Source organism: Poromitra crassiceps (genome assembly GCF_964638095.1).
Source record: "Poromitra crassiceps genome assembly, chromosome: 11".
Classification (NCBI taxonomy): domain Eukaryota; kingdom Metazoa; phylum Chordata; class Actinopteri; order Beryciformes; family Melamphaidae; genus Poromitra; species Poromitra crassiceps.
In genome coordinates, this window is record NC_139643.1 from 16,447,728 (window position 1) to 16,591,906 (window position 144,179).

At 42.4% G+C, this 144,179-nt stretch overlaps 1 protein-coding gene across 1 annotated transcript; it reads right to left on the minus strand.

Moving 5' to 3' along the window:
* Positions 1-2,186: 2,186 nt before the first annotated feature.
* LOC310784858 (NACHT, LRR and PYD domains-containing protein 3-like) lies at positions 2,187-85,852 on the minus strand. Its single transcript, XM_083645894.1, has 14 exons — positions 85,760-85,852; positions 84,561-84,710; positions 78,033-78,155; positions 76,701-76,853; positions 34,396-34,518; positions 33,385-33,508; positions 30,053-30,126; positions 27,002-27,180; positions 25,106-26,915; positions 19,862-20,035; positions 17,057-17,152; positions 16,426-16,590; positions 2,999-3,078; positions 2,187-2,774 (listed from the first exon to the last, which is right to left on the minus strand). The coding sequence occupies exons 2-14, from the start codon at positions 84,689-84,691 to the stop codon at positions 2,236-2,238; spliced, it is 3,771 nt and encodes a 1,256-aa protein (XP_083502020.1). The 5' UTR covers positions 84,692-84,710; positions 85,760-85,852; the 3' UTR covers positions 2,187-2,235.
* Positions 85,853-144,179: the final 58,327 nt, after the last annotated feature.

Here is a 144,179-nt window from a genome sequence, read left to right on the forward strand (position 1 = left end):
GATGTTTCGTTTGGTGTGACATGAATGAAATACAAACAAAACAAAGAACCTGTCAATCATCAACAACAGACTCTGAGGGGAACAATAACTCTGTGTGTGTGTGTGTGTGTGTGTGTGTGTGTGTGTGTGTGTGTGTGTGTGTGTGTGTGTGTGTGTGTGTGTGTGTGTGTGAGATCCTGTACAGAGTGAATATCGGATGGTTACACTGTAACCCAGGTTTCCTAAGGGAGACTTCTCTCAATCTCTCCCTATGAATTCCATTCATATTGAGATATACCTGATTCAGCGCAGCTGTCGTTGGATAACTCTTTAAGACACTTATTAGCACCACCTGTGTGCCCTCGCGGCCGCACGCTGATTGGCCAGCCCTGGCCATATAATCTACACTCAGGTGCGGCTCGCGTTCGCTTAAAGTCTCTGTTTGGAAGCCTGTTTCGGAGCGGCTTCTTGCAGGGAGAGAAGTCTCCCTTAGGAAACCTGGGTTACAGTGTAACCATCCGTTTCCTATCGGTCGACTTCTCTCCCTATGAATTCCATTCATATTGAGATGCCTCTGTAAGACACCCACGAGGAAACTAAGCAGACGTATCTGCTCCTCCGGGAGCCTAAGTGGTCGTTACATTCGAATGAGATGTCACCACCACCAGAGACACCCATGTGTCAATACACCCATGTGACATACACTTATGAACTATATACACTATGTACACACCCATAGCCAAGGTGCAAGACGCTACCAAGGCCTAGCTGGCCCCGCCAGACGCTAAGGCCAGCCGCAACGGGTGAACCACCTAGTCTGCCAAGTTGCTCGACTAGCTTTGAAAAAAAACATCACTCCGGCTGATGCCCGCTCCGGGCCCTAGTCTCGGAGGCACGGAATGTAATCCTGCTACTGTGCTATGCCCAGCACCCGGTCCGCAAACGGAGTGCCGGCTGCCACATTCATACAATAAAACCTGGTAAAGGTCGATGGGGTCGCCCATGAGGCCGCTGTGCAGATCTCTGCCAGAGAAGCGGCCCTCCACAACGCCCATGAGGTAGCTAGACCGCGTGTGGAATGTGCCCGCAGCACTGCCGGGGACGGTTTATTTACTGCCTTATATGCTTGCTGGATTGCCTCCACTACCCAGAGAGAGATTCTTGACTTGGAGACTGCCTGTCCACAGCGGTCAGGTCTGAAACAAACCAACAGTTGGTCTGTTGCTCTATGATCACGTGTCCGGTCAAGATACACCTGCAGGGCCCTGACAGGGCACAATCGAGATTGCCCCCTCAGCCCCTCCTCACCATCCTGAGGAGGGCGGAAAGGCCGTAGTTCTAGAGTCTGAGCACTTCGGGACTCAGACCAAACCTTAGGTTGGAATGCAGGATTAGGGCGCAGCACCACCCCGGCATCCTCCGGCAGGAACCGGCAGCACCCCTCATGTACCGACAGAGCATGAAGCTCACTAATTCTCTTAGCCGATACTATTCTAACACACAAGGGACAACGAAAACGTTTTCTTCCTTTTCTTATCCCTCTTATTCTGAAAGCTGTTCCGGGAAGTGCAGCGTAACCGTCACGCTTGACTTCCGCGTTTTAGCGTTCCTGCTAAACAGTAGCTTTCCTGAAGGTACGTTCATACATTCCCCCGCCTTGAGCGAGTTTGTTTATGAACCTTCCCTTTTTATATTACCAGACTGAAGGTACGTCCAAAACTCCCCCGCCTTGGGCGAGTTTGTTTATGAACTTTTAATGACACTCGGACACAGCAAGCTGATACCGATGTGCCAGCCTTCCGTCCAGCTGCTTCTAGCGTTCCTTCGCCGTGGGCGAATTCAGCTAGAGGCACACAGCATGTATGGACCGATGGTATGAACCACCAAACATGCAACCCGGAGAGGGACCGCACGCGTGACGCGACCAGCTCTCAAGTAAGTGGGCTCCTTGCAAATGCTCTCTGTCCACACACACCTCAATCACAACAACACGTCTGCTTTCTTTGGCTGGAAAACAGATAAGCGAACGCGAGCCGCACCTGAGTGTAGATTAAATGGCCAGGGCTGGCCAATCAGCGTGCGGCCGCGAGGGCACACAGGTGGTGCTAATAAGTGTCTTAAAGAGTTATCCAACGACAGCTGCGCTGAATCAGGTATATCTCAATATGAATGGAATTCATAGGGAGAGAAGTCGACCGATAGGAAACATGTCAGCAGCTGTCCTTGGTCATCAGTGTGTGTTTCTCTCTCCCTCCTCTACCTGACAAGAGACACTGAGTCACCAGACCCACACAAGGACCGGAAGCAGAACCCAGGGTAGAGTGGTTCAGTGAAGGTGGAGTGGAAGGTGTGGATGTGGATCAGTGTGTCAGAGGAAACTCTGTAGAAGGACAGAGAGCCAGCAGGCCAGTCCAGATACACTCCTACTCTGTCAGAGAGAGACCAGTAGATTCCTGTGGATACTTTTGTCTTATTGTGACAGGCAGAGTAATGATCATAAGAGCAGCTCAGACTCCAGGACTTTTCATTCCATCCAAGCAGGCTGTCATCACCCCATCCTCTCCTGCTGATTCCTCTGTAAGTCACTCCTATATCAACCCCTCCTTTCCTCTCCACCTCCCAGTAACAGCGACCAGTCAGACCATCTCTACACAGCAGCTGAGGCCAGATGACAAATCTCTCTGGGTGATCAGGATATGGCTGCTCCTTTCTCACACATGTCACCTTTCTGTTGTCTTCAGACAGGAGGAGGAGTCTGTGTGCTGTGTTTGGGTCCAGTGAGAGTTCACAGGCATCTGATGGAGAGAACAAGACACAATACAGAAACTCTTTTTATTCTAATAGAGCTGTTTATTATTTGTTGATTTATTAACACTTTGACCTTTATTTTCTTAACAGTTTCATGGTGACACATTATATCAGCCATCATCTTCATTCACAGCTGGACTTGAATGAATAGATGTCACAAGCTGCTGTGTAGAGGGACTTTATGTAAGCAGTTACATAAATACACACTTACACTTCTTCATTACTCCTCGTTCTTCATCACTCTGACGTTTCTGCATCAGCCACGAGCTGTAGACTGCAGCATAGTCCACACTGTGGGGGAAACAAAGTCAGATGAGAATATTCTGTTTGATTCCATATAAAGGTTTTATTAGCCAGATAGCTCAAGAAAGAAAATCTGCTGTAGATCTACTTTTATTGAAAACTCCAGAGCTATTTAGCTAAATTAAATGAATTTGTGCTCACTGCTGGATTGATTTGGTGGATGGTTCCTGCCTGCAGTTTGTTCTGCTGGCTGACTGCATTCACTTAGAAAAGAGTTTGATTTTTCAACATATTAAACTTGCAGGAAAGTCTAATGTACACCAAAACATGTGTGAAACAGTGTGAATTCACAATAGCTGTGACCACATATGCAAATTTCCAGGATGGCAGCAGCAGCCCACCCTACTATGCCTCTGCCACCCTACATTTCAAAATCCCCCCACTGCTCCTTTTAGTCAATTAGCATGAACACAAACACACACCTTCTCTCTCACACACACACACACACACACACACACACACACACACACACACACACACACACACACACACACACAAATTATTTATTCATGTCCACACCTCAACACACACAGAAACATACTTGTGCGTGCAAGCACACACACACACACACACACACACACACACACACACACACACACACACACACACACACAATTATTTATTCATGTCCACACCTCAACACACACAGAGACATACTTGTGCGTGCAAGCAAGCACACACACACACACACACATATCGTCATCATCATCATCATTGCCTCATCATCATCATCAACATCTATGTCATCAGTAAACGTCAGTCTTATTATTGGTACGTCAACATCAGAACATCCTCATCAATATTACAAATCTGTTGTCTGTACATGTTGAATCTGTACATGTATATTGTTGTTGCCCATAGTATACTAGGCATCTCGCGCGCTCGATTCAAAGGCTCACCCGCCCTGCAGCTCGCATTCGCATCTCGGCCGCTACGCGACCTTCCCTGCAGCTCGGCTGCTGTGTGGCCTTACCTACCCTGTTGGCGCACGCACAATGTCTCCCTCTCTCTCTCCCCCCTCTCTCTCTCCCTCAGTCTCTCGCGTGAGCCTCAGACTGATGACATCATCACTGATGACATCATCACTGTGCATGTCTCTCTTATGTGTGTGCATGTGTGTGCCTGTCTCTTGTGTGTGTGTGTGTTTTATATTATTTAACCTTAGGTAAGCTGGTCAACAGGCTTTCGATGGTGCCTCTGTAGAAGTCTTTGTGGGTCTCAGGCCAAACTTAAGAACAAATTCTTATTTACAATGGCGACCTGGCAGAAGGCACAGCCTTTTGAGGGATAGGGTTAAGGTAGGGGATAAAATAAATACAAAGTTACTTAGAACAAATTAAAACACAAGTGAAAACACAGTTAAAACATGGCAAGACAGACAGAGCAAACAACACAACACAGTCGGAGCAGACAGGCAGTGTCTGTGTGTGTGTGTCTGTGTGTGTGTGTGTGTGTGTGTGTGTGTGTGTGTGTGTGAGTCTGTGTGTGTGTGTGTGTGTGTGTGTGTGTGTGTGTGTGTGTGTGTGTGCGCGTGTGTGTGTGTGTGTGTGTCTCGTGTGTGTGTGTGTGTGTGTGTGTGTGTGTGTGTGTGTGTGTGTGTGTGTGTGTCTGTGTGTGTGTGTGTGTGTGTGTGTGTGCAGGGGCAGACTGGGATCATAATTCAGGCCGGGCATTAGATACCAAGCAGGCCAGGCCGATACGGGCCGACGCGCGTGTTTTAGTGAATATAATGCTAACGCGATGATACATGTTACCTATTTGTTCACTAATAGAAACATCAACATTGCCTAGATAACTGCAAGTATAATATGAAGAAGTAAAACCAAAAATATGCCTCTGTACAAACGCTTCACAGCTAACTTTATTTAAGGAAGAGTGATCAGCAGACAATTGGACTCGAGTCATAGGGACTCGGACTCGAGTCGACTCGAGTCGCAAATTTGACGACTTCCGACTCGACTCGGACTTGGAAGGTAAATACTTGAAACTCGACTCGGACTTGGAAGAAAATGACTCGAAACTCGACTCGGACTTGTGACAAGATCAGCCGAGTGCACCAGCTGGGCGTACGCCTAGGTTTACACGCTACGTCCGATGTAGAACTCAAAGTTACGACTAACTTAATTTTATGACTAGTGCACCCTGTATGCGCTGCGTCTGTGTATGGAGCAGGCGTAAAAGTTACACCCAAATGCGTAGCTACTCACTGACAGCTGTCTCATCTTGATCTGCGCGTGATGCGGCCGGAATCTTCTCCAAAAATATCGATCGATATGTGCTGTAAATAGACGCATCAGCAATGTAATGCAGTGTAATGTAATCAGCGTCTTGGTACAAGGCTAATGCGTCGGAAGATCTTTCAATTTCTTCCTGACTTCGTCAACTGCCCGCAGTGCGCAGTCTGCCATCGCATTCAGTACTGATTGCACTTGTGATCAAACTGCTTGTGTTGGCGCTGTTAAATTGAGCTGTGAGAAAGTTTCTATGCTTTGAATACAACTCTATAAGTTTGAGCTGAGTTGGAGCTGTCTGTCAGCTGTCTCGAGCTGAGAGCTCGTCTGAGAGAAGTGTGTTGCTTGGCAACAAGCACGTATTAACGTGAACGCGCACGTCTGCAGCCTAAATAATCTCTGCCTTGTCATTTTTTCTAACCTGTGACTCGACTTGACATAACCTGTGACTCGACTCGAGACTTGACTTGAAATAACATTGTGACTTGACTTGACTTGACTTGCCGACAAAAGGAAAGACTTGGGACTTGCTTGAGACTCGGGACCAATTGACTTGAGACTCGCTTGGGACTCGGATCAGAGGGACTTGGACAATTGTCTGGTGATCAGATCGTGCATACTGTGTTATTCTCCACAGGCTTAAGAACTACACGTCATAACAATAACAATAATAATAAACATTGACATATTCTCAGTTTCATTAAACATCTTCCTGTTTAAGCAAGCCCCTAACATTAAAGACATGGTAGTGTGTTCTGCTCAAGCCCCAACCTTTGTTTCTGAAAAATTAGGCCAACAATGGTTTTAGTCTCTATAGCCTATAGCCAAGTGTTGAGCAATGCAAAACTCAAGGCTCCAACACAAGAGTCCAGAAATGAATGAGTGACATCACGGTGGCTCTGTCCGTATTTTCATACCGTCTATGGTTTCCGAGCTTCTGAGTCCAATTTTACAATGAGATGCACCCACTTAATGATTAGTGGGATCAGGTGTAATAATTACACCTGAGGTGTAATTATTACTTCAGACTAACTAATAAAGTAATAAAACCACTAGTAAACCAGTAGGCGGCGCCTGGCCTGCTGTTCAGTGAGTGGCCTGACTGCGGGCACACGGGCACACACACACACACACACACACACACACACACACACACACACACACACACACACACACACACACACACACACACACACACACACACACAAACACACACACACACACACACACACACACACGAGTTACGAGACTGCAATTCTCCCCCGGGCTCTTTGCACTGGTGGTTGCAGGCAGCCCATTTTTGCCTGTCGGGTCAGCTCTCCTCAGGAAAGTCTTACTGACCCGACAGGCGGAAATGGGATGCCTGGAATTCCTGGCATGCCTGTACCAACTACTGCTAGGTGCCTGGGGACAATTGCAGTCTGGAAAAGCATGCTGCCACTTGGCCCCACGGAGCTCCATTCTAGGACTGGCTTTGACGCTATTGATCTCAAAACAACGCCTAGGAGGACAAAAATGCTGCGGAGAGCACTGGGTGAGTCGTCAGATCATAATTAATGTGAGGAGAGGGCTGCAGATTAAAAAAAACGAAATTCTCCTTTAACTCATTCACTGCCAACAACGTATGAACACGTTTTCAGAATCCAGCTGTTCCCTGCCAACAACGTGTTTACACGTTTTTGGCATCGATTTTTTTTTTTTGACGGTGGGTTGTGCATCTAAGCCTTTTACATCTCTTATATAATTATTGGAGCCACCGAACGTTTACAACCCATTCCACCGACCCACTAAGTGGCAACAGTGCTCTCCTCGCTAGAGGAAGGAAAGCATTTTTTTAACTTGTCAAGCCATTCTCAGCCCAGCCATTCTCCTTTTCGCGCTGATTGCTGGCGATGCGGGATTGCAAATTTACATAATAGATTCAGCCGATCTACTATGATCGGGTGATAGATTACAGGTGGACGAACACACTTTGAAACACGCAGCATAAATATGACCAGAATCGCAAAAGCTTCTCTCAACCAAAACTCCAAACGAGCGAGTCCATCCCGACTTCCTCAAACAGCGGCCCAGACATGCAGGCACAGGAGAGCAGCAAAGCACTGACTGGTGACAAGCTTGTCCGCCCACGGAGGGCGGAGTTGAAGCAACTCGAGAGGGAGGGAGAGAGAGAGAGAGAGAGAGAGAGAGAGAGAGAGAGAGAGAGAGAGAGAGAGAGAGAGAGAGAGAGGGAGGGAGAGCGAGAGGGAGGGAGAGAGAGAGAGAGAGCGAGAGGGGGAGGGAGAGAGAGAGAGAGAGAGCCAAAAATGAATGGTTAAAGTGACAGTTCCATCCAATTTCACAAAAAGCCGTTTATCTCTGAATATTCTTTTTCACGCTAAAACCATGCTGTATTCAACTGCTAATGCTTACATAACTACTAACTCTACAAACTAACTCTTTTAGACAGAGAAAGTACACATTCTATTAGTACTTTTGAGATATTGTATGTTCACAAACTCCAAGCTGAAACGAATCCTCGGCTCTTATAAAATGAGCCATAATCCTCAAAAAACGGCTTGGCAGAAGCTACCTACAGCAAAAAAAAACGTCTGGCAGTCAATGTGTTAAAGAAATGGCTCAAAATTATGAATAGATTATCAAAATAGGCAATTAATGTAATATTTGGCAATTAATCGATGCATTTACTAATTGTTGCAGCTCTTTATCAGTTTTTATAAAATGTATTTTTATGTATTTACAAAATACGTATTTGTATTTCAAATACATTTTTCAGACCAGTATTTTTGTTTGTATTGTGATAAAAAAAATTAGCAAGTATTTGTAATTTGTATATAAAATACTTTTTGATGTATTTTTGCCCATCTCTGACTGCTTGTTGGCTTGGGGGAAATATACTCTGAGTAGCGTTACTGATGTTAATTCCCTTGGGAGCCAGAATGGCGGCATTGCAACATGATGATGTATTCTAGATCGGGGGAACGGTGTGTTCCTTCCTACCATGTTGATGTTTATTGTACATCAGGCATCGTTTATCATGAAACACACTCCGTACTAATATTATTCAGTTTGTCGAGTTATTTTTCCGTGACAAGTATCATCCAAATGTTAATTTAAAGTGTAACTAACCCCCAAAACACCTTTTTTCAGCTTTTAACCAATATATATGACTTTGGGGGTGATGTGTGAAGAATTCTGGTCAAAATTTCCACATTTGACACCAAACTGTTGCCATTTTACCATTTGTATCATTTTTCAGCAGCATACCTGGCATAAGCGCCCTCTAAGGGTGGAACACTGCTTTTTTTTTGCCCTCAAATTAATGGGATATTTGATACGTCGTGACGTCACGATGAACCAAAGACTATGGGATTTCAAGATAGTTACTCCCCTACTCCCCCTGTACCCTTTCGGCTCCTCACAACTCCAAGCCTATTCCCATGATGTCACTTGACCTGTTAATTGATTACAATCGCCTGTTATTTTCCTACCAACTCCTATGTAACACAATACTATCAATAAACGCCACTATAATCATAAAAGGAAGGACATGGCATTGTGTTGCTGTAAATCATTACCAACCTTTTTCATACTAAGGGGCCCTATGATGAGATTTGGTCTCATGTAAATCTTATTTTTTATTTTTTATAGCCTAGATATGATTTTGTCCAGAATTCCATATAATTAGGTTGAGAGACAACGAATGCTGGAATCCTCTCAAGGACGACTGGTGGTCTTCTGTGCCCCTTTTCGCTGGGGACACAGAGCTGCTGCACTGACGCTCTGCCCGGAGGGAGGGAGGGGTAATTGTGTGTTTGTAGCAATCAGCTCCGAGAGCCCAGCACCAAAGTGAGAGCCTCACTTTCATCCCCGCCGTCAAATCTCATCGCAGTTTAGCGCATATGTAAAATATAACGCTATACTACGACGTGACAACGTGACAAAGCTGCTCTAAACACATCGGCTACTATAATATCGTCACTGTGCAATGAAAGCAACGTGAACTTTTCAGGAAATGAAGTCAGCAGAGCGACTGGGGACTGGGGGGGGGGGAGTGAGCAGCACAGCAGCACACTCTCTCTGTCTGTGTGTGTGTGTGCTCCTCCTCCACGTGGACTCGCTGCTTGTGTGTTTTGCTGTGCTGGGCTGAGCAATGCGCAGAATGGGTTTGATCAGGCAACTAGGTACGCTAGAAAAAACCTGTGCTCTTAAAATACTGAACACCACGTTGTCATATTTGACATATGTCTTCATTGTAGACAGTTTATCGCTGAATGTGTCATTACATTATTAATATCTTACCTGAATAAGCTCAAATGCTGTTACAGGATTATCACACCGAGTCTGGAACACTTTCTGTGCTCCAGGCAGCGGGGACGCGCGGGCGGAGCTCTTCACATGGAGGTCTGACTGTCACATACACTGCCCTGCGCTGCAGTAACTTTTAACAAGAATCATGAAAAGCCCATAAACGAAAATTTAAAGCGGATTTCATGGCGCGGTTTATCGCAAGTTGGGCGAGGGAATGACGTGGAGAAATCTCGCATTGTGATTACATAAGCTGAGAGCGGGGCGTTTGTCCGTGCTGTGTGCTGCGTTAACGATCCTCGCATCACTAGTCTCTCCTAACGTAACATAGACAAACTGCCACACACACACAGGGAGAAAAATAATTAAATTTCTAGTTCGCCACTGAATGGCCAAATTGATATAACTTTCAACCATTTTGAGCAACGCTGTTTCCATACAGGCCACCAGCGTTGGCTAGTTGTTGATATTTATAAAGATATTGCAGCTCTCAAATAAATTATTTTCGAGGCGGTGGGCAAACTGTAATGGCGTCGATTTCCCAAAAAAAACCTTGAGCTGAACACAGCCAAAGAGTATAGTATAGACAAGAGCATACTATGTCATTTCTTGGCTTTTTTCCATAGGTATTTTCAAATCACTGTTCTGATACATATCTGGGGGGTTAGTCCCCCTTTAAAATTAGATATTCCTCTAAATCTGGCTAAAAATGTTAAAACGTTTTTGCCAGCCCCTGCCCCTCTAACATTCTCTGTTGTATAAAGGGTTAGGTGATGAGAGGAAGTGAACATGGTAAGCAGTGAACATGGTTGAATAAAAAAAATAAAAAATAAAGCACACTAATAATAATAATAATAATACAACCAACGTGATTTCAATATGGCTCTGCTCTTGTGAAACCATGCAGGTATTCGCCCTTGTGTGGCCAAACACAGAACTTGAAACAAACAAACATCACCCACATTCTCAACAACCACATACAAAATTGTATGTATCTAGATAAAATAATAATAAGTTAGGTGGGGATGCATTCCAAAAATAAACAAAGGCTACTTAACTCTACACATTGAAAAAAAGGAAGAAATATACTAAAAACTATTTACAGTGAAAAATTGCTTACTCACTCTTCTTTTTGCGCCATGTTGGGGGGAAAAGAATGAGAAAAGGAGCAAATTTGATGGTTAAAACTGAATAATGACATCACAACAGTCTAATCCTAATGTTAATTTAAAATGTCTCTAAGGGGCGTTTTAACACCTAAAAGTCGGGACTAAGGTCCGAACCAAATCCATGTTTTTGTACAATTGTATACATTTGGTCCAGTTAGGTTTGCTTTTACACTGCAATTATGCGAGTGGACCAAAGGAATTTACATGACATACCTGCGTGTGACATACCTCCCTATACTTGACATTGATTGGTTTCTAGATCATGCGTGCGTCTGATGTCGGCTTGTTGTGAATGTGATTTTTGTATGGGTTTGTTATCGGGAGGGGGGTGAGGTAGCATATTTCCTTTGTCATATGAAACAGCGTTTTGGAGGTTGACTCACGCCACTCATTTCATGACGAGGCTATAGCATATAGCAGGGGTCCCCAATAACTTTTCACCAAGGGCCACATTTTGCTGAAGGCCGGGGGCTGAACGGCGCCGGTGCCCGAAGGTTGGGGGCATTTGAAGCCAGATTCAGAGGAATAACTCATTTTAAATTAACAGTTGTGATGTCATTATTCAGTTTTAACCACCAATATTTGATCCTTTTCTCACTCACTCCTATGTCAGCACCTGCTCACCCTGCAGAGCTTGAAATTAACTTTTTGGGCCACCTGCCAATATTGCTGCTAGATTTTAAAGTTACCAGATTAGAATTTCCACTAGCCAAAATGTTTTTCTTGAAATAAACATTTAAGCATAAGTATCAGTAAGTGGCCCGGGATTCTCAAAGCCTGTGTTGAGGGTCACACAAGAACAAAAATGTACTCTTAAAAAAAAAAAAAAAAAAAAAAAAAAAAAAAAAATAATAATAATAATAATAATAATAATAATAATAATAATAATAATAATAATAATAATAATAATAATAATAATAGATTGGATTTAAAGCGCCTTTCTCGGACTCAAGAACAATGTACAATTTAAAAGTAGTAAAAAAAGTGGTAAAAAGGCATACGAAAAAAGTAAAAGAAACAACATAAAAAAAAATAAGAAGCTAAAACAACTGAGGGATCATGCTATTCTGGACCCTGGCCATGCTGTGGGAAGGCGAGGCAGAAGAGGTGCGTTTTCAGTCTGTTTTTGAAGGTGGAGATAGCGTCAGAGTCCCGGACGGAGGAGGAGGGGAGTTCCAGATCTTGGGGGCAGCAGCTGAAAAAGCTTGGTCACCAATGGGTGGAACGTTTAATGCGATACCACGTACTCTTGAAGCTAAATAAATCCAAAACCAACGAGTTAATTATTAAAAATTTTACTTCAAACTTCCTCAATGTAGAACAGTCATTTCTTACACATTAGTCATCAAGATTATTGAAAAATATTCTATATTGAAGACTGAAATGTTATAACAGAAGTGGAGTAGAATTGACCAGAATGACATGAACATTTTAACACTTACTCAGCGCGTATCTTGCATGTTCAGGTGCACTGTATATAATATATAGATCCTTTCCAAAAAATTGTAATATCATGGAAAACTTCAAACTTCATTACACACAAAGTTAAATATTTCTAGCCTTTATTTGTTTCATTTTTCATAATTTTGGCCTACAGCTCCAGAAAACCCCCAAAACAGTATTTCAAGAAATTAGAATAGTGTGAAGAAAATCAGCAGTTACTTCTCAGTTATGACTGACTCCAGCCTCAGTCCACTCCCTCTGAATCTCCGCCAAATGTTTTAATTGTCTTTGCTTTACAATCTGCTGAAGACCACGGTTATCCATGGTATTTCCATGATATTCTAATTTTTTGGAAAGGATCTGTATACAGTGCACCTGAACAAATATATTATATATTTTTTTGCAATTCCAGCAATCCTGGCCTATAGGCTATTACTGCCATCGAAAGCTGAACAAAAAATGCCAGCCGCATGCAGCGTTGTCACCAATGTTGGGCAAGTTACTTTCAAAATGTAATATACTACTAGTTGCTTTCATTTGAAAGTAATACATTACTTTACAATATTACTGTCTGTGTAGAGTAACTTGTTATTTGTTACACTACTTTTGCATTACTTTCATCAAAATAACAGCAGTAACAGAATGACATTGCCACCCTGGAACATCCCAAAAAATAATTTCAACCGTCTTAAAGTCAGTGTAAACCGTCAAAAATTCGAAATGTTATCCTTTTCCTTTGTTATTGGTGGTTATTTGCATACAAACACAGTTTGATTAGGAAATAATTGTATCTTTAATTAAATATGTGCTTTGATTTAAAAAAAATACTCAATTTGTAACTTGAGTTACTTGACAAAGTAACTGTATAATATTACAGAAATCCTATAAGTAATACGTTATATTACTGAATTACTGCTAAAATATATTACATGTAATATGTTACTTTTTCTAATGAGTTACCCCCAACACTGGTTGAGGGGCTAATTAGGAATCGTTAGGAGAGACTGTTCGGCATATAACAATAAGCCACACCTATTTCCATAAAATATCCACCTTTAGCCTGCTGGAACACCTGTCAATCATTCACCAGTGGCTCCTGCATTACATTACTTTCCTTGGGAAGCTAAGCAGGTCTGGCCTAGGATACTCCTTGGATGGGAGACTGGTGCTGGAAGTGGCGTTGGAGGATCAGTAGGAGGCGCTCTTCCCCTCTGGTCCGAATGATCTGATGACTAATCTGATCTGATGAATAATCTCCCCAATGCCCCAGGGCAGAGACAGGGACTCTGAGTAGAGTAGGGGTGTAACCCCGGTGCCCTGGCTAAAATTCCCAAACAGACCTTCCTTCAATCATGGCCACCTAATCATCCCTTGTTACTTAATTGGCACATTCAGTCCTCAACTCTCCACCGTGAGAGCTGATGTGTGGTGAGCGTTCTGGCACAAACTGGCTGCTGTGCATCACCCAGGTGGGTGCTACGCATCGGTGGTGGATGAGTTGAGTTCCCTCCCCTCCCTCCCTTGATATGTGAAGCACTTTGAGTATCTAGAAAGGCGCTATATAAATCCAATCAATTATTATTATTAAATTCCCTGCCTGCTGAGCGAGGTCTGTCTGTACATGGTCTGGATTTCCCCCTGTGCTGTGTCAGATATTAATTAAGGGACTAGTTTGTGTCTGCGTGTTTGTTTATTACAGTGATGTAATATGATGTCTGTGCAGCTCACCTGAAAAAAAGGCAAGTAATTTATTTTCTCCCATAATCTCCCGCTTCCTGCTCATCGTTGATTGGTTGAATGGATTAATGCTACACAAAAGTACGGGGAGAGGGGGCGGCTGCCCCTAGCGGCTGCCGGGGGAGTTTCCGAATTTGTCTCAGAGGCTTGCCAAGCCAAACAAAAAAAAATATATATATATTTTTTTTATTACATTACATTTACATTACGTCATTTAGCAGACACTTTTGTTTTGTCCAAAGCAACTTACAATATCACAATTTGTCAACAGTACAGAAAACCACTATGCAACACAATCAATGACAGCCAAGATATTTTGATAGACTAGCACCATGTAGGAAGTAGTTTGAGAAGGAAAAATTAACATGTAGCATTTTATTTTTTAATAAAAAATAAATAAAAAAAATACTTGAAAACTTTTCGCGGACCCCCTGGCAAAGTGCCCCCATTTGAGAACCACTGGCTTAGCCTATGTGTTTTTGTTCGTCTGCTAATACCAAGACATGGCCAAAATGTATTCATAGTGCAACGCTAGTATTTTCTCATTGTTAGTTGTATAGTCATTCATTGTTAACTCTAACCCTACTAATTTCAAACGCTTGAATCACTGCTGTTTTTTATAGGCATGCAAACCAAGGTGTATGCCTGAAGCCCAGGCTAGCACCAGCCAGTGGGATGAAGAGGAGGCAGGGTTGCAGAGAGGAAGGTCAGCTGTAGGACGATAGCAGATCTTGTCGACATCCTGAAGAACCGCATAGCTGATGGAACTGGTCACGTCATTCTGGTGTAGCCCATATTTTAGTTTTGCAAATAAAGTATTTTTTCTGATAAACGAAGTTGTGAAATCAATGTACTGAGAAACATCACATACACTGTCTATTATATAAAGTAGGCTATATATACACAGAACACAAATACTGGTAGGCTACTGTAGCTAGACACACTCAGCTTTAGGCAAATCTAATGTTACAATGGACAACAGACAGTCACAATGGAGAATAGTAGTGGCCAAGAGACATGGATGAAGTCATATCAACTTTATTGGTGCACAGAAGATTGCAGACAGCAAACATCAAAACATCAAAGATGATGGAACATGTATTATACAGGTTTGCTATAAAAGCACCATTTCTCCATCTCAAATATCATAATCGTGGGTCCACTTGTTTTCTATCTTGACTATCGTCAGGTCTTCTGGATGACTGGAAATCAGACAAATGGAAATGTGTTTAGTATTCATTTGAATCATCTATTTTGTAGCTGCTAGATATCAAGGCAGGGTTCCTCCACATTGTCATGAATTAGATATTTTTACCAAGCCTTGATTTGTTTGGACGGTGTTACAGCTATTTTCTAATGTAACGTTGCTTAGTGAGACAGAATAGAAAAACAAACTGCTAACATTAGCGAAGCTAGCTTTTCTCCATGGCGTTTCTAAGTGTTTACACATTACTATACCGTTCTGCGTCATAGTGACAGCAACTGGACGTAATTATAACAGAAAATGCATGCGAAATTTGTAATGGGAAGTAACGTTATGTCATGCATGTCAACTTGTCACCAGAATGTCTGTGTATAAGTTATACATGAACAACAAGCTAATCTAATCCAGCAACAGGCCACACTAGCAGTGTAAAGTCATTTGAATAGCCATGAAAAGCAACAGTTAGCCAAGTGATTACAACATTCCCAGAACAAATTCACAATATCGATAACAACTTGTACATTTCGCTATCATGCGTAACGTTACTGAAATGGGACATGCAAAAGCTATAACGTTACTTACCATGTGTAAGTACAGGAGAACACGCCAGCTCCGAGTCACTTTGCAGGCCAGATATAGCTGCTCGTAGGGCTCTCCATCTAGTGAAAGCCAGACCGGCAAGGTTGACTCTGGTCTGAATCTTTCTTTTCGGCGGCGATTTGGCTAAAGTATGCGGTTTCTAAGGTGGATCAGAGAATGGAATGCCTGGAATGCCCGCATCAGGGGTCCGCCATCTTTGTCTGCAAAATTCTGTTTTGGGCTGTGGGATGGGAGGGGCTCACTAGGTCGGCCTCTCCAGGGAGGGATTTCTATGTAAACAGATCACGCCCATTCAGGATCATGGGAGGAAGGTTTGGTGGCCCATCACAACACAGGGAGGGGGCGTGGCTTAGTTGTAAACACAGAAATGAATCACTGTAAGTCCTCAACATATACAAGGTAATGGTTTGGTGATATTTAATAGTGCAGAATCCTACACATAGTGCCACGTAGTTCTTAGCGCTAAGAAGCTTTTGGGAAATGCATGCCTTCTTAACGAAAGATCATCTAAGGCTAAGAAGCAATTGTGAAACGCGTTTGCTTCTTACGGGAGCCTTAAGAAGGGTTAAAGAAGCTTCTTAGCGCTAAGAAGCTTTTGGGAAACGCAGCCCTTGTCATGTAGTGAATCCAACCCTCTACTGACCTCAGAGTCTCCAGTTTACAGTCTGGACTTCCCACAAGATCATACAGTGCTGAACCATTCAGCTTGTTGTCGCTCAGGTCTAGTTCTCTCAGATAGGAAGGGTTGGACATCAGAGCTGAGGCCAGAGAAGCACAGCTGCTGTCTGACAAGCTGCAGTCACTCAATCTGAATGAAGAATGAAGCAAATGCAGTAGCTATAAAATACAATATTCTTGGATAGAAATCCTGCTTAAAACCACGCAGTGTTTCATCCCATCAGAGCTGTGGAGGCTTTAAATGTAGAATATTCTAACATTTTGCACTCCACTCCAAACACCTGACCCCAATAGGGTTCCAGGTTAAAAAACACTAGTTAATATTAATGACAACCTGTCGCTGCTCAAATTAACGTAATGAACAAAAAGTAGAGACTGAAGATTGAATTGTGGCGTGTACCTGCAGGATTTTCATTGTTATATTAAGGTTTTAAATATGTACAAATAGTACAAATATGTATGCCATAATAAATTAGCTATATCATTATATTAGTGAATTGGCTTCACAATTAAGCTGGACAGTAGTTTCAACCTTTTACAGATGTCACCACTTTACATAATATTCATGTCAACAGAAATAAATTATGCTGTCTGACCTCAGAGTCTCCAGTCGACAATGTGGACTCTCCAGTCCAACAGACAGCAGCTTCATGCCTGCATCCTGTAGATAGTTTTTACTCAGGTCCAGCTCTCTCAGATGGGAGGGGTTGGACTTCAGAGCTGAGGCCAGAGAAGCACAGCTGCTGTCTGACAAGCTGCAGTCACTCAATCTGAATGAAGAATGAAGCAAATGCAGTAGCTATAAAATACAATATTCTTGGATAGAATCCTGCTTAAAACCACGCAGTGTTTCATCCCATCAGAGCTGTGGAGGCTTTAAATGTAGAATATTCTAACATTTTGCACTCCACTCCAAACACCTGACCCCAATACTGCCCTGCAAAGCTAAAAGGGGGTAACTCGCCAGAGTGTAGAACTGAGAAAAATGACTTTAAAGTTGTGTTGTTGTCCAGCCAAATGTATTGTAGGAAGAAAACTGGACATGTGTTAATTATATGTTGTTTTAATGTAGTTATTTATCTACATAATTGTGGTGATGCCAAACAAAAAGACAGTAACTTCAATTTGATCCTTCATTTGGTTGCTTATAGGGCTGTCCCAAACGATTATTTTCTTATCGATTCGACTAACGATTATTTTTTCGATTAGTCGATTAATCTAGCGATTATTTTCTATTTAATTTTTTTATTATATAACAATAAATTTACCCAAAACAAATAAATAAACAAAAACTTCTCAATTTCAGTATTTTATTTAACCATCTCATTCTCGTTTGGGGAAAAACTCTTCCACACTGCTTTGCTTCCTGAAAAGAGAGAGAGATAAATAATAATATAATACTGTAGGGACATATTTAAAATTAGTCTAAGTCTAATTTCCATGTCTGTTATTATGATATGATCATATGAATTATTATTATTATTAATATGAATCTTATTATTATATAATAGATAGTGCCTGCCTATTTGTCAGTTGCCTGCTCTCATCACGAAAATACTGGACCACCTGACACATAGATTAAATTGATCATCATCATGATTCATCACTGTATGTATGAACCCTTTCCCTAAACTGAGGAGGATCAGTATTTTTACAGGACATGGATTTATTTAATCACTGGAGTAATGTGCATTGTGCAGCTAACTCAGCCAAATGTATGTTTGCATCAGTGTGGGGGTAAGGAAATAAATAATACAAACGATTTACAGACTAACAGTCACAGACTGTAACAATGGTCTGTAACGTTAGTTTTGATCTCATCTTACATGGCCGTGAACCCAAACAGAAGAATGTAAAAAGCCGAATAGCACTGTTAAATGATGCACGCAGTAAATTAACGTGAGCAGCAACAGACTAACAATGGTCTGTAACGTTAGTTTAATCAATTTTCTACATGTTAGCCGTGAAAGCAAACGGAAATATGTACGTTAACGTTAAACGGCCGAATAACACCGTTAAATGGTGTAATGTTATGTTCGCTGCGGTGCAGAAATGACTACTTTTTCCGGCCATCGCTGTCATCTTTTTTGTTTTGTGACGTGTCGACGCACGTAGCGTAATTACGTAGTCGACGTCATCGATTACGTCGACTCGCTGGGACAGCCCTAGTTGCTTATCACTATATAAAACCAGTATATATGATAATAATGATAACATAGACATGAAGTCTCATGTTCATGGCACAATTACGCTTAATATAATATACGTATAAATATAATATAACTAGATTATCAGGCTGCTACACATCCTTAAAGCCTAGTTTGGTGGGACTCTTGTTGGCCCGTTGTGTGTCTGTGTGTTGGCGCCTCGTGGGTTAATGTATGAGCTGGCGCCTCTGGGGTTAATGTTGTATGAGCTGGCGCCTCAGGGGTTAATGTCATATGAGCTGGCGCCTCAGCAGTTAATGTTGTATGAGCTGGCGCCTCGGGGGTTAATGTCATATGAGCTGGCGCCTCAGGGGTTAATGTCATATGAGTTGGCGTCTCTGGGGTTAATGTTGTACGAGCTGGAGCCTCGGGGGTAAATGTGGTATGAGCTGGTGCCTCGGGGGTTAATGTCATATGAGGTGCCTCGCGGGTTAATGTATAAGGGTTAGGGGGTTAATGCCGTATGAGCTGGCAACCTTGGGAGTTATTGTGGGTGGTGTGGGTGTCTGTGTGTGTGTGGGGGGGGGGGGGGGGGTGGTAATTGGTCCGATGTCACAATCATGACATTAGGCCTGCCCAGTAATGTAACTCATCAACTCAACCTGAGCATTCTGGTGAGTTACCCCCTTTTTGCGTTGCATGGCATAGTATTCAGAGTGCAGTCAAACCAAACCAAACAACCGTAACTGATGTTACCTCAGTCTTGCTTGGCTTTTCTAGGGCTTTTGGAAGTTACTGTAAATATGACCCCCTATTTTCTCCAAAAAACAACACAATTCACTCAAGATATTTTTCCACATGATAAAGCAGATCTTCAATGTTCCAAAAATGACAAAAACTCATTTTTGACAAAAATTGAGTTACCCCCTTTTAGCTTTGCAGGGCAGAATAGGGTTCCAGGTTAAAAAACACTAGTTAATATTAATGACAACCTGTCGCTGCTCAAATGAACGTAATGAACAAAAAGTAGAGACTGAAGATTGAATTGTGGCGTGTACCTGCAGGTTTTTCATTGTTATATTAAGGTTTTAAATATGTACAAATAGTACAAATATGTATGCCATAATAAATAAGCTATATCATTATATTAGTGAATTGGCTTCACAATTAAGCTGGACAGTAGTTTCAACCTTTTACAGATGTCACCACTTTACATAATATCCATGTCAACAGAAATAAATTATGCTGTCTGACCTCAGAGTCTCCAGTCGACAGTGTGGACTCTCCAGTCCAACAGACAGCAGCTTCACGCCTGCATCCTGTAGATAGTTTTTACTCAGGTCCAGCTCTCTCAGATGGGAGGGGTTGGACTTCAGAGCTGAGACCAGGACTTCACACTGAGTCTCTGAGAGTCCACAGTCAGAAAGTCTGTAATTACAGATTTAAATTCCATAATTATCAAAGCAATTCACTTTTTGCATGATGTTGAAAGAGTAAATGTTCCAAAAAGTTATCAATATATAATATATGCAGAAACATAGAAAATGTGCTCAGTAGAGCGCAGACCTCCTCCATTTGTAACAAGTGGCAAAACCACGAGTGAATTTTGAAGGAAATAGGGAAGTAGCTGAAAGCTGCAGTTCTTCCAACGTCCACTAGAGTCCAAGACTCCAAATCCCATCCAACTCCAAGTAAGTCAATGGGACCACAACTCAACTTCTCACTCTAAATATAAAGTCAATAAATGTGTACGAGGTTTTGCTCTCAGTAGCTAATTTCCCTTCTCCTAATATGTGCCCTTATGTAGATTTTAAAAATAATCATTACAGTTGTAATCTGCTATGTGTAACAATGGGGGGCTCGGGCTGTTTGAAGGGCGAGTACTGCATGACATGTGGCCCCACCAACACGCAAAAAGCTATGCATCATTTATAATGACCAAGGCCCATATCTTCACAAACACGCTAATTAGAGTGGAGAACCCGACACATATTTGTATTATTGATCATAATCAAAACATTTCCACCTCATAATTGTCACATAAATCACCCAAATAATGTTATTTTTAATGTGCACTGCACTCCCAGGAGTATGAAACAGATGTCTATTCATTTTAACAATGGCATTTGCAAATGAACTCTTCATGATCTATCTACTTATATTTTTACTTTGCTGAGAGAGAAAGATAGAGATATACAGTATAGAGATGGAGAGAGAGAGAAAGGGAGGCAGGTGGCAAGTGATTTCTCAGATATAGGCAGGTAATACAATAGGGCTCATTGTATTGTAGCCTATATATTCTTATCTTTTCTTCACTCAGTTTAGGCTAAATAAGCAAACATTCCCATGTTGTGAAATAATATATGTCCTCATTCTGACTACTGTAAGACGTTTGCTTCATCACATGGCTACAACATACACAGAGAATTTAATTGTAGCTCTAGAGACAGAGAGAGAGAAAGCGATAATCGGTTTGTGCACTATGTAGCCTACATTTTTCACTCTCTCATTATGTCGCTATAGATCTTTCTCACAGAACATCCGACAGGCTTATATAGTTAATTCGTTTGAGTATCTATTTATTTAACAATCTTTCATCAATGCCGAGAGGATGCGAGGGAGATCGAGAGAGGCATCCCTCAGCCCACATTTGATTGACAGGTGATTACAGGAGCATGCAGCCAACAGCTGAATAGGCTACGTGTGTGTGTGTGTGTGTGTGTGTGTGTGTGTGTGTGTGTGTGTGTGTGTGTGTGTGTGTGTGTGTGTGTGTGTGTGTGTGTGTGTGTGTGTGTGTGTGTGTGTGTTTGAAGAACCGAATGTGAGAGCCTATACACGAACATTCCACATGATTGTGGTCTAGAAGCTATGGAGTTTTACCTTGGCCCTAAGAAAGATGATCTTCCTGTGGAATTGCTTTTGTCTCTCATTAAATTAATTTTGAAATGTAATTATTTCATCTTTGATAACAAATATTATTTGCAAGTTCAAGGCACAAGTATGGGATCACCTTTCGCCCCAAATTATGCAAATTTATTCATGGGTTTGTGGGAAAATAGATATATTTTTAACAATAACCCTTTTGCTAACAACATTCTGTTCTTTAAACGGTATATTGATGTCATCATCATGGGGTTCACCGGTTCTGAACAGGAATTGAGAGCATTTACTGACTATATTAATAGTACCTACCCCACTTTACACTTTACTATTGAATTTGGTTGTGAAAAAATTCATTTCCTGGATCTTTTGATTTCTATTAATGAAAGGAGACAATTGGAGACATCTATTTATAGACAAGTTTCCTGGGCACTTCCGGTTTGCTTCCGGACTCGGCCGCGATCGTGTCTGTCGGTTCCGGTGTTTGTGAATACGGAGAAGCGTAACGTACTACCGTAGTAGCCATAGCGACCGCCGAAAAAATGCAAACTTGGGTTCATTCTGCGAGTCTCCTATCTAATGAAAGAGTGTCTATCCCACACCCGTTGACAGTGGACACATGGGAAGATAATATGTGTAAATGGCCGAACGTAGCTACAGGCAGGATTATAGCGTATTTTGAGGAATCAATGGCGGTGGACGGCAACGCAATGAACTATCTCAAAAGCTCCGAAGCGTCAGCCAGACTAACGTAACGTAGGTTACAGTCCTCTCCTCTGTCACAGTCAGTCACACTAATGTTAGGTTACAGTGACAGTACTCTCCTCTCTCACAGTCAGACTAACGTTAGGTTACAGTCCTCTCCTCTCTCACAGTCAGTCAGACTTAGGTTACTGTCCTCTCCTCTGTCACAGTCAGCCAGACTAACGTTAGGTGTCTCTCCATTCAAAAACAACCCAGTTTGCCTTGATCACTGCAAAACATGACATGCCGTGTGTAGCCTCCACACAATAGGGCTACACACGGTAAATAATGGTAAATACGCAGCACAATACCCGCCGTGGTAAACAGAAGAAGACTGGGATATTAACTTTAAGGCGACTCACTTCTAGACTTGAATGAAATTGTATTCACCTACTATCTGCTCTGTGGATTACCATTTTACAATTTCGGAGACGAAATTGTAACATAGCAACGTTGGTCCACAAACGTTGCTATTTAAAAAAAAATTGGGAGATCGGGTTGGGATTATAACGTTAGTTTGCCGAGTCGCACCTGGTAATCCAGAAATGGCATTATGGTAGGCTACCTTTGTCTACTTGTAGATCATCAAGAAACTTTAAATTAATAACGTTAGATGTGTTTAACAGAGCTGTATATCGGGTCTAGCAGCTGATCAGCAGCTCAGACAGCCTCAAACACGAGGTGATTGTCAGCTCTATAATTCGCAAAATAGCAGTGGATGGAAACACGCACTGTGTTTTGTGACAGCCACGCACTGCACAATGTGTTCCAGAATAACCCATTGTTAATAACGTCTGCTAACATTAGTGTAGCTGATGTTATCGATCGTTGTAAAAAAGTTTGGATATTTCGGCTGCTGCCTTCTGATGTGCTTGCTGCTGTGGACGTAATGTGGACTTAAACGGAAGCCGGCGACATGAAAGGCTGCTATGGCGCCGCCCTAGGAACGGCCCAGGAAACTTGTCTATAGAAAGGAAACCGATAGAAATACTCTTTTGCACTCCACCAGTTTCCATCCTGACCATAGTAACATCCCTTATGGTCAGTTTGTGAGACTGAGGAGGATTTGCAGTAAGGAGGCCGATTTTCAAATTAAGGCTAAATCAATGGCTCAACGTTTCAGACAAAGAGGATATGACCAAACACTTATTGACAAAGCTATTGAAAAAGTGAATGGCCGAGATTGGGAGGAGCTCTTCAATCCCCCTCCCCAACACACTGAAAGCAGAACCACTTTTGTGTCTGAATACTGCACTGCCTCCAAGCAAGTCAAACATATTATAAACAAGCATTGGCATATCTTGGAATGTGACCCAGGCCTGAACCACCTGTCCTCTTTGAGACCCCGGTTCAGCTTTAGAAGGGGCAGAAATATAAGAGATGTTGTTGTTTCCTCCATGTATAAAGAGCCCATACAAACAAACTGGCTCGCTCAACAAATGTATGGGAACTACAGATGTGGTAAATGTGCACACTGTTCAAATACATTTGATACTAAGAAATGTAATCATCCCCATTCAGGAAAGAAATATGTTATTAGGGATTTTATTAATTGCCTCTCGACACATGTTATTTATGCCTTACTTTGCCCATGTGGATCTATGTACATAGGCCAGACAAAACGCCTTCTCAAGCTGAGAATAGCAGAACATAAAGCCGCCATTAGGAACGGCAACCTGGACTACTCCATCGCCAGGCATTACAAAGAAAAAAATCATGGTTCAGCCTCCTCTCTCAAATTTATAGGAATTGAAAAAATACAAGCTAATCCAAGAGGGGGTAACATAGTCAACCAACTTCTCAGACGAGAGTCCTTCTGGATCCATGAGCTAAATACAATTGAACCGTTTGGCCTGAACGAAACCCAGGATTTTAGTTGTTTTCTGTAACTGTATAACTTTGTGATTGTATATGAATTCCTGTCTCTCTTCTCAGATCGGTGTCCTAGGGAGAGATGAGCCACTGAGCCACTATGCCCCCTGACACTCACCCCCTCCCCTTTAGCAATTGAGGGAGATACAGGTCCTCTACTTCTATACTAAAGTGGAGCTTAACCTTTTTTATTTCCAATTGCTGTAATTCTTATTATTGTCCTTTTCTAAATCGAATTTGAGCTTAACTTTGTAATTGTTTGCATTGCTGTAACTCTTAGATTAATGTTGTAGGTCCTCCTTTTCTAAATAGAATTTGAGCTTAAGCTTGTAACTGTTTGCATTGCTGTAACTCTTAGATTAATGTTGTGGGTCCTCCTTTTCTAAATATAATTTGAGCTTAACATTGCATTGCTCTAACTCTTATTGTATAGGTCCTCCTATTCTTTGTAGATTTTGAGCTCAACCTTCGAATGTGCTCATTTCTGTAACTCTGACATTGCTACAGATTAATGCTATCTTATGTCCTTGCTTTTTAACTTGAACAATATTATTATATATCGCCATTCCTTTTTTGATATTGTATTTACTTTGTTGTCCATTATATTATGTATTTTTCTACAACCTGTAAAAAGAAAAAAATTGTGATTTCCTAATTGGTCATGTGACCAATTAGGTCCTGTTACTACTTAGGCTCACCTGGGCCCTCATGGTTGTATGAGCAAACCTGATGAAGCTGCTACAGCGAAACGCGTTGTTTGCTGAATAAATCACAGTAAATGTGTGTGTGTGTGTGTGTGTGTGTGTGTGTGTGTGTGTGTGTGTGTGTGTGTGTGTGTGTGTGTGTGTGTGTGTGTGTGTGTGTGATAACATGTGGAATAACATTGCATAGTGTGCCTCTGACAAACTATGGATTTACTTTGGAAATCTGATGGCTTATGTTGTCAGATATGAATGTATTTCTACACTGTTTTATACTATTGATATTCACATCAGGACTAACCGAGCATTCCTGCAGTTCCTCACAGCTGGGATCAATCTGCGTTTTCCCTCCACTGACGTGTTGTATGCCTTCAGGTCCAACACATCCAGAACCGTATCTGCCATCTGCAGCATGTAGGCCAGAGCTGAGCAGTGGATCTCAGAAAGTTCCTTCTCTGATCTGTTCTCTGACTTCAGGAACTCTTGGATCTCCTGATATACTGACTCGTCTTTCATCTCCATCAAACAGTGGAAGATGTTGATGCTTCTGTCAGGAGAGAAATTGTATGTGTTCATCTCCTTCAGGTTGCTGATCGCTCTCTGGATTTCCTCTGGTCTGCTCTTTGTCTGACCTAGCAAGCCTCCTAAGAGTCTCTGGTTGGACATCAGTGAGAGGCCATGAAGGAAGCGGACAAAGAGGTCCAGGTGGCCATTTTTGCTATACAATGCTTTGAACATTGCTGTCTTCAGGAAGGCTTCCAATTTACTTGTGCCATATCGACCCCAGTCATTTCGCAGGAATTTGTCCAGTATCATCTCATGTGTCAAGATTCTTCTGTTTGTGTAGCAGTGGAACATGTAGACTGCAGCGAGAAACTCCTGGATGCTCAGATGAACAAAGCAGTAGACCATTTTCTGGAAGAGCACACACTCTCTTTTGAAGATCTCTGTGCACACTCCTGAGAACACTGAGGCCTCTCTGACATCAAGACCACACTCCTCCAGGTCTTCTTGGTAGAACAGGAGGTTGCCTGTCTGCAGATGTTCAAACGCCAGCTTCCCCAGCTTCAGAAGAACGTCCCTGTCAGTCTCTGTCAGCTCCTGCTGACTCATCTCATGTCTCTCATCATACTTCTGCTTCTTCCTCTTTGTCTGAACCAGCAGGAAGTGTGAGTACATCTCAGTCAGGGTCTTGGGCATTTCTGCTCTCTGGTCTGTAATCATGTGCTGCAGAACTGTATCAGTGATCCAACAGAAGACTGGGATGTGGCACATGATGCGGAGGCTCCTGGATGCCTTGATGTGTGAGAGGATTCTGCTGGCCTGCTCCTCATCATTGGATCTCCTCCTGAAGTACTCCTCCTTCTGGAGGTCTGTGAACCCTCGTACCTCTGTTACTCTGTCAACACATGTAGGAGGGATCTGATTGGCTGCTGCAGGTCTGGAAGTTATCCAGTGGAGAGCAGTGGGAAGCAGATTCCCCTTGATGAGGTTTGTCAGTAGCACGTCTACTGATGATACCTGTGTGACATCTGACACAACCTCGTTGTTCTGGAAATCCAATGAAAGTCTGCTTTCATCCAGGCCGTCAAAGATGAACACAACCTTACAGACAGAGAGCTTCTCTTCTGTGAGCGCCTGTAATGTTGGATGGAAAACATGGAGCAGCATGAGAAGACTGTACTGCTCATCTCTGATCAAGTTCAGCTCCCGGAATGAAAGCAGAATCACAAGACTGACATCTTGATTTTCCAAGCCCTCTGCCCAGTCCAGAGTGAACTTCTGCACTGAGAAGGTTTTTCCAATGCCAGCAACACCCATCGTCAGAACTACTCTGATGTGTCTCTCTTGGCCAGGTAAGGGTTTAAAGATGTCATGGCATTTGATTGGAGTGTCATGGAGGGTATCCATCTTGGATGCTGTCTCCAGCTGCCACACCTCATGTTGGGTATTAACCCCTTCACTCTGTCCCACTGTGATGTAGAGTGTCGTGTAGATCCTGTTGAGGGGGGTTCCAGTTCCTGCTTCAGCTGTTCCCTCTGTCACAAATTCACATCGCCTTATCAGAATGATCTTATGCTCATTTACAAACTCCTGGAGAGCACCGTCCACTGGAAGAGAAGACGCAATATGCAAGTGTTTAATAAATGTGCGATTATTTCCTCATTAAAACATTTTTCTTAGACAGAACTCTTACTTTGTGAGATGCTGGTTTGAATGGGTGTCTGCAGTCCAGGTCTTGTTTTGGATATGTTTCCACACTGGGGACAGGTGGAGTCTCCTGATGAACCAGACTGGTCCAAGTATGAGGTGATGCACTGTCTGCAGAACCAGTGTCCACAGCTGGTAGAGACTGGATCCCTAAGGACCTCCTGACTGTTAGGATGACGTCGTCATTCCTACTTTGACGTCGTCATTCCGACTATGATGTCATCGATCACTGATGATGTCATGGTTCATAAGTGTCTTTCATGCCTTTCGCTAGTGATGTCATAGCACAGGTGATGTCATGTCTCTGATGATGTCACAAACGGTATGATGTCATAGCACAGGTGGTGTCATGCTCGGATCTATAAAGGCCTGTTCCGGCAGGCTCTGGCCAGTGATTCATAATCTAAATTAGGATCATACCAATCTCAAGCAACGTCTGCAACCTGCAACCAACTGTTCCCAAACCCCGAACAGTGCAGCTCCCAGCTTTCAAGCTACCAAGTTCCACAGCACCCCGGCTTCTCCAGACCTACCAAGTTTCCCGTGGTCATCAACTACCCGCGATTAGATCCACACTTCTCACTCCGATCCTGACAGTATGAATCACTCTGAAATGGATCTAGCGGGCAAATCTCTCACCCCAATCAAGGAGGAGGCCCCCAATCACTCTAAAGCGGATCCAGCAGACACACTCCCGCCAGTCAAGGAGGAGGCTCCTGAGACCCCAGTTTCCCCGCCGGCCACGTCAGGTGGTCCACCAGACGACTCCCTCCAAACAGCACTGATTTCTACTATTTCTGGCCTGGGCGCGCGACTCGCGGAGATGCAACGGGAGCAGGCGCTCCTCGATGACATCCTTCGGGACGTAGCTTCCAAGGCTTCCCAAGCCGATGATCGGCACGCCCTCATGGTCGAGGAGAGTCAAGTTCAGGCTTCCAAGGCCGAGGACCTGTACGCCCTCCTGGCAAGACGGCTAGATCATCTCGACCAGGGGGGCATTGCGCAGCCTTCTGCCCTCCCTGCCCCCGCTTTCGAGCGATCAGTCGCCCCAACGCCAGTCACCCGGCCGGTCGCTTCAGCTGACCCACCAGGCGGTCAGCTGGATATCGCCACTCATCCTGATACCTTCACTCATCCTGATGTCTCCACTCGTCCTATCACGTTCGGAGACTTCCATGTCATACTTAAGCACCTAGATCGAAGGCTAGATCGTCTCGATAGAAGGCTAGATCGTCTCGAAGGGCTAGGCCCCCAGGGTGTCACCCCGCAGCCTCTGCAAGACCTCGCACTTGAGTCAAGACGCCTGATTGCCCACCAGGAAAAAGCAATCCAGGCTCTGGCTTCCGCAGCCGCTGATCGGCACGCCCTCTTGATTGGCCGGCTAGATCGTCTCGAAGCCCCAGCTTCCGAGCGCACCGCCGTTCCGGAGGTTTCCAGACCTGCTACTCCCCCGCCCACAGCGGTCGTTGCTTCTAGCTCTGCCTCTCGGCCGCCTCCAGCTGCTAAGGGCATATTCTGGGGGGGAGTTCGCGTCATCCCAGAGCAGGGGCAGCCACATTCGAGTCCCAGCAGCCATCTGTACCGTGATCCGACCGGCAGGGTTCGCATCACACCAGAGGAGAGGCAGCGCCGTTTGGACACCCGGAGCTGCCTGTACTGTGGTCGAGCCGGGCATTACCTCTCCTCCTGCTCCCGGCGTCCAGTAAGTGGTCCCACCGCTCGCCGGCCCGTGGTACTCTCAGTAGATCAAGACTCTACGTGTACAGCCGAAAGATCTGTACGGTTGGGTAGCGCTCCCTGCAGGACCCAGGAGTGGCAGTGTGTCTCCAAGAGGGTTAACGAGTTGGAGAGGACTGTCGACCGTCTCATTGGGAAGCTCAATCGCTGCCTGCAGATCGGCTCCGTCCCCCCGCAGGGGGCCTCCGAGTCTGCTGGCCCTGAGGCACAACCTGTGGACCTGCCCCTCGCCGAGTCTGAACCTGTACCTGAGGCACAACCTGTGGACCTTCCCCTCGCCGAGTCTGAACCCGTACCCCAGCAGCAGCCAATTCCTGTCCTTGACCAACAACTCATGCTGGACCAACAACTCATGCTGGGAGGCTCCCGTAGTGTCGTCAGCCCTCGGTCAAGAACAAGAAGAAATAAGAGGCGTTTAAAGGAGGAGACGGTGAGTGACCTCCCCAAACTACAGGTCGGGAGGGCAGGCCTCGCTGTGTCAGATCCCCCTGCGGCTCTGCCTTCGGAGACGGCGGCATTTGACCCTTTTGATGGTCCCCAGCCTCCCATGTTTGGATCGTGCCCCGGGGGATGGCCGGTCCCAGAGGATCCACCAGACCCGGTGGAAGTTCTATCCACGTATCGGTCCATCTATGGCTTCGATATCCTGTATTAGGGAGGAGCACCTCCACTGTCCTGCACCCCCTTTGGGGTCTGACCACCTGCATCTAACCACCTGCTGAAGAGCACCTCACTCTCTTACACCCCCTTTGGGGCCTAACCACCTGCGTCTAACCACCTGCGGAAGAGCACCTCCACCAGAACCTACGGATTTTTTGTCTCCCAGATGCCATCCTTGATGGCCTCATTGGACGCCAGGTGACGTCCCTTGAGGGGAGGGTACTGTTAGGATGACGTCGTCATTCCTACTTTGACGTCGTCATTCCGACTATGATGTCATCGATCACTGATGATGTCATGGTTCATAAGTGTCTTTCATGCCTTTCGCTAGTGATGTCATAGCACAGGTGATGTCATGTCTCTGATGATGTCACAAACGGTATGATGTCATAGCACAGGTGGTGTCATGCTCGGATCTATAAAGGCCTGTTCCGGCAGGCTCTGGCCAGTGATTCATAATCTAAATTAGGATCATACCAATCTCAAGCAACGTCTGCAACCTGCAACCAACTGTTCCCAAACCCCGAACAGTGCAGCTCCCAGCTTTCAAGCTACCAAGTTCCACAGCACCCCGGCTTCTCCAGACCTACCAAGTTTCCCGTGGTCATCAACTACCCGCGATTAGATCCACACTTCTCACTCCGATCCTGACACTGACACAATGCACAGCAGGGCAGCTGCTCCATCACAACACCATGACTCCTCTTCCTCTTTCTGTGGAGATGGGCAGAATTCATTGTGACTCAATAGGAATAATTGTCCTCATTGCATCTTTGAATATTGTCAACATAGCATCATGCGACCACAACCATATAACATTTACTTTCACATTTCTATCGCTCAGACGCTCACCATAGTTGTAGTTTATTAAACCAACACGGCACAAATTTACAACAATTTACCCATCATGGATAAATGTCACTGTGGTGATCATGGATGAATGCAACATTACAGCATTTTTTCTGCTTTATTTCATGTGAATATGGTGTATACTAGGGCTGGGGTGACTCATCGATGTCATCAATGTCAACGATTTAGTAAATACGTGGATTTTCACAACTTGCATCAATGGTTGTGTCCGGTCAAAGTATGACAGAAAAAAACTTGCCCATGATCATCTAAAGTGTGGGAGTATTACACAGAGACCCAACAATGTGGCACTCTGTAAGCTATTGACAGAAGCTAAAACGCTAACAGATGAAAGCCTGAAAAGTTAAAGTTAGACACTTGTAGCAGTAACTTCAGCAGAGCTCTCTCTGTTGTGTGTGATGCTAGCTTCTGGGTAAACATGGAGAGATCGTGAGTTCTCATTGATCTCGTCTAGCAGCAGTATGTGCCTTCGAACTCGTGCCTTCGAGCTTGTGCACCGACTTCAGAAGGGGTGCGCATTAACGTGAACGTGACTTTGAGCTCATCGGCTACAGTGAAGATTTCAACAACAAAACTAGAACGACCGCACCGCGGATATATGCCTCCGCCAACAAGTCAGCAGTTGACATGCATTTCTGTCCAGACTTTGACGTTTGACCCAAATGTGAAGACATTTGGTCAAGGTGTTACTGAGATATTTTTTATTAAATTTTTTATTTAACCTTTATTTAACCAGATAAGACCCATTGACACAAGATCTCTTTTACAAGGGCGAACTGGCCAAGAGGCAGCAACAACAGATATGGCATTACCAAGCTTGAAAATGGTGTTTGTGAGGTCACAGTGACCTTGATCTTTGACCACAAAAATGTAATCAGTTCATCCTTTTGTCCAAGTGGACGTTTGAGGTAAATAAGATGAAATTCCGTCAAGGCATTCCTGAGATCTCACGTTAACGAGCATGAAACGAGTGGTCGTGATGTCACAGTAACCTTGAACTTTGACCACCAAAATCTAATCAGTTCATCCTTAAGTCCAAGTGGACGTTTGAGGCAAATTGGAAGACATTTCGTGAAGGCGTTCTTAAGATATCGCTTTAACAAGCTTGAAAATGGCATTTGTGAGGTCATGGTGACCTTAAGCTTTGTCCTTTGACCACCAAAATCGAATTAGTTGATGCTTGAGTCCAAGTCGACGTTTGAGCCAAATTGGAAGATTCCATCAAGCCTTTTTTGAGATATCGCATTAACGCACATCAGACATATATACGTACGTACGTACAACCCGAATTCATAATGCCTCCGGCCTGGCTATCGCCGGTGGAGGCATAAAAAGGGTATAAAGGATGTCTTCAAGTCAACTTGGGATTTCGGACGTTTCGAAGATTTACAACTTTGATTTATGATGGACTGCTAAAGTTGAGGTTGTGCAATGTTTTGGTATTACTCCTGAAAGTGACTTAAACGGGTACATTGTTTCATGTATGTTGTTGTTGATTTGCTAAACTAGATTATCAGGTCACTACACAGCCTTCAAATCTAGTTTGGTGAGACTCCGGCCCGGTATTGTGCTGTGTGTGTTCTGGGCTTTTATTTTGAAGGTCTGCATGGGTATCAGTGATGTCACTTGAGCAATTGTGATGTCATCAGTGATGTCACTCAAGCAGTTGTGATGTCATCAGTGATGTCACTCGAGCAACTGTTATGTAGTATAGACCAAATCAGCGGGATGTTTACATTTACTTCCGGGTACCCCTGAGGTCCACACATTATAATGGCGGTGGACGGCACAAACTGACGTGTTGAAGACAAAAACAGACAAAGAAGACAAAAATGGTTCGTCCGTGTTGTGTTGTTGTTTAATATCATTCATAACAACACTTTCACTAACGTTAGTGGAGACCAGACTAGCTAATTTACCTGTTGGACCAGACTAGAGTAGACTTGAAGCTAAATTAAATTGACGTGGCGTCAGTATCTCTGTCTGTACCAGGCTTTCTCGCCGAGAAGAAGAGCCTGGTGACGCGAGGTTACTCTGTAACGTTAACGACTGCAAAAAAACTGCGAGTTTGACAGACAAACAAACGTTATTAGCTAGCTAACACTACATAAAACAAACACAGAAGAAAGGCTAGATACGTCGGACAAGCATGTTTACCAACCGTTTAACCATTTAAATTGAAAGTAGTCGGCTGAAAACAACGAGAGGGTTTGACAGCATTTATTTGACAACACGCACATTTAAACCTGCCGCCTTCCCCAAGTGGTACCCGGAAGTAAATTTGTTTACATGGTGACGTCACGGTGATTTGGTCTATAAGCCGATGCACGATGGCGCCTAGGTGGGTGGGCGGTGTCTGTCAGTCATGATTTTGAGATCCCGCAGAGTGGGCGATTTCCATAACTGCAGCCATGGCGCATCATCTCCAGAGTCTCCAGCCTACGAATCGAGCGGCACCAGGCGCTATGGGCGTTTAAAAAAAAAAAAAAAAAGTTGAACATTTGGAGGAAAAGCACACTGCTCGTCTTTTCACTCCTCCTACATTTTCTCCTCCCAGAGGGATCCTCAACCTCCGCTGCTGCCAGAATTGGCAATAATCTGGCTTTCATGTTGACACTGAACAACATCAAACAGATGAAACCAGCTGGCTACCGCCCATGTGGTCATTGTGTTCTAAACTGTACTGCACACAACTACAGGGGAAAACAAAACAAAGCGCAAAAATACGGCTCCGTGCGCTGTTTTGTGCGCAATGGAAGCACTCTCGACATGATTTCCATAGCGTTCTTACTGAAAAAAGCGTGTTGTGTGTGAACGCCACCTAAGAACGCTGTGTCTTTTTCAAACTGCCAAACTTGATTAAATCCCAAAAGGTAACAAAACAACATAAGTGAATAGAAATACAGAGAAATTACAGATTTCAGTTCAACGCTACAATCCTCCTCAGTGTTTAATGTAACAATACAGTGAAACATATCAAACTGATAGAGCAGTGTTTTGCCTTCTATCAGGTTCCATCAGGTAGACTCATACAGTAGTATAACAGTCCTCTTACCTTGTGTCAGAAGGTCCAGGTTCATTACTGAAGAGTGGAGGACTGTCTTTAGACCAGTCAGTCTTCACAGACAGACAGCTGAAGAGTGGAGGACTATCTTTAGACCAGTCAGTCTTCACAGACAGACAGCTGGGTACTGGAGACTCTGCTCTCTGCCTGTGGTACTGACCTCTGGAAACACAAATGTTGTATACATATATCATCGTTAGTTCAGGACTTCCCTACAATCAATCAATCATTGAAAATATTAGATTAAAAAACTTTAAAGTCCCTGGAAACCAAAGATACAGTAAATGTGTTTTGAGTCTGTAACCCCCCAGGAAAATTTGTTATTAACCGCCCAGTCATATTTGAACTGAATTGAATGTCGCCAAGTATATAAAACTAGGCTATGGGCCCTATCTTGGTACAGGCGATATTCCCTATTTGCGCTTGCGTACCTGTTTGCGTGCCTTAATGATAGCAGTCTGCCTTGCGCAAGTGTCCAGGTGTTATGCTGAGTTTTGCTTCCCCGGCCGGCAGCAGCTAAACCCATCCCCACCTCACGGGAGCATATTGTAATGATTTATACAGAAATGTAACTTTTTAAAAGTGATACAATTGTCTGGGTAGACGTGACCTCCCTGTTTTCTAAGTTAAAACAGCCGCGAAATATGGTGGGCATGCAGTTCTCGGTGGGGATGCGGAAATGTTCACGGCACATGCCGCACGCGCAAATTAGAGCCGTGCCAAATCATCCTGGCCCTCAAAATGCCAGCGCAAACAGGATTTGGGTGATCTTAAGCACCAGAATTATTCACAGGTTTGGCCAGGCAATGCCTGGGCATTACATCAGTCAAACCAATCAGATTCCCATCTCGCAATCGCTGTGTTTGCGGGAGGCCTGCAATATGCTGTAATTCTTTCCATGCGTAATAGAGTGGACTCACTCGTGCCGAGGACAGAGAGAGATGGAGAGAGCTTGTTGACAGATCGTCTGTGGTGCCAACGACTCGGAATGAAGAATGAAGGCTGAGTCTCGTGCCAAGGCTAATACAGTAGTATAACAGTCCTCTTACCTTGTGTCAGAAGGTCCAGGTTCATTACTGAAGTTTAGAGGAGGATAATCTTTAGACCAGTCACTCTTCATAGACAGACAGCTGGGTACTGGAGACTCTGCTCTCTGTCTGTGGTACTGACCTCTGGAAACACAAATGTTTTATACATATCATTATAGAATTCCCTACAATCAATCATTGAAAATATGTATTAGATAATAGAAATATAAAATGAGATTCCTGCAATATTTTGAAAAAGTACAACATGCTTAGTTTTGAGAGTTGTATTCAGTTTTCCTATCAAAAATGTTTTAATTTTACCCCACGTCGCTCCCTTTTTACTCAGAGGTCCACAATGGAATTGATGATATTTTAAATGTATGAATTCCTGCTGGGCAGATGTATACATATCTTTTTATGAATTATCAAATGAATCCAATCAGCCTATTCTAATATGTATTCTAATATGTTGTTGTTACAGACCACCAAGTTCCAACATAGATTATTTAGATAAAATATGCACTAAGCTTCAAAAAGTTACTGATTCTGATTACGATATAATATTTGCAGCAGACATGAATATAGACTGGTTTTGTGGTAAGTGCTCCTTAACTCATTCAGGGCCAGTTTAGGACTGCCAATATTTAGCACAGGCCAAAGATTTTCATAATTGTTGGTCATCTTTCAAGACCCACAGTAAATTATCTATTAGCACCAGAGTGATTTGCAATACCTCAAAATGAAGATGTACGTCTCTGGGTTCACCAGGAAAAAAAAAGTGAGCTTTTAGCATGTTCTGTACTCTACTTATAGCCATTTATATACACCCTGTTTTCCCCCAAATGGTCTCCCTGAGAAAATAAACAGGAGAAAAGGCAATTTTTGTAAAAGGGCACAATCTCAGACAGAACTCACTCTCAATTCTTTTATTTTGAACTGTATTGACATCAGACATATAAATATTATTCGTTAGGACACAAATGACAAAAAAAAAAAATATATATATATATATATATATATTGTAACACTGGAGGACGTGGGATGGGGGTGTGGGTGTGTGCTATTGGAGGGGGGTGCTCCGTAGGGGTATATGCCGGTGGGTCAACGGGGTGGGACCAGGGGGAAGTTTTAGGTGCGACACCGTGCTGTTGTTGTTGTTCCGGTAGAGTCTGAAAGGAGAGACACGTTACTGCACCGTCTGAGAGACATGCTACAAGTAGTATTATGTAGGCTACCGAAACCGGCTGTTGTTTATATAAGTTTCGGAGCGCCTCCAACTCCCGGGTTACTCTGTGAGCTGCGGCAGGGAATAAATAACACTCACGTGAGGTAAAAGTGTAACTTGTCTGTCTCTGTCTATCTGCTAGCTTAGTTAGCCACACCGCAATGCTACATTGGTGTCAGAGGTGTGGATTTTTTTACACACGTCGCCTGTGGCTAACAGAAAGCAGATAAGGACGAGGGAGTGTTAAAGAAAAACGAACATTTAAGAAGAAAAAAAAAAAAAAAAAAAAAAACGAAGATAATAAATATAAGCAAAGAGAAGAAGAGGAGATAAAAGATAGAAGAGGAGAGAAGAAAGCATGGCGGGATATGGAGTACCGTCATCTGTCCAACCAGAACCCAGAGTGAAGCTGCTGGATGCATCACGGCCGGCTGGCCTGGAGCGGGGTGAAGAGGAGGAATGGACGGAGGAGCTACGTGCAGAGGGGTGGAGCGTGGAGGTAGGGGAGCGGAGAGGAGCTTCTCGAGCGGATGATAACGGGGACGCAGAGAATGGACATGAGGGGGGTATGTTTGGACATTTGGGGGGGGGTGAGATATGGTGCGGGGGGGAGGCCTGGCGGCTTTAATATTCACAGCACACCCGTACAGCCTGTGTTTTATAGCCCAGTTGTTAGCCGAGCTGGGGGCCCTGAGACTGTCAATGTGAGCTACACCATCCCTCCGCCTAACCAGCCTGCCTGTTCCCACAACGGGCAGACAGACAACACTACGATGTTGACTAGTGCATTCACCAGTGCGCTGGCGGGGGCTCTGGCCGGGATGATTCCGACCACCGCCGCGGCGCCCTATCGGGGGGGGGACACAGTGAGAGTGGGTCGTTATGATGGTGGTCCTGGGTGGGAGACATACTGGACACAATTCCGGCTCATAGCCAGGGCTAACCGGTGGAGCGAGGCTGAGAGCGCGGTTCAGTTGGCTGCAGCCCTGGAGGGGGAGGGGAGACGGGTCCTGTTGGATCTCTCGGAGACGGAGTTGGCCAACCCCCAGGCAATAGCGAAGGCAATAGAGCGACAGTTTGGGGAGCCTACATCCAAATCTGCTGCCCGCCAACAATTCAACGAGAGGAGACGCGGGGATGGAGAGAGGCTGGGCGTGTATGCAGCTGATCTACGCCACCTGGCCCGTAAGGCATTCCCAGAGTTCAGCGAGGAGCACCGATTCATACTAGCCAAAGAGGCTTTTATCAGTGGACTGACCCCTGACAGACTGCGGGAGCAGGTTTGCCTCAGCAACCCTCCCTCGTGGGATAGCGCATTGGAGCGCGCACAGGAAGTGGAGCAGGTACTCACTGAAGGACGGGTTAGGAGACCCCAGCAGTTTCCCCCACCTAGACCCCCTGCACAGGCACAGTTCCCTAAAAGCCTCAGGACGGACGGAGAATCACAGTTTTTCCCAGCTAGACCCCCTGCACAGGCACGGTTCCCTCAAGCCCTCAGGACGGACGGAGAATCGCTGTTTCCCCCAGCTAGACCCTCTGCACAGGCACAGTTCCATCAAACCCCCAGAACGGACAGAGAATCGCAGCATGGCTGGACAGAGGCACAGGACCGCGTCTGTTGGCGATGTGGTGAGAAGGGGCACATCCAATACAACTGCTCCTTAGCCATGGACTCCAGACCCCAGCGGGAGCACCTGCCGGGAAACGAGAGGGGGGCGGAGTAGGAAGAGGTTACTCCGCCCCGGACCTGACACATTATCTGCCATCGCCGGGCCTTAACAACTGTCTGGCTGAAGAGTGCACAGGGGCCCCTCAAGGGCCTGAAGTAGCAAGGGTGAAGGCTTCAATCAACGGGAGGCATGTTATGGCCTTAGTGGACTCCGGGTCCTCGGGGACATTCATTCGCACAGATCTTTTAGGGGAGGAGCTGCAAGTGAGTCCTAATGTCCGCCCCTTCCTCACAGCGACGGGGGACAGGGCTCACACACTGGGTCAGCATGCAGTGGTGGTGCAGGTAGGGGAACAGAGTTTTCCATGTCGCATGTGGGTGGCCGATATCCGTGAACAGTGCATTCTGGGGTTTGATTTCATGAAGGTTAATGGGGGGGTGGTAGATTGGCCACGGGGGACAGTGACATTTAAAGGCGGCACACCACAGCCTATGTTGTGGGGGGGGGGCCCGGGACACAGATACGGGGGATAACAGGGATTTAAGAGAGTCAGCCTCAATGGGGGCGTGTCCGGGGGAAGCACAGACAGAGCACGTAGCGGATATAAAGGAAAGGCCGTTGCAGCCGGTGGGGGAGCACGATGCTCTGATGAGGGACCAAACACATGAGGGGGGGCTCAATATGTCCCCTCCAGAAGAGGAGACCCCTGCAGAGCCCTCATGGGAGGCCCTACCCCAGCGGAGTCGCCGACCGATTGGAGTTCCTGCGGCTGAGACAGTGGCCGTGTGCGGAGCGGTGGTTTCCCCCACTCCCGACCCCCGGGAGGAAACCGTAAAGACAGTGTGGGAACAGAACAGAGAGGGACTCTCGGAGATGGAGCAGCGGCAGTTGCACGATGTGCTCTGGGAGTATCGGTCCGTTTTCTCCACCTCCCCCACAGACTTGGGACGGACGCAATTGATTGAGCACGACATAGACACGGACAAGGCTCACCCCATCAGACAGCGGCCGCGGCGTATCCCGCTGAAGAGGCAGGCAGCAGCACAAAAGTGTTTGGAGGAAATGCGGGCGGCTGGAGTGATTGAGCCCTCAAACAGCGCATGGGTCTCACCGGTAGTCATGGTGCCAAAGAAAGATGTGGATGATTTGCGTTTCTGTGTGGATTTCCGGCCAGTGAATGACGTGACCGTCAAAGACTCCTACCCCCCACCCCGAGTCGACGATGCACTGGATGGAATAAGGGGCTCTGCTTGGTTCTCGTCGTTGGACCTAAAGAGCGGATACTGGCAGGTGCCACTGTCAGCGGCAGCCCGGCCCAAGACAGCTTTCACCACAGGCTCGGGATTATGGCAATTCACAGTGATGCCTTTCGGGCTGTGCAACGCGCCAGCGACCTTTGAAAGACTTATGGACTGAGTTTTGGCTGAGGTGCCCGCACAGAACAGAGAGATCTACCTTGATGATGTCCTGATACACGGACCGGACTTCCACACCGCTCTGGGGGCGCTTCGCCTGGCCTTCTCCAAGATACAGCAGGCGGGGTTAAAATTGAACCCGGGGAAATGCAAGTTCCTGCGCAGAGAGCTCATCTTCCTCGGCCACAAGCTGAGCGGGGAGGGAGTGAGTACAGTGGAGAAGAAGACTTCTGCGGTTCGGGACTGGCCAATGCCAACAAGCGTATCAGAGGTTAAGTCGTTTGTGGGTCTGGCGGCCTACTACAGACGATTTATTCCGGGGTTCTCGACGGTGGCGGCGCCCCTAAATTTCCTGACCAAAGATCATGTACGCTTCACGTGGGGCCCCGAGCAACAGCAGGCATTCGACGCACTCAAGGCCGCTCTGTGTCAATCCCCAGTGCTGATGACTCCGGATCCTGATGGAGAGTATCTGTTGGATACAGATGCGAGCAGAGATGCCCTGGGAGTGGTGCTCGCCCAGGTCACCCCTGAGGGGGAACGAGTGATCGCTTATTACAGCAGGGCATTCAATAAGGCAGAGCGGAACTAATGTGTGACCCGGAGAGAGCTGCTGGCAGTGGTGGACGCAGTGAAACATTTCAAGTACTACTTGTGTGGGATCCACTTCACGGTTCGGACAGACCACGCATCACTCAAGTGGCTCATGTCCTTCAAGGAGCCGGAGGGACAAGTGGCGAGGTGGATAGAGAAGCTGCAGGAGTACAACTTCTCTATTGAGCACAGAAGAGGAACCGTCCATACCAACGCGGATGGGCTCTCGAGACGGCCATGCGGGACCGACTGCTCTCACTGCAACCGTGCGGATGCAAGGGAGGGGAGAGCAGAGCTCTGTATGGCTCTGCGGCTTGACGACCCGATACACTGGGCCGGGGAACAGGACGCTGATCCGGAACTGAGGGTGGTGCTTGGGTGGTTGGCGGAGAATCGGAGACCAGAGTGGCCCGACATTGCAGCCGCAGGTCCTTCATTACGGGGGCTGTGGTCACAATGGGAGGGCTTGGCGCTGAAGGATGGTGTGCTCTGCAGGCGGTGGAAGGAGCCGAGTTCGGGCCGGGAGAAATGGCAGGTGGTGGTGCCTAAGGGCCGGCAGGAGGAAGTGCTGCAGTTCAGTCACGGCCGTCAGGGGGTGGGACATTTCGGGGAGAACAAAACACTCAATAAGGTCAGAGAGACATTCTATTGGAGCACTTGCAGGAGGGATGTGCAGGCATACTGCCAGAAATGTGACCCCTGTGTGGCCCGCAAAGGTCCCACGGGACGAAGCAGAGCTCCATTACAGCAGTACCAGGTGGGGGCGCCCATGGACAGAGTGGCTGTAGACGTGCTGGGGCCATTTCCACGCACCCCGCGGGGTAGCCGGTTTGTGGTAGTCGCGATGGACTACTTCACAAAATGGCCGGAAGCCTACGCCGTTCCGGATCAAGAGGCGGCTACGGTATGTGAAGTGCTGATTGAAGGGATGTTCAGCCGGTTCGGGGTCCCCACTGAGCTGCACTCGGATCAAGAGAGGAATTTTGAGGCGAAACTGTTTGCGGAGATGTGCAGACAGTTGTCCATACACAAGACCCGTACGACACCACTCCACCCTCAGAGCGACGGGTTGGTGGAGAGGTTCAATCGCACTCTGGGGGTACAGCTGGCCCTGGTGGTGTCTAAAGATCAGAAAGACTGGGACTTGCAGCTGCCGCTGGTCCTTCTGGCATGTCGCTCGGCAACCCAGGAGACTACAGGATGTACCCCCGCCCTGCTGATGCTGGGGAGAGAACTCAGAACGCCGCCAGCGTTGGCATATGGACAGCCGCCGGACGCGCCTCAGGTGCCCGCAGGCGTGGAGTATGCGTCTCAACTGAAGGGGAGATTGGAAGTGGCGCACGAGTTTGCTAGGAAGCAATCGGAGATGGCTGGAGTGCGGCAGAAGAGAGGATATGACCTGCACACTAAGGGAACGCATTTCCAGGCAGGGGACTTAGTGTGGGTATATGGGCTGAAGAGGACGAAGGGGAAATCACCCAAGTTGCAGAGCCACTGGGTCGGGCCGTGCTGTGTGTTGGAACAGATGGGGGAGGTGACCTACAGGACGAAGATGGCTCCGCGGGGGCGGGTGGTGGTGCTGCACCGCGATCGTCTGGCGCCGTACCGAGGGACGGGCCAGGCTGCTGATGGGAGGCCAAACAGGACGCCGCCGCAGTCACCGGGGGAGGGGGGTCAACTGGCGCCTCAACAGTCCCCGGGGGGTCTGCAAGCGCCCCCTGAACCGCCGCGGATGGACAGTCCAAGTACGCCTCGGAGGAGAGGGGGGTTGAGCGAGAACAATGGGGGGAATGGAACTGTGGGAGGGGCTAGGCCCAGGAGACTGCGAAGGGCACCCCAGCGTTATGCGGATTATGAAGTGGAGGGCCTCGGGGGCGAGGAGTATTAAAAGGGGGGGGCTGTGTAACGCTGGAGGACGTGGGATGGGGGTGTGGGTGTGTGCTATTGGAGGGGGGTGCTCCGTAGGGGTATATGCCGGTGGGTCAACGGGGTGGGACCAGGGGGAAGTTTTAGGTGCGACACCGTGCTGTTGTTGTTGTTCCGGTAGAGTCTGAAAGGAGAGACACGTTACTGCACCGTCTGAGAGACATGCTAGAAGTAGTATTATGTAGGCTACCGAAACCGGCTGTTGTTTATATAAGTTTCGGAGCGCCTCCAACTCCCGGGTTACTCTGTGAGCTGCGGCAGGGAATAAATAACACTCACGTGAGGTAAAAGTGTAACTTGTCTGTCTCTGTCTATCTGCTAGCTTAGTTAGCCACACCGCAATGCTACAATATATACACATGAAGTGCTTTTTTTTTTACATTCAACAATACAGTTTACTCGGTGTGAGTGAGTGTGCAGACAGACAGACAGACAGACAGACAGACAGACAGACACACCGACAGACAGACAGACAGACAGACAGACAGACAGACAGACAGACACACACACACACACACACACACACACACGATCCCCCTTTTAGATTTCTAACCCCACATAGGATAAGCAATAACCACGCCCTGTGGCGCTGGGATTGGCCAGGAGCAACACTGGAGGGCACGCAGCCCAGCGATTTCATGAACCAACTGAATAGCTCTTGAGAAAGGACAGCGGGCTGCTGTGACTGCCGCTTCTGCCTTGTGTGTTTATTTTGTTTTGTTCTGGTCCACCAGTCCTCGTCCCTGTCTCCCTGTCATATCCTCCCTGCTATCTGATCGTTCCCGTTTTCCCCTCGGCTATTCAACACGTCCTCACCGCCCTCGCAAACTGATCGATCATTTCCTCATTCCTCCGATGATCAAACACATCTCTTGATTACTTTCTCCCGTTTTCTCCCGGCTGGCACAGAGGAAGGCGACTCCAGCTCGTGCAGCGCGCCGAGGCGCGTTTCAATGGCGTTTCTCCTGTCTGCACAAGGAAGCGTTACCCGTTTTCTGCTTTTCCTCTTGCTCAATTTCAAAACAACAGCTGCGGTATGTGTTTGTTCAAGTTCAAGTTCAAGTTCAAGTAGTTTATTGTCATATGTATAATACAATGTATAATACAATGAAATTCTTTATGCTTTGAGCACCCTCAGCCTTACATACACAGGGACATGGTCACAAAGACCGACAGAAAAAGGGTGTAGACCTACATAACTATGTAGGCTACACGTGATACAGACATGTCTGTACACAGTACGTGTAGACATAACACAAACCACAACAGTGTTCACGTGTTGTCTTAGATGCTAGGGACCTGATACCATGTGACAGGCTGGGGAAGTGTTTTAACTATGCGCTGCACGAATAAAAACAAAAACACGTCAAACACGTCATTGGCCCTCTGGGCTATTCCTGATAACACGTCAAAGACGTCATTGGCCCTGAATGAGTTAAAGAAAAAACTGTGTGATATAGCCTCTGTTTGCAACTTGTCTCAGATTGTGAATATCCCAACCAGAATTAACATCAATAGTGATTTCCTCAACTTGCATTGATCACTTTTTCACGAATGCACATCAAAAATGTTCTAAGGTGGTGTCGATTGCTGTCGGTTTTAGTGACCATAATTTAATTGCTACAACGTTTAAAGCAAAAGTTCCCAAAAGCGGACCAAAGATAATTCATAAAAGAATGTATAAGACCTTTTGTAGTGATACGTTTATTAATCATGTGAAAGAGGTGAATTGGGTGTTGGTTCTGGAAAATAGAGACACAGAGGCGGCATTAGCAAGTTTTACGAGTATATTTACCAAAATATGTGATAAACATGCCCCAATTAAAATAATTACTGTAAGAAAAACTAAAGCCCCCTGGCTTGATGATAAATTAAAAAAACATATGAAAGAAAGAGACGCCCTTAAGGAGTCTGCGGTGACATCAAAATGTCCTGCAATCTGGAAGGAATACCGAACTCTTAGAAACAAAATAACTAAGATGAATAAACAGAGGAAGAAACAGTACTACCAAGTAAGATTTGAAGAATGTAAAAGTGACAGTAAAAACTCTGGAGAACATTAAATGAAGCTATGGGAAGGGACAAAATGGGCAAAACAACTTCATTTATTGAGGTGGATGGGGAGTTTATTACAAAACCAGTTGAAGTTGCAAATTACTTGGTAACACTTTACAATAAGGGTACATTAATTAAGGGTTAATTAATGCTTAGTTAATGCTTAATAAGCATGAATTAACATGAATTAACAGGGTTAGTAAAGCTTAGTAAGCCTTAATTAACCCTTAATTAACATTAACTAATGTGCATTAAGTAAGGGTTGGTTAATGCTTAATAAGCATTAATTAACACACCGTAATTAACATGACTAGTAGTGCTTAATAAGCATCCATTAACCCTTAATTAACGTTAATTTGAGGTTTGCTGGTTCCGTTTCTTTATGTGGCCCTAATTTATATGCATGTTCTATAAGCATTACTTAACTGTAATTAACCATATATTAATGCTGTTTGCGACCCTTATTGTAAAGTTGCAAACATATATCCCTTAAGTAACACTTAATAAAAGCTTGAGTGTGCCTAATAAGCATTACTTACCTGTAATAAACCATGTATTAATGCTCTTTGTGACCCTTATTGTAAAGTTGAAAACATGTATGCCTTAACTAACACTTCATTAATGCATTAATGTGCTGAATAAACATTACTTATCTGTAATTAACCATTTATTAATGCTCTTTGTGACCCTTATTGTAAAGTTGAAAACATGTATGCCTTAACTAACACTTCATTAATGCATTAAAGTGCTGAATAAACATTACTTATCTGTAATTAACCATTTATTAATGCTCTTTGTGACCCTTACTGTAAAGTTGAAAACATGTATGCCTTAACTAACACTTCATTAACACATTAAAGTGCTGAAAAAACATTACTTATCTGTAATTAACCATTTACTAATGCTCTTTGTGACCCTTATTGTAAAGTTGAAAACATGTCTGCCTTAACTAACACTTCATTAACAGATTAAAGTACTGAAAAAACATTACTTATCCGTAATTAAGCATTTATTAATGTTCTTTGTGACCCTTATTGTAAAGTTGAAAACATATATGCCTTAACTAACAGTTCATAAACTTATTAAAGTGCTGAAAAACATTACTTATCCGTAATTAACCATTTATTAATGCTCTGTGTGACCCTTATTGTAAAGTTGAAAACATCCCTTGAATAACAACAAGCGTAAGAGTGCTGAAAAAGCATTACTTAACTGTAATAAACCATTTATTAATGTTCTTTGTGACACTTGGTAAGCTGAAAACATGTATCACTTAAGGAACATTTCATAAAAGCACAAGAGTGCTGAATAAGCATTACTTAACCGTAAATAACCATCTATTAATGCTCTTTAACAATAACAGCGCCCTGGAAGCCGAATCAACAGCCCTCGGAGCAGAGCTTCCGCAATTCCGTTATGATGCGTTGTGATGTGAAAAGCGTCACAGCTGAACATTTTGCCAGAGGATGAATTGGGAGCTCTCAGTCTGGAAAACATGTAGCAAAGGTAAACATTGCCCATCTGCTTATATCAACAAGCATTATAATGATACAAAGTGAGTTGATAATCAGTAAATGAATGCTCTTTGATGACTGTAGCATATGTACTGTAATTCTGAATAATAATAATAATAATAATAATAGAATATTAATATAAATGAGCATGGACAAGTACCAGATTTTCAGAATGACCAGAGCCCTTAAAAATGTATGACAGCAATGAAATTAGACAACACAGAGTTTTGGCTTTTAGCAAGATTATCTTAGTAAGAGTTAGATGAATTTAAAGCCTTTTGTTTGTAAACATGAATTCAGTACTTCAGCTTTTCACAGTTGACAATTTATAATTCCCCAAAAATAATAAAGTGCGCCCACAAATAAAATATGTTGTCCCTTCAGTCCAAAAAATTAAATAAAAAATTGTTTGGGGCCAAAAGTCGATGGGTGTCTGTACGCGTCCCGATGAAGTTCATCCGCTGGACTGTGTGTGTAACGACCGCTCCAGTCGTACAGCAGGGTAGTCCTTGATGCTACTGCAGTGAATGTGTGGATTGCTCTTCTAGATGCTCAGTGGTGGCTCGCCATCCCAGTCGACTGGGAGATCTGTAGTCTCGCTGTATTCCCCTGGATCCTGGGATTCATCCTGGAAGTCCCCGTCTACAAAAATCTGACAAGGTCACACCATTTCTCTCAATTACTATTCTGTAATCAAATCAATTGGTACAGGCGACAATATTTATAAAATTTGTGTAATATCCCAGTAAACCAATAGTAATTCAATCTACAAGCTACAGTGTAGGGATGTTCATCAATAATCGATAATTGATAGTTGAGGAATGAATTCGATCACGTGGAATTTTTTTATCGATTTTTGTTTTTTGCGGACTAGGTTTGGGTGGAATTTGTTCCTCCTCGCCCCACTCCATTGCACAGCCGACTAACGTGAGGTGGAGCTTCATATAGCCTTTAGTTTAAAACAAAACTGTTTTAAACATGTGGAATTCACAACGGCATGCGCCGCGGACACAAACAAACGCACCCAGTGGTCTGTGGACCTCAGCGAGGCTGTTATAACTATGACATTTCGCACACTTCTCTCCTAATTTTCAACAAAGTGTGAGTAGCGGTACACGTGTTTAAGTGAATTCAAGTCATTTTATTTGTTTATAATGTTATGAACTATGAAGTAGCAGCAGTCAGCATGGACTCAGCTAGCCTTTAGCTGCTAACGCCCACCTGAATCAATTCACACACATCTCGGCAAATAATAATATCCACGCGTCGGACTCTGAGAGCAGCTGGATGGAACTCGACCATCAGGACAGATGAGGTTTTTGTCGCGAGTTTATAAGCCTGGAAGCCGCAGCCGGTGAGCTGCCTGAGTTCTACTTTCAAAATGTGAGTACAGTAGCCTAGCTAGCTAGTGTAAGGCTGTGTGACTGTGGTTGTCAACGTTACCGCAGGCGCACTCATGACGTAAGGACGCGCCGAGCTCAGGCCTGTTGATTTGACTCTTGTGCTGTCAGCTAAGCTGGAAGACGCCGATTGCCTTACATCAGGGGTGGCCAAACTTTTTTGGTTGTGGGCCGCATACAGAAAAATATAAGGAGTCGCGGGCCAACCACTATTAAGCGCGTCAGTTTTCGCGGCAAAAAAATTGGACCAGAAAACCCTTCAAAACTTTTATTTCTACCTAAATAAATATATGACACATAGTTTATTGATGCGCTCACCTATTACAATGGGTATTTCTGTATGTTATCAAATTTTATTTTCCTGTGCCAACAGGTTAAGACAGAGATAATTTAACATAACATTAGTATTAAACATGAATTCAGTATATATATATATTTTTAATAAATAGACCAGGTCAGGGTGCCCAAGTATAACCCATTTTCAATGGTTTTAAATTGAAAAAACGAAATGGGGGAATCAGTTTTTTTGTTTTTGTTTTTCAGTTTCTTTTTCTTAATGTTTTTGTTTTTCCGTTTTTTCCCCCGTTTTCGTTTTCGTTTTCCGTTTTAAACTTTGAAACAGAAAAACGGAAAAACGTTTTTAGCAAAAAATAAAAAATAAAATAAAAAACGTTTTTTTTCTTCTAAATTCATGGCGGGCCACTTAAAAACGGGCAGCGGGCCGCAGTTGGCCCGCGGGCCGTAGTTTGGCCACCCCTGCCTTACATCATGTAACCCAGGGGCACTCAATTAAAATTCATAGAGGTCCAGTTAGAGAAAACGTCCTGATTGCAGTAGCCTAATGGTACAATGTCTGTATGTAGTCAACAACTATGTTAAATCAAAATAAACATCAACAATGTTTATTTAGTTTTCATATTTAACTGGATTAATTATAAATAACTAGCCTACACTAATAATAAATACATGTTATTTTCTCATTTCAAGTAAAATAATGGCTGCATTTAAAAATAACATACAACAGAGTGCTTTGGGAAAATGTGCATCTTAAAAGTGCTTTAATTTGAGAAAGAAAATATTTTCTTCCCTCAACTCCACCTTTTATCTTGAGAGAAGTGAGCTCCCTATCTATCTATCTATCTATCTATCTGTCTGTCTGTCTCAATGTCTGTCTCTATGTATCTATCGGTCTGTCTGTCTCTATGTATCTGTCTGTCTGCCTGTCTGTCTATCGATCGTTCGCAATGCAAACGTCACATGCCGTTGGGCAGTGAATGTGTGAGTGTGCCCTCAGTCTGGATTTGAGTGTGTTTGCTCGTGTGACGCTTTCATAGACAGGTTAGGATCGCATCGCACTTCATAATGAGACATACTGCCTGGTTTTGAGCTGCCCGTGAGAACAATGAATGAACATCTAAGAGTCTGCCTGCTCCGGATTAAAACAAAATCTTTGTTTTTGCGGTCTACTCGAGCACGCCATGTGAAATGACTTATATCTCTCGCATATCTCTGAGTCTCTCGTCTCTACTTCGTCCATGTGTCACTGACACTCTCTCACCTGCAGCACTGGAACCGACTGGAACAGGCAATATCGAATCGGATATTTGATTGGCTGAGTAGCATCACGTGTGATGATTTACAGCGCATGCATTGGTCTGTGAGCTTCCTGGCAGATAAACCAGTACCGTAAAGGGTAGAAAAGCATGTGCCGGTTAAAAAAGAAAAGCTCCGTGAAATGTAACAATTCTCAATGATTTATAGGTTAGGCTGGGTTCACACCAGCGACCCAAGCCTTGCCTATGCCTTGCCTTTACCCACGCTTTTAAATAGGCGTCCGTTTTAGTCAACGAGGCTGTGTACACGGGGCGCCTCAGCGTGAACCCTGCGTGTACCCATGCCTTGCCTGTGCCTTGCCGATTTTATCGTTTAGGCGTGAGTTCTATTTTCAAGCCGACTAGGCGCGTGCAGGCAGGCTTCTTCTGTCAAGCTTCTTCTGTCAAGCCATGAAAGAAAAACGCGACAATATCGGTGGGAAATGGCAAAGTCAACTGAATTTCAAAATAAAATGGAGTTACTACAACCGTGTTGAGCAGAGAGAGAGAGAGAGAGAGAGATTGACGGGTGGCTATCACGTGGGGCTTTCTCCCTTTTTTTGCAAACAAATCTTCATGAGAGAGAATAGCGACCGAAGAAGCAAGATGGACAATGTTGTTGTGCCAGCACATATTCTTGCAAGATCACCTCTCTAAAATGTCTGACTATAGTCAGACCTGGTTATACATATCCAGCATCAATAGAACATTAAATATATCAGATTTATTTTACCTAGGCTACCCATGACAATTCTGGACAACACGTGAAAAAATACAGTCGGGAGAGAGGAGAGGCGCTTGAGACTCGGCTCCAGGTTCGGCGTGCAAAAGGCGTGCGGTGTGATCGCAAAAGCGTGTAACAGGTTCACGCCCAGCTCGGCGTAGGCGTGGGTTGAGGCAAGGCAAGGCGTAGGTTGTCTGTGTGAACTAAGCGTTATAGGGCTCGGTCCGGATAGGACGGCGTCTGGGTCCGGACGCGGACCGGAGTCCGGACTTTGAGGATCGCTGATGTAACCTGACATGTAACATGTTTGTTTACCTGGCCACAGCGCTAGTGTCTGATATTCTTACTACACAGCGGCATCGCCATTATACCTGGCTGAGAACGCGCAAAGTTATTACCAGACCAGAGTTAAAAAAAAAAAAAAAAAAAAAAAAAATATTATTATTATTATTATTATTATGCTATCGATAATCGATAATTGATCGTTTATTTTCCCGAATTTCGATTATGGAAATTGATTCAAAATGAACATCCCTACTACAGTGACAATAAAAGGAATGTATTATTGCAGTAAACCTACATATAACTTACATTTGAATCTCATTTTGGTTGTACAACAATGTGTGGATCTATACTCTCAGGTATCAAAAGTGCACTTACATTAATTCATAATTTTATAAAACAAAATGTAAATTGTGTAAATGTAATTAAAGTATCAGGAACTGTAGATACAGAGTAACTTTATAAACAAAATATAAGCATTAGATAATGTGCTTAGTCACAGAACCATAGTTAGTACTGTAACTAGTAACTCATATAAACAAAACAGAGGCATCAATGTGCTTAATCACTCCTTGTACCACCACAACAAGAGGAAATACACCAAAAATTAGCCTCAAACAATCACCACAAACAGTGACAGCTATACCAACATTAGCATGCTAGCTAGCTAGCACCTTAGCACAACACACACATGTATCAGACAGAAACTAACTTAAAACTCTAAACGTACCTGGTAGGCTGCTTGTTACTAAAGGGGATAAAACGCTTCTAGGTCCTCCTTCCTCTAGGCTGCAGGTTCGGAGTTTAATCTTTTATTTGCTTTCTTTGGTGAGCTCTTGGCTCCGTGGCGCTCAGTTTGCAATGTGGTGTGTGTGTGTTACGTTCTGAAATTGTCCGATAAACACGGGTGCGTCAGATTAGTTCCGCCTCTAGACTACGAGATTAACGGTAGGACGGTAGGAACAAAACAAAAATAAAATTATAGCTGCTGCGCAGCAATGAGTCGTGGCCGGGCAAGTCAAGCTCAAAGCCTTGAGCTCAAAGCGTTGAGACTTGCCCGCTATAATTTTTGTTTTGGTCCTACCGTTAATCTCGTAGTCTAGAGGCGGAACTAATCTGACGCACCCGTGTTTATCGGACAATTGAGAACGTAACACACACACACCTCGATTTGCAAGCTGAGCGCCACGGAGCCAAGAGCTCACCAAAGAAAACAAATAAAAGATTAAACTCTGAACCTGCAGCCTAGAGGAAGGATGACCTAGAAGCAAGACATTTTATACCCTTTAGTAACAAGCAGCCTACCAGGTACGTTTAGAGTTTTAAATTTGTTTCTGTTTGATACATGTGTTCTGTGTTGTGCTAATGTGCTAGCTAGCATGCTAATGTTGGTATAGCTGTCACTGGTTGTGGTGATTGTTTGAGGCTAATTTTTGGCGTATTTCCTCTTGTTGTGGTGGTACAAGGAGTGATTAAGCACATTGCTAGCTAATGCATCTGTTTTGTTTATATGAGTTACTAGTTACAGTAACTATGGTTCTGTGACTAAGCACATTATCTAATGCGTATATTTTGTTTATAAAGTTACTCTGTATCTGCAGTTCCTGATACTTGAATTACATTTACACAATTTACATTTTGTTTGATTAAATTATGAATTAATGTAACTGCACTTTTGATACCTGAAAGTATAGATCCACACATTGTTGTACAACTAAAATGAGATTCAAATGTAAGTTATATGTAGGTTTACTGCAATAATACATTCCTTTTATTGTCACTGTAGTAGGGATGTTCATTTTGAATCAATTTCCATAATCGAAATTCGGGAAAATAAACGATTGATTATCGATAGCGTAATAATAATAATAATGTTTTTTTTTTGTTTTTTTTTACTCTAGTCTGTTGCGCGTTCTCAGCCAGGTATAATGGCGTTGCCACTGTGTAGTAAGAATATCAGACACTAGCGCTGTGGCCAGGTAAACAAACATGTTACATGATGTAAGGCAATCGGCGTCTTCCAGCTTAGCTGACCGCACAAGAGTCAAATCAACAGGCCTGAGCTCGGCGCGTCCTTACGTCATGAGTGCGCCTGCGGTAACGTTGACAACCACAGTCACACAGCCTTAAGCTTCTGGCATACTCTTAGCGCATGCGCTGGAGGCGCGGCTCCGAGGAGGGCGCGCGCACTCTGCGCGGGCCAAAACAGAACATACTCAGTGCTCAGCTCGCTCCTCCAGGCAGTCTGAATGAAATTGAATGTAACGTTCCAAATTCTATGTATTAAATTCTAAAAAACGACCCTCAACATTTGGGAAGGCTAAGCCACACAACTAGTTTGTTATAATCGAACGCCATGCTTCAAAGGCAACTTTACGACGCTGAGGACTCAATCACAGCAGATATCCGCTGATAGCCTACCACGGAGATCTCACAGGCACAGGCAGAAAAACCCGACGCGCTGATAGAAAAATCTCCATGGACGCGCCGCGCACACAGCCTCGCTGAGGTCCACAGACCACTGGGTGCGTTTGTTTGTGTCCGCGGTGCATGCCGTTGTGAATTCCCCATGTTTAAAACAGTTTTGTTTTAAACTAAAGGCTATATGAAGCTCCACCTCACGTTAGTCGGCTGTGCAATGGAGTGGGGCGAGGAGGAACAAATTCCACCCAAACCTAGTCCGCAAAAAACAAAAATCGATAAAAAATTCCACGTGATCGAATTCATTCCTCAACTATCAATTATCGATTATTGATGAACATCCCTACACTGTAGCTTGTAGATTGAATTACTATTGGTTTACTGGGATATTACACAAATTTTATAAATATTGTAGCCTGTACCAATTGATTTGATTACAGAATAGTAATTGAGAGAAATGGTGTGACCTTGTCAGATTTTTGTAGACGGGGACTTCCAGGATGAATCCCAGGATCCAGGGGAATACAGCGAGACTACAGATCTCCCAGTCGACTGGGATGGCGAGCCACCACTGAGCATCTAGAAGAGCAATCCACACATTCACTGCAGTAGCATCAAGGACTACCCTGCTGTACGACTAGAGCGGTCGTTACACACACAGTCCAGCGGATGAACTTCATCGGGACGCGTACAGACACCCATCGACTTTTGGCCCCAAACAATTTTTTATTTTATTTTTTGGACTGAAGGGACAACATATTTTATTTGTGGGCGCACTTTATTATTTTTGGGGAATTATAAATTGTCAACTGTGAAAAGCTGAAGTACTGAATTCATGTTTACAAACAAAAGGCTTTAAATTCATCTAACTCTTACTAAGATAATCTTGCTAAAAGCCAAAACTCTGTGTTGTCTAATTTCATTGCTGTCATACATTTTTAAGGGCTCTGGTCATTCTGAAAATCTGGTACTTGTCCATGCTCATTTATATTAATATTCTATTATTATTATTATTATTATTATTCAGAATTACAGTACATATGCTACAGTCATCAAAGAGCATTCATTTACCGATTATCAACTCACTTTGTATCATTATAATGCTTGTTGATATAAGCAGATGGGCAATGTTTACCTTTGCTACATGTTTTCCAGACTGAGAGCTCCCAGTTCATCCTCTGGCAAAACGTTCAGCTGTGACGCTTTTCACATCACAACGCATCATAACGGAATTGCGGAAGCTCTGCTCCGAGGGCTGTTGATTCGGCTTCCAGGGCTCTGTTATTGTTAAAGAGCATTAATAGATGGTTATTTACGGTTAAGTAATGCTTATTCAGCACTCTTGTGCTTTTATGAAATGTTCCTTAAGTGATACATGTTTTCAGCTTTACAAGTGTCACAAAGAACATTAAAAAATGGTTTATTACAGTTAAGTAATGCTTATTCAGCACTCTTACGCTTGTTGTTATTCAAGGGATGTTTTCAACTTTACAATAAGGGTCACACAGAGCATTAATAAATGGTTAATTACGGATAAGTAATGTTTTTCAGCACTTTAATAAGTTTATGAACTGTTAGTTAAGGCATATATGTTTTCAACTTTACAATAAGGGTCACAAAGAACATTAATAAATGCTTAATTACGGATAAGTAATGTTTTTTCAGCACTTTAATCTGTTAATGAAGTGTTAGTTAAGGCAGACATGTTTTCAACTTTACAATAAGGGTCACAAAGAGCATTAGTAAATGGTTAATTACAGATAAGTAATGTTTTTTCAGCACTTTAATGTGTTAATGAAGTGTTAGTTAAGGCATACATGTTTTCAACTTTACAATAAGGGTCACAAAGAGCATTAATAAATGGTTAATTACAGATAAGTAATGTTTATTCAGCACTTTAATGCATTAATGAAGTGTTAGTTAAGGCATACATGTTTTCAACTTTACAATAAGGGTCACAAAGAGCATTAATAAATGGTTAATTACAGATAAGTAATGTTTATTCAGCACATTAATGCATTAATGAAGTGTTAGTCAAGGCATACATGTTTTCAACTTTACAATAAGGGTCACAAAGAGCATTAATACATGGTTTATTACAGGTAAGTAATGCTTATTAGGCACACTCAAGCTTTTATTAAGTGTTACTTAAGGGATATATGTTTGCAACTTTACAATAAGGGTCGCAAACAGCATTAATATATGGTTAATTACAGTTAAGTAATGCTTATAGAACATGCATATAAATTAGGGCCACATGAAGAAACGGAACCAGCAAACCTCAAATTAACGTTAATTAAGGGTTAATGGATGCTTATTAAGCACTACTAGTCATGTTAATTACGGCGTGTTAATTAATGCTTATTAAGCATTAACCAACCCTTACTTAATGCACATTAGTTAATGTTAATTAAGGGTTAATTAAGGCTTACTAAGCTTTACTAACCCTGTTAATTCATGTTAATTCATGCTTATTAAGCATTAACTAAGCATTAATTAACCCTTAATTAATGTACCCTTATTGTAAAGTGTTACCAATTACTTTAACAATTTTTTTATTGATAAAGTAAGTAAAATCAGAGGTCAGATGAATCTGGTGAATGGAAAACTTTCAGAATCAATTATAAAGAACAAAATTATGAAGGACAAGGTTTGTAGTTTTGAGTTCAAAATGGTGTGTGTAAAGGAGGTGGAAAGATTATTATGCAAAATAAAATGTGATAAGCCATGTGGTTTTGATAATCTAGATGGAAGATTGCTACAGATGGTGGCAGAGTTTGTAGCAGTCTATCTGTCACATTTTTAATTTGTGTTTTAAGAACAGTGTTTACCCAAACTTATGGAAGATATAAGATCACTCCACTGCCAAAAAACACTAGGGAGTCCTTTGCTGGACCGAACAGCAGACCTGTAAGTATATTGCCTGTTGTAAGCAAACTTTTCGAGAAAATTATGTATGACCAGATTCAAAGATATTTCAGAGAAAACAGCATTGACTCAGAACACCAGCATGCATACAAGGTTGGCTATTCCACAAGTAGCACTCACAGCACTTACAGATGAATGGCTGAAACAAGTAGATAGAAAGTAAATCGTGGGTGCTGTGCTTCTGGATTTTAGCGCGGCATTTGACATCATTGATCATGAGCTACTCCTCAGGAAGCTATCAGCTTACAACTTCACTGAGTTTTCGAGTAAGTTAATGAATAGTTATTTGGATAATAGAAAACAATGTGTATTGTTCAATGGAACACTTTCGGAAATGAAGACAATGTGGTGTACCACAAGGGAGTTGCTTGGGGCCTTTACTCTATTCTATTTTTGTTAATGATCTACCTTATGTATTAAACAAGGCAAGCATGGAAGTTTATGCTGACGACACGACAATGTATGTATCTTCTGAGAGTGTGGAGTCGGTTAGGAGATCTTTACAGGATGAGTTAATGCTGGTTTCCAAATGGGTTGGTGAAAACAAATTGAAGTTAAATGTTTCAAAAACAAAGAGTATCACGCAAACGCGTCGATTTGCATAGGGACCGTCGTGAAAAGTCACAACCAACATTTCAGGGTGTCCAATTGTCCCTATCAACTTTTAAGCAACCTTATTTGCATTATCTTTGGAGTGCAGTTATATAGGTAATTTAGATTGTCTTCCCATATTTTGCAAGGATAGAATTGACCCGACCATTATTGAGTGAAATTAGTTTGCATTATGTTCAAAGTTACATTTATCCCTGTTTTTCACAACTGAATGGGCCAGTCCAAATTTTCCCCCCCAAACTGACGTTTGATTGGCTCATTTGGCTGATGACCAAACAAACGCCCACCCACACACATGGCTCTGACACACACTACTAACATGCCGACATGCCGCCTCCTCCTCATCCTCCCGCTCGGAAAAAGAGGGACATCAGAAGCTATTTTCCGGGTCCCCCTGCAGCAACTGTAAGTAACGTCGTTAAGTTAGGTTAGCAAAACGAGACGTCATTGTTGTGGAGGTGGAGGAACACACCACTAATTTTATTACTGAAAGTCTGACGCGCATCATGCGTCGCATTTGTGCCCCAGGCTGTCAAACTGTTGAATCAGGCTAGAGGCTCTAGATAGGGATTAAGGAAGCGCTGCAGCCACTTTCCTTATTCTTGTATTTTGTTATTGTTATTGTTTTGTCTACTATGCACTTTGAGGATGGTGTTGGTTGTCGTTTTGCACTGTTGTATGTATCGATGAGAAACAAGTGTCTGAGGATGCAAGACAAATTTCGGACTCTGTCTGACAATAAAGTAATATCTTATCTTATCTTAACGTTAAACTGTGTGAACCAGCAGAGTATCATTTTACATTACAGCTGCTAACCTGCAAAACGCGAGAAAGAAGATGCTAGAGAAAAGTGTCCTGTCCAGTTACATGCATGTGTACATGTTACATGCATTGTTACATGCATAGACTAAGTAGTATCACCCCCCCCCCCAAACTGTGTATCCCCCTATATGAAGCAAGGGGGGAATTCCCCCCATTTTGAAAAATGAATTTCTCCCATGAAAATATATATATATTTTTTTTACGTAGGAAACACAGCAGCAACCAAGAGAGAGAGAGAGTGAAGGGACACAGCAGAGAGAGAGTGGAGAGACGGAGCAGCAACCAAGAGAGAGAGAGAGTGAAGGGACACAGCAGAGAGAGAGTGGAGAGACGGAGCAGCAACCAAGAGAGAGAGAGAGTGAAGGGACACAGCAGAGAGAGAGTGGAGAGACGGAGCAGCAACCAAGAGAGAGAGAGAGTGAAGGGACACGGCAGAGAGAGAGTGGAGAGACGGAGCAGCAACCAAGAGAGAGAGAGAGTGAAGGGACACGGCAGAGAGAGAGTGGAGAGACGGAGCAGCAACCAAGAGAGAGAGAGTGAAGGGACACGGCAGAGAGAGAGTGGAGAGACGGAGCAGCAACCAAGAGAGAGAGAGAGTGAAGGGACACAGCAGAGAGAGAGTGGGGAGACGGAGCAGCAACCAAGAGAGAGAGAGAGAGTGAAGGGACACGGCAGAGAGAGAGTGAAGAGACACAGCAGCACCAGCAACCAAGAGAGAGAGAGAGTGAAGGGACACGGCAGAGAGAGAGTGGAGAGACGGAGCAGCAACCAAGAGAGAGAGAGAGTGAAGGGACACGGCAGAGAGAGAGTGGAGAGACGGAGCAGCAACCAAGAGAGAGAGAGAGTGAAGGGACACGGCAGAGAGAGAGTGGAGAGACGGAGCAGCAACCAAGAGAAAGAGAGAGTGAAGGGACACAGCAGAGAGAGAGTGGAGAGATGGAGCAGCAACCAAGAGAGAGAGAGAGTGAAGGGACACGGCAGAGAGAGAGTGAAGAGACACAGCAGCACCAGCAACCAAGAGAGAGAGAGAGAGAGTGAAGGGACACAGCAGCACCAGCAAACCAAGTTTGTGTTTGTTAGTTACAATTATGCTGACAGGAGAGTTGAGCAGGTGGTGACATGAAAGTTATTGAGAAAAGGAGAAGATACTACATAATAATGACATCACAACAGTATAATCCTAATGTTGATTTAAAATGATAACTAATTTTTTTTTGCCGAAGCCGCCTCCCCTCATGCCGTCCTCGACCCTACCAACTTTGAGACCAAAACGACGCCCTTGCCACACTAGCCTCTAGGAATAACTTGAGAAATGAAAATAAATTATGTCTTGTGTTGAATGGAGATGCTATTGAGCAAGTCAGAGAGGCCAAATTGTTGGGTGTAGTAATTGATGAGCGGTTGAGTTGGTCAACTCATATTAATAATGTGGTGTCTAAAATGAGTAGTGGTATCTCAATGATTAGAAGGAGTGTACACCTGTTGAATAACAAAATGGTTAAAATAGTATTACAATCTTTAGTCCTATCACGCCTCGACTATTGCCCAACAGTTTGGTCAAGTGCATCAAAACAAGATCTGATGAAACTTCAGTACACCCAGTACTCTCCGCTGCTCTGTTAGGAGCAGCGTGGAGTGGATGCATGCTGCACTGTCCTGGTTGAGAGGAGAACAGAGGCTGACATGCAGTATTGTAATTTTTTTATTCAACATTGTTAAAACTGGTAAACCACATTGTATAAGGAAAGAGCTAAAAACCATAGACACCAGACACAACTACTCAACCAGACACGCCTCAAGCACTAAATTCATTTTACCTCTACCTAGAACCAATGCACTAAAAAGAACTGTGATGTATAGGGCTGTTAAATATTGGAATTGTTTGCCTGGCAATATTACTATGATTAGTAACAAATATAATTTCAAGAAGAAGTTAAAAAAAGCAACTTTGAATAAGAACATTAATTTCAGTTTTTTCGTTAATTAGTTAGTTATTTTTGTTTGTGTTGTATTTTGTAGTTGGAGCATATTTTTGTTGTAAACTGAAGTTGTTTGTTCAAGCTGTTGTTTGATAGATCAATTGTAACTGTTCCAATGTCTTTATGTTGTCTTTTTATATTATGTGTTGGACCCCAGGAAGAGTAGTCCTTGATGTGGACTAATGGGGATCCTTAATCAACATAAACATAAACATAAACATAAACAATCCAATCCAACTTTTTTTTTTTTTTTTTTTTTTATATATATAGTTTATTAGGAGGAAAAAGAGGTGTACAGAGTTATGCAGGAAAGTACAAATCAAGGGGGTTGTCCCTCCATATTTTCAAATTTACCCCCATTCCTCTCCTCCCCAACCCACCCCCATTGCCGAAGCACAAGCACAAAAAACAAAAAATAAACAAAATAAGCATAAAATAAAATACAGTGACAAAGTACATATAAACGACAACAAAATTACTCATTGGAAAATAAAATATAAGAAACATCTATTTTGTTATTTTACAATAGTCATACTTAAAATCGAATGATCAGGAGAAAACAAAAGAAAAAGGAATGTCCCATACACATTTACTGCTGGTCATTGGGAAGTACTGCTAAGCGGTCAAAATAAGATAGAAGCGGCTGCCAAGTAGAATAGAATTTCTGGACTGAACCACGAATAGTAAATTTGACTTTTTCCAATTTAAGAAACAACATCAGGTCTTCTATCAAGGAAGATAATGAAGGGGGTGTAGAGGACTTCCAAAGAAATAATATCCTTCTACGAGCAAGAAGAGAACTGAAAGCAATGGTGTTTAACTGCATTGATGTAAAATTTTTGTCGTTAGGCACTCCAAAAATTGCTATCTCAGCACTTGGTAAAACCTCCATCCCAATAATTTCAGAAATTATATTAAAAAAAGAGGACCAAAATGGTATCAATTTAGGACATGACCAAAACATGTGTGTTAAGTCAGCAGGAGATTGTGTACAACGGTCACATTTGTCTTCAACTTCAGAGTAAAATTTTGAAAGTTTGGATTTACAAAGATGAATTCGATGTAAAACTTTAAACTGAATTAGACCTAAACGGGCGCAAGAGGAGGAAGAGTTGATACAGGCAATAGCTCTATCCCACCAAACATTGTCCAGCTCTAGACCCAACTCTTTCTCCCAAGCCCACTTAATATTGCTAAGAGTGTATTCTTTGAGTGATATAATTTGGTTATAAATTTGTGAGATAAGTCCTCTAGATATAGGAGGTATATCAAGGATTAGATCCATACCAGATTTGGAAGGTAGTAAAGGAAATTGTGGGTTTTGTGATTTTAGGAAGTGGCGTATTTGAAAATAACGAAAATGGTTGGAGTTGGGCAAATTCAATTTGGCAGCCAGGCATTCAAAAGTGGCAAAGGAACCGTCCACGTATAGATCGCCAAAGTGTTTTAACCCCAACCTGTTCCACTGCCCGAAAACAGCATCTAATTTAGCTGGGAGGAAAAGATGATTGTTGCAAATGGACCCCAACAAGGAAAAGTTTCTGAATTTATAATGTTGACGAAATTGTGTCCAAATTTTAAGTGTGGCTGTAACAATTGGGCTAAAAGTGTATCGGGCAGGAGTCAGTGGTAAAGGTGCACAGACAAGAGCCCGAAGAGAAGAAGAGCAAGAGTCTGCCTCCATACGACACCAATCTGTATCAGGCTGATGTAACCAGAGGATGATCTTCTGGATATTTGCTGCCCAATAATAAGTCATGAGATTTGGAAGGGCCAAGCCTCCTTTTGATCTACTTCTCTGAAGGCAAGACTTATTTATACGTGGTACGCGGCTCCTCCAAATAAAAGTTGAAATCAAGCTGTCCACAGAGTGAAAAAAAGATTTGGGCAAAAAAAGAGGTAAACACATAAAAAGATACAAAAAGCGAGGTAGAACATTCATTTTTACACATTGGACTCTACCTGCTAAAGATAAGGGGATTGCCTGCCATCTCTGGAGATCTAGTTTAACTTTTTCCACCAGGGTTGTGAAATTCTCTTTATGAAGAGTTTTAGTTGAGTGAGTTATTTTTATACCCAGGTACTTAAAACCCGATTTAGATAAGTGAAAAGGAAGTTCTCCTTGATTGATCGATAATGCCAGGGAGTTAACTGGAAAACATTCGCTCTTTGTCAAGTTCAGTTTGTAACCTGAGAAGGAGCCAAATTTATTTAAAATGTCTAGAATTTCCAATTTAGAAGCAACAGGGTCAGTGATATATAGCAAGAGATCGTCTGCATATAAGGACAAACGATGTTCAACACCCCATCGACGGATGCCCTTAATCAGAGGGGATGTTTTTAAAGCGATGGAAAGGGGTTCGATGGCTACGGCAAATAAAAGTGGCGATAAAGGACAGCCTTGACGGGTTCCTCGTGTGAGGGGAAAGTATGGAGAATAGAGGTTATTGGTACAGACACAAGCCTGTGGAGATGAATACAGAAGACGAACCATTGAAATGAAGTTTTCACCAAAACAGAAATTTTTCAAAACGGCAAATAAATATTCCCATTCTACCCTATCGAAAGCTTTTTCCGCGTCTAATGAGATGACTACCTCTGCTACATCCGAGGAAGATGCAGATTGAATAACATTTAGGAGCCGGCGTATGTTAGAAAAAGAATGACGACCTTTCATAAAACCTGTCTGGTCCTCTGAGATAATATCCTCCAAAACTGTTTCCATTCGACGTGCTAGAACTTTTGCTAATATTTTAACATCCACATTCAAAAGAGATATAGGACGGTATGAGGCACATTTTTTGGGTTCCTTGCCAGGTTTTAACAAAACAGAAATTGATGCTTGGGTCAACGTTTGAGGTAAAGAACCCACAGAAATGGCGTCATCAAACATCTCCAATAAAAGAGGGGCTAGTTTATTTGAAAACTTTTTGAAAAAATCACTAGGATACCCGTCAGGGCCTGGGGATTTGCCGTTTTGCATAGTTTTAATAGAGCTTATCACTTCATTCAATGTAAAAGATTTGTCTAGTTCTAATTTGGATTCGTCACTAATAGCGGGCATTTCTAAATTATTAATAAAACTATTCATAGGTGAAATATCACTAGGGGCCTCAGATGTATACAAACTAGAGTAATAAGATGAAAATATATTATTAATAATAGCAGGGTCTGAAGTTAAATTTTCAGAGGAGTCCACAATTTGAGAGATCATGCGTGACGCAGACTGGCATTTTATTTGGTGAGCAAGGAGCCGGCTTGCCTTGTCTCCATATTCATAAAAAGTACCGCGAGAGCGGAGTAACAGTTGTTCTGCTTTGGCAGTAGAAAGTAAATTAAACTCTGTCTGGAGGCCCAATCTTTTTTTGTATAACTCTGGAGTAGGAGCTTCCGAGTATAGTCGATCCAGATCTAGAATTGAATCAGTTAGTTCTTGTAATTTAATCCTACACTGTTTAGCAACATGAGCAGAGTAAGAAATGATTCTGCCCCTGAGAACCGCTTTTAGTGTTTCCCAAATCACTGAAGGAGAAACATCGTCAGTTTTATTGATTTCTAAGAAATGGTCAATGGATGTAGATATATACTCACAAAATGATTTATCTGCTAGTAAAGCTGTATTTAACCTCCATAACGGGCGTTGGGATGTCGTCGATGGAAAGGACAGTTCTAATGAGAGGGGGGCGTGATCCGAGATCACGATGGCATTATATTCTACAGATTTAACAAAAGATAAAAGTGCCTTATCAATGAAAAAGTAATCTATTCTGGTGTAGGAATGATGAACATGAGAGAAGAATGAAAATTCTTTAGACCTTGGATAAAGGAATCTCCATGGATCCACACAACCAGTTTGGTTCATATATGCTGACAAGGTTTTGGACATTATAGAGGGTGATACCTTTTTGGGGTTTGAATGATCCAGTATGGGGTCAATCACACAGTTCCAGTCCCCCCCTAGGATTAAGTGATGAGTGTTAAGATTGGGAAAAAGAGAACAAAGTTTAGTTATAAATGCAGCATTATCCCAGTTGGGGGTATAAACATTGACCAGTATCACAGGCATATGAAACAAGGACCCAGTTACTATGATGTAACGTCCTTGGGGGTCTGAGATGATATCTGCAGGAAAAAAGGGGACTTTTTTATGAATTAATATAGCTGTACCTCTGGACTTACTATTAAATGTAGAATGAAAAATCTGGCCCACCCAGGGTTTACGCAGTCGCTTTTGATCAGAAGCGCGTAAATTTCTTGCAGAAATGCTATACCTGTCTGCAGTCCCTTCAAATGTGAAAATACTTTTGTTCGCTTTACTGGACCATTCAAACCCTTCACGTTCCATGAAATCACCTTGACAGGCATATTCCCAACAGTACGAAAATCAACCAGTGTGGTTAGTGTTGATAAAACTATGAATCAAAAGTAAGTCAAGTATGTTTATATATGTATGAAAAGAAATGTAACATGAAAAAGACCACAGACGTGTGTGACTCATAAGCAGGACATCAAACTTAAAGAGAGTGAAAATATCACTAATTTTCCCCAAAATCCGGTCCATTCTAAAGCTTCTGTTCAGTATGACTATTTTAAGTGCATTCAGCAAAAACAATAAATAAAATAACAAAAAAAAAAAAAAAAAAAAAACAGACAAAAAAAAAAAAATACATGTCTGAAGCTCGCCCACACATAACTGGCGAGCAGCCAGAACCGGTGTATATATATAAAACCGGTTATCCTGTTGTCTTAACTGCTCCAAATGACAACAATTTTACCATCAACATTAATCTTATATTAGATAGAGAAAAAGAGAAGGTAAAGGGGTGAGACAGACAGCAGACAATATAAGGTGCACTGCAACCCCAAACCTCTAGATGGCAGCGTCAAACAACAAAAAAAGGCATTGAGATATCTTCACAATGAAAGCCGTATGTCAGCGCCAAGCGTTGCAACTTTCTTTTTTTTTTTTTTTTTCCCTCCTCCCTCCTCTTCCTCCTTGTCCGGAGCTTTATTTTGAAGGCAGAGACGATCCACCGGAACTGCGTTGCCATGTTGAGAGACATTATGGCTAGTTTCCTCATTAGCTCTGAACGAACATTGCAAAGTAGGTCACCACGCAAAAGTTTCAGCGATACGCTGGCACCGAACGTAAACATAACAAACAAGTCACGTCATTAACGTAAGGACCACTGCTGTAATAATAACAAAAGCAAACAAGCCGCAAATTTACAGCTGACCAAAATACATGGCCAAATGCATAATGGCTAATAGCCTAAGCTAAACAAAGTAGTGTCACCTGGGGAAGATGTTATTAAACTACCCCATCGATGAATCCTTTTGGGCTGGAAAGTGCCGCTGGTAAAACGCTTCCGCAGCCTCGGGAGAGATGAAGGTATGTTCCTTGTTGTTGTGGGTGACTCGGAGCCGTGCTGGATACAACATACTGAATCTCACTCCTTGTTTGTAGAGAAGCCCCTTCACCGGGTTGAACGCTGCTCGCATCTTTGCCACTGCTGTGCTGAAATCCTCGTAGATCTTGATTCGGTGCCCGTTGTAGGAAGAGTCCTTGTGCGCCTTTGCCCATTTCAAAACCTCCTCTTTCTCAATATATCGATGGAATTTAACAATAACAGGACGTGGAGGTTCCCCTGGTCTTGGTTTTGATTGCAGGCTGCGGTGAGCGCGGTCTAGCTCAGGCGGGGTGGAGAGCAAGTCTCCCAGCAACGTAAAGAACATCGAAGCCATAAAGATCCTGGCCTCTTTGCCTTCAATATTTTCCGGCAGTCCCAACACTCTGACATTTTGGCGTCTTGATCGGGACTCCAAATCTTCCACTTTAGCTTTAAGTGTCATGTTCACCTCTGTCACCGACAGCAGGTTAGATTGAAGCTCACTCACATCATGTTCCAGCTGCGTTAGCTTGTCGCTATGGTCAGACAGGCTCGTCTCCATTTCTTTGATAGTGGAAGTTTGTATTAACAAAGTCTGCTGAAACATTTCAACCGAGTTTCGGATAGGCTCCAATGCACTATTCAGCATACTTATGAATTCGCCGGCCATGCTTATCCTCAGCTTCTCAAGTTCCTCCACAAACTTCCCCGTTGTCAATGGCGAAGCAGGGTCGGGATCCCCCATGTTGCTAATGCGGCTAGCTTCCCCAGCGGCGCTCTGATTCTGATTGTGGGTTTTAGTATTCTTTCGTAACACCCACGTTTTGATCATTTAGACTCAGAATAGAGTCTCAGTTTCTACCTCAAGCAGGTACTTCAGGTTGGCAGCAATTTGTGAAGAGGGATGGTATTTAACGACGAGATTTTACTGAAACAATTCGGAGCTCAGACAACGTGCGACTTAACGCCACATTGTGTAACCGGAAGTCTCCAATCCAATCCAACTTTAATGTTTATATCAATATTATATCAATATAGATAGGACTAGATATCATCTTAGATATGGTAATCAGTGTTGGGGGTCGTTACTAAAAAAAAAGAAGAAAAAAGAAAAGAAAAAAGTAATGCCTTACTTTACGCCCTGGAGAATTGTTTTGTAAGACTGCTCATTACATTACTTAACATCACCTGAGATGTGCAGGAATGCATATCGCCACCCCTCAAAAGTTTTATTTATTTGTTTTTTAAAAGGATCCCTATTAGCTGCCACCTAGACCAGTGGTTCTCAAATGGGGGTCCGCGGACCCCCAGGGGTCTGTGGCACTTTGCCAGGTGGTCCGCGAAAAGTTTTCAAGTAAAAAAAAAAAAAAATTAAAAAGAAAATGCTACATGTTACTTATTCCTTCTCAAACTACTTCCTACATGGTGCTAGTCTATCAAAATATCTTGGCTGTCATTTATTGTGTTGCATAGTGGTTTTCTGGACTGTTGACAAATTGTGATATTGTAAGTCGCTTTGGACAAAACAAAAGCGTCTGCTAAATGACGTAATGTAAATGTAATGTAGAAAATATTTTTTTTTTTTTTTTTTTTTTTTGCAAAATCTTCATAGTTCAACGAAAATAGTTTATGCTTTAAATCTAAAATGGTTCATGGATTACATTCTAATAACAAACCTATAAAATTAAAAGTCAAGCACGTTACCATGGAAACAATTAAGCTTAGCCCAAAATCACAAATCAGAATGAGGGGGTCCGCGGTATATTTTCTATCTTGTAAGGGGTCCTTGGCTGAAAAACATTTGAGAACCTCTGACCTAGACAACAGCTAGTCTTCCTGGGGTCCAAGACAAAATATTCATTACATGACATGCAATAGTTAAAATACAAAAAGACAAAGTCAAAGAACAGAAGAAATAATAAAAAGCAAATCTAAGACAGACAAGAGCTTGGTCAGCATGAGAGCTGTTCAAAATAGCGGATCCTCTTTCCTTTGGTGGGGGGGGGGGGGGGGGGGGGGGATAGTGATCTGGTAAGATTTGGTTCAGATTCGATCGGGGGCTCGGGGCAAAATGCCCGCAAGAAAATCTAAAATTGCCCTTGGAATTGGGATGACCGGGGCTTTTAATGTCCTGTAAAATAAGGAGTTAACATTCTGTGTTAAAATTCCTGTTTGCAAAGTGTGTCCTGACACCAGTACGATCACCCGGGCACTCCGCCTGCCTTCTCCTCCCTCTTACAGGGTGGTGCAGGGATCGCGGAACCGCCCGGGCCACCCGGGCCGCGGCCCGGGTACTTTTCATTTCCCAAAAAAAAAAAAAAATTTTTTTTTTTTTTTTTAAGATTTTTTTTTTTTTTTTTTTTACAATTAAACCTCATTTACTTATTACACTCGACTGGTTGTTTTTCAGATGTGATGTGAATCTAAAGTGAACTAAACAAGTCAGATCCACTATAAATGTTTTTCAGTAGATGCTGTGATGTAGCCACAAGAAAGGTGCAATATTAATGTTTTTCAGGAGATGGCGATGTTGCTAGCTATAGGTTCTAAACAAGAAATGTGGTTCAAATGTTTACAGTAGTTTTCCTTTCTTGCTGCACTACAATGTTACAATGCTGTGAGACAGGCCCGGCGTTGGAGGGGGGCCTGACCGGGCCGGGCCCCCCCATTCCCTAAACTGGCCCCCCCATTCAATTTTTTTTTTTTTTTTTTGTGTGTGCTAAAAACGTTTTTCCGTTTTTCTGTTTTAAAGTTTAAAACGGAATCTGGCTGTCATTAGGCATTGATTAACTGAATGCTATTGCTAACTGTTACTTTGAACCTCCATTTGCAATGATTCTGGCTGGATATTAATTAACTATTGTAAATTTGTCACAATGAATGCAATTTGTGCACAATGTGTAAATACATTTAATATTAATTGTTTAGGCCTATTTGTAAAGTCACAACACATTAGAGATGTGTGTAGTTCCTCATAGATTTAGCCTCTTTCTTTTGCTCTCAAATGCACCAGTTTGACGAATTTTACTTTAAAATGTACAAAATCTTCTTCCGGGGGAGAATCCCCCCGGACCCCCCTTGGCCCCCCCAAGCTAGGGGCAGGCCCCCTCTGTAATTTGGTTCTGGTGTGAGACGGAGCTAAACACAAAAGATGCAATATTAATAGTTTTTCATGAGATACTCAGTATTTAATATTAATACTAATACTAATAATAGAAAAGGAGAAGATACTGAATAATGACATCACAACAGTATAATCCTAATGTTAATTTAAAATTAAATATTCTTCTAAATATGGATAAAAGTCCAAAAAACATAAAATTTTCTTCGCCGCTGCCGAGATTCCATTCCTTACAGCACCCCCTACTTAATAATAGTTCCAGCGCGGCTGCAAAAATATGGTGGCGCATTGTGTCAAGTGTACTGGCTCGGGGAACGGTCCGGCCCCCGGTCCCTTAGGTTTCTGACAATGTGGCCCCCTGAACAATTTAGTTGAATAGCCCTGCTGTAAAACCCAGTCGCCCTCATATTCTGGTTTATTTCAAGAAAAACATTTTGGCTAGTTGAAATTAATTGGCTCGTAACTTTAAAATCTAGCAGCCATATTGGCTGGTGATAAAAAAAAAGTTGAATCTCAAACCCTGCAGTGAGAGCAGGTGGTGACATAGGAGTGAGTGAGAAAAGGAGCAAATATATGATTGTTAAGACTGAATACTGACATCACAACCGTCTAATCCTAATGTTAATTTAAAATGAGATATTCCTATATGAATCTGGCTTCAAACAACCAAAATCTTTATATGATGATAATAATAATAATCAATGATGGTGGTTCACAGACGTGTGTGTGTGTGGGGGGGGGGCACGCCCCCCCGACGGGGGGACACGCCCCCCCGACACGCCCCCCGGCCCCCCCAAGTTCAGATGCGTTCCGCTATCCCTGGGGTGGTGAACATAGATCGTGTTATAACTGAACCACGCTCTTTCCCTCTCTGCTAATGTTGCTTTTCACACCATGGCCGGACATTTGTCAATCAATTCTGCATGCACAGGTTTCCCCGACAAGATGAATGATGAATGTGCACGTTAAATTGTCCATTTCCATATCAACAACACAATCCACGTGTGTGAACTGCAGCAGCACTAAATTACTCGTATTTCAAGACCTAATGTCAATGATCTGCATTCTAAACATTACAAAAGGTGACGCCATATCCTGAATTCACTTCTATGAAATCTGTTGTGTAAATAAAGTTGCCTTGCCTTGAATGCAATTCATGCAACACTTCGCTGCTAAGAAAGTCGTCAGATACACTCTGCAGCCCTGCTCAGCGGACTAGCAGAGGGAGAGGGTGGGAGTCTAACCTGTGTGTGTGGTGGGGAGCGGCAGGTAGTGAAATTTGGGCACACCGATCAGAAGAACGGCTCTCAAGTAGGACTCGGTTCCCTTCATTCATAGCAAAGAGCCGTTCAATAGACTTGGATAATTCGCAAACGTCACAATTGACTACTATGAAAGTTGGTGCTACAATGGATCAGCCGGAGGGATGACTGTCTTTGATTGGCCTGAACCAACCAATCATCGTTCCTCTTACCTAAACCTAACCAATCATCACTCCTCCAAGTCCTCCCGATCCCTTCAGTCCATCCATTCTAGTAATGAATGGCTTTTAACAGTCAGCTGTTGTTGTGTTGCACAATCCTGCATGAAAAAGCTATGCACATTTGATTTCCTTTTTTCACGAAAATGATCCTGCAGCTGATAATTTACTAACTTATGTAATTCAAGTAGGGACATAGGGCTCTATCGTCACAACGGCGCCCATTTTGCACTGGAATAGCACCGCGCAAAGCCCTAATTGTGGGTGTGTCGGCCCGCTGCGCTTTGCGTCATCTCGGCGCAAACTTCCATAGGCGTGTTTATGCCCAAAACAGTATTCACACGTGTGAGCTCATGTCCAGTCCACTCCCCTTAGCCACAGTCACATCTGTGACAGCAGCTTCTTTTGCTGCATGAGTGCAGAGGATAGAGTGAGAGAGAGAGAAAGAAAGAAAAGAGAGAGGGGAGTGACAGAGGGGGGGGGGGGAGAGAGGGGGGAGAGAACGAGAGAGGGAAGAGAGAGGGAGAGATTCATCCTCTGAACCAGTTCAATTCAGATAAGGGACTGTTCGTTATTTATGAGAGGGGGGGGTATGGTGCAGGGGCGACTTTGTTTTGGTTTTTTTCCTTCACCTTCCCCAGATCTCTAAATATTTTTCCATGTCCCTCCCTGAGTGACTGGAGATAAATGCATGACCTTCCCTCCACCATAAATAACCACACTTTATCATATTCACACAAAAGGTAGTAGGCTACTGAAGAAAATATGACCTTTTCCGATGATTTGGCTACATTTCATAGCGCCCTATGACATCGGGGGAGAGAGGGGGCGGGGGGCATATAACTTTAGTACCCAGCCCAATAACGACCTCATCTCCTAGTTATAAAGCCGATCACCTGCTCAGTACCGCACAGTCCCGCTCCAGTTTCAATCACAACATGTTCGAAACAGAATGCATCGATGCGTGGCTAATTGAGCCACATATGAAATCTCCCAGCATGCTTTGAGGGTAATAGATTGACAAGAAATAGCAACCAAATCAGACTAAATAGGCCAAGTGGTAGATATAAATAATGTTTATGTTAGCACATGCAATTGTAGAACATTTCAATATTGGACAAAATAAAACAATAAAAATGAAAACACAACCCTATGTGAAACATGTATGTAATCCAGGTGCTATATATATCCCTTGCAGATTTAACGTTATTTGGAAGAGTGACACTGATGCACTGTGATGTCCGCTCCAGCCTCCAATAAGACTTGGCTTAGCTACTTCATGTGCACGCCCACTATTTTGTTGCCAGCTGCTGCGAGAGAGAAGGAAGAGAAACGAGCATGCAGCCGACTCTGCTGAGCTCATGTTACTATTTGTAGTGAGCAATGCCCATTGCCCAGGCGTTTAAACGCAAATTAAAACACCCTGGCCTTTTTATCTCTTTTATTCTTTTGAGCGGAGCAGTGAGTGCGAGCGGGTGAAATCTGTATCGAGCGGTGAGCGGTCTGGAGCGAGTCCAGTCACCATACAGGTAAACCATAGATATAGGGGAGTAAACACGAATTTTGGAACGAAAAAACGCATTTAAAAATATATACAAAATACAAAAAATGAAAGTTGTATAACCCTCCCTAAAGCCAAAATAAAAAACACAAGTCCTTCCCCAGTACTCAAAAAAATATTTGATATCCCTCCCCCTTTCTGCACCATACCCCCCCTCTCATAAATAACGAACAGTCCCTAAACCATTAGAAACTAACGAAAATTGATGCTGATGGAATGATCCTTTTGAAGCTTAAGTATTGTAGCAGAGGGCCAAGCCACTCCCCCAGCAATCAGCGGCTATCACAGGTAGCTGGCCACTTCAGGCCGGTATCAATGGTTAGAAAAATACACTCCAAACTTAACAGAATAAACTAGCCTAAACCTTATAGAATACACACTTCAAACTGACAGACAGAATAAAGCAAGCTTAACTTACCACAAAGTCTCACCAAAAGTGCAGATGTGTATAACATACACATTTAAAAACATTTGTTTCTTTAATAGGGTAGGGATGTGTGAGATTTTAATTCTAGCCTATTTCAATAGCCTATATCAGAATTGTCCACTCGGGTTAAGCTATTGTTGCATGCTGCAATTGCGGGGAAAGAGGTTCTGTATAGCCTACTGGCCGGCACAACTTTCTCAAAAGCAATCTACTGTTACCTCACACCACAGACCTGTATGGTTGGGAATTATGTACAGTAGCCTAATGAAACCATGACAAACTAATTCTCATTTTTAAATCAAGGAGTGTTTTTTCCTCTAATGTGCTGTAGTTGAAAATCAACGTGGCATTCTGAGTAGGGAAGAGTGTCTGCGCATGCGAGGTGTTGGAGAGAGAGACATCCATGCCGTGCCCAATGTATCCAAGCGAGGATTTCCTGCACTGCGTGGAGAATACTGAGTGCGCCTGGCGTAGTGGGGTTTTTGCGCTAAGACCTGCTATTTGGTGGCATTAACATTGAGATCACCCAAGGCCCTTTTTTCACATTGCGCTGGAACGCCTATTTTGGCACGGGCAACGCCCAAACCTGTGTTTACGCTCAAGACATGGCGATGGTATCTTGGCCAGAGCGCAAAATGACACTTGCGGGAGGCAGATGATAGGCTAAGAGGCGCACGGACACGCCTGGGCCACGCCTACACCTGTGTCTGCGCTTAGATTCCAGTGCAAAACTGGATGGTGGAGGCAGACGATAACTTAAGACGCAGGGAAGATAGCATAAGAGGCACGCAAACGGCAGCGCAAACGATAGCGCCGTACGAAGATAGGGCCCATAGTGTTTGATTTAGTAACTGTAATGTGATTACTGGATTTATGAACCGTAATGCCTTACTCTACTCGTTACAGACAAATGCAATGTGATTACAGTGATGTGTTACGTTGTAGTATGTGTGATGGTCTGCAAACACCCTTCACATGGTGAAAATTTGTCATTTTCATTTTTTGACATGTCCATAAATTAGAAAATCTCCCCTATATATATATATATATATATATATTATATGTGAAGGGTTCTCCTAGGCCGCTATGCTACCCCCAACACTGATGCTGATATGGTGATGTGGTATAAGTGTTGTCTGTTCCTGATTTAAAGGCTACATTACAGTAGAGTGTTCTAATCTAGCTCTTCTAGTATTTGCCTTAGTCATTATATTCACATCACTGATGATTATTTATAAAAAAAAAAGTCATTGTGTAAATATTTTGTGAAAGCACCAATAGGCTGTGGCCACACTGAATTATAAAAAAGGATAGATGTATGTCCCTTGCATGTACAAGTAACCTACTTGTACAGCAGGTGCCAGTAAGCACCTTGAAGGTGTCAGTGACCCGCCTAATAACCAAGAGAAGAAGAGAGCTGGCGTTAGCTAGCTGTTAGCTCTGTGTGCTATGTTACTAATATGGCGATAAAACACCACTGATAGTCCATGGGCCAGACCAGATATCGGTACCATCTGGGTGGGCAAAACTTTACGTATACTAAATTGTTTATAGGGTCAATATAAGTAAATTAATATATGATAGCCTTTCCACAGGAGTAGCTTTTCATATTTATTGGACATTTTCTTATTTTCCCCTATTTAGTCCATGGGCCAAACACAAAAATTGCACATATCGGTACCACTCAAGTGGACAAATTCTAATCATGATTTTTGAACAGGTATATATCCATAGATGATATTTTAGTATGATAGACTTTGCAGAATGGCAGCTTTGTCACAGTTATCGGGTCATGAAGTTAACCAGCCCCTACAATAAATTTGATTCTAGGTGCTGATGCATATCCTATTTTAGGCTCAGGACCTTTACCCATGTTCTATGAGAACATGTTTGACAACATTTTAAAGGGTAGCTTCTTAGCTTTCATTTTAAGCTCAGTTATGAGTCTGTCTGACAAATAAAGAGGTCACATGGGCTCTTCAAAGTGTCAGTGACATTCATTTTTCCACAGTTTTCGCCTAGATTATAGCCTTTATTTCAGCACTGTGGCATCTAGGAACATCACAGACACAAACAACAAACACTGGAATACTCATAGGACTATAAGGATTCAGAAAAGGTATAATGTACCCATACTCTCCCATCGTGAGGGGTGAATTTGGCCCTTTGAATTTGGTAGAAGAATGCCTTCTCGAGGGAAATGGGCCAGTACCCAAAATGTAAGATATCGGTACCATCCGGGTGGACAAATTCTACTTGTGATTTTTTTAAATTCCTATTCATCCCTAGATTATCTTTTTATATGATATACCTTGATGGCCATGGTAGCTTATTAGTGCTTAACCACCCCTCTTAAATTATGGACTTATGGGAATTATGGGAAATCATCTTTCTTTCATTATATCATCTCCCTGGGGTGTCTGGACTACTAACTGTTAATATGACATGTCTAGATATAGGCATGCTATCCTATGATACTATACATACTATACTAGATAGATATACTATACTTAATTGTCTACTAAATTGGCACATTTCTCAGTCAAAAAGAGAGTAAATTGGCACGCTTTTCAGTCAAAAATTGTTTTATTTGTGTTACGGTATATGTACAGCTACATTCAAAATGTTTCCAGTCTTTCAACACAATATTAGGACAATCTACCCTTCCTGAGACCATGTCATCCACGAGGGCAACACCATCATCGTCATTCACATCTGAGTCTATCAGCTGTGCAGCAAGCTCTTCTTCACTGTGTTGGTTGGCACATGTTTGTAGTTTGCACAGGTTTGCGCATTTCAGACCGTTATTGAGACATGTGCACTCTGGTGGTTTGCACGACCTCACACACTTGCAGCAGAGGAACTGCAAGACGGCACCTGGTGCTGGGGAACCGTGCATCCACTGGATTTCAAGCGCTCCCTCATCATCTGTGGTCCACCCATGGTCCTTAAAGTACAGTCCATTGTTGATATCATGGAAAACTCCTTTGTGAATCAACTCAGTCCAGACCAATATGAGTTTGTCAGCTTGTCAAATGCAACTGTTGCCCCGCCAGATATAGCCAACCTGCATGATTCCAGCCACAACATCCAGCAGTGGAGGAAACTGCTCTACAGCACTGCCAGCAAAGCCAGTCTGATCAAATTCTTGTTTGGGGAATGGAAAGGACCCAAACACAGATCGAAACTACAAGACAAGGCCTTGTATGTTACCTGTGAAGTAGTCTGCTTCAAAATCAACAAGAACCAATGGGAGGAGGTAACACAGCTCAAATCCTCTCAGGAAGAAGCTGACACCTGCATGCTAATGCATGCTCTCCATGTAGCAGAGTCTGGCTTCAAGGCAGTGATCATCTTGGCAGACACAGATGTCCTGCTACTGACTCTGGGTTGGAGCAAGGACATCCCATGCCCAATGTACCAAAAATGTGGAACACAGAACAAGACAATGTTCCTGGACATCACCAAACTATGCAAATCACGCAGGGATAGTATTGCTGGCGCCTTGATTGGCATGCACACATTCACTGGCTGCAACACTGTCAGCGCATTTGCAGGACACAGAAAAGTGGGCACCCTGAACAGACAGGACATATCAAGAAGCCTTCCTTGAGCTCAGCCGTGCTTGGGATGTCTCTGATGAGCTCTTCAAGAAGCTGCTGGAAATCATGTGCCACATGTATATGTACCCTCTACACACATTACAGATGTCAACCTCCTCGCATACCAACTTTTCTGCACCAGACGTGGGGAGGTCGAGTCCAGCCAGCTTCCACCATTTGAGGATTGGCTATTAATGCATTCCATTCATGCAAACGATCAGACTGCAATCTGTAGACGGTCTCTTCAAACCCAGCCATCTGTATCAAGCCCCAAGGACCATGGGTGGACCACAGACAATGAGGGGCAGCTTGAAATCCAGTGGATGTGCGGTTCCCCAGCACCAGACCGTTTTGCAGTTGCTCTCCTGCAAGTGTGTGAGGTTGTGCACAGGTCTCAATAATGGTCTGAAGTGCACAAACCTGTGCAAACTACAAAAATGTGCCAACCAGCACACTCAGATGTGAATGACGATGATGGTGTTGCCCTCGTGGGTGGCATGGTGTCTCAGGAAGGGTAGATTGTCCTAATATTGTCCTGAAAGACTGGAAACATTTTGCATGTAGCTGTTCATATAATGTAACACAAATAAAACTATTTTTGACTGAGAAACGTGTCAATTTACTCTGTTTTTGACTGTGAAATGTGCCAATTTAGTAGACAAGCATAGTATATATATCTAGTATAGTATAGTATAGTATAGTATAGTATAGTATAGTATAGTATAGTATGTACAATAGCATAGGATAGTTTGCCTATATCTATGTAATATTAACAGTAGTCCAGACACACCCTAGGCAACGGATAATGAAAGAAAGATGATTTCCAGGGAGGGCATTTTCCTGGTTTTGAACGACAGCAGTCCATAATTTAAGAGGGGATAAGCACTAATAAGCTACCAGTCATCAAGGTTTATCATATAAAAACATAATCTAGGGATGTATATGAATTTAAAAAATCACAAGTAAAATTTGCCCACCCGGCTGGTACCGATATGTTAAATTTAGGGCTCTGGCTCATTTCCCTTGAGAAGTCATTCTTCTACCTTAAGGGCCAAATTCACCCCTCACGATGGGAGAGTATGGGTACATTATACCTTTTCTGAATCCTTATAGTCCTATGAGTATTCCACTGTTTGTTGTTTGTGTCTGTGATGTTCCTAGTTGCCACAGTGCTGAAATAAAGACTATAGTTTAGGCGAAAATTGTGGAAAAATGAATGTCACTGACACTTTGAAGAGCCCATGTGACCTCTTTATTTGTCAGACAGACTCACAACTGAGCTTAAATGAAAGCTAAGAAGCTACCCTTTAAAATGTTGTCAAACATGTTCTCACAGAACATGAGTAAAGGTCCTGAAAATCTGCATAGATAGGGTATGCATCAGCGCCTAGAATCCAATTTATTGTAGGGGCTGGCTAACTTCATGAGCTGATAACTGTGACAAAGCTACCATTCTGCAAAGGCTATCATACTAAAATATCATCTATGGATATATACCTGTTCAAAAATCATGATTAGAATTTGCCCCTTGAGTGGTACCGATATGTGAGATTTTGGGGTTTGGCCCATGGACTATGATGACCAGTCTGATGTAACAGTCAGCCAGTTTGAGTCATGCTTTTTCCATAAAGGGAACCAGCTTTGATTTCTGTTTGCTCGTTGTTGATATTATAACGGCATCGTGGCTCTAAAATAGCATTTTTATGGATGCGGACAACTGTCATGGCACGACTTCCGCTCAGCCATTTCAACCCGTTCTCACTCCGAGCACGTAGCATATTGACGCTTTGTCCCGTCCCTTGTGCGTCGCTTGTTACTAACATGGTACCCTTGAGCGACACATGAAACGACTTGGGCTTTCCGACTAAACTCAATGCAAACCCATGGAAGTAATCTTTGACGCTTATGGCAACTGCTCCCCCATTAGCCTAACTGCTCCCCCGTTAGCTTAACTGCTCCCCATTAGCGTCTGGAGGAGCTAACCTCTCCCAGACCCTAACCCTAAACCTAACCTCTCCCACCCCATGCCTAAACCTAACCTCTCCCAGACCCTAACCCTAACCTCTCCCACCCCATGCCTAAACCTAACCTCCCCCAGACCCTAAACCTAACCTCTCCCACCTCCCACGCCTAAACCTAAACTCCCCCCAGACGCTAATGGGGAGCAGTTGACTAATGGGCGAGCAGTTAGGCTAATGGGGGCGCAGTTGCCATAAGCGTCAAAGTTGACTTCTATGGGTTTGCATTGAGTTTAGTCGGAAAGCCCAAGTCGTTTCATGGGTCGCTCAAGGGTACCATGTTAGTAACAAGTGGCGCATAAGGGACGGGACAAAGCGTCAATATGCTACGTGGTCGGAGTGAGAACGTGTTGGCCATTTCCACTCTGAGAACGCCTTCTCGACTCTGATTGGCTAAATGGCTAAACGGGAAAAGTTCAGCCCTCTTGAACTTTTCTGTCCATCAAAACGTATGCAAATGTGCTGGATATGTACGCTTCATCAGTGCTCCACAGACAGACGGACAGCTGTCTTGAAAATGAATAGAAGTGAACAGTGTTACGATCAGTAGGCAGTAATCCCCTCAACTCAAATATGATAATGTTTACCTATGTATATTTCTGGCTGCCTGGTCGTTGAATAATGCTGAATTATTTGATGGATGTATGATCCTGTGCCTTTAAGAGACTGCACAGGGTGACCTTTTTCTGCTTGCTTCCGGAGGGAAGTAGTTCCGGAGAAAGGCGGACAGTCCACGAGAAGACGACCGGAGCTAGGAGCTATTTTGGATATAATATAAAGCAATGTTTCTGTCCTGCCTTTTGGTCGGGCGTACATGAACGAGTGAGGCCCGGACGGCTCTCACATCTCCCAGACGACAGAGACCAACAGGGACCAAGCTACTAGCCGGCCCGGAGAAAGAGTGGTCTACTAGACAGTGCCAGTCAACCTGCACCAGGTAATTCAGCTAACTTTTCAACAGTCAACAGCCTAATCTTCTTGTATTCTTTGTCAATTCATGTTACACTGGTCGATGTTGATAATATGCCCCTAGACACAAGTTTGGTTGGTAAGTTGGACATTGACAGCGTAACAACAGAGAAATGAACTCAGACAGACAGACACCACGGATCAGTGTGGCCACTCCCATAGTCATCCATACAATATTGTCACAATATCGATATCAAGGTATTGGGTTATATTGTGACATATGATTTTGTCCATGTTAGGGCTGTGCAGCCCTAAGAGGATGATTGAGTCAACAGAAGGGTAACTGAGCACAACTGCAGGGAGCCACACAGCAGGACTGCTTTTATAAATTCAGCATTCTCTGAAACTCTAGAATGAACAATCAGGCTTGTGCTCACTTCCAGACCGTCCTTATAGCTATTTGTAAGATTAATTGATTATGGCATAAAACAACAACTAATTAGAGCAATGAGTTTCTCTTGTTGTGATAGTATGTTGCAAACATGTATCAATTAAAGTTAGAATTAGACAATAGGCCCAGCTTTATTTGATTAATAAAATGTCTGTAGGTTATCAAAAACATTTCCTCATTCAGTCTTCCAGTGTAACAGTCCTCTTACCTTGTGTCAGAAGGTCCAGGTTCATTAGGGAAGAGTGGAGGTCTGTCTTTAGACCAGTCAGTCTTCACAGACAGACAGCTGAGTAGTGGGGACGCTGCTCTGCTCTCCTCCTCCTCCTCCTCCTCACTACTCATCTTCTGGACTTCAGTCAGACTGAGAGGAGAAACAAAAACACACAAAGACACACACACACACACACACACACATGCACAGACACACAAAGGGCTCGGTATTGGAAACAACGCAATATTTTGGAACACTAATTTCCTGATCCGTCAGATAACAACCTTGTGCAGCAGGTACTGTGTTATTGTGATTGCTATGTTATATTGAAGATTTAAGGTCATTTTAGCAGAGCCTGCAATGCCATATTGGGGTGCTACTTCATGACTCAGAATTAAGAATGAAGGCTGAGTCTTGCACCAAGGCTAATACAGTAGTATAACAGTCCTTCTACAACAGCATGAGTGAATACTGGATTCTGATTGGCTAGCAACAGTGGTAAATACGCCAACAACCCACAGTTCGGCTCCAACCGCAGTATCACTCCGCTCGCTGATGCTGACTCCGTTCCCTGTGCTGACTCCGCCCACTGTTAGCCTGCAGTCTGCAAATCTTCAACAAGGAAATGGCCGAACTCTAACACAAGAAAATGTCCGATTTCGTAGTAACGTTTGATTTACTGGGTGGATTGAGTTTTGAGCAGTGGTTAGATGAAGATGAAGGTGAAGTGAACAAAGAACGACATGGTGAAATTGGGGAGAGAGAACTGGTTGAGCTTGAGTTGTCACGAGTTCGGACTAGCGGGATGTCGGACTAACGGGAGGTCGGACTAGCGCCCGGACCCCGAACCTGGGACTGTCAAACAAACAAACGCCCTCTGCCGTCACCAGATATCAACACACCACCACCAAAACGGGCTGCTTTAGAAAACTGTTTAAATAACTGTACTTTTACAGGCAATGTATCAATAACTGTGAATCCTGTTAAGGAATAGGTTAGTTGTTTTTTGGCTCAAAGGCAACTAAATGTTTAGTGCAATCATTGATCTTGTGTATGGAACTATATTCTGTGGCGGAAGGATAAATGTATTCTGAAACCAGTAATGATTGTAAATAAATGAATTGGATGTTACAATTGTGTATTTTTTATATTATTTGGTAGCTGTTGTAGAAAACAAATTTACCACACGAGGTCGGGGGTTGTTGGCTGATTTACCACTGGTACAGGGTTTATAGCACGCCACTCGGCTTCGCCTCGTGCCACAACCCTGTACCAGTGGTAAATCAGCCAACAACCCCCTCCCTCTCGTGGTAAATTTGTTTATCTTACCTTGTGTCAGAAGGTCCAGGTTCATTACTGAAGTCTGGAGGAGGATCATCTTTAGACCAGTCAGTCTTCATCGACAGACAGCTGGGTACTGGAGACTCTGCTCTCTGCCTGTGGTACTGACCACTGGAAACACAAATGTTTTATACATATCATCGTTAGTTATAGACTTCCCTACAATCAATCATTGAATATATGTATTAGATAATAGAAATATAAAATGAGATTCCTGCAATATTTTGAAAAAGTACAACATGCTTAGTTTTGAGAGTTGTATTCAGTTTTCCTATCAAAAATGTTTGAATTTGACCCCACCACGCTCCCTTTACCCAGAGGTCCACAATGGAATTGATGATATTTTAAATGTATGAATTCCTGCTGGGCAAATGTATACATATATTTTTATGAATTATCATGAATCCAATCCAATCCAACTTTAAAGTTTATATCAATATTATATCAATATATATGAGACTAGATATCATCTTAGATGTTGGATATGGTAATCAGTGTTGGGGGTCGTTACTAAAAAAAGAAGAAAAAATAAAAGAAAAAAGTAATGCCTTACTTTACCATATTACTCCCCGGAGAATTGTTTTGTTAGACTGCTCGTTACATTACTTAACATCACCTGAGATGTGCAGCAATGCATATCGCCACCCCTCAAAAGTTTTATTTATTTGTTTATTAAAAGGATCCATATTAGCTGCCACCTAGACAACAGCTAGTCTTCCTGGGGTCCAAGACAAAATATTCATTACATGACATGCAATAGTTAAAATACAAAAACAAAGTAAAAGAACAGAAGAAAGGATAAAAAGCAAGGTGGTGAACATTGATAGTGGTGAACATAGATAGTGTTATAACTGAACCACGCTCTTCCCCTCTCTGCTAATGTTGCTTTTCACACCGTGGCCGGACATTTGTCAATCTATTCTGCATGCACAGGTTTCCACGACAGGATGAATGATGAATGTGAACGTTAAATTGTCCATTTCCATATCAACAACACAATCCACGTGTATGTCAATAAACACAGATCAGGAGTTGGAAAAGTTGTGTCAGTGAAGGGGCTCTGGACCGGTTTCTTCCAGTTAATTCTGCATTCTGGGCATAGACATAAATAATATGGACGCATCTATCCCAGTAAATTTAGTTTTCCTGGCAGAGTTCAAATGGTGGGTGTCACCTTGATTTTTTTGGCAGCAGAGTGGGAGGGAATGGGTTGAGTCCTTCCGCACCTCACGTGAGATGGGAGTTTCCCAGGGCCGCAGCTCCGCCTGCTATTGGTCCATGATCGGCAAGCTGCATGACCACTGGACAGGCAATCTGTCAATCACCCCCTTTTCTATCATCCATTTTACTCGGGCGAGTTATATCAAAATGTACCCCCCTACAGTTTTTTATGAAAAGGTGAAATTAGCTATATAGGCCAAACCCGTGTTTCGCCCCATACTGGAAACATGTTTAATCCTGTTACAAAGTCAGGCATTTTAACATGGGGGGAATGCCTACTGCCCCCAATGCCTAGTGGCCATTCGAGGAACTACAGCTTTTCAATTCACTTCCGCATCCTCAGAGGGAAGGGGGTGGGCTTGCCCACTGGTTCTGGGCTTCTGCACTAGCTCGCTCGCTCATGCTGCAGTGTCAAACTAGCGACAACAAGTACACAACATCTCCGGCCGGGATTTTCAGAATAAAACCCCACCAGTGTTAAGGATTGTTGGTAATCTGAGACATTCAACATTCAGTAGGTAGTTGTATAGCAAGCTAAAAAGGCTTTTGAAAGTTATTTTTCAAACAAGAATCTTTGGCACGTCGAAAAATGTTAACTGAATAAGTACGGTAAGGTATTGCCCAACATTTGATGAAAAATTGCCCTGGAATTGATCAAAAATGCCCCCGAAACATGTTTCACAGGGGCAAAAAGGCCTTGTTAAAACAAGTTAACTTCCTGCCCACCACTATAGTTTAATTTAACATCTGTGGACTGCAGCAGCACTAAGTTACTCGTATTTTCAGACCTAATCTCAATGATCTGCATTCTAAACAATACACAAGGTGACACCATATCCTGCTTAGTCAGTGAATTTACTTCTATGAAATGTGTTGTGTAAATAAAGTTGCCTTGCCGTGAATGCAATTCATGCAACACTTCGCTGCTATAAAGTCGTCAGATACACTCTGCAGCGTAGCCTGTTTCAATAAGCTGAGTCTGCCCACCACCAGTTACACATGCGCTGGTAGCAATTTAACAAGTGCACCTATATCCTTCCTGCTCAGCGGGCTAGCAGAGGGAGAGGGTGGGGGTCTACCCTGTGTGTGTGGTGTGCTCGCAAGTAGGACTCGGCTCCCTTCGTTCATAGCAAAGAGCCGTTGAATAGACTTGGATCACGACATCACTACTATGAAAGTTGGTGCTACAATGGATCAGCCGGAGGGATCACTGTCTCTGATTGGCCTGAACCAACCAATCACCGCTCCTCATACCTAAACCTAACCAATCATCACTCCTCCCCATCCCTTCAGTCCATCCATTCTAGTAATTAATTGCTTTTAACACATTGACTGCCAGCCGTTTTTTTCTTGCTGTAGGTAGCTTCTGCCAAGCCGTTTTTTGAGGATTGTGGCTCATTTTACGAGAGCCGAGGATTATTTTCTGCTTGGAGTTTGTGAACATACAATATCTCAAAAGTACTAATAGAATGTGTACTTTCTCTGTCTAAAAGAGTTAGTTTGTAGAGTTAGTAGTTATGTAAGCATTAGCAGTTGAATACAGCATGGTTTTAGCATCAGAAAAAATATTCAGAGATAAACGGCTTTTTGTGAAATTCGATAGAACTGTCACTTTAACCATTCATTTTTGGCTCTCTCTCTCTCTCTCTCTCCCTCCCCCTCTCGCTCTCTCTCTCTCTCTCTCTCTCTCTCCCTTCCCCTCGCTCTCCCTCCCTCTCTCTCTCTCTCTCTCTCTCTCTCCCTCCCTCTCGCTCTCCCTCCCTCTCTCTCTCTCTCCCTCCCTCTCGGGAGGGAGACGCACTAGGTTTAATCCTAGTGAGAGGGGGAGAGGGAGAGAGAGAGAGAGAGAGAGAGAGGGAGGGAGGGAGAGAGAGAGAGCGAGAGAGAGAGAGAGAGGGAGAGAGCGAGATGGAGAGTTGCTTCAACTCCTCCCTCTTCTTGGCTGCAGCGGCCGTCACAGTCTAAGTGCTTTGCTGCTGCCTGTGCCTGTCTGCACGGCCGCTGTTTGAGGAAGTCGGCATGGACTTGCTCGCTTCTTGGAGTTTTGGTTGAGAGAAGCTTTTGCGATTCTGGTCATATTTATGCTGCGTGTTTCAAAGTGTGTTCCAACTGTAATCTATTATGTAAATTTGCAATCCCGCATCGCCAGCAATCAGCGCGAAAAAGAAAGCGTTTTCCCCCATCAATTTTCATGAGAATGGCTGGGGTGAGAATGGCGTGACAAGTTAAAAAAAATGCTTTCCTTCCTCTAGCCAGGAGAGCACTGTTGCCACTTAGTGGGTCGGTGGAATGGGTTGTAAACGTTCGGTGGCTCCAATAATTATATAAGAGATGTAAAAGGGTTAGATGCACAACCCACCGTCAAAAAAAAAAAATCGATGCCAAAAACGTGTAAACACGTTGTTGGCAGTCAACAGCTGGATTCTGAAAACGTGTTTACACGTTGTTGGCAGTGAATGTGTTAACAGTCAGCTGTTGTGTTGCACAATCCTGCATGAAAAAGTTACGAACATTTAATTTTTTTTCCCATAAAAATTATCCTGCAGCTGATAATTGAATAACTTATGTAATGCAAGTAATGACATAGTGTTTGATTTAGTAACTGTAATGTGATTACTGGATTTAGGAACCGTAATACCTTACTCTACTCGTTACAGACAAATGTAATGTGATTACAGTGATGTGTTATGCTGTAATGTGTGATGGCCTGCAAACACCCTTCACATGGAGACAATTTAACACTTTCATTTTTTGATATATCCATAAATGAGAAAATATCCCCTACATGTAACACAAATTGCCCTAAACTTGAACTTGAACTTTTTGAATGACTGAGATAGCTCTCTCAGATCAAAAGTATTGAGTATTTTAATCTGTTATGTGTCTAAGAGTAAAACGTGAGAAGAATGAGTTTAAACATTCCACAACATAATATTTTCTACAGTGGCATTCCACCAAAACCATAAGAATAAATACTTTCCCTTTTGTTTTATGTTTCATGAAAATAATTATTCACCATGATGTACTACAGAGATGAAAGTAACCAAATCACTCAAAATCTCAAAATACCTGAAAAAACTCATCTCCGACATTCTTTGGCTCATTGCCAACAATGTGTAGCAGCAAAATGTGAAGGGTTCTCCTAGGCCGCAATGGTACCCCAACACTGATGCTGATATGGTGATGTGGTATAAGTGTTGTCTTTTCCTGATTTAAAGGCTACATTACAGTAAAGTGTTCTAATCTAGCTGTTCTAGCATTTGCCTTAGTCATTATATTCTGATGATTATTTATTCAAAAAAAGTAATTGTGAAACGTAACAAGTTTAATCCATCTCTCTCTAAATTCTGTAATAAATGTAAGGTCGCTGAAGGCTCATACATGTATTTCCACTGTATTTTTGTTTGCCCTGCTATTCATGACTTCTGGGTCAAAGTGTGTAAAGAAGTTGATACCAAATTCGGGAAAAAAATTACACTTGACCCTATCTCCTGCATTCTGGGACTACATACGGCAGCATTAAACCTTGTCTCCTCTTCATTGAAGCTGCTCAAAGTGCTTCTTTATAGTGCAAGAAGATGTGTTCTTCTTCAGTGGATTTCAGACTCAGCCGTAACAGTTTCACAGTGGATTCAGAGTGTTATGGAACTTCTCCCTTTGGAAGCTATCAGCTTTTGGCTTAAGGATAGGCCATTCAAATTTTTTCAAATCTGGAACCCCTTTCTGGACTATATTGGAGAGGATAGGGCCCGGGCCCTTCGGAGTGGTCTCTGCGGACTGGCATGGACTGACATTTCTGTTTAGGACTTGACATGTGGTGGGTCTTTATGTATTTATTGTGTCTGGATACTCCTGCTGTACCTATTTTTACAGTGTTAACCTTCTGCCTGCTGTAGATGCTCTGTGTGTTTGTTTTTGTTTGGTTCCGTTTGTGTGTTTGGTTTTATGTTTTGCTGATATTATTTTTGTGGAGATTGTGTGTGTTGTGTTGTGGGTGTGTGGGTGTGTGTGTGTTGTGTTGTGGGTGACTGGGGACGGAGGGCATATTATGTGTTATCCCATTAAACACTTACTGTAGGCCCCTCTGATAACTAAAAACTGAATAAACAATACTTAAAAAAAAAATCATTGTGTAAATATTTTGTGAAAGCACCAATAGGCTGTGGCCACACTGAATTCTAAAACGGATAGATGTGTCAGTTGCATGTACAAGTAACCTAGCACCTTGAAGGTGTCAGTGACCCGCCTATAAACCGAGAGAAGAAGACAGCTGGTGTTAGCTAGCTGTTAGCTCTGTGTGCTACGTTACTAATGTGGCGATAAAACGCCACTGATGACCAGTCTGATGTAACAGTCGGCCAGTTCGAGTCATGCTGTTTCCATAAAGTGAAGCAGCTTTGATTTCTATTATAACGGCATTGTGGCTCTAAAATAGCATTTTTATGGATGCGGCTGTCATGGCGCGACTTCCGCTCAGCCATTTCCGCTCTGAGAACGCCTCCTCAACTCTGATTGGCTAAATGGACGGTGACTATCTGTCCATCCATTACGTCCATCCAGAAAAAGTTCAGCCCTCTTGAACTTTTCTGTCCATCAAAACATATGCAAATTTGCTGGATACATACGCTTCATCAGTGCTCCACGGACAGACGGACAGCTGTCTTGAAAATGAATGGAAGTGAACAGTGTTACGATCAGTAGGCAGTAACAGTCAACACCCTAATCTTCTTGTAATCTTTGTCATTTCATGTTACAATGGTTGATGTTGATAATATGCCCCTAGACACGAGTTTGGTTGGTAAGTTGGACATTGTAACAACAGAGAAATTAACTCAGACGGACAGACACCACAGATCAGTGTGTGGCCACTCCCATAGTCATCCATACAATATTGTCACAATATCGATATCAAGGTATTGGGTTATATTGTTTGATTTGATTTTGTCCATGTTAGGGCTGTGCAGCCCTAAGAGGATGATTGAGTCACCAGAAGGGTAACTGAGCACAACTGCAGGGAGTCACACAGCAGGACTGCTTTTATAAACTCAGCATTCTCTGCAACTCTAGAATGAACAATCAGGCTTGTGCTCACTTCCAGACCGTCATTGTAGCTTTTTAATTGTTTATGGTAACTAATTAGATAAACGAGTTTCTCTTGTTGTGATAGTATGTGCAAACATGTATCAATTAAAGTTAGAATTAGACCATAGGCCCAGCTTTATTTGATTAATAAAATGTCTGTAGGTTATCAAAAACATTTCCTCATTCAGTCTTCCAGTGTAACAGTCCTCTTACCTTGTGTCAGAAGGTCCAGGTTCATTAGTGAAGAGTGGAGGTCTGTCTTTAGACCAGTCAGTCTTCACAGACAGACAGCTGAGTAGTGGAGACTCTGCTCTGCTCTCCTCCTCCTCCTCCTCACTACTCATCTTCTGGACTTCAGTCAGACTGAGAGGAGAAACAAAAACACACACAGACACACACACAGACACACACATGTTCACACACACACACACACACACACACACACACACACACACACACACACACACACACACACACACACACACACACACACACACACACAGTATGCAGAATGAGTCTGGAAGTAAAGGGGAAAGTGAATGGGATTTTATGGGGATTTCGCTTACTGTAAATGCATGAAAGAAAGGTCTGTGGTAACACAAGTTTATGAAACAGCGAAGTTTGAGTTCAGCAAATTAATCTTCACAAACGAAGACGACGTTTATGACTTTCGAAGCGTAAATAAAAGTAATAAAAGTGGTCCTCATTTGTGAAGATTATCTTGTGGAACACAAACGTAGCTGTTTCATAAAATACAAAAAAAATAGTACACTGGAACACCACTCAAAGTTGGAGTTCTGACTTGTAAACTTGGGGTGGGAGTATCTACACTGACTGCATGGAGAATCAATGGTCTGACATCACCAAACACACAACAGCGTTGTGCAGCTGCAACGCTTTGAGGGTCGGAGGTGGGACTTTTCAACTGTCAAATTCTCACCTCCGAGTTCTCTGGAATGTAGCATTGTGTCTCCCCTGGAATGTAGCATTAGGCCTAATTGACAACCGAAGCCAATGAAACCTGGTTAAGTAAATATAAGACATTAAAATATATGTTCCACAATATTGTTGATGAAGCATCTTTAATGTTGAACTTGTGTTTTTGATCATAAATTGTCAAAAGCATCGTAGTAGTAGGCCTCTAAGCTCCTGAAGGAAATTGCTACAGTTTTCCCCTCAAACCTGCAGGCACAAAGCAACACAACTAATTACTAACTACTTCTACTTTTAGACGATTTGAACATTAACACCACTAAAACTAACATGTTGGAAAAGAGCGTTAAGTTGTTTTGAATCTGGGGTTTTCACAAAAACTTTAACAGCTGTTTTAGTCTAAATAATCTAATGAAGTGCTAACAGTCTCATTAAAGAGTCAGTAGAGTAAAATTGCCAGTAAACTGCTGTTACAATACCTTTAGCTGGAGGCAATAACCTGCATCACACCAAAGAAGAGAGAGAGAGAGAAAGCAGGGGGAGAGAAAATAATCTGCGCCACACTGAACCAGGAAATGATGAACCCTGAGGGTGAAGACAGAGAGAGAGAGAGAGAGAGAGAGAGCTAGGGTAGAGATAATAATCTGCGCCACACTGAACCAGGAAATGATGAACCCTGAGGGTGGAGACAGAAGGCTCTTTCACACACAGATCGCGCAAAAATTGTAGTTTAGGAGTCCCGCAAAGCCCTCGCCACAGAAATTGCTTTCACACAGAGCCAAGCAGCACGGCCACATTCCCGTGCTGTGGTGTACTTTCAGGTGAAATCCCCTGCTCCCGGATTGAAAGGCGAGCGGAGGGATTTCCTGCTCCTCCTAGCCCAAATGAATATTTTCATAGGTTAGTGTAGCCTAGGCTACTGTATGATGAACGAATTCATTCAACAACAAGACCTCCCTCCTTCTCCTAGTCCGCTGAGCAGGGAGGATAGGTGCACTCGCATGGTGGGCGGGCAGATCGATATGGTGTCCTACTAAAATTGGAACGATACACGACCGCCCGCATATCAAACAGCTGCAGTCTGCATAACGTTCGTCGGGGGAATAGTATAGGCTATAAATGCACGACTACTTAACGTTAGTAGTTTTTGTAAGGGAATGCACAGAGCTGATTTCGAGAGGGAATATCCTCAGACCAACTCGCCACAGACAGCTATAGCCCTCTGAAGCTTATTATTATATCCGTTAATTTTACCTACTAATGTCAACATCGTTTGAGCATAAAGCCTAACCGCACGGAGCATTCCTCCTGGCGCCCCTGCAGTCATGATTGTATAGGCTACTTTTTTTACTTTCACTCCTGCACTTTCTTGATTTCTTGATACATGAAGTGATTTCCCCTGTAATTTTTTTATGAATGAGCTGACCATTCGCACCTTTTCCGGCTCGCTGCGGCGGCGCTTTCAAATGGAGGCAGGTTGCCAGGTAACCCGGCGCTGTTACTACCTACCATCACGGGACAAAAGGCGTAAAACAATTATCCCCCAAAGCGCGTTCACGACTTTCACATCGGAGGCGCGAATCCTATTTAGCCTAGAGAGAGAGAGAGAGAGAGAGAGAGAGAGGAGGGGTCAGACTGAAACAGGAAACATCTGTTCTGTCAGCTGGTCTGCTTGAAATGTGACTGCTTTGAGTAAACATTACAGTACATTACGTTACGTTACATTATATGTACACAAACATTACACATACAGTATGTAATGTAACATAATGGTTTGTGTAAAGGCAAAACATTGTTATGAAAAGGCAGAAAACAATGTTCAAGACATCTTTTAGGATTCATAACAGAAACTAATATCAAGCCAGTGCAGATATGGTGATGGGCTTAGAAGCATTTACAGTAAATGCACAGCTTCTTTGCACAGTATGCTTTGATACAAACTGAAAGGCTGAATCTGTTCTATATTTAATTGATTCTGACATCTAAAACATGTTCATGATGAGGCCTGCCCTGCTGTTCTAATGCTGCAGATTGGCTTAGCTGTGCCTCATTGATTTTCAATGGGCTGAATTGATTACAAAAAGATCTGAGATCAGGTGTGATTACAGTTACATTTCATGTGATTACAGTTACATTTCATGTGATTACAGTTACATTTAATCTGATTACAGTTAAATTTCATGTGATTGCAGTTACATTTCATGTGATTACAGTGACATTTCATGTGATTACAGTTACATTTCATGTGATTAGTTACATTTCATGTGATTATAGTTACATTTCATGTGATTACAGTTACATTTCATGTGATTACAGTGCCATTTCATGTGATCACAGTTACATTTCATGTGATTACAGTGACATTTCATCTGATTACAGTTACATTCCATGTGATTACAGTTGCATTTCATCTGATTACAGTTACATTCCATGTGATTACAGTTACATTTCATCTGATTACAGTTACATTTCATGTGATTACAGTTACATTCCATGTGATTACAGTGACATTTCATGTGATTGCAGTTACATTCCATGTGATTACAGTTACATTTCATGTGATTACAGTTACATTCCATGTGATTACAGTTACATTTCATCTGATTACAGTTACATTTCATGTGTGTGATTACAGTTACATTTCATGTGATTAGTTACATTCCATGTGATTACAGTTACATTTCATCTGATTACAGTTACATTTCATGTGATTACAGTTACATTCCATGTGATTACAGTGACATTCCATGTGATTACAGTTACATTCCATGTGATTACAGTTACATTCCAAATGCTGCCTTATTCCTCTAACTGCTGGCTCTATTTTCTGAAATAGGACTCATTTTCATATCGACGAGAGAAAACATAGGTCATAATGACACAATAAACCCCCCCAAAAAATTGTCAAAGTAAAAACAAAAAAATAAAATGTATTTGTGATTTTTGTAAGTCGAGACGATCTTGATGAGTGACCTCCTGTGTGCAGCCTCACATACAGGAAGCTTGGGGAAGTCGTTCTCAGGCAGACGGCTGTTGGAGCTTGATAGTCTGGCGCCAAAACCCTCGTTCCATGTCTTCCGGCGGAAATACACCACGTCATCCGGTGGATGACGGCGGGAAAGGCTCCAAAAAAAGAATTCTGCCCTGAAAACAGGGCGTATTAGTAACGTAAATAAGTGTGATGCGCGTTATCTAGCTATGTAGCTACAAAAATAAAATGAACATCACTAACAACTAACACTAGCTCTCTCTCCTTTGAGAGAGCCTGGTGACGCGAGGGTAGGAGCTGGAGCAGAACCAGCAGCCGTGGCTCCACCCCCATGGACTTTGATAGAACCACTCAACTAATGCAAGGAAACATATCCTTTGAGTTTATTACCAACAACAGCTGTGGGTCCGAGTCCCATTTAGAGACGCCACCTTGATAATGAATGCAGAGTCTTATGGTTTTATAAGAAGGGACAATAAGTCCCTGAGATTGTGATCTCAAAACCTGAAGGTTTGCCAGATCCCTGCTCGTGTGACAAATGTGCACGCAAGAATGGGTGTCCCTGCCGGGTAGCTGGGATCCATTGTTGTAAGTAGGCTACTGCAAATGCAAGGGAGGGGACTGTTGTAAAAACCCTATGACTGAATTAACTCTGATCATAACCCTCATACCTGGACTCTGTTGTGTGGAGAGTAATGTTTCTGACCTGGCTTACAGTATAGCCGTTTTCACACATGCGTTTTTTACCGGTAAATGACCGGAAAGCGGTCTAATGCCTTCATGTGTGAAAGTTGTTTTCCGGTATAAGCGCGACCCCGTCATCGCGGACATTTCACCAGTTCCTAGGTTGTCAGAAGAGCGGCATGGCCACTTCATGTGTGGGCGTGCTCCCCTCCTCCCCTCTCTGCTCGCACTCTGGCCAGAGTCCTTCAGTCCAGCCTGACAGCGACACAGACAGCTCTGAGTCTTGCAAGCCGCCCAACGCTTGTTGAGAAAGCAAATGCACAAAGCGAAATGTGGAAGCATTTTGCTTACGTTGCCGACAGCGAAGGCAAGCCCCCTGGACACATCAAACGAAGCAAGTCTGTAAAAAGTCATTCAACGCGATGCAGGTGAACGGATAAACATCGAACCAGCCAGGCTATTTCTCTCAGACAGGGATCCCTACTTCTTCAAAGATTTCAGTTCAAAGACTGGTTAGCGAATGTGAAGGATACAACATACATGCCCTCTTAAGTCAAACGAGTGTGATTTATTGTGTGACAAGCGAACTTATTTCACCATCGGAGTTTTGCCGACCCCCAAAATAAGGAGGATTCCCCATCCATGTGCACACGTCACTCCCCACCCGCTCTGCAGTGCCCGCCCCACCCAACCCCACACATGTGAGCCCTCAGGTGTGAAGGGAAATTCCGGGAAATGGCCGATATTGATTTACAGGCAATATTCCTGTACGCATGTGTGAAAACGGCTCATGTGACACATAAATAGTCCTAATGTGGTGTTAAAAGTTATATTGTAGACTGTTATGCAAGTTCCCTGCTGATCTCCCTGCTGAACGCCCCCTCCACACACACACACACATAGACACACAGACACACACACACACTTTAAGTTAACATTCTATTGCTGATAGTATGATTGAGAATAAAATGCAAATTGATGCATATTGTAGCGAATCAGTGTTACACATACAGCGGTGAGCAATGGTAGTGTCTCGACTACAGATAGGAACGTATGTGTGGGAGTGTTATTCAGGGGAACACTATGCTTGTGGAACACTTCCGGGGGGAGACTGAGCATGCGTGTCAGTCTCCGGTTACCGCCTAAGGGGATAGCTGCTAGCTATGAGCGTGACAGCCGCCTAGAGTTGTATATATAACTAACTGTGAATAGATGGATACTTGGCAACGTGACGTGAACAAGATGGCAGCGTAGGCTCTTCGCGCACCAAACCTCTCCTTCTTGTTTTAATGTAGAATGAGGAAACCCATATTTTGACTTTATTTTAAATTATGTTTTTGTGAATACTCATCGGTGAGCGTTTAATCCCTGCCAAACGGGGTTAATTACTTTATCAGAATGCCAGCACGATCAAGGAAAGGGGTTACAGGTGTGGCAGACTCAGAATCAGAGGACGCCGAGATCAATGCCTCACTAATGAAGTTTATTGAAGAGTCTCTAACCAAACATTTTACTCAAGCAGAAGAAAAATCCAAAGAGCGATTCTCTGTGCTGGACTCCCGTCTAGAAAAGATGGAATCCAACTTGCTGCAATGTAATGTGGATATTAAAGATCTCCGAGGGGAATTCTCCTCCCTCGAGACGCGCGTTAAGGACATGGAAACCAGCTGTGCCAAAAGCCGTGACTCCGAGTACAACTTGGAAGCCAAAATCGCTGAACTGGAGGACAGATCCAGAAGAGATCATTTATGTGCTTTTGGCCTTCCCGAGGGATCGGAGGGGAATAATGCTAGTGATTATCTACAAAAACAAATCCACAAGTGGTTCCCCAAGCTGGATGGTCGCACTTTTGAGTTTATGCGCGCACACCGAATTGGTCGGTCTGGTGCGCAAAATAAACCTCGGATCATGATTATGAAACTGCTGCGTTTCACAGACCGTGATCTGATATTAAAAGCTTTGCGGGATGCGCCGGTGGAAATGGATGGATTTACTGTGCGCTTTGCTGCTGATTACAGCGCCTACACAAGGAAGAAACGCGCGCCCTGTTACCAGCTGATGAATCAAGCAAGGAAAGTCGGTTTCCAGGCCTTTCTCCTGTACCCTGCTACCATTAAATTGTCTCGAGGAGGAGAGGTGAGAGAATTCATTGACCTGAAAAAGGCAGAGACATTCATAAACTCGTGATTGATATCAAGAAAGGCGCTCTCGGCGGAAAGACAGTCTGTAGCCTATCCCTCCTCTCAAATTGGCAATTGAGGTGGGCAGCTAAAAGTGGACTCAGCCATATGTAACTGTAGCCTATAATCATTTGGATATCGGACAATCCTGTTTTCCCCCACGTAAAATATTTACTGTGATCATTTTTATGGTGACCAAAATAAGTTAATTAACTCATGTCTGACAACAAGGCTGCTTCTGTTCTGATTTGCTTTGAATGACAACTGAGTTTATTTTTGCCCTTTTCATTTTTTCTGCAACAATGGTGCTTTGTTTTGTTCTGTTTTGTTTTGATTTGTTTATTGTTGCTATATTATTTAAGTTACATAAAGCATATATAAAGAAGCCTAGTATCCTCCTTTTTTTTCTTTCTTTTTTTTTGCACAGCTTTTAATCTAAGAATAATTCTGAAAAAGGGATACATTTCTAATTGTGAAGAAAGTGAGAAAGGAAAGAATGGGGAAACGTTAAAAAGGAATGTTTGTGTCCGGCAGAAAAGGAAAATTATTTCATTATTAGTGGAAAAAGATAGATATTTTGGCTTCTTTATTATTATTATTATTTTTTATATATATATATTTTTTTCTTTCTTCCCCCTCGTGTGTGTGTGTGTGTGTATGTGTGTGTGTGTGTGTGTGTGTGTGTGTAGCCTATATAGTTTGGGTGTGGGCATATTATCTTCGTTAATCTTAGGCTATGTTTATTTATTTGATTGTTTATCTGACTGTTTTTTGGTATGCCTTTTTTGTGTACTGCTGTGTGTGTGTGTGTGTGTGTGTGTGTGTGTGTGTGTGTGTGTGTGTGTGTGTGGGGGGGGGGGTCCTGAAAACTATCTACTCATTGGTTATTTTTATTGGAGAGGTGGGGTGACTGGGGTCTATCTGATTATCGGCCTTCACTGTCACGTAAATGTTTTGGGGGGGAGGGGGGTGGGCTCTGGATGGGCTTTTTTTTCCATCTGTTTTTTTGGGGTATAGGGGTGGGATAATGATGATTGCCCTCTTGATTTACTCTATGCTATGTTTATCCAAGTTTGGGGGTTGGAATTTAATGATTGCATTGGTATTTGAGCGCAAAGTGGTATCTTATAATTTGGGAATGGGTGGTAGGGGTACTTTATGCGATGATTTATTAGTATGGGAATTGGGTGGGGGGAGGGGTGGTAAAGGACCTTTTGAATGGACAAAAACGTTTGGCATTAGTAAAAACATTATTTGGTATCTAGCTTCAGCATTCTTCTTTTACTCAGATAGTCATGACTAGCAACATCTCACTAATGTCTTGGAATGCGCGAGGCCTAAATATCCCTCATAAACGCACAAGCACAATGGATTTCTTGCATAGGAAAAAAATTTATATCGCTCTTTTTCAAGAAACTCATTTGCTGGAGAAGGACATTTGCAGATTGCAGAACAAATCCTATCTTGTTATAGCCTCCTCCTCAAACAGTAAAAAAAACAGAGGAGTAGTGATTGTTGCTAAACGTAGCTTTCGATTCACAGATTTGGGATCTGGGAAGGATTCTAAGGGTAGAGTTGCCTACATAAAAACTTTGGTAAACAATAAGAAATTTGCATTTGTTTCAGTGTATGCACCAAATTATTTTGACAAAGATTTTTATGACTATTTAACAAATGTAATGCTTGAATTGTCTGAATATAGTCTTATTGTAGGTGGCGACGTCAATGCAGTCTGGCTGCATACATTAGATAGAACTGGGGTCACTGAGGGGAGAGAGCAGCGCCTGGCATCCTCAGCATTAAGGAAATGGGCTAATGATTGTGCAGTAGTAGATGTTTGGCGGACTGCAAATCCTTCATCCAAGGAATTCACATGTTACTCGGCTCGGCATAGATCGTTCTCACGTATAGACTATATTTTCATATCCAAACATTTTTATGACAAAACGTCTGACTTTGATTTACTACCAATGGGACTCTCTGACCACAGGTCAATCATAGGCACAGTTGCAATCTCCTCTGGCCCCAAACGGGCTGCTCGTTGGCGCTTTAATTCCACCCTGTTGCAGAATGAATCATTTTTAAAGGAGATGAGAGAACAACTGGATGAATTTATATCTATCAATAAACCATCTGTGACAGATCCTACTGTCCTCTGGGATGCGGTGAAGGGTTGCATTAGGGACAAATCTATTAGCTTTTCTTCTAATTTACACAAATCCAAATTGAAACATATCCACGAATTGGAAAAGAAAATAGCTGAAACAGAGAGTTGCATGGCTTCAAATTCTACCCCTGCTCTGGTTCTTAAGAGAGAATTACTGAATAAAGAACTTAATCAATCATATAGATTTAGAGCAGATTTTCTCATACACAGGAGTAGACAAAATTATTACCTCCATAGTGCGCAGCCAAGCCACTTACTATCCGCCAAACTTAAAACTAATGAACAATTGGCAAATAACACTTCAGTCAAATCCCCCACAGGCGACTTGTGTACCAACCCAGTGGATATTAATAACTGCTTTCACAAATTCTATTCTGCTTTGTATTCCTCAGAGATAAACTATAATGATCAATGTTGTAATGACTTCATGAATCCCTTACAGTTAACACAGCTCCACGTGGAAGCCTGCCGCATCTTAGAAGCCCCTATAACTCTATGCGAACTCCATAAAGCCCTTGGGAATATGAACAAAGGGAAGTCATCAGGTCTAGATGGCTTACCACCAGAGATTTATCTATCATTCTGGCCCCAGTTGGGCCCTCTCATTCTTGAAATGATTCATTCTGCAATCCAAAAAGGCTCTTTTTCTAACAATAACAATATAGCGTTAATATCTCTTCTTTTAAAAAAGGGCAAGGACCCAACTCTTTGTTCAAACTACCGGCCCTTATCAATTCTGAACACAGATATGAAACTTTACGCCAAAATATTAGCTTCCCGACTGGAACCATTCATGACCTCTTTGGTGCATGAGGACCAAACGGGTTTCATTAAAAACCGCCTCGCCTCAGATAACCTTCGTCGCCTCCTTCATGTTATAGAAGCTTCTAATACTGCTGAAACATCAAATGCTATTCTTTCTTTGGATGCTGAGAAGGCATTTGACCGCCTTGAGTGGCATTTTCTTTGGGATGTACTGCGCCGTATGGGCTTTGGTAATAATTTTCTAGGAATGATTCAATTACTGTATTCCAACCCAACAGCTATGGTACTGACGGGTAACACTTGCTCCAAACTATTCCCAGTCACTCGTAGCTCCCGCCAGGGCTGTCCTCTCTCTCCTTTGTTATTTGCTCTATCGCTTGAACCGCTGGCCCAGGCTATCCGGCAATCGGCTAATCATGACCCTATTACTGTCCACGGCACTAAACACCATATATCCTTATATGCAGATGATATTTTGCTCTTTATCCAGAACCCCCCTAAGTCTCTTCCCCACCTCCTAAATATCTTTAGCAACTTCAGCCAGATCTCTGGATATAAAATTAATTGGGGAAAATCTGCACTACTGCCTTTGAACGCTTCTGCCAGACTTTCGACTATACCATCAAACATCCCATTGGTACACAACTTTAAATATCTGGGGATTTCGATCCACCCCTCAGTTCTAAGCACTGTGTCAATTAACTACAAGAAAGTGCTTGCGGAGGTAAAAATTGATCTACAAAGGTGGAGCACTTCTCCCCTCTCATTTCATTCGCGTATTTCAGTTATTAAAATGAATGTTCTCCCACGAATACATTTTTTCAGCTCTATGCTTTCTTTGGCACCACCTAGTGGTTACTGGAAAGATCTACACTCTGTAATCTCCAAATTTATTTGGGGCAAAAAGAAACCTAGACTTAAACTTTCAACCCTACAAAGACCAAAAGGCGAAGTCGGTTTGGGTCTTCCTAACTTCCAATGGTACTATTGGTCTTTCGTGCTGCGTTCCCTTTCTAAATGGCTGGATGCCTCTGCCTCTGTATGCTGGCTTCCTATAGAACATAACATTGTCTATCCTCATAGGTTGCAAGACCTTATATACTCCAATATCTCGCTTAAACATTCTAAGTCTAAGTTTGGCAGCATTATTACTGAGTTGATTTCTGTTTGGCAAAGCATAAATATGTTTTGTAAAATAACCCACAACTGGTACCTTCATTCTCCCATTTTCCGTAACTATGGTCTCCAATTAGGGGGGCGTCCAATTTCATTTCCTCTATGGAGTAATAATGGTGTTCACTCCCTCCATGACATTTCTGATGTGGGGGGCCTCCGCTCATTCCAAGACATTCAGAATCAATTTAACTTACCTGGAACCTCTTTTTTCTTTTATTTACAATTGCGCACAGCGATGCGTACATATGGTGTACCTTGGGTTGACCTGGGTACCCATCCATTCCATACAGTACTGACCAAACCCAATGGTCTTGTCTCTTCTATTTATGCCTTGCTGGCGAAGGCTTCCCTATAAGCCTCTACCCCTTAATAGGGTGTGGATGGCGGACCTTCCTCCTAATGTCAGTAATCTGAATTGGGAACTAGTCTGGCAGAACACACTGCTCTCTTCCAGAAATCCTAATCATCAAGTTATACACCTTAATTTTATTCACCGTACATATTATACTCCTCGCATGCTATATAAATTCAAAGCTTTACCATCTCCTAACTGCTGCTTATGCACTCATAACACTTTGGGCACTTTCCTCCACATGGTATGGGAGTGCCCAGGGATTGTAGATTTCTGGAAGGAGGTCTGTCATGTGCTGTCCATCATACTGTCTAAAGCAATTCCTTATTTACCATCTGTTCTTTTACTTAATGACACCTCTAACTTAGACCTTTCTATTACTCAGAGACGCCTCCTGCTGGCTGGCCTCACAGCTGCAAAAAGGCTCATAGCCTGTAGATGGAAGCCTCCTCACATTTTGTCTGTGCAGAAGTGGCTGCTAGATTTCATTGATGTAGCCATCATGGAACGCTGGGCGGCCGATATGCACCATGCTAAACTAGATAATATTATTTGCTGGAATCATACCATTAATGTCCTTAAATCTTTGTTATAAATAAATGTATTTTGTTCTTCCACGGGGTCCTTGGGGTGGGGGTGGGGGGGGTCTGGGGTGGTGGGTGGGTAGTTAGAAGGATTGTGCAAAATTGGGCGGGGAGGAGGGGCATTATAGGGATTTAAAACACGCTATTTAACAAATTTGTATTTTTTTTGGTTAAATTTTCCTTGCCCTTCCCTTTTCTCATTTATTCTTGCTTATCAATGTTTATTTGGTCATTTGTATTGATCCAGGGGAGAATAATAACCCAGTGTTTGGTGTTCTTATCTCGTTTTTCCCAATTCGAGAAGACATGTTTAAACTCCTCTCTTTGGTTTGATGTTGATATAACCACATTCTTTCCTTTCCTTTCCTTGTTTTGTTTTTATTTAATGAAAATACCAATAAAAAATTGATCAAAATAAATAAATAAATAACTAACTGTGAATAAAGATCCTTGTACCAGCAAGAAGCCTCCATCTCTTTAATACCAGGAACGCTACAATATATTTAATAATATATTGCCAAATTTGCATATTAAAAACACATTTGAGACAAAGCGTAATATAATTTTTTTTTTTTTTTTTTTTTTTTTTTTTAATTTTATGTGAAGATTAAACTGGTAGAAATTCATGAGGATATTTTTAAAGGGGAGAAAATCCCATTCACTTCAAAAAACAACAGTAAAATATAGCCGCAAGCGGCGATGGGCGGGGTTCAAGCATTCCGTAAATTGGGCACTTAATAGTCCTTGAGGTACATTCATAGAGCACGTTCAGGTGAACATGTGGAAAAAAGTTGTTTGAAAATTGGACAAACAGTGTGGAAGTTATGGCCTTTCAAAGTTTGAAATTGTAACCCCTAATAATAGCGCCACTATCAGGCTGATTCACAAAATATTTTTGGAGCATCTAGTAACCAATAATATCTGTCATTGGGCCAAATTTTCATTTGTAGTCCAAAAGAAATACCCCAATGATGTATAGTTTACTCAGTATCTGTAATACTTAATATTGTAACATTATGAAATAATCTAACATAAATAATAATATTGTTAAGATGTGGTGTTTGTTTTTTCAGTGTCTGTGAAGCAAAAGTCCAACTGAAGACATTATTCCTTTGTTTAGCAAAAGCGACAGTCTGAGAGTGATTGAAGAGAACTGGTGAACATGATTTATTACATTTCCAGACCTCCTAAGAGTTCGAAATTACCACCGCTACTGGACCTGAGCTTGTTGGATCTGCAAACATTCTGTTCTCCAGTCATGATATTGTAGATGTTTTATGAATTGTAGTTATTATGGATTTCTACATGTCTACAATGTCATCATGTATAAAGTGTAACTCCTTCAGCTATTAGACTTTTTATAGTTGGTGTTAAAGAACCACTGCCTCCAAAATAATGCAGATTTATTTTGCCCCTGATGTCACAGGTTTCCCAAAATGTCAAACTGTTTTTCAGACCTTATTTTCTTCCACTCAGTCATCCTTAATACATTGTGAAAATAATTGTGGGGTTTTCTTATCAATGGCTAACTTCTATGCATAGATCACTAGAATGCTAAGTGTCTTGAAATGTGCTTTCTGTTTTTTTCTGTCACCTACTCTGCTACTTACTCCTGTTACAAGATTATTTGGCCAGTCTTTGGGAAAGAAATGAATGGATAGGGACCCGGTTTTCCTTATGTTGTTGTAGGATAGGTTACACCATTCCCAGAGTTACTGTACCTGTAATATATGGAGGAGTAACTTATTCAGGAATTAGGAGGTTGAATGTTACTGCAGGGTGTTTGCACATGGGAGACTGGTTTCTTTGTATAGGTTCATTAAGGTTTAGGATGTATTCTGATCTTGAAAGGAGTAGGCAGATTAATTAGATATATGCTCCTGGCTGGCCTACCTGCCTCCGACATCCGACCGCTTCAGGTTATTCAGAACGCTCCAGCCTGTCTGGTATTTAACCAACCCAAATTCTGTCATGTCACTCCTCTCTTGCAGGACCTCCACTGGCTTCCCATCTCGGCACGCATCAAATTCAAGACATTGGTACTGGCCTACAGGGCAGTACACCAGTCAGCTCCCCTGTTCCTGCAATCTATGGTCAGGTTCCAAATCTCTCAGCGCTCCCTTCGCTCCTCCACCAGTGCAGGATGCCTCGCCCCTCCTTCGCTACGGTGGCTCAAAAGTCACTCATCCTGATCTTGACTCTTCTCATCCCTGGCACCTCAATGGTGGAACAAACTTCCACCTTCAGTTAGGACAGCTGAATCACTGCCGATCTTTCGGAAAAGACTAAAGACACACCTTTTCAGCCTCCATCTGGGCCCTTCTTGATCTAACTTCTTTTTCTCTCTTTCTAAAAAAAAAAAAAAACTACTAACCTAAACTAAACTTGTACCACTATTCCTTTAGGAGTTGTAGTTGTCATAGACTGTGCTGCATAGTTGATTGCTCTATTGCTGACAAGAATGTGTTATTGTAAGTCGCTTTGGATAAAAGCATCTGCCAAATGATGTAATGTAACGTAATGTAATATGATCATATTCCGTGATACAACAGGCTAAATGCTGGAATTTACCCATTATTTGTTGCAGTTGTGTAAATGGTGGACCATCTTATCCAAATGTATCCTCATATACATCACTATTCTCATGTAGAATGATATGAATAGGTGTGATGATAATCATGGTCACTGTAACTATACAAGATTATGACCTTTACCAGAGTGGAGTGTAAATGCAAGTAAATGTACTCATGTTTTTGAACTGAGGTAAAGACTTTACTCACCTATTTTCAGATCATTTGTATCAATCAAAGAGTGGAAAGATATTGAGTAATGTGGTTATCTTGGACCATTCATTGACTTTTGTATTTTGCACTCCATCATTGATTAGTACCTATTTATGTTAATGAAAATAATTCCTTTTATTCAACCAGATCATGTTGTACAGTGCTATTATTGAATGTGTATTGTGACCTTTCAACCCCACAATCAACTTTGTTTCAGAAATAAATGGTGTTTTATGTTGAAGATTTATGTTGGTAAGGCCTGAATGCTTCCAATGTTAATTGCACATGTCATGTTTCTCCTATAAATATCTGTATATTTCTGAATGAGTGTTCATTAATGTATTACGTCAGTTATCTGTCTCATATAATACCATAAAAGCCAAGTAGCCTAAGTAAAGCTTTATTGGATCATGAAGTCACTTCTGTATTTTCCCATACATCCTTGATTACTATATATTTATGTTTATGAAAATAATGACTTTGCAGATAAAGGAATAGGCTTCCAGTAATAACTACAATTGATTGGATTTACATAGTGCCTTTAAATGTACCCAAAGCACTTCACATATCACCCAATGTGTTGTTTAGTTGTGTCATTGTGCCCCCATGTGGACAAATGTTTGTCATGTCGTTTCAATTGCCTTTCTGTGATATATGTGGTTTTAAAGACCTATGTAGAATACAGTTTATGTTTGGTTAGCATGTTTATGCATAAGAAATAATAAAGTTCATCAAATATGATATATTATCTGAAATAGGGGAAATGGTAGTGTTAGCTGAAGCATATCAGCCATGTTCCCAGCAAATGAACAAGCGTTGATATTGGCTGCTGACATTGTTCATTTATTATCATGACATATTTCAACATTATTCAACTAGATTACTACTAGAACATGGTCTTAGAGGAAGTTAGTGTTGCCATGGTTGCAGAGATGCTGGCAAACAACATGGACACATGCCTTTATCAAGGGGACTGGAGGTAAGTATATTCTGAAATAACTAGGCTACTTTGACATTGTTTTATCTAAATTAGTTTATTTTAAAAGCATAATCAATTGTGTATAATTGAACATTTGGTCAATGCAAAATGTATGGCGTTTCTTGTTCCTTAGAAGAGAATTGATGTCTGTATTATATTTATTCTAATTATAATAAATAGTTAATGCTTTCGTATTGTGTGTATGCAACACGTAGCCTAATAGTAGGCCAGCAAATATTTTCGTCTGGGTCAAGACGGTGTTTGCTGGGTAACACGAGGACAGTATAAGCCATAGAGTAGACACACGCATAGTCAGCGAATATATGCAATCAGTCAATGGTCGAGTGGTTAACAGACAGGACTCTCAAGTTGGCGCGCCGAGATCGAACCTCGCTCCTGGATGATTTTTTTTTCGGTCTTAACATAGCCGTGGGAGTAGTGGGCAAGTAGGCGAATTGAATCATGTCGTTACTGTTTCCAATGCAGATATATAATTACACCCAGACTAGATGTAGTGGTTTCATGTGCAGATGATGCTCGGTATACGTGAAAATCTTGGCTGGGTAATGTTTAATTTAGATTTAATTAGAGTAGCTACCCGGTTGCTCCATGTTTACCTTAGTGGAAATACATTCCCTGTAACGCCGCTAGATGGCACCAAGCTCCTGAATATTCCTCTCAGGACCTATGAATAGGGTAAGTTTTGCACATCAAGCGAGAGGGAGCATTGATTCATTTATTTTAAAGGTTGTAACATTTATTTGTAGTAGTTTATGTATTTTTGTTTTATTATTTTTGTTTGTGACACTGGTAGCTTTCTATGATACTCAGACAGTGGTTATTTTGCATTAAAAGTACATGGTTAATGGCTTACACTGTAAGAAATTGCTGTAAAGAAAATCATTTTTAAATGTAAATAAAAATCTCCAAGGTCCAAAATAATTTGAATACTACTCTGTTACATTGAAAGTAATCAAGATAATAAAGATCTCTGAATACAGTACTGTGTGTGATATCATTGATTGTAATTTTACACAACTGTAATGGTAATATGTGGTCCTGGTGTGGGAGATGATCCAAGATGGTGGTGAGGCTTGTCTGGAGTTGTGTAAAACCAGTGACCACACGGCTGAGATGCAGATGGTGCCAGGGACCAACACGATGTCCCAGGAGGGTCCACAGTCCTGATCCTGACTCCAATCTGCAGGCTCCTAAGTAAGTGGTTTGAGCTCACTTTACACAGACACATTTCCATATGAGGAATGAAGGCAACGATAGCATTAACCATGAGCCCAAATAAAGACATGATGAGGGACATAGAAACATAGCAGTCATTCTATGTCTTTGAGGATATGCTTTGAAGCTGTAATAGAACTGGGGTTTTGGTAAGATATTGATAGAGGGCTCTAGGAGGTGTTATAGGTAAGACCAAAGTTCTGAGGGACTTGGGCTATCTTACTTATTCAAAACTGTATCACTCCTGTGTATGCCCTGTGTTAGATTATGTTTCTGGTATTTGGGGCGGTAAACGTTTTCTGTTAAGCGAGCGTATCCAGAACCGGGCAATTCGCTTTTTTTTGGGTCTTCATAAATATGCTCCTCTTCCAGCAGTTAGTGGAGAAATGGGGTGGGACCCTTGTGTGGTCAGATGGAAAATCAGTATGGTGAACCTCTGGAACAGATTGCTGGACCTACCATCCAATAGGGTTGCTAGTCAGATTTTCTTCTGGGACTTGTCTGTTGAAGGGGAGTGGGTCTCAGATATGTATGACTTGTTTCAGGAGTGTGGTTTTGGAGAATATTACTCTCAAAGAATGTGTATAAATGTAGAGTCGTTTAAATCTCAGATCCGCGCTAACTGGTTACAATCTTGGACTGAAGAACTATGGCAGAAGCCAAAATTAAGAACTTACTGTTTATTTAAAAATGAATTTAAATGTGAAAAATATGTGATGTTTAATTTACCTAAAAGTAAGAGGTCCTTATGTGCTCAGTTACGATGTGGTATTCTGCCTTTACATATTGAAACAGGCAGATACAGAGGGACGGCGGAGGAGGATAGGATTTGTGAATATTGTGAGTTGATGGAAGTGGAGAATGAATTTCATTTTATTTTGTACTGCCCTTTGTATCATGACTTACGAGATATACTATTTAAAAAAGTTCACTCCCCTGAGTTAAACCTGTTAGATTTTGAAGAAGGTGCCATACTTGAATTTCTTTTTGATAACATCTTTGCTTTTTCCGAATATATCTCTCATGCGTGGGATAGGAGGAAAAAGATGACATATGATAGATAATTCATATATTTTACTTAATACACATTGTAGTTAAATCTGTGTTTTGCTGCTGATGCCGCGTGCTGCTGTGTGTGTGTTTGTACGGTTTTGTATTGTTCAAGCACCGTAATAGATATGGAAATAACTGTATGTTGATGTGTCTGATAATCCCATGTGGGATGGGTCATGTAAATTGTCCTGACACGTAAATAAAATTTTCATTCATTCATTCATTCATTCATTCGATAGACATGCTGTGTAGTGTCTGCCTGTCTGAACATCCTTATCCATTTTCCTAGTGACTTTAAACATGAAATATTATGACATTATTAGATTCTCCAAGACATATTGTGCATTTATCCTTCAGCATTTCTTGGACACTGTGGGCGCTGGGGTTGTGTTCCCGCCCATATCTTCAGTGCCTACTGCCCAGGTGGGTTATCTTGTCATAAGGGCCTTTCTGTGTGGAGTTTGCATGTTGTCCCTGTGGTCCCTCTGTACATAACCCTCCCACTAAAAAACATGCAGAAGACCGTCATTGTCATCTGACCAGTGATGACAACATCCGAAGTTGGTCCCTGGGCGCTGGAAAGAAAAAGCGCCCACTGTTCCTGGCTTGCCCCTCGGAGGAAAGGACAAGCCTGGATGGGTTAAATGCAGAGAACATATTTCACTGGCCACCGTCAGCATGAGTGTGTTGTGGCCGCATGCATGTGTTGTAGTGTGTTTGTGTGACAATAAAAGATGGGCTTGTCTGTTACGATAGTTTTGATGGTTCTTAGCCCAATTTGGGATTTGCAGATTGATTCAATTAAGTGTGCAATTAAAACTTTTATTTTAATCCTAGTCAATTGTTGTGTTGTTTTCCTTGTGTGTTGATTGAAGGCACCCAGGTTTTAAGCCTTATCTGCCAGCTTCATGTCTGAAAACAAATATGAAAGACACAAGATCTGTGTTATGGTGATGTTTGTTAAAAGTCATGGATACATAACTAACAAGTGAAAGGAGTTACTGTAAACTTCAGTTGCTGATTAGACAGACATGGGCACCACATTGCCTTGGGAATTATTTCTATATTACTGACATAGATGTTATGTACCCAGAAAAACATACACTCTCTTCACATACATAGACTCATAATGATACAGCACACACTCTTTGTTCTTGTCCAAAGTTGTTGTAGTTCAAATAAATATTCTAAAATGGCAAAGTCATACTATCACTGAATTCATGGAGATATTGATATTGTTTGATCCATGTTGATCAATTCTGGACTGTAAAGCTGTGTTCACACCGAGATATTTATTTTTGTCTTTGTTGCTTGATTCAACTCTTTGGAATCACTCTGGCGTTGTGTTTAAATCGCTCATCAACAGGCACAATAATTGATGGACATCTGGGGGCTCTAAGGTTACGCAATGTTGTGATGTTTGTCTGCTATGAGCCACCATAGTTGTTTATAAGCTAAGCCTATCAGCGTGCTCCTAATGTGAGGTCTATAGACCAGAACTGCGTCGCGTCTTCAAGCGCCCAGCTCCAAGGCCGCGCCCCTTTTTAGGGGAAACCCACCATAGTAAACGACGGTACAAGAAGCCGAAACCACTTCAAACAAACTATTTAAAACGGTTTAATTTGATAGAGATATGCCGAAGAGTTGCTGTGTTGTTATAGTTTCACTAACAATAAAAAAAAACAAAAAACTGGTCTGCGATAGGGTAGGCGTGACACCGTCAATGTGGACGATGCATGTAACCTGGTGGAAACTGGATACAGCGTTCATATAAGGCAAGTACCTCGTGTCGATGTATCTTGCGCATTCTATGGCCGGCCGAGTTGAAATATATTGTCATTGTCATGGCATTAATGGTATGTGGAAAGCATAGAACATTCTGAGAAACAAATCCCAAGGGCAGGCAAAACAACTGATTGTTTAATATTTTGATTGGGTTTCCAAATGAAGGTACAGATTGTCAATTGAAAGATCCAAATAATCCAGGATACGTGGATTCACCAGTTTATACAATGTTTCATTTGTGGTTACTACTATGGGGTGAATAAAGATTAGCCTAGCATGAGTTGTTAATGAAGCAATATAGTCTAATTCTTTCAGTGAAAATATTACATAATTGTAAGTATATAACAAATACATAAGTCAGCATAGATCTGGAAAATATGAATGATAATAATAACAGGAATCATAATAACAACAATCATACAGTTTAATTGTATTCCATTTATCAAAAATAGACTACAAAAAAGCAAAAAAGGAAAATAATAGCAATAATGAAATCAGTAAACAAAATAATGCAGAGCTTTACATGAATTTCAATGCAACTGCACTGAAAAGTACAACACTAAGGCAAGAAAATACATTAAGAACTGAATTAAAAGAAAAATGCCGGTTTAGTAAGCCTGTAATGAGGCAGGGCTTGAAGATATTTACACTAATATTGCATTATAGTGATATCCTTGTAGCAGCAGTTCCCAACCTTTTCTTATTCATGGCTACTAGAAAATCTCAAAATGTCCATGATCCACATCTGACCTTAAACAGTATGCAGGAGATGGCCAGGGAACAATAGGACGCTAAATTTAAATGAATTACATACTTCTTAGAGTACTTTTAATTTCAATGCTGAAAGGAGCTGTTCATCAGCAACACACACAAATGAGAAATAAAAGTGAAGGGCAAACATAAATTATTAGAAAATGATCATTCAACAATGGAAAAATCTCTTCTCATACATAACAATAGTATGATAATAGTGTGTTTTGCCTTGCAATAATTATGTTTTGTACAGTAAATGATTTGGTGGCCCACTTGCAATATGTTGATGGTACACATGTTGGAAATGGCTGCCATTGTATTTACAAAGTTGTGTATTGTAAGCACTGAAGGTATTTTTGCTAAAACAAACACAGATGGCAAAAGAATATCCTGAGAATGTATAGACAAAGACCAGGTGAAGGAATGAGGACTCCATTTGTGGCACCAGACTCCATGACATGAAGAGAGTGGAGGCATCAGTGTGAGACATCATGTCTTGGCTGATGGAATTGTGAATTTAACAGAGCAGCTGACCAAGGAAATATAAAATACATAAAGAATGAATGAAAATGGTAGTCAAAGATTTGATGTAATTATTTAAAAAATAAAGGATAGGTTGGGATATGTACAAATAGGAATCCTTACCATGTCATTTTTGGAGCATCAAGGCCTTTGTTGAGTTGTTGGAAGTATTCACTGGTAGCTATGGTACATGGATCGTTGGCTGGTGGAATTATACTTGAATCTCAGTTTTCATTGAGTAGCTGACAAAAAAATTATAAAATTCATACATCATTACACAGCATGTGACAATTATATTTGTACAGACAAATGTGATACATTTATCAACACATGGCATGAAAAAGGCCACACCCATCATGGGGGAAAGATCCCCATTCACTTACATCAGCGTAATTTTCCTTCATTTAAACATAGCTAAACCCTGTGGTATGTTGGGCTGTGCAGACAACAAATCAGAAAAATCTGCAATAAAGTTTTTCTGGACTCCTGACCAAAACAAGGAAGCCAATGAGAATTGGCGAGAAGAAAAATTTGGATCTAGCTGTCCAGGAAGTAATTTGGAATGTCCATGTTCCGTATATATGATCTTTGTGTGCAACACATGACATAGGAGAATGCCCGGATTGGGGGAGAGTTTTTGTTTCCCCCCATTTTGGGCATGGTTTCTGAATGATGACATGCAGTGTCTCTATTGACAAATACTAATGCTTACCATGTAGCCAGTTGATGAGGTGCTTGGTTGATACACAGGTTGATAACAGTCCACTGACTTCATGAAGGAGGGCTGTTGATATGGTTAGCAGTGATGAGACCTTTGATGCTGGATGTGCTCATTGATGATGGACTGCAGGTTGCCATTGCAGCAATGATGGAGGCTTGGCTGTTGGGGATTATTTATTCTTGCATCCATTTGATTGCGTAGCTGCAAAACAAAATAACCCCATACATAAATTACATAATTTGTTAAAATCAATATGTACATAGAAATGTGATGTTGTAATTGAAAGACAAATCATAGATTATGGACAAACATGTATGCTTACCATGTAATGCCAGTTGGGTGCGCTCCTTGGCTGATGACAGTTCTCTGGCTTCATGAAGGAGGGCTGTGTCAACGGTTTGGAGTGCCTGGAAATTCTTTCACCTGGTCTTTCCATAAATTGAGGTTGCCATTTGATATAGAAAGGAGGACAAGCTATGACTTCTTACTTTGCTGTGAAAACTATGCTATCTTGAGTTTATCAAAGTGAATAATTGATTAAATAAAACCGGAGCAACATTGATCAAAACAAAGAATGGGAAAAAACGAAAAGGAAACTTAGACACTTCACACAAGTGTGAAGTAGTAGTGTATACCCTTCAAAAGCCATTACCCACTATCAATCCAGGGCCAGGCCATGGTGTGCCAGGGGAGGTAGTGAACAAAAAAAAAATACAGGACTGGTCTAACTTCTTAAGCCCACTTTAGACCAATGCTTTGCAGTGAGGGGAAAGTGTTGTAGAACATTACAGGGAAAAGTTGCAGCAGTGTTCACTGGCCTGTCTCATCTTAGCTGGCTGATGGTGTTGCCATTAATTCAGCTTCTCAAGTTGTGGCTGGTTGCAAGTAATTGCAAGTTTCAATTTGTCTCATCATGAATCTTGGGTCTAAACTAGGCTTCAAAGGGACAAATGGCATTACCAAGAACAGGTGTGTGATGCCTGAGAGGGCCAGGGCACACTGAGTGGATTAGCATGTGTCTACTCTTTGCCAAGAGGCATTGGTAACCCAGTGAACTCATGATGGGGATTGGGGATTGCAATTATTTCCCAGTAAGGATGGGTCAAGGTGTGAATGTGAACAGGGCGCTCCTGACTCCCCTTGTATAAAGGTAAACAAAAAAAGTAAAAGTTTATGATCCACACTGGCTGGGGCTTGACATTAAATGTGGCCTGCTCTGACAAAATCAGTCACATTGACCCAAAACACATTTTGAGTTTTAGACACTTTTGGAAAGAGGGGAATGTAAGCTTTCTGGTGATACAATTATCATGGTACTCCAAACACTGAGTGAGATGTACCCCTTTATGTCTTGACAGTTTCCAAACTATGTTTTTGAGAAAAACAGTCTCAAATTTTGACAAAGTAAGGTAGTTCTGCTTGTCACTTGTCTGCTTCAAAACTGTATTTGCCATTTGGATTTCACAATAATCTTTACACAGAATAAATACATCAATAAATCAATTAATCAAGAAATAAATCAATCAATAAATAAATACGTAAATAGGTAAATACATAAATAAATAAATAAATGAGTACATAAATAAATATATAAATAAATAAATACATGAATAAATTAATCAATTCATATGTAAATATGCAATAAATAAATAAATAAATAAATAAATAAATACATAAATAAATAAATAAATAAATAAATAAATGAATGTGACTGATTTTGTCAGAGCAGGTCACAAATGGCCTGGCTCTGGATTGATAGTGGGGAAATAGCAATTGCTTTCCCACAGGGGTTGTCCAAGTCTGCTTTACCCCTGCCTCCCCCTCCCCCCTTTAGTGGACATCGGATATAAGTCAATAAAAAACAAAGAAAGTGTACTAAAAGATTATGCTTTGGATATAGGTGAGCAATTTAATAGATAAATGATAAACATATGGATGGATGGACAAGCAGACTCAGTCAATTGCAGTGTAGATCTGAGCAAATCTAACTTAATGAAATACGTACCATCTCATGATAACTGTAATATATTGGGAGCACATCGACAATTACGTTTTCTGCATCTTTAATGTACACATGATCAAGTAAAGTGAGTTTTTCAGTTGTTGGAGAGTGCACCATTTGAATGTAGTTGTGCTTTTCCATAAACTTTGTTAAGGTTGAATCTTCCAGTGCATTTTCATTAAAATCTCCCATTAATATTTTCTTCCCAGGATGTTGATCAATTATGTTTATGAGTTGTTTCAATTTGTGACGAAAACACGTAAGTGGATAGTTTCCTGGCCTGTAGACAACTGCGGCAGTTAAATTGATCCTTTTGACTTGGAATATCAAACATTCTATATTGTAGCACTTTGGGGCCCACAGTGTAATGTCTTTATTTAGTGAATGGTAAACACCAACACCACCTCTACACTCTTGTCTCAGCTTGCGGAATTCAGGTTGACTGTTGTCATAACTATCTGTACGACAGATGTGTGTGAATTTGAAACCAGCAAGTTCATGTGGTGGATCATTAGGTGTTAACCATGTTTCTGTGAGACAAATACAATCTGCTTTTGTCATGGTACTATTAGCTTGTATATCTTGGAAGTGCCCTTTAAGACTCTGGGTATTATGCATTACCATAGTAAAGGTACTGTTTGATGTTGAAATGGTTGGTGTGATGGGTATGAATTTTCTCATTTTGCTTAGAGCTTCATCCACTTTTGAATTACAATATATGGCAGATTCGTTAAAGTCTTGGATGACTAGGCCACTTAGATTTGTAACACGACTCAGAGCAACATATGCTTGACCTGGGGCAAATATTTTTTTCAGTGACACAACAGCTTTGTCTACTGTTAATCCTTGTACTTTGTGCACTGTACACGCCCAAGATAACTTGATTGGGAACTGTTTTCGTTTTCCTCCATTATTTGTAACTGTGTCTTCCTCTGGGTCTATGATTGTAATATTTCTTCCTTCAGGGTCAGCTGTACGTCTTTTTGATCGTTGCATTTGACCAACGTTGGGATTGTCAAATACCACATGAATGGAAGATGGGAAACAATCATCATTGTCACAACTTTCTTCAGTGTTGTCATCGTCAATTATGTTAACTATTGTCCCAAAGACACCGTTCACCAGGCCATCTGACACATCAATATTTTTTTGCAACATTATGCGAGCTCCAATTGCTACATGGATATATTTTGCCAGACAAGAATTGTAAATTTTGTGATGGTGGCCATGTTTTGGTTCTAATCTATCAGTTGCAGGGTTTCTTTCAAAATCTTGAGCTTTGATGGTGATAACATCTGTGCATGTGTCATGTAATTTGTGCAGATTAAAGTCATCAACTTCTTTATTTGTAGCAAATATGTGTATTGCATCTATTTCTTCACCTGTTTCACAATTTTTCAACATTTGAATATCTTTGTCATGTAATTTTTCACCTTTTTTATGGGTGCGCAGACGATTCAAGAGCTGAGCAAAGTCTGCTTCCTTTTGTCTGACGACTTGCGTGAGTTCAGCTATTTCAAATTCATCTTCCCATAAGTTAACCTTGAAATCCTTGTATAATGGAGTCCCTTTCACTGGTGGTAACTGATTATGGTCTCCAACTGCAAGAACACACACATTTCCAAAGAGACTATCATCACCTGGTTGTTTGATTTGTCTCAGTCTTTCATGTACGTTTGCATAAAGTACATGGTCAACCATGGATATTTCATCTATCATCCATATTAGTAATTTTCCCAACTTTGCACGTAAAGAATTCATTTTTTCTTCTCTGAGATGACAGGGTGGTATTGTTAAGTTTGTACCAAGTGAAAAGGTATTGTGTATTGTCTTTGCACCTATGTTGTAAGCAGCTACACCTGTTGGTGCTGTAAGTACAACAGTGATAGCATCTGGATCGTCTTTATGAAGGGCTTTCAAAATTCTAGTTGACTCATAGAAAATTGCTTTTATTAGATGACTCTTACCCACGCCAGCACCGCCTGCAATATGTAGCCTTATAGGGGGAGGGTTTTTGCCATAGACTTTTTGTAAACACCAGTTTCTGATTTTATAAAAAATTGCTGATTGTTCCTCATTTAAAGATCTTAACAGTACCAATGCATCTGACCGTTTCATCTGTGCTTCATTAGCTTCAATTGTGTATGGAGTTGCTTTTTCTGGCTGAAGGTCTGGGATATCATCATCGTTGCAATGTTCATTTAGTTCATCAGTGTCTTGTTTGGGCCTTTTACACTCCAATCGCTCAAGTTCTGTTTCTGGACAAATCTGTGCCCATGCATCTTCCAATGCATCACCATTAAGCTCTAATGTCTTTTCAGCTTCATCTATTTTCTCAGCTTCTTTCTCAAACAGAGATCGGTTGTCATCAACTATGGATTTGACTGTCTCCAATGTGTTGTTTACATAGGGCACAGCGCCAAGGTCATAGAAATCTTTGTAAGTTTGAAATGGATCAGGTTTCAATTGTTTGTCGCAGTAATGTGGCAAAAACAGTTGGAGGATACTCTGGTGGTAGGCTTCTGACTGCTTCATAGGTGAGAACCTGCAATAACGTATCACAGCTGCTTTTTCTTCATTCATTCGTTTTTTGATGAAACCAAAATCATCTTTTAGTTGAATGATGTTACTTGTATCACCCTTTGGGATTTGAGACCTTGATAGGATTCTGTACTGGGAACAGAATGTTGCGAGACACATGTTTTTAAACGGTTCAGAATCTGGTCTGTGTTTGTATCGGTCAACCAAGTTTTTCATCCACATATCCTTTTCCTCTATTTCATTTGTAGCAGGTTTCCTCTTAAGTTGACTTAAAGGTAAACTCATTCTGACAGGGTGTTCGCCAGTTGGTATGAACATGGTTGCACGTGAGGAATGCTTAAGGGGTAGACCAATAAGTCGGTAAGCACATTCTTGGGCAGAAATGTGTCGGCTTTTCAGAAAAACAGTTCCAATTTTTTTCATTGCGTCTTTAGCTTCTAGGTTCCCATTCATTGCTTCCTTTTGAGCTTGATCAAGCAAAAGACCCATTTCACGTTCACTTTTGAGAGCATAGGAAATTATGTAAACTGCACAAGAATATGCATCTAGAACAAATTGGATGTCTAGGTTGGCCTTCCAGCAGCGGAGCAAGTCTTTATTGTAAGGGTTTATCCAGACCTCGTTTGGTTTCCTTTGTAGCACAATACTTGCTTTATTAGTGAGTTTACAATTTGCTTTCTCAAACATGGCTTGTGATATGTTGAAATGCTTAAAGAATTCATCGGCAGAGTTGAACTTTTCTCGTTCTTCACGCTTTGATAGCACACTTTTCATTTGTTCAAATAATTTGGTGATATTTTCCTGGTTCATGTCAAATGCATGTGGAATATCCTTAATTATGTCCATGACATCAACATCATTTTGCTTGTTTTCAGCAGTTGCTTGTTGCCCTTGTGCCTTCTCATCTTTGTGTGGTCTGCTAATAAAAGTACGCTCTGAGACTGGTCTGGGAAAGTTGAATCGACAGTTAGTTCGACCCTTCTGCTTTTTTTTGCCACTTTTTTTGTCACACGTTTTTGAATGGTGCTCACTGTGTTGTTGGACAACGATTGTTTCCAGCAGTTCTGGATCAGTTGGCATCTCACATGTCACATATTTATCAATAAATTCCACAACCTTCTCATCAGGATCTACGTCTAGTTTGGGAGCATCTTCAATCCAAAAGAATGCATGTATATGCGGTGAGCCACGCATTTGGAATTCAACTCTATAGAAATAGTCTTTGATTTTTCCTATAGGTGCTGCAGGACTCTTGAGAACATTGTTCAAAAGGAATTGAAATCTGTCATCAAACATTCTGGCTGCCATCACTGAGTTACGCCTTAAAAGTCCACATTTTTCTTCCCAAGTAAGATCTTCCACCTTGACTTGCAGTCCTTCTTTTCTAATCATTGCTTCCAGCATTTCAGGCCATCTCAGGTCAGCAGAACTAAATGAACAGAACCATGTAGGAATACCAAGTTGTCTTATCATGGCAAATACATCTTTTTGAGCTGATTGCCAATACGGAGGTGTGCCTCGAATGGGTTTGAGAAATTTGTAGCCTTGATCAAAATGCAAAAGTTTTTTCAGTGCCTCTGGTTCTTTAAGGACATCGCTCGTAACATTTGGTAAACTTTTGTCTGTCCCTTTTCTCAGTGCTATAGAAACATTTGATATAATTTGGTCTAGTTCTAATACATGTAGGGCATAGAATGGGTAATCTCTATTTTGGCAGAATCGGCCTTCAGCATTAAGAATTCGCTGATTAAAATATCGATTCAAAGATAACTTTTGTTCACGTAAATCATGATAAGTAGGTCCTGCTTTTGGAAATAACACAGGAAAACATTTGGCTTCATTTGTTCGATCTGTCAGCAGTCTAATTGGAGAATTTGACTCTGCTGGTGCAATACATATGATGTCATCAAAATGCTGATCTAGCACTTCTTGACCTAAATCCACAGATTGTAAACAAGAACTTGCAAACATGCCATGCTGGTCTTGAATATGTGATACATCTTGTATTTCTGTTTCCTCTGCTTCGTCTGCTTCTTTGTCTAATGTTTCAACATCTTCATCAACCATCTCATCTTCAATTGGCTCAGACTTGGTTTTCTCCAGTGTGTTTACCCAGTCATGGTTGTACTTTATTTTTTCAAAGTACTCATTATTGTCATAAAAATAGTTTAGAGCACCCTTTATATTTCCTGTGTCAACATACATGTCTTCATAATGTCCCTTATAGGACACTTTGCGTTTCATTTTCACCCGAATTAGCTTATCATCACTCTCATTCCTTGGCAAAATATTTGTTACATATGACATATTAGATGGAACACATACAGTGGGTCCCTGCACAGAATTCTGGCCTCCTTTTCTCAAAGGGATCAGTCTCAAGAAGGGTATGTGTGGTGAAATAAGGTGTTGTTCAAGTTCATTAAGACATTTTAGTTCAGGAGGAATTGGGTCCAAATGCAAGTTGTTAGCAACACTCTGCTCAGGCATTTTGTCATTTTTAATTTTTCGGTCACATGTGTGGCAAATCCACAATTTAGAATATGCTTCATCCTTAAAATTGCAATCTTCTGGACATGCATCATCACAGATATGTAAATATGTAAGCGTTATGCATTTTTCTTGTAGTTCACTGCATTTCACACCAATTTTTCTCTGACAAAGTTTCACTTGCTTCCTAAAAAGTGCTCTGTGACAGCAACAGCACACAAACTCTGGGCCATGTTTCACATGCTTGCGAAATTCCTCAATAACACAATCAATGTCATGTTTTCTGGATTTGTGCTTTGCAACACTGGCACATTTTCGACTTTTCACTTCATCTCGAAATGCTTCATCATTGTGATATTTGAATCTGGTTGCTTCACACAATTTTGTTTTCAAATCTGGATTCTCAGCATATCTCTTTTTGCTCTGTTCACGTACATAGCTTTGAAAATCTGGATTGTCAGCATATTTTGTTTTGCTCTGTTCACGTACATAGCTTTGAAAATCTGGATTTTCAGCATATTTTGTTTTGCTTTGTTCTCGGACATAGCTTTGAAAATCTGGATTCTCAGCATATCTCTTTTTGCTTTGATTTCTCTTGATATCGGGATTTTCAGCATATCTCTTTTTGCTTTGATCTCTCTTGATATTGGGATTTTCAGTATATCTTTTTTTCTCCTGATCTGTCTTGATCTCTGGATTGTCCACATACCTTTTTTTGCTCTGTTCACATGAGTAGCTCTGAAAATTACTATCATTAGCATACTTCATCTTTTTTCCTTCTAGAATGCTATCTTTGTTTAAAGCATATCTTTTTTTCATCTCATCCAATTTTGTTTTCCTTGAATGATTTGCATATTGTTCTTTGTGATGTTCTGCTTTTACACTTGAATCATGTTTATTCAAATTATCATGTATAGTATGGCATGAGCATACTGAAGTATTGTACTTGTGTTTGACACATGTTACATTATCATAATGATTCTCATTCTTGTGATACAGGTAAATAGCTTCACCATTTCTATTATCACTCTCAAAGTCGCCAACAAAATGATCACTTGGATAGTAATTCCACCTGTCTCTGTTGTAAGTGTATATATCAACATTCAGCAGGTCAGCAGCTGCCCAAATTTCAAGGTCTGTTGCAAAGGATCCTGAACACTTCATATTAGATATCCTTACATGTTCTGGCACAGAGGATTGTGCTGTTGGTAAGTATTTTTGAAATCCTGATGCATGTTGGGTAAGATGATTGACCACAGAGCGGCGGATTTTCATGTGTCCATTTTCATTTCCTGTGAGAGCATCTGACAAACATCGAAAGAAACAATTCCCATCACCTTTTATTGGCTTTGTTTCACATATTTGACCCATTGGGGAAAAATCTACATCCTGTACCTTGTTTGGGTGATTGTCATTTCTCAAATTGAATTCAGAACATAATCTCTGCCGTGTAGCTGAGGTCAAAGGCTTGAATGAGAAATCAGAAGTGATTACTTTGCTTATCACAATGTCTTCTGAGCATACATCTGGATCATGGTCATAAGAGGGATTTGAACTATTAGGCCACGCTGCAGTCTGAGTTTCTTTTGTGAAGTCAGAAAGGCTAGTATTGACTGTGGTCTGTGAGTCATTGTCTGCAATTGCTTTAACAGTATCATTAAAGGTTGATGAATTGTCTATGTGCGCTTCATTGTCCATATTTATCATTGCAAGATTTTCACTATTTTCCAGGTGCTTCATTTCCCCATCTAAAGTGTATCTGTTCTTTTTAGTCACATTTTCATAACTTTGCCCAGTTGCTTTATTTGTGCATTTCCGTTTGTATTTGCCTTGCAAAACTGCACTGTAAAGTGGTCTGCCCTCTTCTTGGTTTTGTTTAACAGAAATGTTTTGGACACACTGTCTGCTGGTGGTTGGCTGTTCACCATGTTGCATCATGTTACCTGTGATGGTCACTTTGACTCCTGTAACCTCAAATGGCATCTGTTCAAGTCTGCAGTGTTCAGGAAGTAGTTGTATGGCCAGGGTCTTCAAGTGATGATACACCGTTGTGGGTTCAGTATGGTAAACAACTACAGCAGTTCCTATATGTGGATCCACAAGCCCCTGGCTGTCACGCATATGAGGATCAAACACAGCAAAATACTGGCCTTGCTTAACAATCACACATGTATTATTATTCAAAGTGACAAAGCAAGCATCATTATCTAGCAATGATCTTTGAATAGCCAAATCGAATGGTACATTGATATCCCTCATATACAAATCATCAGCTTCATCAATGACACCAACAAGTCCAGCCAAAGGCAAGCCACAATTTATTGAGAACTGCACATTGTTCATCACGTATACATTTGGCAATTCTCCAATCAGCAGATGATTATTTGTTCCACGTATTTGACCGGTGCATTTAAGGTAGCTGTATAACTTATTCCCTTCAATAAGAACAGAATCAACGTCATTTCTGTGTCTGTTGTCACTCCAAGTTGTTATGCTTTTCACCTTATTCATCATTACAGCTGATAAACTGTTAGCTACACATTGTTTCCCAGCATTATCCTTAAATAGTGCAAAACCTTGTGAAAATGAACCTTGTAAGGAATGTTTAGCAGGTGCGCTTGGAATACTGGTCACACTAAGTGCACTTTCATCAGGGTGGTTACTTGTCAGCAGCTTTGCTTCAGTTGTTGGGTCATCAAATGGATCAACCATGATGGCAGGATCTTGCTTTTCAACAATAGAGTGCTGGAGCATAGGGGAATCAGAGTTGTGGTTATTTTGATCAAGAGCATTGTCAAAGTTAGGCAGTGGTTGATCAGACAGAAACAGAGATTGTTCAGAGATTTTCAGAGTTTCACCAGAGGTATTCAGAGGTTTTGGCACAACGGGTAATGTTGTTTGTTTAGGTTTTGGCACAACATGTGGTAATGTTGTTTGTTTAGTTTTTGTAGCAACATGCACACGCAATGTTGCAAAGGGAGGGGATGGGGTGGGGAGTCATCGTTGCGGGATGGGGGGAGGGGGAGGGGGGAGGGAGTTTGAAGGGGATAGATTTCTCCAGAGCCCAGACAGCCAGGGTCATCAGGCTCGCCAACCACCTCCATCTGAAACACAAATAAACAAGGCAGACAATTATTTACAAAAGTATATTGTCATTTCAACTTTAGCATTTTCCACTGTTTCCCCTACAACATTTTTCAGGCCTGGAGGGATTTTGAAACATACCCCGATGGCAACAGTGGGGACCCTCACTGGCAATGCTAAACTTTTAGCTAACCTGTTTGCCTAAATGTTCGCAATGGCATCCCAAATATCATCATACTATTATGGGATGTGATGCAAACAGGTATATTATGGGATGAGCGTTTCCCAGGCAACAACACACATTGTTGCACATTGTTGCACGCTGGCACGATGCTTCTACAAGCAAAATGCTTATTGTTTTGAATGATTTGGCATATTCTATTAATGTCAACACTAGTAGTAATAGTATGCCATAAAGGTTTATTGAGATTTTGGGGAGAGCAGAAAAAAAGAAGAAAGAAAAGAAAATCTATTTATTTTCTGGCCTGGCAGGGGCGCTGTTTGCCTGGCAGGCCTGTAGAATGGTAGGGGAAACAATGTGATGTAACCAAATCATTGTGTTTTCAAATGTTTACGTTTCTGCTCATCCACACTACAATGTAACTGTCGAGTATTCAAATGGTAATGGGCTCAGTAGCATGTGACCTGTGACCTCCACCTGTGACCTGATGAGACATCACCTAGCGAGCCAGATCTGCTATCTGAAGGCAAGTCGTCTGGACTGAAACAAAATAGACACAAAATAGACCGAACGATTCATTAGAATTACCAGCCAACTCTCCACGTGCCCTAAAAATAACCGAGGATATAGCAAATTTCGTATGCAAGGATATACGCCTGTATTTAATGAATGAATGAATGAAAGCTTCAAAAGGTTCCCGAAGGTACCCGAACGTGAAGTACATTATGGTGCGACGCAAACATCTGAATGTAGACCGCTGCTGTAGACATAATCCCCAAGATGTATAAATCTGTGAAACAAAGCATCAAAACGAAACTGCAGTCAGCAGAGAGAGTCAGCGGCATCTCACTATATAAACGACGACGAGTGGAGCCGCCCTCAGCCTCATCTCTTGTTTTGATATGGAGAAGTGACTGACTGCATTACTTTACTAAAGAAAGCACTGGTGGTGTCAGTCACTCTGCTCGTCACACTGATGCTGACTGGAGAGTCTGCACAACTTGCAGCACATAGCACAGTATTGTGTTGTTCAGGGCTGTAGTTTGATTGTAGGCTAAATGGTCATGACAAAAATAAAATAAAAATTATTTGTATTTTGTAACTGCTTTGGGGTGAATTATTAATGTAATATTTTTGAATGATGCACCAAGTTAGAGTTCCTAGTACAATTTACAGCGTTTGTTCTGAGAATCTTTTTCATATCCAAGCAAAATTTGTATTTTAACTTAAAGAGTAACTAAACACTAATTTTGAAGCTATTTCTGGCCACAGCATATTTTTGAAAGATGCAATACTGTCAACATTCTGGGAGGGGTCTTGGTCCTTGCCGTTTTCAACAGTTTCAGTCATTAAGTACTGATATTTCATATTCATTTGCTGTCAAATGTCAATATTAATACCAGTATTGATGTGTTACATAACTGGACAGTCATGTAATTCAGGATACAGCTCAAATAACATGTTTTGGTATCACTAACCAAATCGAAATGAATCAAATCGGATCGAATCGAATCGGGATTAATCGATTTGGAACCTTGTGAATCGGAATGGAATCGATTGTTAAAATTTGAACCAATACCCAGCCCTAGACAGCAGTGTGATACAGTCTGCATATTAGGAGTGGGTCCGAGAGTATGAAAAATCCGCTGTCCCTTGTTGCCCACGTTGTGTATCAGCAGGGCTTTCTTGCTCTCAACGTTAGCATCACCTAGCCCTAGTATGAACGTTTCAAAGGATTCATGCCAGCAAACCCACAGGTTCAGTGGCTCGCCAGGCAGGGCGAGGAACAGGGAGAGAGGTGAGAGCAGAGTATCCATCATCCTCGTCGCCAATGTTATGTTTAATAACTTGTGGACCACAATGTAACTGTTAAACGTTTTATTTTCAGGCGGTCACACTGGCTCCATGTTTACAATTACAACCACACCACTTTCCAGCAGGGCAGACTGTCATAAAGCTGCCTGTCTTAAAGGTACAGTCACAGCTGATGTGACGCAGACGTGTAGTTAGTTATTGTTTTTTCTAAGCAGTTATGATTTAATATCCGGTCAGCCGTGGACACGTGTACACGGTGACATCCCTAATTGCAATTTGCAATCCATGTCCCGCACAGATTCCAAGAGGAAGGAAACATCTGAGCTGGCATTACATTAAACCAAACCTGGTGAGGACGTTGCGGATTTGTTTAGCGTTTACATTAGCTGCTGTGGCTAGCTTTGCTAGGGCAGCTTACACTCAGGCTTGCCGCTTGCCCGGCAGACAATGCTTGTTATGGTCAAACAGACCCGCATTCAAAGTACTTAATACTCACAGAGCTGGCGTAAAGTGTGGCGTGAACCCCATTTAGCCAAAATGAAAAATGCAGGGATTGTGTATTTAACTCCAAAAACAAACTAACAACCTTTATCCAGCTTATTTCGAGATGCCATGATGCCTTATGGGTGGTACTTCTGGTGTAATCCCCCCCCCCCCCCCCCCCTCCCCTCCCCGTTAAGTTGCTGACACAGACACAACATACTGGAGCTCGTAGATCTCCATGAAGTGAGCAACAATCTCCCACAGTTTGACTTCCGGTTTAGCGATTTTAACCCTAACCCCCCGTAGCGCATCCAGCTTAGCAAAAATCTCGTCAATAAATATCCAGAATTGTTCAAAGAGCAACAGAAATAGTGGATGTGATAGATAAGTGTCAGCGCCCTCAGATACATTGGAGTGGAAAAAGTAGAGAAACATCCACGGGGGGGGCGACCTTGAAAGAAAACTCCTCCAGTGAGAAACTTTTTGGATTTATTCTCTCAACACCATGTCCCCTAATGGTTTAAATGAGGAATTTGATATCAAACCTTTTCTTTAAACAATCGCCATTATGTGCCTTCTGTATATCCTTAGTAGCCAGTTTTTAATACATTTTAGAATTACTATGTGCAATACTCCAGCTAGTCCAAGAATAATGACTATTAATTATTAATCATTATTATATTAATTTGGACTAGACATGGCTTTTGATTTTTTAATCTTATGAATTATTGCTGTTTTTATTAGCATTCTAGTTGTGGTGTAATTTGTCATATTCACTGTTGTCTCTTTCTCCTTTTCCCCTTAGGCTATTTTTACATTGTATTTTCTATGCCTACTTAAATTGTTTATCTATTTTGATATTTAATATTGTTGTCTTCCTCCTATCAGTCTTACTATTATTATTAATTATTATATTCCCCGCCCGACTGTGATGACTTGTCTTGATTGTCTACCTGGTGACGTTTCATACGCACAGGCCTATTTATTTTCTCTTGTAACTGCTGTCATTCATTTGCCTGATGAAGACCCCATAGGGTCGAAAGCTTGCCTACCTTGAGCGCAAATAAAAGCGGGAGCTTTCAATCAGTGTGCGGACAATTCCTTTATTATTTAATAATTGAAAAACTAACATGCTCATTTAGTACTAAACCACATGACTAGCCCCAGCACTGACGACAACAAAGATCTTGAGTAGGGCTGGGCGATATGGACGAAAAATCATATCACAGTATTTTTAGGCTCAATGAGGAAAGATGATATATCTCTGTATTTTGTACAAAGTGGGCTAGATTTTCAATTGTAAATTGGGCTGGGCAATATGGACTCTTACTAAATATATTTACACAACGCGATTTTGATAAATAATCATCAGTGAATAATGATATAATGAATAACGTTAAGTGGGTAGAGGCAAACAATAGAACAGCTAGAACAGTCTGGTAAGCTCAGAAAATGAGTTCACTTTCCTGCAGCCTTTAAAACCATGAAAAGACAACTATGCAATATCACAATATGACCACCATAACTAAATCTAAGATGAGAGGTCTCATCTAGTCACAATATTGGCCAGCCCTAAGGCTTCTTTCACACAGACAACCTACGCCTTGCCTTGCCTCAACCCACGCCTACGCCGAGCTGGGCGTGAACCTGTTACACGCTTTTGCGATCACACCGCACGCCTTTTGCACGCCGAACCTGGAGCCGAGTCACAAGCGCCTCTCCTCTCTCCCGACTGTATTTTTTCACGTGTTGTCCAGAATTGTCATGGGTAGCCTCTAGGTAAAATAAATCTGATATATTTAATGTTCTATTGATGCTGGATATGTATAACCAGGTCTGACTATAGTCGGACAGGTGATCTTGCAAGAATATGTGCTGGCACAACAACATTGTCCATCTTGCTTCTTCGGTCGCTATTCTCTCTCATGAAGATTTGTTTGCCGACAGGGAGAAAACCCCACCCGTCAATCTCTCTCTCGCTCTCTCTCTCTGCTCAATACTGTTGTAGAAACTCCATTTTATTTTGATATTCAGTTGACTTTGCCAGTTCCCACAGATATTGTCGCGTTTTTCTTTCATGGCTTGACAGAAAAGCCTGCCTGCACGTGCCTTGTCGGCGTGAAAATAGAACTCTCGCCTATTCGATAAAATCGGCAAGGCACAGGCAAGGCGTGGGTACACGCAGGGTTCACGCTCAGGCGCCCGGTGTACACAGCCTCGTTGACTAAAACGGACGCCTATTTAAAAGCGTGGGTAAAGGCAAGGCATAGGCAAGGCTTGGGTCGTCGGTGTGAAACCAGCCTAATCCTGAGTGCCATGCAGAAATGCTGAGACACAATTAGCAGAAAAACATGATTAAAGTTGATTAACAATCTGCTTCTTTAAATGGTATAGCCTCGCTGATTCCTGTGTTGACTGACTGGCATTTATTATGGAGCAAACATTCTGGTTCACTATGGATTTATTTAACGCTACTGTAGTACTTGTCTGTCAAAATCCCTTTACCTCGGCTTTTGTTGAAACGTCCAAACTTGTCTAATTCTTTGCTGTGGTAAGGATATCAATAAACTCATTGATAGGAATTGTGCTGTTATCAACAGCAGCTGCGCTCTCGTGCTTTTGCCCTTCATAGCAGCATTTTACAGCACAGATTGCATTTAAAGCGTTGTCTGTCTTTCGCGAGCCATAATTGGTACTTATATTTGAAATGCCACATATTGTTGAAGCTGCACTTCCCTGGCATGTGTCCGGTGGCATAGTATGACTTTGCTAACTGCTAAGTGCCTCAGCTGCAGTCAGCAGGCAGATGGAGGCTAGTGGGCGTGCCTGTAACTCAATGAATTCCCTTCTCACAGAGAACAGAAACACAGCGACGGTTAACGTTACGTGTTAACACTATACACTATTTTTATGCTCTGAACTCAGTGTAAATGAATGTCATGAAAATATTTATTAAACACATTTCCATGACTTTTCCAAAACCTTGCCAGATTTTTTTTTTTTTTTCACTATCGATAAGTTTCAGTATCGATAAGCAGTACCGGTATTGATCAAATCCAAACGCATTACACATGCCCTGTATTGCTTATTTCCAGGCTGATGGCTGATTTGTATGTTGTATGTTGTATGTTAACTTACGTTGACATTGGTCAATGTCTTTCTGAACATCTCTGCTCTTCGGCGATTCTTTCTCAGTGGCATCTGAAATAGCACAAATAAACATTACTCGACCTGAATTAATTTTGTCTGCATTCATGATTGATGATTCAATTGAGTTTATATAGTGTTAATTTTTTTGCGTGTGATTAGATTCAAGATTCAATATTTTCAATATATTTGCCATGTGAACAAGTTGATTGAGATTTGTCTTGAGATTTGTCTTCACACAGCAAACCTTAGTGCTTGAATCTGATTTGTTGCTCACATCTGATTTTTTGTGCGGCTGTTCACACAGACTTTTTAAAAGTGGCCCATATCAGACTCCAGTGTGAACAGGTCACGGCCCTGAAGTGACCTGCATGCGCAGAAGAACAACAATAACGTCACACGCAGCACACTGCTGTGCAACGTAAACCCGGAAGAAGACATCAGTAAACATGGTGGTAGCTGATGATGTTGTTTCATCTGTTGTTTACAGTTTAATTTACAAGTTATTGTGCAGTGGAAGTCAGCGAATATGGGAGCAGATAGCGAGGAAGAGGAGAAAGAGAGCCAACATTTTAATAATGGCTTTCTGTGGAGCAATAGCTGCTACTTCTTGCTAATACTTATAAGCTCTAAAACCTCACTGTCCCTCCACTGATTAGCTCCATTGCAACTGTCCTCCATGTTTGTAATCACAATCTACCTGCTTGGTCCTCCCTCCTCGCGCCAGTGCAGAATAGTGGCGAATGTTGCTCTGGAATGACGTAAAAGTCACATTTAAGCATTAAGTCAGATATGGGCCAGATGTGGATGGCTGTGTGAACATAGCCTTAGTGACCTCACATACAAAGACAAGCCACAAAGTCATGCATTCACAGTGTGAATGTATTTTGTGAATTTCGCACAATACAAAACAGCAATATAGTGTAGTTTGAGTATTTCAGGAGATGTTTTGCTTCCCAGGTGCGCTGGATTTGCTTGATCACTGACAGCCGCCGTCTCCGTGTGACTGCATGTGTTGTTTGCTCGCTGCGTGCAAGCAGTGCACCATGATAATGAGATCAAACACACCCTGCTGTAAATTCAGCGCAGGCTGTGCAAAGACTGCTTCTAAACGGTTGTTTCACGCAAGCAGTATCATTTTAACAGTGCTGGTGTTCCGGCTAAATTACTGGGTTTACTAGGCGGACGATCATATCTTCGGATCTGCAATCGGAGGTCGGATACGGGTAGGAGAGCTTTTTGAACAGCCTTGCCCACCTATTGAGGATTCTAAAGCTTAATTTATACTTATTATAAAGTGTCGCTCAGCACATGGTCGCAGACGAAAAATAAAGTGTCGCTCATGTTGCTGCATTTATGCTTCTCTCCACGGCGCAACGGTCACGTGACGCTAGAGACAGAGAACTAGTGCAGTGCAGACAGGCAAGAGAGGGAATGCTGTCAGTGAACCCACGTCGGAGGCAAGATGTAACTGCAGCCGCATATAACGACACACAACCACACAATCACCTCCTCTCTCTCTGGGAAGTTGGTCACGGTGTTCTTTGTGATTTTCACGAAGTCATACATCAAGGACAGGCTGATAAAAATACCGGGGACACGCTCATTAATTTCATTTCAGCGAAAACTAAAACAAGGAAGTCGCGCGTGCCCGTCTATATAGCCAATCAGACTTGCGCGACATTATGTGACGTAGTCAGCGACACTAGACATTTCACCAGGTAGCAGACACTGCTCGCAGACACTTGAAAGTGTCGACTCAAGTCCTCATTTCTGTCTGCGACCATTTCAAAAGTGTCGGCAGACGAAGCATAAATTGGGCTTAACGCTGTGTGGCGGCGACTGCTGTACAGTAAGTACAGTAAGTGGCGTCATGTTATGGGGCTAAGGCTAGTATAGCCTCTGGCAGGCAACTTTGATGATAGAGCGGGCCACACAAGAAATTCCTCGCTACCGAGAGCCAGATTGTGACCGTGCACTTCCACCAGTAGCCTACTGTAACACCATCACTCCCATTTATAGCTACTAATTTGATGAAAACAAGTGGTAATAAAAGTTTATTATACCAACAATTATATTTTTCATATTCAAATTGACTAATTCATCCATTCAGATGACACCAGAAACGTTGTGGATGGACGTGGATGGCTAAACGCTAATGGCGTTAGCTCAAATGCTAACGTTAAACAGTATTTGGATGGACAATGCTAACGCTATTATCACCATGTTCTCGGTTGTACATGCACCTGAACAAATGCTTAGATGACTCTTGCCTCAGCAACAGCTAACTGCATAGTCATTTTAATAAAGTATTAATGTTAGCTGTGCAGGAAACACAACAACGCTCTCTGTACAACTGGTAGCGGGCAGATCAAGGTAGCGGGCAGATCAAGCAGGGGTTCGTTTTGATCTCCCCGCGATGCCAGCAAATTTACGCTTTTCATGGTCCGATGTTACACAAGAGAATTGAAAGTTGTTCTACAGAGGCCAATTGTACTATCAACATGTTGGCAAATGATTTCCATGTGATAAAAAATAATGAATTCATCACTTACCTTGAAAGATAGGTGAGGGTTGAACAGCGAGTAGTGTCTTGTTGTAGCAAGTCAATAGTCAATAGTTTCATAGCAAAAATTAGTTGCAGCTAGGACTTCCTCTCGTTGCTTTTCAAAATAAACGTATGCTACTGCAATCACATACCGTACATTATTGGGTCAATTGGATCAACACCAAAAAGTATGTTCATATTGCAAGAACACATACAAAAGTTGACACAAAGACACAAAGTTGACACTGTCAAAGTGAAACTGAGATGGCGTAGCGCTCTTATGCTTTTATTTTGAAGGCTACATACGGAGATGGTGTGTGTTTACTGGGCCTGTGTCCAAGCCGTAGAAGCGGTAGCTATAAGGAGTTCCGGTGAGGTTTTTCAAAGTAAAAAAACGATTCTGCACAATTATGGAGCAGATTGAGAAATGATTGTTTTCCACATTAAACTAATAAACTAAGCATTTAAATGAAGCTATGCAATACATATGATGTTTCTGTATGACAATAACTGTTTCAATAAGAGAACATTCTTCTCAGTATCTAAACAGATCAATGCTTCTGGTGAGGTTTTTCAAAGTAAAATAACGATTCTGCACTTATAGAGCAGATTGAAAAATGATTATTTTCCACATTAAACTAATAAACTAAGCATTTAAATGTAGCTATGCAATACAAATTATGTTTCTGTATGACAATAACTGTTTCAATAACATTGAGAACATTCTTCTCAGTATCTAAACAGATAAACAAACAACAACAAACCCTGGGCTTTTTCAGCCCTCAAGAGCTCAATTTACAAAAGGAAAAAAGCTTATAATGAAGGCAATTTCTCCCAGGTTAGGGAAGTTAAAAAGGAGATTAGTTCAGAAAAAAAAGCGTAACTCAGGTACAAAGATACAATTGAAGGTGAGGTGAGGGGCAACAACCTAAAGGAAGCTTGGAACGGCATGAAATCTATGACTGGGTCTAATGATGAAGGCCATAAGCACATCTCCATGCCTGGTTTTAATTCAGATGAGCAACTGGCCAATGAGCTAAATAATTTCTACCTAAGATTTGACAATCGTGACTTTACCAATAATATCATTGCTTTAGAGGACAAGACCAGCCCCCCCAGCCTTAGTCATTGATATCAAAAGTGTGGAAAAACACCTCAGACACACTAAGTCAAAAAGTCCTGGGCCAGATAATATCAGCGGCAAGGTTCTTGCAACATGTGCTGAACAGCTCTGCCACATTTTTTATTTTATTTTTTAATTTATCTCTTCAGCTACAGCTGGTCTCTAAGTTATGGAAACAGTCCACAATTGTCCCAGTCCCCAAACGTAAGACCCCCTAAGACCTTAAATGATTTCAGGCCTGTTGCTTTGACCTCTTTGATTATGAAAACGCTAGAAAAACTAGTCAAAGAAGAGATCTTAAAACAGACAGAGAAATTCCTTTATCCCCTGCAATTTGCGTACAGATCTGGTATAGGTGTTGACGATGCTATACCACCGTACTACATTTCCTGTATCGCCACCTTGAGGGGAGAAAAACTCATGCCAGGCTGCTGTTTATTGACTTTTCTTCAGCCTTTAATACTATCCAGCCATACCTCTTAGCAGAAAAGCTGATTCATACTTTTAAACTGGATTTAAATCTTGTGGGCTGGATTATTGATTTTTTAACAAATAGATCACAGTGTGTGAGAGGGAATGACTTCCTTTCTTTTTTGCTGCACTCTTCCACTGGTTTTCCCGAAGGCTGCTGTCTCTCTCCTCATTACTCTACATCTTATACACCAATGACTGTCGTAGCTATCACCCCAACCCATATATCATCAAATTTGCAGATGACTCTGTCATTGTTAGCCTGCTTGACGAGGATGATTCACAGCACGGACCAGTGGTCGATGACTTCATAACTTGGTGCGACAAGTCCTTCTTAGAGCTAAATGTGTCTAAAACTAAAGACATGATTATTAGCTTTAGAAAGTCTCCTCCTACTCCTACTTGCATCAAAGGCACAGGCATTGAACTTGTGCACAGCTATAAATACCTGGGTGTTGTTCTTGACAACAAACTGTGTTTTGATTCTCATGTTGCTGCCACTTCAAAAAAAGTCCAGCAGCGTCTTTTTTTCCTGAGGAAAATACGTTCCTTTAATGTCTCTTCTGTAATGATGACCCTTTTCTACAGGAGTTTTATTGGATCTGTTCTTATGTTCTGTATTGTTGTCTGGTTTGGCAACACGACCCTGGCTAATAAGAACAGGCTCGGTAGCCTCGTCAGAGTGGCCAGCAAGATTTCTGGGAGTAGCCTACCCAAGCCCAGCTTATAGACCAATACAAGAGGTCACCAGATCACCTCCTTCGTTTAGAGTTTGAGCTGTTGCCCTCAGGTCGTCGGCTGAGGGTGCCCACAACGAGGACCAAGCGCTTCAAAAACTTGTTCCGGTTGCTATTCAGCTGATGATCAGCAGATAGAACTTTATTTCTCTGCTTCTGCCCTTTTGCACAGCCTGCCCACTTATGCACTTTTGCCGATGTTGCTACCTGTTGTACTTTTTAAACCCCAAACCCGAAGTACTTTTAAGTGGGCAAATGTGACGATGATGACGCTCGTTTGTAGCCCTATCAGTGTCAAGCAAGTGTGTAGAACCCAGCAGCCATAGGGGTTGCCAGGTCAGTTAAACCAGGGGTTCCCAACCTTTTTTGTGCCAAGGACCGGTAGATACATGCAGGACCGGTTGTCAATTTTAATGGTTTTAGTTACATATATATTTACTCACCAGGTGGCGACAAAAGGTAAATAACAGCCTTTTGTGTTGTACTGTAGGCTATGTAGCCTACAGTATTTATGTTTTTGTTTAAACTACAAACATAAATAAACGTTAACCTATGACAATTTAGCTAAAAAGCCACACCCTCTCACAACTTTAAGGGTTAATATATCCGAAACGAAAGTAGGTATATGCTTTTTGGTGAAAATCAGTCAAATGGTCTAGGAGGAGATGTCGAAAATGTGTTATCCAAACTTTTCAAAATATCTCAAAAACTTTCCACACGGACCTTGACGGTCCTTGAGGCAAATTTGTAGAGCAGGTTCAAATGAATGTGTGCAAAAAACTTGCTTGAAAATCGGACAAATGGCGTGGAAGTTATGGCCTTTAACATATAACCTTTAATTATAGCGCCACCTTCATGCAGATTCAAAAAATATTTATTGAGCAGAAACTAGCCACCAATATATGTCATTGTGCCAAATTTCAGGTATCTGCAACCGATTATGCGAATGGACTTGATTTACCGCTATTACATGCTTACACCATAGACGCCGCCCACTTTCACAAATGATGAAAACACTTCTGATTTTGTCTAGGACATCCTCCTTGATATATCTGACAAGTTTCGCGATCATTGGACAAACAGGTGTGGAGTTACAGCCTTTTTTATGTTAAGCCACGCCCATTTCTGGCGTTTATGGCGCCCCCTTTTGGTGGAATTGCACCAAATTTGACACGCATGGTCTGGGATGGTCTCCGAAGACCTCCTGCAAGTTTCGTGAAGATTCCTTAATCGGTCATGAAGTTATGACAATTTAGCTGTGAGGCCACGCCCCTCTCAACTTTAACGATCAATATCTCCGAAACTAAAGTAGCTTTCAAAAATCCACCAATCACGATTGTAGAGCTTGCTCCATAGATGCTTCCTGGCGAGTCTGGTGCAAATCGGTCCAACGGTCTAGGAGGAGATGCAAAAAATGTGTTTTCCAAACTTTTCCAAATATCTCAAAAACTTTCCAGGCGGACATTGAGGGTCCTTATGGCAAACTTGTAGAGCAGGTTCACCTGAACATCTGGAAAAAAAAAGTTTGAAAATCCGACCAACGGCGTGGAAGTTAAGGCCTTTAACGTAAAACCTTCGATTATAGCGCCACCTTCAGGCCGATTCGAAAAATCTTTCTTGAGCAGCTACCTGCCAACAATATCTGTCATTGGGCCAAATGTCAGGTCTCTACCATTTACCAACTCACGGGAATTTGCGTTGGGGCAGATGAACAAGAAGAAGAATAATAATAAATATAGCCGCAAGCGGCGATGGGCGGGGTTCAAGCCTTGCGCAGATGACAAAGCTTCTGATTCTGACTAGGACATCCTCCTTGATATATCTGACAAGTTTCGCGATCATTGGACAAACAGGTGTGGAGTTACAGCCTTTTTTATGTTAAGCCACGCCCATTTCTGGCGTTTATGGCGCCCCCTTTTGGTGGAATTGCACAAAATTTGACACGCATGGTCTGGGATGGTCTCCGAAGACCTCCTGCAAGTTTCGTGAAGATTCCTTAATCGGTCATGAAGTTATGACAATTTAGCTGTGAGGCCACGCCCCTCTCAACTTTAACGATCAATATCTCCGAAACTAAAGTAGCTTTCAAAAATCCACCAATCACGATTGTAGAGCTTGCTCCATAGATGCTTCCTTGCGAGTCTGGTGCAAATCGGTCCAACGGTCTAGGAGGAGATGCAAAAAATGTGTTTTCCAAACTTTTCCAAATATCTCAAAAACTTTCCAGGCGGACATTGAGGGTCCTTATGGCAAATTTGTAGAGCAGGTCCACCTGAACATCTGGAAAAAAAAAGTTTGAAAATCGGACCAACGGCGTGGAAGTTAAGGCCTTTAACGTAAAACCTTCAATTATAGCGCCACCTTCAGGCCGATTCAAAAAATCTTTTTTGAGCACCTACCAGCCACCAATATCTGTCATTGGGCCAACTGTCAGGTCTCTACCATTTACCAACTCACGGGAATTTGCGTCGGCGCAGATGAACAAGAAGAAGAAGAAGAACGAGAATAATAAACCGGCACAAAAACAATAGGGTTTCAGCCCCTTCAGGGCTTGAACCCCTAATAAATATAGCCGCAAGCGGCGATGGGCGGGGTTCAAGCCTTGCGCAGATGACAAAGCTTCTGATTCTGACTAGGACATCCTCCTTGATATATCTGACAAGTTTCGCGATCATTGGACAAACAGGTGTGGAGTTACAGCCTTTTTTATGTTAAGCCACGCCCATTTCTGGTGTTTATGGCGCCCCCTTTTGGTCAAATTGCACAAAATTTGACACACATGGTCTAGGATGGTCTCCGAAGACCTCCTGCAAGTTTCGTGAAGATTCCTTAATCGGTCATGAAGTTATGACAATTTAGCTGTGAGGCCACGCCCTCTCACAACTTTAACGATCAATATCTCCGAAACTAAAGTAGATTTCAAAAATCCACCAATCACGATTGTAGAGCTTGCTCCATAGATGCTTCCTGTCGATTCTAGTGGAAATCGGTCCAACGGTCTAGGAGGAGATGCAAAAAATGTGTTTTCCAAACTTTTCCAAATATCTCAAAAACTTTCCAGGCGGACATTGAGGGTCCTTATGGCAAATTTGTAGAGCAGGTCCACCTGAACATCTGGAAAAAAAAAGTTTGAAAATCGGACCAACGGCGTGGAAGTTATGGCCTTTAACGTAAAACTGTCAATTATAGCGCCACCTTCAGGCCGATTCGAAAAATCTTTTTTGAGCACCTACCAGCCAACAATATCTGTCATTGGGCCAAATGTCAGGTCTCTACCATTTACCAACTCACGGGAATTTGCGTCGGGGCAGATGGAAAACGACTACGATAATAATAATAAACCAGAGCAAAAACAATAGGGTTTCAGCCCCTTCGGGGCTTGAACCCCTAATAAAACGGGTGAAAAACAATAGGGTTTCAGCCCCTTCAGGGCTTGAACCCCTAAAAAGGGTACTTTTGGGGTTTTTCATCCTGGATAGAGATGTTGGTACACATCCCATGTTGTTCACAGGGGTCATATTAGTCTATAACAGTTGAGATATTCTGTCCTAAATGAAGTGCATCAGAAAGGAGAAAAAAGGAGCTTCTTGGATGCTTATAGATAGTTTTTTAATTTACAAAGTAAAGTACATGTCTACTACTAGTTAATCAAAAAATGTACATCGCAATGCGTTTCAACCTCTCTGGTCTTCGTCAGGCTGTATTTTTGCTTCTTCCTAAATGAAGTGCATACATATGTGAGCCAGGTCCTAGACTAATAAGGGAATTGTACATCGCAAGACATGATATAATTGTTGACCTGTTAGTTAAGGACATAACGCCTTATGCCATCCTCTGGTGAAATCTATAAACACTGTGTTTCAACTGCCATGTTCAAACTGTGTAATATTGAATATGACATCTTTTCAAATGTGACAGCCAATACACCTGATGTTGATGTCATCGATGAGATGAGATGATGAGATAAACTTTATTGTCACTACATGGTACGAGTATCACAAGCAAAATTCTGCTTGGTTCCCTCTCAGAGTCGGAGAGCAAAACCGGGACGCCATAGCACAGCGTCAGCTGAGGACAGTAGAGAGGCCACCATTTTGGAAGTGGGGTGTACTTTTGATTCCAGTCTGGAAGAAGCTTTTGTCACAAAGGTTTTGAAGTATCAACTGCTCAAGCATGCCATTATACAGCTTGGCTACACATGGAAACTGCTCGTATTCATATTTGGAAGCCTTGGTAATGTCCGTGATATGACTAATCCACCATTCAATTTAGTCACTAGGTTAGATGCAGGAGTTGCCGACACAGATTCATTGTAAAGCACGCACGGAGAAGTTGTACTATAAACATAAAATTTAATGAACAAAACTCCGGTTTACTTTTCCATATGAACAAAATAATATCAAACACAGGATCGACAAACTAGTATATTTTGTCCTATAAGTGATGCGATGCAGTCGGAAAACTGTAGCTCTCCTCTAACCCACCAGTCCCACATTTCATTCATTAACTTAAGGTACTACAGAGGGGAGGAGCATCACCCACGTCACACCCCAGTCATCATCAGGTAAGTATATCAGGTAACTATCAATTTCAATATCAATTTAAATCCAGGTAAGTCGTAATGGTAAGTAAATCTCATTAATTACATATTGCATCAATCTGAATAAAAATAGAAGTCAAAATATATTTTCTTTTACAGGTTTCCTTATTCAACTTAAATATTCCCAACATGGCTCAAACAGTCCGGTTGTAAGTGGCCTGCAGAGGGCAGACCAAGAGCCAAAGCACTGCCCAAATTCTGCTCCATTTCTGTAATATTTGGCAGTTGCCACATTTGGAGGAGGCGCTGTTTCCTTTATCCATTTACTCAGACTAGATATATTTCTCATTCCAACATTTCCCATTGTTTCTGCATCTATTATTCTTTGCTCAAGGATTTCTTGTCTAAATGCGAACACAAATAAAGGTATTAAAATGTGTGTGTGTGTGCTTGTGCTTGAGGACGCAACTGAGTGATGTGTTCAGTGACATCGACCATTACTGCACCTCCTCAGACTGTCAACAGTTCAACCACTCAGAGTCCCTCAGGTCAGGTCTCACACACACACACACACACACACACACACACACACACACACACACACAAATCATGTCAGGCTGACTTACAGGGAAATGTGGAGAAAATGATGCACCCCCCCCCCCCCCCCCCCCCCCCCCATTTGATGTAATGGAGCAGCGTCTTGGTTTGAACATGTCTCTCAGTATCAGCAGCTTCAGCCAAAAGTATCTGATTCCAGCTTCTTAAATGTGAATTATGTTCTGTCTTCTTTACTCCTCTATGACACCCTGATTATATTTGGGTTGTGGACAGAACAAGACATTTGAGGACATCATCTTGGGCTTTGGGAAACACTGATCCACATTTTTCACAATTCTCTGACATTTTATAGACCAAACGAATTGATTAGTTGAGAAAATAATTGTCAGATTAGTCGTCAATAAATAATCGTTAGTTGCAGCCTTACCTCAGTCAGGCGATGGAACAGCAGATGCACAACATGGATGAGATGACATCATGTATGGAGAAAATGTTTTGAAGCTACTTAAGAGGAAATTTAAGGGGAAGCTCGCGGGCAAAACTTCAGCATCAGTATATCATTGCCAAATCAATAGTGACACCTTGGTGTAATGACCCATGAGCCCCATTGCCTCCGTCCCCTGTGTGTGTGTGTGTGTGTGTGTGTGTGTGTGTGTGTGTGTGTGTGTCACAATGTATAATACCCCAGTCTTGACAGCACCACACAACCCAGTTTGGATGGTAAAAGCCTTTTTATATAAAAGATGCGGCAGCAAAAAGGTTAGACTTCTGGGCAAAAATCAAATAGATAGTCTAATACCAGCAGGGAAGGTTTAAGATAAGTACAGGATAAAAAAGTCTTTATGACGCTGCTGGAGAGGGGTGGGAGAGGGCGTTGTCCGGTGAAGGCAGTACAGTCACTCAGTAGGCAGGGGAAGGGCAATGTTAAAAACAGTGTCAATGTTCTTTAAGATAAGTCAATGATACCAGTCTTTAGGCCACCGCTGGTGGTGGGTCCGCACTCCACACTGCCCGTCCACCTTCCGTTTGTCCGGCTGCCTTGGTCACACCAGCCCAGTCAGTTGTCATGCTGCTGGGTGTCTGTGCTCTCGCTCTCCACGACCCACACCTCACCAGTTCTCCTCTGGTCTGCCAGCCTCTCATCTCTCCCACAAGGAGCCATTAATCAGTCCCACACCTGCCTGATTGCGTGATGCGCTCCAGGTGTGTTGGGGGAGTGTCCCATTTGCCTGCCAGGCAAGCAGAAAAACAAGAAAACACCACTCCAAATAGAAAAAATATAAACATGCAATATCACACTGGCTTCCTGGTTACACTTTGTGACACTCCTCCCACCTTTAAGGATTGTCGTCCCGACAATTGGTTGTTAATGTACATAACGATCAGGCTTGACTCCCAAATTACTTCTTGTTGACCTACGAGGCAGGTCAACATCAATCTGACCTGGGTGTATGGGGTCCTGCGAGGCCTCTGCAGCTCCCCAGGTGCTGCTCTTAGCGCCTGTTCATCCAGGCTTGGCTGGCCCGGCGGGGTCAGTGATTGGCCTTCCACTGTCGTTTGGGCTGCTGGAGTCCACTGTGGCCTACATAGGAGCAGAGGAGGAAATGTGCTCACCTCCGGGGTATCCTGTGAGGTCACCGGCATGGTTTGGGGCGGCGGTGGGTCTGGGCACGGCCTAAGGTGGTTTTGATGGATGGTCCTGACCGGACCTTCGTGACCTTCAGGTCGGATCCTGTATGCCTGACTGTCTGAGGAAAGACTGGATATAACAACAAACGGCTCCCGTACCCACCTGGGGGTCAGTTTGCCCTGGGCCCGCCATCAAAAGTTCCTCACCAATACTCTCTCTCCGGGCAACAGCGGTAAAGCCATCCGTTTTTTTATTATACCTCTGCTGGTCTCGGGCCTGTCTGAGCTTGGAGCACTTGGACACAGCTTCATATGCTTGCAACAATGTCTGGTGGTGAGCCTGGACCCATCCACCCTGTTGATTGGTCTGTGCTGGCGTGGGGGCTCCCATCAACATATCCACCGGAAGGCGGGCGTGCCTGCCGAACATTACAAAGAAAGGGGAGAGACCAGTAGACTCATAGAGAGCCGCAGTAATGAGTCCGGAAATCATCGATGCTAACAGTCCTGGTTCTTCACAGTTTTCGCCTATGGGAGTTTTGAATAGGTTTTTGCCGCGATGCTTCTAATAATCTCTCTGAGCAACGCTGGCTTAATCAAACACGAACCAGTGTTTAGTAATATCATCTTCACACACGAGGACCACTTTTACGAGTTTTGAAGCTTTTACGTGCCGTTAAAAGGATGGCTAGCTAGCAAACGGCTAAATGAGACTACACTTTTGAGTCGATGGGGATATATACGTCAATAACGTCACCACTTCAAAGGCCGAACACGGAAATTCTCTTTCCCTCACCTGGTTCAGCCCGTTCAGCCCGGGGTAATCAGTGCACACATCCAACAACAGTCCAGGTTGAGTGCTGACGTGACGTGGAAGCCTATGCGACAGTGTGTAGTTCTGGATTAGCTTAGCTCGAGCATTTTACTTCTAGGGCTCGCATTTACGCTACAAAACTCATGAAAGTGGTCCTCATGTGTGAAGATTATCCGACGGAACTCTGGTTTGCGTTTGATTAATCTTGCGTTGCCCAGAGACCGTATTTGAATCATCGCGGCAAAAACCCATTCAAAAATCCCATAGACAGAAACAGTGAAGAACCAGGAAGTTCGGGACTTCCGCATTCTGCCTACAAAAATACGTCATCCCTGCGGCTCTCTATTAACAGCATTGTTATATGCATGTACCAATTCTGGTAACCTTCGACACCACTGTGCCTGCTCCTCCTCTTTCAAGGAGCTCAAAAGAGTCAACAGTGTATGATTGAACCTCTCTACTGAGCCGTTCCCCTGGGGGTGGTATGGGCCTGGCTCCATACATCTGGCACAGCTCTGCTACGACTGCCGATTCGAAAGCTGCTCCTCGGTCCGAGTGTATCCTCTCTGGGCAGCCAAATGGCTGGATGATGTGTGCCCACAGCACTTTGGCTGTTGTGGCCGCCGTCTGGTCCCTTGTTGGTATGGCCCACGCAAACCTGGAAAACACATCCACTGCAAACAAAATATAAGGGTGCACGTCTCCAATGACAGATAATCCACAGCTAGCAGTTCCAGTGGGTAAGAGGTAGAAACTGAATTTATGGGCGCTCTTACCTCCCGATGGGATTTCTGGTGCAGGCAGTGGCTGCAGTTGGTTGACCATTGGTGGACATCTTCACCTTGCCCTGGCCAATAGAACCGGCGCTGCAACACAGATAAAGTCTTGGTGCCAGCCAGATGGCCAACCGCTTCATGGTACTGTTTCCACACCAATCTTCTCCACCCTGGGGGCACTACAATTTTCTCAAGCAGTTCAGTGTCTTTGTCTTTTACTGTAGGTTAGTTGTTTGTTAGTTCATAGGGGGGATGAACATCGCCATGGTACATGCATTAAAGATGCAGAGAGTGTTCCGTGTAAGCCATTTATTTTGTTGCTGCACACAGTCAAGCAATCCTTTTATGAGGCGTCACGGTTTTCGTGTGTTTTTTTTTACGCACAACCGGATCTCAATGTGAGGGCCCTCATGGGCTGTGCTGCTGTAGTGTTGCCAGCCAGAACAGAGTGTGAGGAAGGAATATATGGTGAAGAGGAGTGAACTACAGTGAAATGAAATCAGGTGAGAGGAGACAAGTGATGGTGGGAGTGAGCTCAGGTGAAGGTGGCAGAAACATGGAATTAGGTGAAAGGTCACCATAGAGTATGACTATTTTACATTTACCGTCTTCAGTAGAAGACCCCCTTTAATGTTCAACTGGGCTCAAGATTTGGCATAGGGCTGCAACAACTTCCCCCCGTGTTCTTGAGTGTGTTCTGAGATTTGTTTACCTTCCAGTAGCAAGGCTTTCACCAAATTTAGTGTGGGGTCCTCCTGCTGGCGTGCTGCCCAAGGCTCCACTTGCTGCTCCAGGCCCTCTGCATCTGCTGCGGTGATGGCCATGGTGGCAGAGGCCTCTGGTGGTCTCCGTGACAAGGCGTCCGCATTGCCATTTTCTTTCCCTGGGCGGTATTTGAGAACATAGTTAAAATTCGACAGCTGTGCCACCCACCTCTGCTCCACTGCCCCAAGCTTTGCAGTGTTCAAGTGTACTAGTAGTGGATTATTGTCAGTAAACACAATAACCTCAGAGCCCCACAAGTAGTCTTTTTTTTCTGTTATAGCCCAATTCAGGGCAAGCAGTTCCAATTTAAATGAGCTATAGTTCTTATCATTTCGCTCTTTAGGGTACAGTGATCGGCTTGTATAAGCTATTACCCGTTCTTTGCCCTCCTGCACCTGGGAAAGGACTGCCCCCAAGCCCTCAAAACTAGCGTCCGTGTATAGTCTGAAAGGCAGGTTGAAATCTGCATAAGCCAAAATAGGGGCGCTCACCAACTTGTTCTTCAAGGCTTCAAAAGCTATTTGGCAGCTGGAGTCACACTTGACAGGCTGAGTCTTTGAACAAAACTGTTTGACTCCATGTTTTAACGCTTGCAAGGGGGCAGCAACTCTGGCAAAGGCATGGATAAAACGCCTATAATACCCCACCAAGCCCAGGAAGGAACGTACCTGACGTACAGTAGTAGGTGGAGGCCACTCCTCCACGGCTTTGACCTTTTCTGGATTAGGTAACACTCCCTGTTGGCTCACTAAGTGGCCCAAGTAATGCACCTCCTTTCGAAACAGTGTGCACTTGTTTGGTTGCAACTTCAGTCCATGGTCTTAGAGTTTCTGAAACACTCGTTCTAGGTGGACAAGATGTTGATCAAAGGTTTCTGAGTACACAATTATATCATCCAGGTAAATCAAGAGAGAATCATTTACCTGTGAACCCAGACATCGCTGCATCAACTGCTGGAATGTGGCTGAGGCATTGCATAGTCCAGTGACCTATCTGCCTCCAGTGACTTCCAGCGTCCATGCTCTGCCTCCAGTGACCTATCTGCCTCCAGTGACTTCCAGCGGCCATGCTCTGCCTCCAGTGACCTCTCTGCCTCCAGTGACCTCCACCGGCCATGCTCTGCCTCCAGTGACCTCTCTGCCTCCAGTGACTTCCAGCATCCATGCTCTGCCTCCAGTGACCTCTCTGCCTCCAGTGACCTCCACCGGCCATGCTCTGCCTCCAGTGACCTCTCTGCCTCCAGTGACTTCCAGCGGCCATGCTCTGCCTCCAGTGACCTCTCTGCCTCCAGTGACCTCCACCGGCCATGCTCTGCCTCCAGTGACCTCTCTGCCTCCAGTGACCTCCAGTGGCCATGCTCTGCCTCCAGTGACCTCTCTGCCTCCAGTGACTTCCAGCGTCCATGCTCTGCCTCCAGTTACCTCTCTGCCTCCAGTGACCTCCAGTGGCCATGCTCTGCCTCCAGTGACCTCCAGCGGCCATGCTCTGCCTCCAGTGACCTCCAACGGCCATGCTCTGCCTCCAGTGACCTCTCTGCCTCCAGTGACCTCCAGCGGCCATGCTCTGCCTCCAGTGACCTCTCTGCCTCCAGTGACTTCCAGCATCCATGCTCTGCCTCCAGTGACCTCTCTGCCTCCAGTGACTTCCAGCATCCATGCTCTGCCTCCAGTGACCTCCACCGGCCATGCTCTGCCTTCAGTGACCTCCAGTGGCCATGTTCTGCCTCCAGTGACCGCCACCATTCCAGCTCCCACAAACATCACTTTGCCAACAGCCCGAGGTGGAAATAAGCAAAGGGTCCGTATCAGGCCAGTACTATGGAAAAATTGCCCCATATGCCATGTTTCCATGAACAAAAAAAAATTAAAAAGACACATAGAAAGGAAGCACACAGACAAACAAGAGGATATAACGGCAAGTTCCCATCTTCAGAGTGAATGTATAGATTCTGTGAATGGAGTCTATGCTGTCCATAAATCTTTTCCTGGTACGAGTACTCCTCTGCATGTTCAAGCTAAAGTTTTGGGGGAAAGTCAACACATTTCCTGTGAATCCACTCAATGTCAGGAAAACATGGAGTTGGCATGGAGGAGTGGATTGAAAGCCTATCAATGCAAACACCTCAAATCGATAGGCTACTGTACTTCATATCCCTCCCATCCTGTACTTATTGAACAAAGTCTTACTGAGATGGTGAACAGTAATGGCCCATTTCCACCGCTGGTATCAACGCGGCCCCACCCAGCTCGTCTCGCTTTTTTGTCTCATTCCACCGATAAAAAACGTGGACAGCCCGGGTTGAGTCATGCTGCTTTTGGTCCCTGCTCTGTTGAGGTTCTAGCGCTGTGAACCCGGGTTCATACGGTGAGGTGAAAACATTGTAGACGACTGATTGGTTAGGCAGAATCGTGTTTACTCTATCTAATGACTGTCAATGCAATGCTGCATACCAGTTTAGTGGGGCTTACCTTCTCTTCTGTTATGTTATTTCCATCAGTCTTTTGTGTTGCTGCCTTTGCCTCTGGTGAAATAAAATCGATCTCCTTACTCAGCTTTAACATGGCGGTGGGTTTCAATTGTTTTGAGAGAGAAAAAGTCAGCTGCTCAGGAAGCCCTTGTAGTTGAGTGCAGCGTCGGCTCCGCTAGGCCGCAGGCGGGGCTTTGGTGAAGCCGCGGTCTTCCCTGGTGAGAGGCTTCACTCTGTAGCGCAACCCCCGTCCCTCGCGCAGTGTCCACCCGCTATGCCGACCACCCGCAATGCAGACCTTAGGTTTAGGCGTGGGGGTGGGAGAGGTTAGGTTTTGGGTTAGGGTCTGGGGGAGGTTAGGTTTGGCGTGGGGGCTGGGAGAGGTTAGCTCCACCGACACGCTGCACGCCACCTCGCTCAGCTGGTTCTGCTTGTGGGCTATCGGCATTGCGACCTGTCGGCACTGCCGCCTGTCGGCACCCCTCGCGCAGCGCATGCATGTAAGTTTGACTAACAACAAAGTGATATCCATTCTCCTGGCCGATTGTCACATTTGCCCATGTACACTGTAGGTCATTTAGAGGCACCAGTATTTCATAAACAGTTTAAAAGTTCTGTGTATGGATTTAATTTTAACGTTATGTTATAGCCTACTTCGGCTATAGGCGGAGGACAAATATGCGGTCGCTATGACGACAAGTTGTGGGCGGGGGCAGATCAGCAGCGGTGGAAACAAAACATCCATCGGGTCGAAACAAATAGAGCCGAGTGGTGATGAGTGGTGCAGGGCTGTAAAATGTGGTGGAAATGAGCGATAAGTGGTTTGGCGAGGATAAAAATAACTTATGCCTCGATCGTCAAAACCTTGCCAAAGACAACCATGTACCTCTGTCTGTGTACTCCAAAATTGGAACCCCTCAGTCCCAAAAATATATGTCCATATACAGTATGAGCCTACTGTCTCGTATTACAGTCAATTGGGAAGAGTCATGGTCTCGTAGACACAAAAAATAATTCCTGGCACTGTCCTTGTGCAAGGACAAAGAGATCATGCCCACACAAATACATTGCTAAATGGCATTTATTTCAGACACACCGAGAACTGTTCAGGAAAGTCCGGAGCACTGATGAGGTGGAGGAATCCTTGAGTAGAGCAACGGAGGCTTCCATCTGTGGAAACACAATACCCAAGGCACCTCATTCCAGAGGAGATGATGTGCCAGCACTGCCCAGGCAATGTGCCCCTGAGTGACCCAGTCCTCATTACACAAATGGGCCAAAATTCTATAGTTGAAGGTAGGTCCATGATGTAAATCTATTACAGCTATCTTAATATTACAATCTTCTGTTACAGATACTTTCCCTAATCATTCTATTTGTTCTAAATTGGATTTTGATTCTTTTTTTAATCTTTGGATTTCCAGATGTCTCTACCTATTGTAAATCTTGCCAATACTGTGGAACTCAATATCGTTACCAAGAGTGGAAAGATGGCCTCCACAATTCTAATGATGAAGTACTCATTGATCTCCCTTTATGCCTAAGCATACGGAACATGCTCCAGGTAAATTTAATTGACATTAATTAATTGTTTTTATTGGTTAAATGTACAATTTTTTTTTTTTTTCTAATAAATCTGTTTTTATTATTATTTTCCTCCCTTAGGTCCACACTGCAGTGAGCAGAGTGGTTGAGTATTTGGAGTTGACTACAGGCTTACAGTACCCCTCTGCGGAAACAGTTCTCCATGGCTATCTTCACTTTGAGGCACTGACCGAACATGATCAGCACTATTCTTGTGTGACCTGTGGTGATCATCCACCTGTGGTCATCATGGACCTCCATAAGAAGGGAGCCTTCCATTTGTCAGGTAAGAATGCTTTCATGGATATGATAATAATAATATATTATAATAATAACAATACGACTGATTTAGATGTTAATTACAGAGGGGATTACTGTGGTGATGTGAGATTGTAATTCGCTTAGGACAAAAGCACCTGCGAAATGACATAATGTAATTACTTCTCTGTGTGATGTTTCTCATTTAGTAAGCGACCTTGCACAACCTCCAGAAGACTTCAGTGGAGAGGTTGATATGGATCGTTTCTGGGAGGGACTTTCTATGGAAAGGATCGGCAGAGGATTTGTCAAGTAATGCCAGATATGCCGAACAAACTAACACATGGATCTAGATCCATAACATGTTTACATTTTTCAATGTCACTAAACTCTGACATGTATCAACATATTTTTTTGTTTTGAAAAAGGTCAACAAAACAATCAATTTGCGGTTCCACCAAGTTTCCACTTTTGGGCACCGTGGATTGGTCAACATACACGCCGTTCAAACAGTGTCCTTAACACGGAATTTAAGAAGGTTCGCCCCTCAAAACCAGCCGAGGTTGGTGAAATAACTGTCTCAGAAGACCGGCTGACAGAGGAACTGTACAAGCAGAAGGTAAGAACACTTTTTTGTTTTAGGAGTGAATTACAGGCCGCTCTTTTCCCTGAAGACATGCAGTTCCTCACACATTTTATGCCTTTTATTGGGTAGGTTCAAGTTGTTCGGGCATTGTGTAGGGAGTGTGGACTGGATTCATCTGGATCACGCACTGACCTCCTCCTGAGATTGTCCAGTGAAATGAAGACAAGGGAGGCATACGACAAGGTCTTTCAAAAGATCTGGGCTGCTTCAGGTAAGCTTAAATGAGTGTATGTGGGAGCTTATGTTATTGGTAAGGGTTTTTCTGCGGTATAATAACTTCCAAAGGTGTTACTTTTGGATGATCTGAAATGTGATTTCATATGGACTCTGTGATGTTGAAAATCTTTTTAGTAGGATAGTTTGAACTAAGGTTGTCTTTTTAAAATCTGTTTAATTTCTTATTTGTTTTTCATCTCAGGTGGTTGGGCTGTAGTCATGTGCCCGCATGGCGATTGTATACTGTCTAAAGTGCAACATTCGAGCAGAAAGCCCACGTGACTTCACAGACATCCTCCTTTCTTGGAAACACATGTCAAATATCATTATATATGACTTTGCACGTGGACTGGCAACACACACGAATCTCAGAGAACCACAGCGTTTGCCCTTCAAACCATTTGAAGGATGGTTAAGTGCACCGACTCCAGAAAACATAATACAAGTCAAAGAGGGAAAACTGAAGGCCATCCGATAACCAGCAGAACATTACGCTCTGTATGACCGTTTCCATGAAAAAGAAAAGGAGAGAGATGTCCTTCAGCATGACATCAAACTTCTGAAAAGGTGGATGGAAAGCATGTCAAGTGACATGTACAAGGAGGCAGTGAGTTGCTACAACAGCAACAAACAGCTCCTCCAGATAAGACAGGAGCGGGTGGCTCAGGCTGCACTACAGCACTACTTGAGGCGGTTGGAAAAACAGGCTGTACGAGGGGAAACGAGAGTGACAACCCCCGACGCCGACACCACTATGTTGAAGCCTGGGCCGGCAAAATTGGGAGCAGAAAGTCTACTCATCACACACGGGGTATCCGTACCCTAACCCTAACCCTAAAGCTATATAGTAGATGGACAAGTAGGTCCACGCGCATAGGGTGGATTTTTTGCAACCTGTTTTTTCTTAATCCTTGAAGTGTCTATTTTAAGATTCTGCCAGGTCCCAGGCTGAAATAATCCCCCATGGGGTTCATTTTAACCCTTTATGCACCTATATCACGAATCCAAAACCGTAAAACCAAACATAGAAAACATCATAACTTTTAAAGTAAACAACATACAGACACAAATGAGCACACTTTTCCATACAAGTTTGTCCCAAGGAATTCAGTAAAGTGGTTATTTTTAAGATTAAAACACATCTTGACTCCATTTCTGGGGGGAAACAGCAAAAAAAATGACAAAAAAATTAAGATCATCATCCATAATAAAATAACTAACACCACATTTGACAACCCTGGACATGGGGCCTGTACTACAAAGCAAGATTAGTGGTTTAGCGAGGTAACTTCAGGTTTAAACCTGGTTTGGCCGTACTACAAAGCAAGTTAACTTCTTACCGACATATATTTCCATAGCAACTTATGCTTCACACTTAACCTGGTCCGCAGCAGGTTAAGTTGCAAGGATAAGATTAGACCTTAAATACACCGCCCACGAACCAATCAAATCAGCAGTTTGGAAAAATGGCCAACCACTTTCTGGATGAGTTTCCCATCTAGGAAGGAGCACGAATTGTAATGTTGAATGAGTAATGTTAATTAATGTTAATGTTAATCAAGGACTAAAGCCTTGCACTTGTTGGCTATTTTAATTAAGCCCTATACCACTTTGGAATATGTTTTTATATATTCATTTTTGTGCTCTCAAGTAGCCTAGATACGTTGTTTGATCCCACTGATCGATTGCAGCTGAATAGTGAGTGGAGAAATATCACTAAACCGGCATAAAAAGGTTACATAAACGTCTCCAAAGCGCACGGTGCCGTGTGCGCAACGGAGCTGAGACTGACGTTGGGTTGGAATTGAAATGGTCATAGCCTACATGCTGGAATAGCCTACTACATCTAAGCAATTTAATATGGGATCACCTGCACACAGGCGATCCCATATTAAGATGATTCATATCTAGGCTACTCCTGCATTTCACAGCTGCAACTCTGTTGCTTTTGGCCTGTATGATTCGATTGAACTTCATATTTCCAGCATCATTATATGAAATATGGAGATATGCGACTCTGCTGACAATATGTGACCACAAAATAGGCTATTTTTTATAAATGAAATCTATGCCCGCACGTACCGTGTCGATTCAGTTCAGAAGCATTTATTTTATTTTATTATCATTCTTTTTTTTATTGATTAGCCTATAGGAATTATTCAATCAGTGCGACTAAACACATTGATTTTATTTTATTTTATTTTATTTGACGGTTACAAATTGAAATAGAATATACTGAACAAAGTACAGACACGGATCATTATTATTCATTGAGCCTAAATGGTCTAGACTCTATAGCTACATACGGATTTTGGACTGAGATAGATTACACATTGCTTCCACAAAAGACTGTAGATAGAGAGCTGTAGATAGCCTACGAAACCGCTCTTCAAAGAAATTACTGGTGTGGATAAAAGTGGTCACTTTAGACAGTCATTCGGGAACAGTAATAATATCCAACGCAGATTTGCATTTGCGGTTTCATTCAATGAGGAAATAGGCGTGTCTGGCGCTGTCGGAGTTGGAGCAGTCCATATTGCACTCTGATTGGCAGTTGTTAAAAACCACGCCTCTTTTGCGGGCACGAGCTCCAGTGCACGGGCATTTTTATGTGCACGAGCTGAGAGCTTGATTAGAAAAACCTGGTTCGAGTTAACGAGTGCCAATCGACGTTCGTAGTACAAGTTAACTACAATCGAGCTGATCTGGTTTAGACAAACCAGATCAAGGGACAGATCCTGGATCTTCTTATACAACATTCGTAGTACAGGCCCCTGGTGTATTGTGAATCTCTTGCCTTGTTTTCCCGTGTGACTGCTGTGAGAGTGAGACCTCTGTTTGTGAGTAGAGCTTTGTTTCACAGGTGGTTTGAGTTCCTGATTGCTGTGAGCTGTGATTGGCTGATTGATTGGCTGCTTCATGGAGCAGCCATCTTACCTAAATCCAGGGTCTGAGGCCTGTACTACGTAGCTAGATTAATGCTTTATCCGAGTAAGTTTGAGTTTGAACCTGGTTTAGCCGTACTACAAAGCAAGTTAACTTCTAACCTAGTTCAATCACCATGGCAACTCACGCTGCAAAGCTCAGAGGATAAGATCAACCCTTTAAAGGCACCGCCCATGAACCAATGAGCTCCATGGAAAATCAGCATCTTCGAAATGGCCAACCCCTTTGGAGAAGAAATCATTGAGGAAGGAGCAAGGATCGTGAGGGGAGCGCTAAGAAGAGAAAGGATATTTTGCGTCCGCCAAGACCCATTTGATTACACAGATGACTATTTACATGAGAGGTATCGTTT

What these genes read in the sequence shown, in the direction of transcription:
- LOC310784858 (XM_083645894.1), bottom strand. Translation starts at nt 84,691, where the DNA reads ATGAGTAGTGAGGAGGAGGAGGAGGAGAGCAGAGCAGAGTCTCCACTA. An exon ending in CCTGGACCTTCTGACACAAG is followed by an intron (nt 78,156 to 84,560) that starts GTAAGAGGACTG and finishes TTGTGTTTCCAG; the next exon opens with TGGTCAGTACCACAGGCAGA. An exon ending in TGTAAACTGGAGACTCTGAG is followed by an intron (nt 3,079 to 16,425) that starts GTCAGTAGAGGG and finishes TTTCCCCCACAG; the next exon opens with TGTGGACTATGCTGCAGTCT.